The sequence below is a fragment of the Homarus americanus genome, unplaced genomic scaffold (genome assembly GCF_018991925.1).
Source record: "Homarus americanus isolate GMGI-L3 unplaced genomic scaffold, GMGI_Hamer_2.0 scaffold29048, whole genome shotgun sequence".
NCBI classification, from domain to species: Eukaryota; Metazoa; Arthropoda; class Malacostraca; order Decapoda; family Nephropidae; genus Homarus; species Homarus americanus.
The window spans coordinates 94,625-237,500 of NW_024752739.1; the positions used below are offsets into that span (position 1 = coordinate 94,625).

The 142,876-nt window shown below is 39.9% G+C and overlaps 2 protein-coding genes, 1 long non-coding RNA gene and 1 pseudogene across 9 annotated transcripts; 3 read left to right on the forward strand and 1 right to left on the reverse strand.

Annotated features, from left to right (window-relative positions):
• Positions 1–30,684: 30,684 nt before the first annotated feature.
• On the forward strand, positions 30,685–76,908 carry LOC121855183. Of its 5 annotated transcripts, none has more exons than XR_006086730.1 (18): positions 30,688–31,041; positions 32,003–32,146; positions 33,739–33,875; positions 34,965–35,142; positions 36,933–37,089; positions 37,266–37,367; positions 39,802–39,900; positions 41,425–41,572; positions 43,337–43,549; positions 44,223–44,429; positions 48,683–48,947; positions 51,400–51,584; positions 54,440–54,559; positions 56,743–56,801; positions 58,098–58,313; positions 62,620–62,849; positions 73,909–73,977; positions 76,209–76,224. XR_006086730.1 is itself a non-coding variant. In XM_042350051.1 (17 exons), the coding sequence occupies exons 1-17, from the start codon at positions 31,034–31,036 to the stop codon at positions 76,341–76,343; spliced, it is 2,442 nt and encodes an 813-aa protein (XP_042205985.1). In that variant the 5' UTR covers positions 30,701–31,033; the 3' UTR covers positions 76,344–76,908. The 5 variants fall into 5 exon arrangements, 2 of the variants coding, with proteins under 2 accessions (XP_042205985.1, XP_042205986.1); XR_006086731.1 differs by having other exon boundaries at positions 32,006–32,146; XM_042350051.1 differs by lacking the exon at positions 62,620–62,849 and having other exon boundaries at positions 30,701–31,041; positions 76,209–76,908.
• Positions 76,909–90,435: 13,527 nt separating this feature from the next.
• Positions 90,436–98,603, forward strand: LOC121855177 (annotated as a pseudogene).
• On the forward strand, positions 91,466–91,904 carry LOC121855182. The gene is made up of 3 exons (XR_006086729.1): positions 91,466–91,486; positions 91,747–91,784; positions 91,848–91,904. It is a non-coding gene; the product is annotated as an uncharacterized LOC121855182 (long non-coding RNA).
• A 9,531-nt stretch (positions 98,604–108,134) lies between the features above and the next one.
• On the reverse strand, positions 108,135–121,289 carry LOC121855184. 3 transcript variants are annotated; one of them, XM_042350054.1, is made up of 9 exons: positions 121,230–121,289; positions 120,714–120,845; positions 115,788–115,894; positions 115,180–115,358; positions 113,155–113,317; positions 109,974–110,881; positions 109,104–109,323; positions 108,868–108,967; positions 108,135–108,422 (listed from the first exon to the last, which is right to left on the reverse strand). In XM_042350054.1, the coding sequence occupies exons 2-9, from the start codon at positions 120,841–120,843 to the stop codon at positions 108,259–108,261; spliced, it is 1,971 nt and encodes a 656-aa protein (XP_042205988.1). In that variant the 5' UTR covers positions 120,844–120,845; positions 121,230–121,289; the 3' UTR covers positions 108,135–108,258. The 3 variants fall into 3 exon arrangements, with proteins under 3 accessions (XP_042205988.1, XP_042205987.1, XP_042205989.1); XM_042350053.1 differs by lacking the exon at positions 121,230–121,289 and having other exon boundaries at positions 120,714–120,938; XM_042350055.1 differs by lacking the exons at positions 120,714–120,845; positions 121,230–121,289 and adding an exon at positions 116,539–116,811.
• Positions 121,290–142,876: the final 21,587 nt, after the last annotated feature.

Here is a 142,876-nt window from a genome sequence, read left to right on the forward strand (position 1 = left end):
ACCACCTACACACAACACCACCTACACACAACACCACCTACACATAACACCACCTCCACTTAACACCACCTACACATAACACCACCTCCACACCACCTACACATAACACCACCTCCACATAACACCACCTACACATAACACCACCTACACATAACACCACCTCCACTTAACACCACCTACACACAACACCACCTACACATAACATCACCTTCATAAACAAGCTACTATACTGAGTGGCAATATGTCGATACCGGTCACTCGTACAACAGCACTCAGGAGGTTGCCTTGGAAGACCCTGACAGATGAGAGCCAGCTGGGGGCGACATGAGCGATCAACAACACGGGGCCGGCGGTGAGAGCTGCCGAGGGTCTACTAGGGGGCTTCTGATGACTTGTAAGGCGAGGGTGTTGATGTAGTGAGCTGTTGAGTTTATACTGGTTGATACGAAGGGATATGTAGCTAAGGTATTCTTCTTCTTAGATAAACGAAAAGGTAAATATAGGTAAATACATATACTAATTGTGTGTGTTTTCCGGTGCTCAGTAGTAGAATCTTTCCCCCTTGAATTAATTAAGTAGTAGAATACGAACTTTCGAAAAAGAAAAGACGATTCAGAGATAAGTGTGGGGACACAGATGATAACACTGCAAGAGTTATACTGTCATAGGCATTCTGTATAATTCACGAGTTATTGATACACTGCATCCAACATTAGGAACATCTTTATTATGAAAACTATCTATGAGAAACCCAAAACATAATAGGACTGGTCGACATCAGCTTATCCTAAAAATAGCTAATTATTGCTTCCCCATTTATTTTAGATAATTAGGATCCATACATTTTCATACTTAATGGCTTTGGTGTTGGTTAAATATTTATATACGTATATTATTTATTTACAATAACAAAGCCAAGCATATTTATTAATCCACAGACACCGTAAAATTAAATCCTTCCTACAAGTAGAGAGAGAGAGAGAGAACGGGGGTGGGGAGGGACTGAGACAAGAGCTCATGGTGTATTTCCTGGACCATAAGGCAACATATTACCCCAGCAACACGTCTTAACATCACCTACAGTACTCTCAGGAACAACCACAGACGGAGCGTGGGACTACAGCCACACCTGGAGGAGAGTCCATCACCTGAGTGTGCTCAGGAAATGTATATGTATATATATAAGTACGCGTATCATTATAAGTGTAGCTACAAGTTATTGAAGAGGATAGGTGTAAGAATTAAGGTAGAGGCGGGTGTGGAGGAAACCTGTAAACAATGGTTCAGGTAAAGTTCACAAGGATGCCTGAAGACCCCTGTCACTCTGACAAGTAAAAGAGGCTTATTGCTTTCAGCGCGCTTAATAATTCACCTGCAGTAATGGTAGGAAAGTTGCAGTTCATGTAACATCAACAGAACAAACAAACAAAAACACTTAGTCAGATGAAACAAAAATATGGCAACTCTCTGAAATGAAATGCAAAAAAAAACTAAATAAAAAAAAACTGCGTAAAAAATATCTTCGTAGATGGAGTGTGTGATATCCGCCGTTAAGAGAGCTCCTCCAGAAAATGAATTGGCTTTTGTGAGCTTGGCGCTGAAAGTCGCGACAATGATAACATGTCAAAAGCATGTCTGAGCATTAGTTATGCAATGGCTCCGGATAGACATCAGACATTCCGAGTCTTTGTTGAGGGCGTAAAAAGAACAAGATTAAAAGACTGATTTACAGCCAACACTTGCATGGGGATGAAAACTGTCAGGGAGTATAAAGTTAGCATGAAAGAGAAGGTAACCATGACAACCAAGAAGAGTGTTAATCCCAGTTCACTACGTCCTGGTGTGTGTGTGTGTGTGTGTGTGTGTGTGTGTGTGTGTGTGTGTGTGTGTGTGTGTGACAATCATATTATATCATTAAAGATTACTTGAGAAAGGAAATCATTATTTTTGGATAACTGTAATCTAGAGAGAGAGAAAGAACTCCCAGCTTACAGCGTGAACTGGTTCGCCATGGTAGCTGAGAGCCGTGTTACACGAACAGAGACTTAGAAAGTAAGTTATAAATGATGGCTTGTTGTTGTCTGGTTCTGATTTCAAAACAAATCATCCATGAATTATTCGTATCCGAGGAGAGAAGGAGTCAACTTTATTCTCAATTTATAAACGTGTGTCTATCACTGTGTTACACCACCTCCTTTACGGTAGTCGTCCATGGAACAATTTCTAGTCATGGCCTTTCTTGACAGTGATGACAGTGTAGTATATCTCTAAAAATGATCTTTGTATTTATAAATAGACTTGAAAAAGCAACATAAAGAATAAACACAACTTATAAGCTGCAATGTTTACCGAGATACTTAAGGAAAAAATAGCGATGGTGTAACACAATATCTCTTGGAGTGAGGCCAGTTTATACTGTATTGCAAAAGAATGACAACAACAGACGGACGTTAGAATTGCGATATTGTGGTCGACGATGTGAAGGATGAAGAACGAACGTTGGATGATGCGAAGGATGAAGAACGAACGTTGGATGATGTGAAGGATGAAGAATGAACGTTTGATGGTGCGAAGGATGAAGAACGAACGTTGGATGATGTGAAGGATGAAGAATGAACGTTTGATGGTGCGAAGGATGAAGAACGAACGTTGGATGATGTGAAGGATGAAGAATGAACGTTTGATGGTGCGAAGGATGAAGAACGAACGTTGGATGATGTGAATGGTGAAGAATGAACATTAAATTGGCATGTGCAGATAATAGACGCGAGAAAAATACCTTAACGAGGGTATAGAAGTGAAACAGTTCAAAGAAACAGAAGAAAACGGTATATAAGGGTTAAGATGCCAGAAAATGTGAGAAAAATAAGAAGGTGTGTGAGAGAGGTGTGAGCGTGTGTGTGAGAGGGTGTGTGGGAGATGTAAGTGGGAGGTGTGAGTGGGAGGGTGTGTGGGAGGTGTGAGTGGGAGGGTGTGTGGGAGATGTGGTGGGGGGTGTGGGAGGTGTGGTGGGAGGTGTGGAGATGGTGGAGGGTGTGTGGGAGGTGTGAGTGGGATGTGTGTGGGAGGGTGTGTGGGAGTGTGAGTGGGGAGGGTGTGTGGGAGGGTGTGGGGAGGTGTGTGAGGGAGGGTGTGTGGGAGAGTGTGTGGGAGGTGTGAGTGTGTGGGAGGTGTGAGTGGGAGGATGTGTGAAGTATGAAGGTAGGTCTGAGAAGTGTAAGTATGAGAGTGTGTATGGGAAATGTGAGAATAGGGATGTGTGTGAGAGGATTGGCGTACTCGAGGTAGCCTTAGCGTCGACCTCCCTGCTCAACACTCTAACTAGATGATAATCCAAGATAACGACAGTGTTATTCTTCATGAACATCCCCCGTTGAGAAATGCCACATGTATGCAACAAGGATCAAGCTACTGGGATAATTCCACAAAGTCCCAGCTGTATGAGACAAGTTGCGATGACAAATTGACAAGTTGACGACCATGGAGCGCGACGGCATGGCCACAAGACCCAGGGAGGCTGACGTTAACTCGGGAGAGTGTTGTCGATGGAAAGTGCCTTGGATGAGTCTGTGACCTTTAATCATTATTACTTACTGTGATGGTGACAAGCTTCACTTGGTAGTGTCCACCAACACACTCATGTGTATTGACCATATTCAATCCTGTGTACAGTAAATGACTACGAAGTGAAGGTGATCAATGGGACGGAAGGTGATGCTCGCTTTTATTTATATCTATTTTTCTCCCGAACGAATACCATCTGTAAGCTCATTGTATATTGCCTTCACTCTGCACCCGATGGCTGAACTATCAGGGCGGTCAATCTTCTCTGAGGCATTACTTGATTATTTGAGTCTTATTTAGTCTTCATCCTGAAACTTTCCACTGATTAATTCAAAAGTTGCTCTCATATGCCTCCCTCCGGTCGTTCCCCACCAAGGATGAAAGCAGAGTGCTCCTTGTCACCACGCTGACGGGCCCCACCACCAGGGGCGCCGCCCCCACACACTCACACTACTTCACTCTAATAATCAATAAGTGAAAACACCGACTGGAAGGAGAATATTAGATAACGAAAAGTAAAATATATTCTGGTTTCTCTGTATTCTGAATGACTTATTGTGAAAAGAACAGACAATGCTCAGAATTTCCTGGAAGCTGGGCGTGGTGTTTTTATTTATGTATATATAAATTCACTTGTTGAATTACACAAGCAACACATAATCATTTGGAAGAAATATTGTCCATAAAATTACCAAAACTGTTTACCAATAAAGATATCCTTTTATACTTTTGTACATTTAGTTGGTTTTTCTATCACTAGTTTACCAGAAAAAAAAATTGACAACGGTAATCTTTCTCGAGCGTCGTATTAATAAGGAAGAAGACTCGTAGGCGCGCGGTGTGTCTGCTTTACTCGCCTTGCTAGTACATCTACCGATGCCCCGTATATTTTTACAACACGTTATCAGAGCCACTACTCGGGAAACACAATCCCCCCCCAATCTCTCTCTCTCTCTCGCTCTCTCTCTCTCTCTGTCTCTACTTGCACTACATTTAGTTAAGCCCTAATACCCAAGCTTCCTGTCTTTTTAAATTACGAGGCATAGCACATGCTTAATCGTAAATGTACACACACAGCTTTTAATTTTGGATTGACGGATAGAGAATAAAGGATAAATAATAATATGAACTGTATGATGCACTTACGATCATACAGTATATCACCATCCCAAAATTCCTCGCCATCTTCCTCTGCCTGCGGATTTATTAAAAAGAAAATTGTCTTCATTTTGTTTTTGTTATCACAGTGATGCCTCGAGAAGATCTGAGCTACCGGCGTGATACTGCGATTAGGATATAATTATGACGTCAATTATCCTTATAATCATTATTATTATCATCATCGTCGTCGCAATCATCGTCACCATCGCAATTATCATCATTTATCATCATTACCATCATCATAATTATCATCACTTTCACCATCATCATCATCATTATCATTAGGACCATCACCATCATCTTCACCACCACTATCATCACCACACCATCATCCTCTTCATCACGTATATTATAGTCACATCTAAAATATCCAGTGAATTCTTAGCTGTACAGATATATGAAACATTGTAGCCAGTGTAGTAAGTATTGGCACTTTGTTACAGAAGAGCAGGTCATCCCGTATTACTTCCATTAAAAGGTGCGAGTATAGAAATAGTCATCATCCTCCATTTACTTGTAATGTTAGTTGCATCAAGTATTACCTAACAACAACCAGGGGAAATACTTTACGGTGTGACGGGGATTTACTATTTCTCCTATATGAAGTTCTTTATTTTCCTTCACCCGTGACTGCGAGATCATAAACATATATTTTTATCTCAACAAACTTCAAATTCTTACGCGCGCACGCACACTCTCTCTCTCTCTCTCTCTCTCTCTCTCTCTCTCTCTCTCTCTCTAACAGGTATTGCAGCACAGTTTCCCTCCCGGCAATTACAACCATACGAATGAACATAGTCTTTATAATGCCGGAGAGACTCAACGTGTAGCCACAAGCAATAAAGTAACCAACAATAATTTGTCATATATTATTTTGTTCTGTGAAACATGTCCTGCTCCTCACAGTAATAATACACAAACATATTGTCCCCTCCGAAATAATAACAAATCTCTCCATCACATCACAAAGTCACATAAAATATAACTTAGGCACCAAGAGACGAAGAGAAACATTTGTATTAAAGTACACCTGCAGCACACGTTACGTAACGCCTTGACAGCAGGTCCCGGCCGACGTCTGCAGCACACGTTATGTAACCCCTTGACAGCAGGTCCCGGCCGACGTCTGCAGCACACGTTATGTAACCCCTTGACAGCAGGTCCCGGCCGACGTCTGCAGCACACGTTATGTAACCCCTTGACAGCAGGTCCCGGCCGACGTCTGCAACACACGTTATGTAACCCCTTGACAGCAGGTCCCGGCCGACGTGTGGTGCTCAAGTATAATTTGTAACAAGTTCTCATAGAATCCAACCAGTATAAAAACAGAAACAAAAAACAAAAAAATATTCCACAAGTTGAGGAATTATTTGACTACGCCGAGATTGTTTAAGACTCGACCATCTCTAACACACAGTATCCACCATAGCATTATTTGGCGTCTAAGTGTCATTACTCAACTTATTGATGCCTTTAATTTTCAACACTCAACTAAAAGTATCCTAATCTTTTAACGTTTAGAATCACCAAATAAGTATTTTGTATTTAAATTTAAACTCCTATCCGTCAAAGATGTTCGTCTGAGCTATTAATGGTAAGGAAATGATATTCAGCTACATAATGGTCGTCTGTGTCAGCTACCTCGCCCAACAGTGTCTGAATCCTTCTTGGGATCATCAACACCTTCCTGGGTCATCAACACCTTCCTGGGTCATCAACACCTTCCTGGGTCATCAACACCTTCCTGGGTCATCAACACCTTCCTGGGTCATCAACACCTTCCTGGGTCATCAACACCTTCTTGGGTCATCAACACCTTCCTGGGTCATCAACACCTTCCTGGGTCATCAACACCTTCCTGGGTCATCAACACCTTCCTGGGTCATCAACACCTTCCTGGGTCATCAACACCTTCCTGGGTCATATCTAGTAATTCCATCGTAACAATCCCGGCGGTGGTGGTCCACAGCATGTTAGTGGCAGACACCAGCGTAGTGATGGTGGTGGTGTGACTGTCATGAGCTACACATCGTTTGTGACTACGGCGTTATAGTACAGGTTGCAGCAGTAACAGTGAGCAGTATTAGTGGTAATATGGTAGTTGTAAATACTCCACTTCCCCAAGTGAAAATACAAGAGTCCACTCTCACAAAATGATAAAAAAAAAGAGTCAGGACTATGGAATATTTCTTCATTTTGACCCAAAACTAATACAAAAACAGTCAACCAACCAATAATGGGAAACATTCAACTGCCACTGAAGCCATTATATTACTAGACTAGTAAGAAACTGGTGAAATTTCATGTAAAGAGAATGAGACGAAGTAATTCAGTTTTTTGAGATCCAGCGAAAATTGTGAGCCTAGGGCGTCAAGCCTTGTAGAAGACCAAACAGTCAAACGCAACTTAACGGGACACACACACAATAATAATAATGATTAGCATCCCCCCCCCTAGTTTGTGGGTAACGGAACAAAATTACGTACAAAGTATCGTGCATAAGAGCAGATGATGATAAACTGTGGTAGAAGACTGACAGAGGGCATCAAGGGTATTAAGGCTGCTATGGAATATTACACCGTTTACAGGTAAAGAAGTGGAGGTACATCCTGCCCCTAAAAGATTTACCAGAAGAGCTTAAGCCTCACCCTAAGGCAAGCCGAGATAATATCATGTCGGTAAACCATAAGTTCACGTCGACGATACTTATGTGGGGAAGTAAGAAACTGATTATAGTGTTGATGGATAGACTATCAGCCATCTCTTTATCCCTGTGATGGGTTGTATAGGGAGAACGGCGGCTGAACGCATTATATTTGCAGCAGAGGCGGGAAGTTGATAGGCCTAGCCTTAAGGAGAGTCAGTTCACAGACATTCTTAGCAAGAGATTCAACAACTTCATTACCAAATACACTAACATGTGGTTTAATTCTCAAGAAATGTATAACTGTAGCCATTCCACGAAGACTATTTTTTTTACATTTAAACACATATTATATATATATATATATATATATATATATATATATATATATATATATATATATATATATATATATATATATATATATATATAACAAACCACAGTAGTCTGTGTTTCAACATCCTAAATAAAGCTTGTCAATTTCAGGGCCTGACTAATTCAGTTATCCCAGTTTTAGGTCATTATACAGGTTATTGGATTTCTTTTAATATTGATTCCTGGTTTCAGATGACTTCTACAGCACGCTGAAGTTGTCATGGCCGTGCCACTGCTGGAAGATGGTGACAGTCAGAGGAGGAGACCGGAGCTGGTAGCTGGAGGACACGTCATGCACCAAGTGACCAGATCAAAGTCCTACGCGCATGATCACACCCCACTGAGACTCGTCGGAGTCGCCAAAGTACAGATGGTTTCTTGAAAATAATTTTCGTTGAACATTGGAATTCAGTTATCTGACCAGAATATAAAAGTAGTCTTCAGAAAGATGTCAGGAAGGCCAGACGATAAACCATGGGTTCTGTTTACACGGTAGCTCACCATACTGCCAGGTCTGGGAGGGGTTTGCTCGCCATCATCAAAATTGCCAGGTGCATCATTGGACACTTGTTCTGTTCTTAAATAAAACTTGATTTTTCGGTATCACTAGAGACAAACGTTTAAGGGTGGAGACTTCAGACAGAGCGGTATACAAACTTCAGTATTGTTTAAACTGATGGCTGCGGTGAGAACTCAGTCATGAAGTGGTCAGGAATCTGTTTGGACAGACGAGTGGACCTTGACATGATTGCCGGAAGTACAGTGACAGCCCTGAGGTATCACAACGAGAAATTGACACCCATTCAGGTGCAACAGGTGATGGGTCTATCCTGTTGCAAGATAACAGCCGTCCACACACAGCTTTGGTGTCAATGAACTTCCTGAAGGAGGAGGGAGTTGCAACAATGGACTGGGCAGCAAGGTTACTGGCCCTCAGTCCGAGAGAACATGTTTTGGACATCCTATTCAGGAGAATGGCAGTAAGGTCACACCCTCCACACAGGGTACAGCCAGCCCTGGTCCAAGAAGGGGAAGCCAGACCACAGGATGTCGCCATACACATCTTCAGGGATATGTTTCGAAGTTGTCAAGAATGTATTCAGGCTAGAGGAGGTCACATTGGATGTCATTGTAAGACACCTGTTATCTCTTTTTTTCATCATAAGTCCTTATTTTACTGGTCGTAATGTGACCAAATTGTAAATTCCTTGTCTAAACTTTGTTTGTTATTATATAATAAAGTTTGCTACTTATATTTTATGTTCCTTTCATCGTAAGTTTGGTTTATGGTACGACTGGTGCACAGGACAACTGTTCCTATTATGAAAAATAGTATTTGAATACGAAATGTTGTTAATAAACGTTTCTTATAACTACTAGTGAGGATACTAGTCCAACCACGTCACTCAACACTAGTCCAACCAAGATAGGACTGACCGCTGCAGGAGTTCAACTATACCCACTGTGTAACACGTCTACGGAACAAAGTAGTGTACCAGCCTGGGGGTAGTTAATATCTTGTGCTCTGAAGTGTAGGGAACCTAATGTCTTACTTGGTATCATTACGTCATCATTATGTAACTAAGATGCTTCACTTATTTATTTCCAAAAATATTTCCCTAGTTCCATTATCTTCCAAATATTTGTTATATATCGTAAGATCATGTATTTATTGTACTCTGAGGTTGGTTGGTATATATAAACAATTATTACACACACTCACACACACTCAAACACACTTGAATTCATACACATCAACACACAGCATTGACTACAAACTTTAAGCAACATTTGTCAAATATTTGGCTTTAGTCCATGTGATATTTCCTAAACTCGTAATTAACAGAAGAAAAATTCAACTGATGAATAACTCACAGTAAGATCTAATTCCCCAAATAAAGAAATGATAAAGAGAGAGCGTCATCCTAAAATGAGAACAAACACAGAGACACGGCCGGAGCTTTTAAGAGGAAACTCAGCACTTGGTCAATAAAAGCCGCGAGAGTGAAGAGTGGGTTGTTTCAATCAAAGCAGTCGTATGATTGTCAGGAAAAACACCTGGTGACTAAATAACTCCTTCTTTGGTTGCGTTTTTTTTTTTTTTTTGAGGAAGACTGATGAATGTATCCCTTTTTTGTTTTAACGCAGTTGGCCACGAATTTTAATATAAAAATATCCATAATAAACAACCCGGTTTGGATGTGAGTCTTACAGTGAAGGTTGTATGTGTGCTTCTCTCACAGCTTATCTGCTAGAGTGTCTTTATACTTGTCATGAAATTTGTGCCTTTTTTATAGAAATTACACTTATTATGGAATATATATTTTTTCAAATCCGTTATCATTCTCACACAAACAAAATTGCACTTACCATCATCCACACACAAACAACAGAGCATCTGCTATCATCCTCCTGTAAGCAATAAAACATCTGTTATCAAGTAGCTTGTATTTTCATACGGTATTTTGCAGTACCACAGGCAGGCTGTATCTTAGTTCACTAGCAGCGAATACGCATTTAGATCAATCGGTCTGTGTTTTCACAAACATCAATCTAGAACATTTATATTTCATCAGGAAGTTCTCAAACAGTCTAGCAGTCTGTATTTTCACAGTGAGTCTGTACCTCCGTAAGTTATCTACACCTTTACTAGAAGTCTGTACCTTTACAGAAAAATTTTTTTTTACAAATAAATGATGCAGGAAGGGACCCAACAGGTGTCGCTGTGAAAATGATTTACCCTGGCCAAAGACTGAATATACATGAAACAGGATGAATTAAATAGAAGAAAGTTACATGGCAGAGAGAACATTTTGAGGTAGGGAGTTCCAGAGTGCCAGTTCGGCGTATTAATAAGTTTCGGTAGGAACAAGGTCAACAAAAACAAACTTCAGTCGAAAAATCATGGGCCCTACCAAATGCACTCTTACTGTGTGGGTCCGACGATAGAGGGCACGTGGTGGTGGAGCTAATATTATTAAGTGTGGCATGCCAGAACAATGACTGTTGAAATATCTATAGAATAGGGAAAGTGGCAAGATATCCAAAAAGATATCCCCACAAATGTGCAATTCTGGAAATTTTGCTGATAGTTTCGGTACATTTTTTAGTATCGACTTATTCATAGAATAAGTAAGGCCTGATTTCGAACAGGAGTGTCAGCTTCTTTAAAGTAATTTGGTTAAATTTGTGACAAAGTTTCTCATACTGTCGTCAAAATTTATATTTGATTGTGCAATACCATGCCTCTCGCTGAATAATATGTATCATGTTTCAGAAGCATTGAATGAAACCAAGTTGGGTGCACCTAACTCGGGTGAGAGAAGGCGTCTTCCTGTAGAGATAGGATACATTTTCGCATCGAAAATTCTATCTTGTGAGACTGGGAGAGTCAGAGTGAAGGATCTATGGAGGGTTTAGTCATTCACACGAGAGGGAATAAAGGTCTCTCACTGAGAGAAGATCATTAATGTGTAATAAGAAAATAGTTGGTGTTTATACAGAGCTCTAAGGAACTCCACAATTGGTGGAGTGGTAGAGGAAGGACTGTCCAAAACTACCACTCTACCGCCTGATAGAAAAAGACAAATAAAGGACCAAAGAAGAAAAGGTCTTGGGAGAGAAATTTTGCAGTTACGATCGATGCCTGACTCGGTCAAAGACATTAGAGATGCCAAGGGCTAATACCACGGTCTGACTACTTCAGTTAATTGATTAGTGGACTGAATGTGTGGAGAATGAAAAAATATCAACAGATAAATATAGGTATCTTCCCAAAAAGAAAAGGATATATCAAGTGGGCCTACAAGCTGTGAGATTTTTTACATCACATATATTTTTTCAGAACCTAAATTTCAGTCATTTCAGGATCCAAATAAGGAATCATTTGCTCATCCTCTTGCGGGGTTGAGTATGGGGTTAATTTTGAGAAAGTAGATTGTTTGTCTCCTGTGAATATAAGATAGTTGAGCCATCATGTAAGCTGCGAGAACGAATGGATATGGATGGCTGTTGAAGTTGAAAATGACTGCATTAAAGTTGGACCAGAATAGTTTGCTATTGTTTGGGTTGTTCAGCAGTGTGGTTGATTATTTTCCTAGGTAGAGGATCTATAACTTCACAACCCGTCTATATCTTCACGAACAACCAGTAACTTTATAAGCAACCTACAACTTCTCAAGCAACCTATAACTTCACAAGCAACCTATAACTTCACACACAACTTATAACTTCACAAGCAACCTATATAACTACACAAGCAACCTATAACTTCACAAGCAAACCTATAACTACAACCAGTAACTTTATAAGCAACCTACAACTTCTCAAGCAACCTATAACTTCACAAGCAACCTATAACTTCACACACAACTTATAACTTCACAAGCAACCTATATAACTACACAAGCAACCACTAACCTAACAAGCAACCTATAGCTTCACAAGCAACCAATAACTTCACAAGCAACCAATACCTTCACAAGCAACCAATAACTTCATAAGCAACCAATAACTTCACAACTTCGCAACCAATAACTTCACAATCAACCAATAACTTCACAATCAACCAATAACTTCACAAGCAACCAATAACTTCATAAGCAACCAATAACTTCACAATCAACCAATAACTTTACAATCAATCTATAACTTCACAATCAACCAATAACTTCATAAGCAACCAATAACTTCACAATCAACCAATAACTTCACAATCAATCTATAACTTCACAATCAACCAATAACTTCACAAGCAACCAATAACTTCACAATCAACCAATAACTTCACAATCAACCAATAACTTTACAAAAACTCTCAAACAGCAACTTAAGAGAGTCAGCATCTTTGCAACGGCGGCCAATTGTTCAAGTTTTTCCCCGTGCGTGACCAGTCAACCTTCACGCCACGGTTAAGTCTACCCCAGTCTTCTTTAGAATGGCCCAAGGCATAGGCAAGCAACTACGGTCAGACTCAACCATGTCCGTTCAAGCGACAATCAAGCGAAATGATGTTACCTTCACCCAACATGTAACAGTCAAACTATGGTGTTAGGCGAGTGTTTTAACATTACTACTACTACCACTACGACTACAACAACCATTATTACCATTACTACTACCACCAGCATTATTACTATTACTACTACTAGTACTGTTACTATTGTCTACTACTAATACTACAACTAACAGTACCATCACCACCATTACAAATACTACCACCATCACCACTACTACCACCGCCACCCAACATGTAACAGTCAAACTATGGTGTTAGGCGAGTGTTTTAACATTACTACTACTACCACTACGACTACAACAACCATTATTACCATTACTACTACCACCAGCATTATTACTATTACTACTACTAGTACTGTTACTATTGTCTACTACTAATACTACAACTAACAGTACCATCACCACCATTACAAATACTACCACCATCACCACTACTACCACCGCCACTACTTCTACTACTACCACCGCCACTACTGACACCACCACTACCACTACTAACACCACTATTACCATCACTATTAGATAGGGAGTGACGGTTGATTATGAAACTACATGTTCATTTTGCTCTCTCTCTCTCTTTCTCTCTCTCTCTCTCTCTCTCTCTCTCTCTCTCTCTCTCTCTCTCTCTCTCTCTCTCTCTCCTCTTCATCTACCAGTGCATTATTTTGTGTGTGTGTGTGTGTGTGTGTGTTCTTCCCCCTTTCCTTCCTCCCTTCCTCCCTCCGACTCGCCGCTACCCCACCCCGCCACCACCGGACCTCAGGACACCCTCCCAACCATTCAGAAGAACTTGTGGTCAGTGTGTGTCCGGCCAGCCCGTCCTTGGGGTAAGAGGGAGAGAGGAAAGGGACAAGTTTACCTTCCTACCACCCCTCCCACCATCCCACCTATATAACCTCTTGCTCACGGCGCCTCATCTTCCCCTACACGTACGCTCACACCTTCACCATCCCCACACACACACACGCATCTTCTCTCTCTCTCTCTCTCTCTCTCTCTCTCTCTCTCTCTCTCTCTCTTGTAGTGCTCCCTGTTCATTCTATCTTATTGTCTTCACTTGTTCTACTTTCTCTTTCGCTTTCTTGTTAGTTTTACCTTCTTCTTTTATATCTTTATTTTTTTTCCTTTATTGCCTTCTTCCTTACTAGCTTTCTTCTCCTTCTACTCATTTTCGTCTTCTCAATTCTTCACCTCTTCTCTTTTCCTCCCTCTCTTCAATCTCCACCTCCCTCCCTCTCCCACCTTCCGTCCCTCCGTCCCTCCCGTCATATATTCCTTTACTCCTCCCATCTCCTGTTTTTTCTCTCCATTTCCCTTCTTCTCACTCCACCTCCCCTCCCTCTACCTCCTCTTCCTCCCTCTACACTTCCCCCTTCTGCTTGATCGCGTAAAATTAAATCGATTTCACTGATTCAAACATTGTACAGGTACAGGTACAGGTACAGGTACAGGTATAAATACTGGTACAATATGTTTTGCTGTGAATTCGACAATACTGATTCCTTTTCGTTAATAAAGACACAACCATACTAAAAGAAATACAGCAACTGATACAGAAATTTCAAAATTATTCACAATATATATTTTTTAATTCCACACTTAAGAAGCCAAAGTATAAGCCCATAAAGAACAGATACAGATACAAGTATAGGTACAGCTACAAGTACAAGTACAGAAACAAACACAAGTTCAGATACAAGTATAGGTACAGCTACAAGTACAAGTACAGAAACAAACACAAGTACAGAAACAAAACACAAGTACATACAAGAGAGTAGGTATGAAGCATAAGTACAAGTACAGAAACAAACACAAGTACAGATACAAGTGAAGGTACAGCTACAAGTAAGTACAGAAACAAACACAAGTACACATACAAGTGAAGGTACAGTTACAAGTACAAGTACAGAACAAACACAAGTACACATACAAGTATAGGTACAGCTACAAGTACAAGTACAGAAACAAACACAAGTACAGACAGTGAAGGTACAGCTACAAGTACAAGTATGAAACAAACACAAGTACATACAAGTGAAGTTGTACAGCTACAAGTACAAGTACAGAAACAAACACAAGTTCAGATACAAGTATAGGTACAGCTACAAGTACAAGTACAGAAACAAACACAAGTTCAGATACAAGTGAAGGTACAGTTACAAGTACAAGTACAGAAACAAACACAAGTACAGATACAAGTGAAGGTACAGTTACAAGTACAAGTACAGAAACAAAACAGTACAGATACAAGTGAAGGCACAGTTACAAGTACAAGTACAGAAACAAACACAAGTACAGGTGTACGTATAGGTGAAGAAACAAATACAGATGCAAGTATTGGTACAAATACATGCATAGTTACATATACAAATGCAAGTATAGATGCATCTACTGTATAGGTACAGATACAAGTACATGGTCCGTCCCTCGTCACGATCTTCAAGAGTGAGGTGCTTCCCCGTCTGGAGTATGCTAGAGATTGTCAATTGATTGAAAATGTCCAAAGAATGGCCACCAGACTGGTGCCTGCTATACGAACCTCAGTTGCCCAGACAGATTGTAGTGCAACTACCTAGCTTATACTACAGACGGACGAAGGGCGACCTTATCAAAGTGAATAAACATTTCGGGGGGCACTACACGGTCGAATGTATACCTGGAGCTGACGGACGTCCGCCCCACAAGGGGTCACAGCTCAAGGTTGAAGAAGCCACAAGTCCGGAAAACTGAGGGCAATTTTTTTCGGAGTGAGAGTTGTGAACTCTTAGAACAATCTGCCAGAGAGCGTTGTGACGACACCGAGTGTGAGCTCATTCAAGGCCAGACTTGACCAACACTGGAGCAAGTTCCGATATATTCAGAAGCCAGTGCATGCCCAGTATCTGCCAATAGTGCGTATCAGAGACGTGACCGACCGCCCAAGCAGCTAATGAGCCGATCGGTGGAGAAGAGGATAAAAGTAAATATACAGTTACAAGTATTGGCATTTACACAAATTATGCATAGTTACAAATACAGGTACATATACAAGTACAGGTATAGAGGCTTCAATGGGATTAAAAGCACACAAACATGCCTTCTGTAACATTGCAATATCCAAGGTCAACAAGATGGCATCAAAAATGTTCTGGGACTTTAATATAACTGAAATGATGTTTTAATGAATGGTTAAACTTAATCTTCTCTCAAATTTCTTTTAATATAGTTGTAGTCGTCTTGGGGTTCTCTCAAAATAATCTTACTCTTGTCTCACGCTTCTCTAAGGCTAGTCAGCGCCAAAAAAATGCTGTTTGTGTAGTAGAATATGGATATGTTAGCAAATGTTGGCGTTTTTGTAAGATGAATCCGGATATTACGCTGCTGATGTAGAATCCTATATGCTCTATGAATGGTGGTACTTTTTGTCTTTTTCAGAGGCTCTTGTAGTGATGTACCCTGTCGAGTGTTGGAGTGTTGGATAGTTATGGTTGGAGATGTCAAGTGCCCAGATAAATTTTTGTCCTCGAGTCAAACTTGAAAAATATATATATTTTAATACAGTTGCAGTTTATAGGCGGAGGGATTTTATCACCCAAGCAAGTAAGATTCCATTCAGAGTGACACATGGGTTTTAATTCTATTATCAATGACATAGTTTTACACCCCAAAAATCTTGAAAATTGAACCCGCATTTTGAAAATTTAGTTAAGAATCATGATCTTTAGTATATAATGTTTAACATTTATCCAGGTGTGTGTGGTAATGTCAGAGTAGGTCTTGGCGGGGAACCAGTGACCATTACAAAGATCTTTTAACGCTAACTTACTTATGCTCCTTATCCCTCATCAGCTCTACAGAAAAAATATTTGTTCTGAGTGACGATCATAAGTGCTGATAAAGGAGAGCAAAGGGCGAGGACAACTCAGGGAAATAACGAACCGAGTGAACAAGAGCGTGAGTACTGTCTTAGATTTGTTGGGTGCATGAAGAAGCTGGAGGAAACTTACAGCAGCGACAGAATAATATCACTCGCCTCTTACACGAGCTCTTCCGCGTCATTGAATCCAAACTTGACTGAGTTGATCGTGTGGGAAAATCCTCTAACCGATACTCACGGTATAGTGTTAGAAAATTCTACAGTATCCTAATTCAAGATAGTCCGAAGCTAAAAGGTACCAACATTTTCACCAGAGAGAGTATGAGCATAGATTCAATTGAAGTCAGAAGTCAGGAAAACTCAACATTTTTATCTTAAGTCGCTGGTCGTTAGGGAATCTCATCGAGGAGGTGGCAGAGTATAGTGTTTCTCCTGACCTCTGGGCCCCACCGCAGCGTGAGGGTGTCACACCACCCCCACCACTCGTACCCATCCAGGACATGACCCCTCTTCCGACCCATTATCCTCGATGACCCACAGGAATCAACCACAATTATTGTATCTCCAACATTTACTTACATAATTTACTTAGTTTTATTCCAGGTGTCACTCGACGTCATAGAGGACTAGCTAGCATTTGTACAGCATATGTTCAAGACTCTACTGTCGGGCAGCACGTTTTGATCTACCAAAGGGCTTTTGTGGTATTTTCTCGAAGGCTGGCACACATAACGTTGGGTAGTGCATAGTGAACTGCTCCAATGTCTCAGCTTTGTGTATGGACATAACTTGAACAGCTTGAAATTATGTCCTCTGGTGTTGTAATGTTGTCTCAGTGGTAGTCATCTTCTGCTTGATATATTCCTTGCATCACAATGAAGGCCTTGTCCACATTTCCACACGTATACTTCGGTACGTCGGTGATGAGACCTTCTGTTTCTTCAAATAGTCATCGTAACTCACGTTTTTCAGACCGAGTAGCAATTTAGACGCCTTTTCCTGAACATTATCGATTGCAAGAATGTTTTTCATGTTATGTCGATGCCATAATTTGCTGACAGACTTTAGATATGGTCACATCACGGCTTTGTCCAACATTCTGAAGGTTTCTGTATTAACAGGTGAAAGATCGCCGGATCAGATCCACCATCTGGTTTGTCTTGATACATTAATTTTTTCTATATAATCTTATGTCAGTTTACTGTCATCTACTACCCTTGGGTCGTTCTACTTTTCTGTCATCTGTAACTGAAAACACATATTTTCTTCCCTCATGTAAGATGCTTTATGGTTACATTCTCCTATCTTAGCAAAAGTCATTTAAGTTTACTTATACACTCTCACCAAAATCTTCTCGAATGCTATAAGCACTACTATGCAATCTGAAAAATGAACGAAAATTTTTGACACTCATTCTCAGACAAATTAACTATCCCATACGTGACAAGAAAAATAATTTTTTTTATTAAATATCCCCATTGTGTAGATTGTATCATTCCTGTGAGTATAACTGTTACTCATCAGTGGATACACACTCTTGTCTTCCCTTTTCCTACCTAAGTGGCCTCAACTTCCTGTCGTTTCGCACTTAGAATCAACTCCCATACTCCAATAAACTGCATCATTTTGCTCTTCATATTATACTAGTGTCATTTTTCAGGATGTATTGAATAATGCTGACTAATCTGTGCTTCAGGCAGGTGAGAGAAATCCTTTCAAGAAATAGTACTTCATATCCGTCGCCCCTGCCTTAATTAATCAACATTACTGAGAAGTTGGCAAGTTAATGAATCCCTTAACAGTAACACTTATATTGTATTGTAACTGAATGCCAATTTGGTTTTAGAATAAGATGGTCAGCTGACTGTTCCAAACTCCATTACACCAGCAACATAACAAACTCCTTTAGTACTCGTTTTAGCCAGTACACAGTACATATTCTAAGACCTTTCAAAACCCTTGATTGCGTTGGCTAAGGCCTTTCTTATATCAAAACTAGAAAAAATGACATCAGTGGGTTGTGTGATAAGTAGTTAACAACTTGTTGACCAACAGAACGTAGTATTTGTGTTAAGAACTTGTCATGTAGGGTTTTCCACCTGACTCCACTCTTGTACTAGTATTGTTTTTACTTGCATTAAAATACAGTCAGTGTCAGTGCATGCCTAAAATATAAACCAATTGCAGACGACAATAAACTACTTAAGTCACACACATCTTCACAACTTAATAATTACTATGAAGCGGGAATTAGTTAAAAGCCGATTTACATATTTTTTTCGGCCAAACAGAAACTTCGCCCGAGGTCCACTGTATCAAGGAAACACATTTGTTAAACAAGATCACTTCACTTAATTCCAGGAAATTTTCGCTGACGACCAATGAATCTGGAACAAACTGTGATCTTTAAATTTTGTCCCTAAAACCATAGGAACCCAAGAGTTTGTAATGGTGAATACAGTATATCAGAATCTCCTTCTACTCTAGTAGACACGTACAGACGGACGCTGACCCTGTTACTTATGTGACGTCTCAACTTGACCTTCAATCCGTCCCGCCACCCACCCACCCACACCACACCACACCTTCCCACACAGCCACACCCTCCCACCCACCCAAACTACACACCCACACCGAGTCAGCCACTCGGCCAAAGACAAACGGACGATGCCGGACATATCATTGTTATATATATTGTCACCACTTGGTCTCTCGTCGATATGAATCAAAATGAAATGTTTATTTAGCAAATGTGAGGGAGTATGTGAGTGAGAGTTAGGGAGAGTTTCAGTGAGACTGAGGAAGTATTTGAGTGAGAAAGAATAAAGGAATGTTTGAGTGACATGTGATATATATATATATATATATATATATATATATATATATATATATATATATAGTATATATATACAATTTAGGATAATTGTGAAAGCGATAATTTTTATAACTTTCTTTGAATTTCTAAACCAATCTGTATATAGGGAGAATTAGGTAGACAATCATATTACAGATTGTAAAGGGAAAAGCATCATCACTAACATAATTCAAGTATAATCTAATTATGAATGTAAATGACGCTTTATATGTAATAGAATGTTTTTTGTATACATGTGTGTTGGTGGGGAGGTGAATAAAATGAAAAAAACGAAAGACGTGAAGGTTCTTAAAAAAGGTACATACTGAGAAGAATGAAAAATTACAGCAAAAAGGAAGATTCGGGGTGAAGAAGATTCAGGGAAGGAAAAGATGTAACACGTCAACGAACTAAATAACGAATGTAGCTAAAATATTTAAAGAAATCAATGAGATAAACTAGTTGATGAGGGATGGCAGTAAATGTTAGGTAAACCCTTGTAAGGCCTCTTCAGTCTGTGGTACACGTAAGGTATTAGGTTTTCCAGCAGCACAGTTAAAGTTATGGGGTCATTTTTAATCTGCTAATTTAATTATTTCTCGGGTTTAAATAGTAAGTGACAACATATGGATGTGTATGATGCTGTGGGAGTTAAAAGGGACTTGATTATTATTATTTTTTTTTGTAAACTGATAAATTATTAAGTTTTAAACAAAATATTTACTATATTCCCAGTTAATATATATGTATCACTTAATGACAACACGAATACAGAAAATTATTTTGTGTTTCTCATATAGGAATTAATTTTTTTTATCCCCTCCACCTGTGATAAGTGAGATGTCATCGAGGCTCCATCTCTCCCTCCGTTGTTCCAACACACTTTTTGATAATATAAAAAAAAATATTAAAAATATGGCTTACTTTAACTTGAACTGAGTACAGTGTATTCTATCACTAGGCTCTACGTTCACATATCAGTGAATTCCAATCATATTTGACAGCCATAGGCCTATGGCCCTTTGTGCATGAGAAAATGATGATTTGGATTAGTTGACTAGTGACCATTTGTCTATTGATATAACTATGCACAACTTTCTAATGTAATGGTCATACTAACTAATTAGAAAACAAACGATAACTTATTTTTGCTTAATAAAATAATGTATATTTCTCTTTCAGTTTGAAACAAACTAAGAATAACAGGTGTTGCCAAACACCTCACAGGTCAGCTGTTGTTGGCATTATCTGTCAGGTAAATTATTTACAAGGGATTTTCATTGCCAAAGTCTTGAACTAGTAAAATGATATAGAAGGAATTCTGATGTATCACTCTAAAGAATGTAGGGCCTGGATACAATAAATTGATGTTTTTTTAGTAGACTCTCTCTCTCTCTCTCTCTCTCTCTCTCTCTCTCTCTCTCTCTCTCCGAATTTACATCACAGGGATAAAACGACCTATTAGCAGTCACCCAATAAATATGAATATTAAAAACGCCACTAATCTTGGGTGTACAGCAGAACCACTGAAGTCCAGTGTCTGGTCATGGTTTGAAAGTTCACCTGAAGTTACCCTGTGCGCCAACCCCACTTTCCTGACGCTTGCTTGTGTGTATTCTGTAGAAAAGCTTCTAGAGATGCTTGATTTTCACAAGAGCCTTTTTGCATTAATTTGTGCGACTTCTGTCCCTTTGTGTTATGTTTACCTCACGGTTGTCTTTGACTCTTTGAATAGCTTGGAATATTTTTGCAAATGTCACAAACATTCGCCATTTTTCACATCCATTCTGAGTCACAATGGTAATATGCAATGGCCTAATGCTTTTTTATTCAGACTTCTTTTTTTTTTTAACATATGACTCTTTCCAAAAAGGACAAAAACCATGTTGACTTTTCCGGTGATTTCCCGTAACTAATTTTCCTTAGCTGACACTAGTTTTAATTGTTGACCTTTACAGGATGGGAATTTGTGAAGCTACTGATTATTATTTATTATCAAGTTCATTTTAAGTTTTGCAATTTCACTGACCTCATCCAGCTATTATGTTTCTGTTTGTTGTATTGTCGGATGTGTTACACATATTAAAATTATCAACAGGAAAATGAGGATGATTTAGGTATTTTGAAAGCTTCATTGCACACCATTGTCAAAACCATGGGGAAAATATTGTTACCATGTGGCGTCGAAGACAATAATGGTGGTGGAGACCCAGTGTTGGGGATAACAGTGGTGATGGAGACGTAAAAAGTGATGGGGACAATAGTAGTGGTGAAGAGCCAAAAGGAAGTTGTAAGTACTCTGTAGACTGAGCCTCTGCCAGTTAGTATGCACAACATGAGACTAAGGTTATGGTCAATGTTGTCGCCTCGTTCTTTCGGTTCTTATACCTATTCTTTACGCACGCACGCACATTTATTTGTGCGTGTGTGTTTTTTTTTCTCTCTCTCTCGCTTTTAACCTTGTTTTCCCTCCTATAATATAATTTTCATTTCTCCCTTCTCCTCTCAACTTGTGCTAATCCATTTTTCATTCCTTTCTTAACAGCTTCCCTTGTTCCTTCTGTATCTGTCTTTCCTGAGAGTACCAATTTTCTCCCCATATCTCTCTTCTCCTCACGCCTCATGTATCGTCTCCTCCCCACCTATATATTTCACCCATTTCTCTTTACCCATATATCTTCTTCCTTTTCCCCCTTCTACCCCCCTAACTCCCTTCTTCTCCCGAGGCATTAACCCCCTTAACCCCTTACCCTCTCACCCCCCCCCCACCCTTCTTAACGAATGCACCCTTGGTCACTTAATTACAATGCAGCTCTCGAACAACTCTCACTCACCAACCAGCGTCAACCAGCGGCCAAGCTCCTGGTTTTACACTCTTATCTGTTGTTTGTTCTGATAGTTGAAACGTGGACGTTAGATGGGTAAGTACAGCAGTAAATAATCTTTCCCGATAATAATGAGAAAATATCAACTTTTCTCCATTCGCCATAAAGCCTTTAAACTTTCTTTTGCCCAGAGTCACTTGCCTTGTGTTCTTACTTTAAAGCTTCACATTCTTCCCTACTGCAATCCCTTATTCCTCTGCACCTTGCTCTTCACCACTCTATACTTTACCCAAAAGTTCCCCTTCCTACAACCTACCTTACAAAAAAAATTAAATAAATATATACTTTCAACTCTTAACCTAACACTACTCCACTTCTCCTCTCGGCTCCACACTCCCCCACACCCTCACCTCCATCAACACCTCCCTTCCTCCAGCCCTGCTTTACTTCACCCCTCCCCTACCTTTCCATCCATCTACCCCCTAAGTAACCATTCCATATGAATAGTAATTTTCCCAGAAACACCTCAACCATTCTGTGTTTATCCCAGGATATCCCAGCTTCTCGTCCTTCCCTACCCCTCAACCTTTCTCTCCTTCAAGCCCTTCCTCTTCACAATCCCATTTACCCCGACCCCCCCTTCACTACCCTTCCCTTCCCTTCCTCGGTGCGTTCAAAGCTCCATACATCCTCCCTACGACCCCCTCAACCCATTCCTCCCTCCCACCGTTCTGCCGCACGCTAATCCTGCCTACCTTCCTCGTGCTTCCTTGCTCTCTCCGTCATTCTTGCCTTAGCGGTATGTCTCGTTTACTGGTTCTGGTTGCCTTTTCCTTTCCCCTCCTCTTCTTTAACACCATGGAGTCCTGTCACATCTCTCTCCTTTTCTATTCTGACATTCCTTCCTTTTACAACTTTTCCTCTACATTTGTTCATCTTGTTCTTCATTTAAGATCTATTTTTCTCATTTTCATATTCCCCTCTTCTCCTTATCTCTTCCCTACCCCCACCCCCACCCCCCGCTCTTCGACTTCTTAGTTTTATCTTCCTCCTCTCTCCTCCTTCTCTATTATTTATTTGGCCTCTTCCTTCATTTGTTTTCTTAATTCCCCGCTACGTTATCCAAGATGTGCCTCTACAATGCTGGCCCTCCCTCCAGTGTACCCTCTTGGCTCATTATTCTTCCGTCCATACTTCCTCCCCTTTTTGTCTTCACCTTTCCCTCTTCACTAATACCACTCATTACTCGCACACACACACACACACTTGCACAACCATTGTTTATAGTTCACAAAAGATACAAAAGCGGTATCGACTCAATTACTACTTTCCTTCCTTCCTTCCTTTGCTTCCTTCCTTCACTCTCCCAGACCTCCCAACCCTGCTTCCATCACGCCTTTCTGCCTCTCATTCCCTCGTGCATTCACTTCCACCTCCCACCCTCCCTCTCCTTCCCTCCATCTCATCCTCCTGCAGCCCATACCACCCTCCCCCTCCCCTGAATGCGTGCAAACTCCCCATCCCACCCCCATCTCTTGTAACTTCCTGCTGCACCATATTGATTGATGCAAGCTGGTCACTGCCGAGCCCCTTCTCTCTCTCTCTCTCTCTCTCTCTCTCTCTCTGTAAATATATCCTCCAATTATCTTCTTCTTCTACTTTCTTCTTATAGTTCTTGTTCTTCTTGTTCTTTTTCTTCCCTTCCTTTCTTGTCTCATATCATTTTTGTTCTTCTCATCGTGTTTCCTCCCTATCTTTCCCTACCTCCCCTCCCTCTCATCATATCCACTTTTACTCTTCCACCTATGCATTGTCCTCCTTCACCATACTCGTGTTTCTTATATTCCTCTTTATTTAACTTATATATCTTCGTCTTTCTCTTCTTTTCTTCTCCAAATGTTAGTTGTTTTTTCTTTGTTTTTTCTCTTATAACTTTCTTCTCTTTATCCACCTCTTCTTTCTGTCTCTTTTCTTGTTTTTCTTCTTAATAATTTATCTTATGCCTTCTTTTTTTTGCCGTTTCTCTTCTCATCTCTTCTAATCCTGTCCCTCCACCCCCCTGTCCCACTGTCCCTCCGCCCGTCCCTCCAGAGCGGCAGGGTGAGTGACCGGTGGAGATGAATAACATTGATTATCATCAACACTGACCGTCATCAACATTGTCCATCATCAACACTGACCGTCATCAACATTGTCCATCAGCAACACTGACCATCATCAACATTGTCCATCATCAACATTAACCATCATCAACATGATCCATCATCAACAGTGTCCATCATCAACATTGTCCATCAGCAACACTGACCATCATCAACATTGTCCATCATCAACATTGACCATCATCAACATTGACCATCATCAACACTGACCATCATCAACATCATCACCGTCATCATTGACCATCATCAACACTGACCATCATCATTGACCATCATCAACAACATTGATCCATCATCAACATTGTCCATCATCAACATTGACCATCATCAACACTGACCATCATCAACATTGTCCATCATCAACATTGACCATCATCAACATTGACCATCATCAACATTGACCATCATCAACATTGACCATCATCAACACTGACCATCATCAACATTGACCATCATCAACACTGACCATCATCAACATTGTCCATCATCAACATTGACCATCATCAACATTGACCATCATCAATATTGCTCATCATCAACATTGACCATCATCAACATTATCAAATGCTCAGGGAATTATGACAACACAAAAATAGTGATAATCAACCAAAACAATCGACTATAATCATCATCATTATTGACCATGATCAACTTCAATTATCATCCCGTAGGAATTCAAATATTTAGTCACCAATTCCCCATGAATATAGTTGCTTTAATATCCCGGCTCTCCAAGATGTATCGTAAGCCTTTTCGAAGTAAAAAACGAGTTTGGTTTTGGTTTGTAAAAGCATTCTGCACCTCCCTCGACAATACTGAGAGAGGTTTCAGTGTATACCAGTTTTTCAGAAAACCAAGCTGTTAAGACGAGAGATGGTTTCTAGTTGATTGTAAATGTCCAAAGGAGGATCCGCCCCCTTCACTACGGCACCTCAGTTACCCAGAGAGATTAGAAGGCCTGCAACTGCCTAGCTTATACTATACAGGAGCAATGGATGACCTAATTGAAGTTTATAAACACTTCAGAGGGCACTACTCAGTCGAATGTTCATACCTGGAGCAGGCGGACGCCCGCCCCTCAAGGGGTCACTGTTCAAGGTTGAAGAAGCCACGAGTCCAGAAAACTGTGAGGGCAAAAATTTTCGGGGTGAGAATTGTGAACTCTTGGAACAACCTGCCAGAGAGTGTTGTGACGGCACTGAGTATGAGCTCTTTCAAGACCAGACTTGACCAACACTAGTGCAGGTTCAGATACATTCAGGAGCCAGTAAATGCCCAGTACTTGCCAACAGTGCACAACAGAGACGTGACCGACTGCCCAAGCAGCTAATGAGCCGATCAGTGGCGAAGACAATAAAAGTAAAAGTACGACTAAATGGTCTCACTAGAGGTCCAATGAGTGTCGTTCCCCATTGGTCTAGTCACTCTAGTGTTAGCATGGGAAGAAACAGGACAGGTGTAGCGGTCTGGCAACTACCCCAGTATGAGCGTTCGCCTTACTATTATTATTTACATGCCAGGAATCTTTCAGACCGTTATATATGTGTGATCTGAGAGCTACGCCAGTTAGGCTAAGTTATGACAGGACAGGTTAGGATCAATTAGGTTAGATAAGGTTACGATAGGATAGGATAGGATAGGATATGATAGGATTGGACTACAAAAATTATCTACGCTGACAGATACGAATTATATAATAATAAAATATTTAACCTAACCTAACTGGCGTAGGTAGTAGGCAGCTATCAAACAGGGAGGTACTACCGCCTGGGAAGATATTGGAAACATAATGTGTTGTCTAATGGTAGACCCTGCCGCCATATGGCATCACGAAAATTGTGACCAAGTCCCAGGTTGCTGATCTGACTTTCTGCCTCATTTACACACAATTGCAGGGTCTCAATTGTTTCTCTTACTTTGACAACACAACATACATATATTGTTTATCGCTATTGATTTTTTTTTCTTTATGGTTCTTTATTATTAGTATTACAGTGTTGTTATTGCAATTATTAGCATTATTATTTTATTTTATTTTTTGTATTTTTATTATAAATTTTATTTACTGTGAATTATTATTATTATTATTATTGTTTTTCGCCCCAGGTCTCGTGTCGGATCGTGAGCTGTGCGGATGACTAATCCCAAATAAAAAAAAAAGGGGAAGGTTCAGACTGCGAGCTTATACTACAGACGGGCGAGGGGCAACCTATTCCAAGTGTATAAACATCTCAGGGAGCACTACTCGGTCAAATGTACAATCAAAGACAAAAGTCGCGTCGCGGTTCTGTCCGAAGATTAAATATAACTCGTGAAACATTATGAGAGCCCCGGACCACAAGGCAGAGCGCACCTAAAGTTAAGCCCTACGGCATATGTTTTCACCAATTTTCACGACACGACTTTTGTCTTTCATTGTACATACCTGGAGCTGGCGGACGTCTGCCCCGCAAGGGATCACAGCTCAAGGTTGAAGAAGCCACAAGTCCAGAAAACTGTGAGGACAAACATTTTCGGAGTGAGAATTGTGAACTCTTGGAACATTCTGCCGGAGAGCGTTGTGACGACACCGAGTGTGAGCTCATTCAAAGCCAGACTTGACCAACACTGGAGCAAGTTCCAATATATTCAGGAGCCAGTGCATGACCAGTATTTGCCAACAGTGGGTATCAGAGACGTGACCCACCGCCCAAGCGGCTAGCAAGCCGATCAGTGGCAAAGAGGATAAAAGTAAAAGTAAAAGTTAACCAACAGTGGGTATCAGAGACGTGACCCACCGCCCAAGCGGCTAGCAAGCCGATCAGTGGCAAAGAGGATAAAAGTAAAAGTAAAAGTTAACTGTTTTCAGAGGAGCGCAAAGACTGGGGGAGCAGAGAGACCGTGATACCGGACGAAAACCTGCGGTGTTCAGTCAGGTCACTGTAGGCAACATCCTTTTCAGTTCTTACATCTGACCTAGACGAGAATGGAACCAAAGTGCCAGTTGTGAATGGCAAGCAGGCTATCACTTTACGATGGACACCCATTAATTTGTAAGGTTATTTAGCAACAATCGTTAAGTCATAATTTCTGTAACAGACGGATCTCAAAGGTTTATCATCCTTACCTCGAGAATAGCCCATTGCCACCCTAAGTATTGCAATATACTTTATCTCCTTCGCCACTTATTAGGTCATTAGTTGCTTGGGCAGTGGGTCACGATCTCTGTTACGCACTGTGGGAAAATACTGGGCATGTACTGGCTCCAGAATGTATTGGAACCTGCGCCAGCTCTGATTAAGTCGTCTTGAATGAGCTCACACTTGGTGCCGTTACAACACTCTCTGGCAGATTGTTCTAAGAGTCCACAACTCTCACTCAAAAAAAAAGCCCTGACAGTTTTATGAACTTGTGTTTTTTCAACCTGAGGCTGTGACCCCTAGCGGGCGGACATCCGCCAGCTCCAGGTATGAACACTTGGCTGAGTAATGTACTCGGAGGTGTTTAAAGACTTCTATTAAGTAACCCCTTGCCCGCCTATAGTATAAGCTAGGCAACTGCAAGCGTTCTAATCTCTCTGGTTGAGAATGTATACAGCCTTCATTAATCACCTGCGACCGTACATCGAACAATCTTTCCCACCGCGGTGTACTGTTTGTTAGCAATATTATCAATGAGACATTTCCTGTCATTGTCCAAGTTACAAACCTAACGAGGAAGCGACTCCAAGCCGTCGCCATATGGGCTAGAAAATACCGAGGACTTATTGTTGATAAACTGTTATTACTGTGCTTCAACAACTAAAGTCTTTAGGCGTGTACAAGGTTAGTAATTGCACTATTCAATCAACAATTAAATTTCACATTTCACGTTCTTGCTAATTTTGTGAAAACAATTGTATAATGAGATACCTTCCTCCTCTATACTCTATAGATAATCATTAAAATGATGTGTTTTACAACTGTTTTCCTATAGATGCAAAAACATCATCTGGGTATCAATAGTAACGAAACATATATATATATATATATATATATATATATATATATATATATATATATATATATATATATATATATATATATATATATATATATATATATATATATATATATACTTTAAACAAAATATAAGTGTTTATCATAAAAATATTCGTTTTTTATCATACCAATTCGTTTTCTTAAAAATAAAGAGGATAGCTATTTTAAATTTCTCTAGCGACACATCTCTGAATCTTCTTGACTCTAATTTGCGGCACCTGACGGCGGGCTACCATGACTTGGGCAAATTGGTATTACTGGAGATATAAACAATTTGTGGATCGATTAAAATCAACGTTAAGTCAGGTTAGAAAAGTCATGCATCCTGAGATATCAGTATCGTTAAGTTAGGTTCATTTGGTTTTACGAATAATTACCAGAATTAAATGTTGCTTGTCTGTGTTTTGGCGCTCAAACAAAAGGGCATGGTGTAATTACCACGATCGTACACGTCAGTTGACGTAAAATCAAACGATTCATATAACTATGCTTTCTTTATTCGAGTACCCCGTCTGAGAAGTCCGTTTTCTCATCGCAACAGGACGCCTGCGTCCTCCGGTTTTCTCTCAATCTTAGAATGCACCCGATACTTCGTTATTCCTTAGTATAATGACATAGAATTTGAAATTGCAACTTTGGTTGCACAAGTTGAGGCAACTTAGATATGTCTGATTACAGTTGAACCATTCAAGATCCATTGTGAGTAATGTTGAAAGATTCAACTGTCTTTATTGTTGGTAAAACTTGTCAGCGGTCTTTCTCTTTATAAAATTCTGCTTGGCCCTACGAAGGAGCCTTACAACGATTCCTAGAAGTAATGAAAGAGGAGTGGGCAATAGGAGACGGTGATAGTTTCATTAACTTGGTATACCCTATTTCTCTCCCTACATGCAAGAGAACAGGAGCGATCAAACCATGATTGTAAAGTGAACGTTTGGGTAGAAGATGGGATAAATGAACGCATACCACCATGTATAACCCCAGCATAGCTGTCAGCACACAACGAGGCGTCTCGAGTGGCAAATCATAAAGCAACTTTCATCCCAAGAAGAAGAATTATCACAAGGATTGCCAGTTTACCTTCCTATAGTGTCATAGTTGGCGTTTAGAGGTGGGGGTGGGGGGTTGTCGTGCCCAGTTTGATTTAATAGAAATACCGGTGTACAGTCAGGGGTCGGGTCAGGTCAGGTCGTGTTGCGTCTCTGTAACAAAGCATGTTCGGCGTTCGGGCCTGCGATGTTGAGCAGCAGAAATTGGAAAGCGAATACACAAGATCGTCAAAATCGTCTTAGTGATATGAAAGTGTAAATTGATGTAGGATTTTTAATGCTAGACGCGATTGTATTTTTGAAAACTCAATTTCCACCGAGTTGGAGGAACAGCCAAGCAGGTCGGGAGGCCAAGAGCCTACAACCACAAACTCGCTGCCATATGACAAAGCTTTTATTTATTTTGTTTAAGAAGTTGTGGTCACGGCTGTGATAAAGGCCAACCAGGGAGTGTAGTACTGTGATTTTAGGTAAATCAGTTCATAGTGTCATCAGTGTCCGCAGAAGAGGCTGTAAATAACTTAAAGTGAATACATTTTGGCAATCAAGCTGGTAAGGACTGTGGGGTAAGAGATATTGGTTCACACTCAGGATGGGATAGAGAAAGGAAACTCACAATGTGCTCTCTGTATACATGTTGTATTGGATGTACAATGCAGCTTGGTGCTGGGAAGTGGCAGCATGGTTACAAGCGTGATGTAGAGAGAGCTGGTTGGTGAGGATGCTCAGAGGAGGACCAGCCTGTGGGTCGCCATGCTCGCCGGCGGGAGCGAGGGCCGCCAGGCAGGCGGAGGAGGTGTTGCTGGCTGCGGCAGTAGCTAGAAGAAGAGAGAGGTCACCACGAGGTCAGGTCTTTTATAGCGGGGGTAGGCGTGGCTTAGTAGTTGACCTCCGTGATGTATGGCGGCGCTGGTTGACCTAGACCACGAGGCATACACTGGGGAATTCACGGGGTCGGCTACTCAGCGACAAACAGCGTTTGTAGGGGAGGAATCCACTACAACAGCACAGAGTGTGAGCTTCAAGACAAGACTTGACCAACACTGGAGCGGGTTCAGGTACACTCAGGAGCCGGTGCATGCCAACAGTGCCTGACAGAGACGTGACGGCTCGCCCGGGCGGCTAACAAGCCTATCAGTGGTGAAGAGGATAACAGTAAAAGTAGAAAACCCTAAGGGGGCAGAAATTGAGTATGAATAGTGTGAGGGGTTAGAGGTGGAAATGTTTAATGTTGGTATGCAAGAATCATTTGTTTTTGTAACAGCATTTGTATATATTTATGGATAAAACTAAAGGTAAAAGAATGTCACCACTCAACCAGGAAAATCTGTCAATATTGTGGTAATCTTTTACTGTGTAGGTGAGCCGTCGAGGTACAGTGAGTTAAGACTAGTAAGGTGGTGTGTAGGGTGAACATTAAGGCCCCAGGAAAGACAGTTACCGACACTGGCCTACAGAAGACCTCCTGGGGACCAAGTGGAGACAGACAAGACAGTGTAGCATTAATGACCAGGCATGTACAGATGAGGGAGGCTGACACTACCCGGGGAGGGGGTCCCACTAATTACCCAAATGTAGTCAAATATAGCCGGAATGAAGTCAAATAATGGTCCTACATGAATAAATCGGACTGCTAATCACTTCTCGACTAGTATTTGGTGTCATAAAGTAAAAAAAAAATTGGTAAACTTAATTTAATCTGAGTTAATAGATCGAGTGCATGTACCTAACCTAACCTCGACTAGTATTTGGTGCCATGAAGTCACAAAAATTTGGTAAACTTAATTTCATCTGAGTTAATAGATCGAGTGCATGTACCTAACCTAACACAACCTCATGGATATCGAAAAATTAAGTTTACGACCCATTTGTTCACTTCATTTGGGTACATTTGGGTAATTACTCACTCCCTCGGTACATGCACGCGATCTATTAACTCAGTTTAAATTAAGTTTTCCAATTTTTTGTGACTTTGTGACACCAAATACTCTTCGAGAAGTGATTGGCAGTCCGATTTATTCATGTAGGACCAACCCATGATGGGAGGAAATTTGTTAAAAAATTTGTAACAGAAAACATGAAAAGTTAGCTAATGTTTCATAATGTAAGTAGAGGTAGTTCAACCAGCTTTTATGATTGAGCTTTTTTTATTTGCATGTGTAGAGAGCTATGACAAAACAGTTTACTGTATATTTGAAATCTCATGTTTAAAGTTTATATACTGTACTTCAAAATCGTTACTAGAAATACCGTTACTTTATATTAATTAAAACTGATTTTTAGAGCTATCATCAATTTTTAGGATAAAATATGCCTTTAAGAAAAAGCCTCACTTTCCTACAAATTTCACATATATCCAGTCCCCTGCATTTGAGTATATGCAGCTGAGATAATTGTTACTATGATGAGAAATGACATTTACAGTACTGTAGTATATAGAAAACTGCCTTTACTAAAGTTTCCTTTTATTTCAGCAGGGTGAACATGGCAGATAGTGAACTGCAACCAGATACTCCTTTACAAGAATTATCATATAAACGGAGTTTAGCTATTGTAAGTGCTTTCAATGAAAATAATAATTGGAAGAATGTGGCTGGAAAATTAGACATTGTTCTCAGGTATGTACTATATGCACCTTTGGAAACTAAATGGTATACAATATAGCAGGGGTCGGCAAGCCCTGTCACACGTGCCAAGTTGGTATGTGGAGGGTTGACCATGGCACACCAGGTGATTTTAAAAACATTACAAATTCAAAAAATAATAGCGGCATTTCAAATAAACAAACTGCGACCTGAGCTCGAGCTAGAACTCGCGCGTCCAATACCCGTGTGCTCGGCTATAGTCTGTGTCGGGTCAGACCTAGCGTTGCCATTTTAGCTACACAAAATAGGTAGCTCGCCTTGTGTTCTTTTTCTTGGATATTTTCTATATCTAAGAAATTGGAGTATAATTATATGTTTTATTATTTTGAATATGTATTTACGTCACCTTTATTGAAATTACACAATCGTCTTTCTATTAGTATTCAATCTACTGGATTTTTTATTTGTGGGAGTTTCTATTTCTGAGTGGTAACACTGGTTATTCAGTCCGTCAGGCACTTTCAGCCACTGTGACAGAAGCTACTCATAATTAAGTAGCCATAATGGCAAATGCCAAGAAAGCCAAATTAGACGTTCAATCGTTTCAACCCTCTTGGACAAAAGACTTTGGATTTATTCTAAAGAATGGTCGAGCTGTGTTTGCTCTGTATTGTGAGAATGTTGCTTGCTGGACATCAAGTGTAAAGAGACATTATAAAACAAAGCATGAGAAGACATTTAAGGACAATGCAGACACGGTTGAGGCAATTCAGAAGGCAGTATCCTGTTCTGAAAAACAAAGCAGTGTAGTATAGGTACTCCTCGACTTACGACCCACTTGACTTACGACCATCCGGACATATATATATATAATTCTTTAATAATCAGGGATTTTAGGAACATACCTTAAGCACTAATGGAGGATTAATGTACAATATTTCGTTACTATAAATGTATTTCAAATTTATACAATAAAATTCCTTCCTATTTTGAAATATCGGTATTTCAAACCCATTTCCTCCCATTTAGTTCGAGATAATTGAAACCAGTCTTGTCATATGCATGGGTGACTTTTAATTTTGATCTAAAAATACATATTTTATTATCAGCTGTTAACTAGTCATTATTATTTGAAATAATAGAATTACTAATTCATTATGTACTGTATATTAATTATATTTAAAAAATGCACAAAAAACCCAGTTATTCAAGAACACCCAAATTTACCCCAGAAATCCATAAAACTGGAAAAAAAGCAGGTGGGTAATTAATTTTTTCAGTATGGCTTGCATTTCACTTCCTCACCTGGGCAGATCTTTATTAAAGCAAGAATGGATATTGTTATAAATCCTACTCGGTTCATGCTGGTACAGTATTTGATGAGATATCTGTACTAGGCAAGCATTGGGCATACCAAGAAAAAAATCCTTGGTGAAATTCATACAAAACATTCTTGCTTTTCAATACAAAAGATTATATACTAATTCCTGTACTCAAAATTCTAAACCTCAAGTATGTTTAATTTTTGTTTTTTTCTCATATCAGTTTGCCAGAAACAATAGCAAATATGCATATGCACACACAGTATTCTTTATATGAAGATTAAATATTTCAATTTCTTTCAGCCATCAAGAAATATTACAAAATCCAGGCCAGGCCCTGTTCAGGAAGCTGATATATCAAGATTTCACTGTGGAACATCTACAAATTCTGCTGGGACTTTGTGAGCTTTATGATATCCTCAATGAACTTGTAACTAATGGTAAGTTATGTGTATAGTACAACCTTTAATATCCACATATGCCTTTTTATTTGGCTCTGTGCAGATACATGTACAGAGTATTTGATTTACCGGTAAGCAGATTGTTGAGGTCCTTCTTTCACCTGAGACCCATATAGCATGAAATGATGTAACAGTTAGCAGAAAAACATAAAATGATTACTAAGGTGTATAAAGATTGAATACAGTACTGTACTGTAGATCCCACCCAGTCCACGAAGTTATGATCTTAAACACCCTTCAGATTGTTGCTTGTGAACTGGATTTAGTTACACCTATGGGAATATATTTTAGGGTCCTTAAATATTATCCCACTACTCACTTAATCTCCAGAAATAATTGCAGTTTTCATTTACTATGTTCAGTAAACCTTGTTAAAAAAAATATATATAAAAATATAAATAAATAAATTCACAAAATCGGATGTAGCCAAAACATGGACGCTGGCGGCTCCAGACAGATCTCACAAGACACGCAGCAGGGTCCGCTCTTGATTGAGACGTACAATAACTTTCCCCCGAGAAAGAGTCTAGCAGCGCTGTTGGCGTGCTCTTGGTGATCATCAAGAGGCGGATCCTGGGAGCATAACTACATATGCATTTTGGGCCAACCTAGAATACACCTATAGTTGCAATGCTTGGAAATGGGATATAAGAGGAAGGGGCAAATGAAAAGGGTCAAATTATATGTGTGAGATTTATGTGTAGGAAGATAGGAAAATGAAGTGTAGGCAAATGGTACTGCATGGACTTATTAAGATAATAACAAATGAAGGATTGGTAAAACAAAACAAAAAATACAGTTCAGTGGTGGATAGTAGGAGGGAGAGTGGAACTACATGGAACTACATGGGTAAACCAGACAGGGTTTATTGTGGAAGAGGAATACCATAGAATGCATCTTCTGCTGCAGTAAGAAAGAGTGAATGATAAAGAAATGAATATGAGTACAGGATTTGCATTTGTTTCTGGCCATCCCTTGTTAAACAGGAATAAATTTTAAGAAAAAATAATCACCATACCATTATATATTTTGCAGTTCATAAATTTAATCTAAATTCTCTGATTATAGTTCCTGTGATGATAAAGCCTCCAGAGTACAGTTGCAAAGAAGTCAAACTTGGTAAATCAATTACCATTAATGTTGATGTTGATGGATCTCCATACCCAGAGTTTCAGTGGTACTTCATGGATAGTGATAACCCTCTGGATGGACAGACTACTTGTTCACTGACAATAGATAAATTCAAGTAAGCGTCCTTCCATGCATATGTGTACAGTTTAGTTGTGTTGTATATGATATTTGTTGTGAATTTTATTTTTGATAACATATAAACATTGTTGAGTTAACATTTCATTGTGGATGGAGAAGAGCGTGACATTGTTTTTATACTGTATTTAGGTGTTTGGACTGAATAATTAAAATTAACAGGGAAAAGAGTAGTTAATAATAAAGTTTTACAGTACAAGGAAAAAAATAATAAGCCCTGAGAACATTAATAATTAGGAATAGTGTGAGTGTAGAGTGTCCAAGGAAAGATTGCTTCAAAAGTTTTGTTAAACCAAGACTGAGAGCAGTTAAAATGGACAGCTTACAAAGTACAGTGGGAGTTCTAGAGGTTTTTAGAGAAAGTAATGAAGAAGGAACAAGATTGTGTAGATTTTATAAGCCCTTGGAGAGCACACTAATATAGTATAGGCATTGTGAAGCAGGAGACAGGTGAGAGATAGGGAATGAAGATTTATGACAGACAACTGGAGACTGGACAGTGAAAAGGTCAAGTAAGAAAGAGATACAGCTAATATTGATGAAGTAATAAGATGAAGAGGCTTCATGTTAGATAGGCCTATGTTATATAATCTGATATCCAGTTACTGTATTACAACAGTCATTCTCACATACCATAATCATCCCCGATACACCACCATAATCACCGATACATCATCTTAACCCTCTCGCACACCATGACACAAATTGCGTCAAATCATTGGGAAGCACTTTTTGCATCGGCGATGCAAATCACATTATTAAAATTGAAAAATTTGCCAAAAAATAGTTTTAAAGATAATTGCATCATAGAAGAATACATGATCTTGCAAGTGAAACTTCCAGAAAGTACCAAAATGCTGGTGGAGTTCTGCTGTCGATCAGTTTCCTCCCGTCAGCCGTGCTGGTAGGTCACATTTGTCTTTATTTCCTCTCCATTCCTCCCCATAATTAGTTGCATTAAAATTCCAAAACCACCGTTGGAAAGTTTATAAAATTCCTCTTCTATAATTGTATAATACCTTGGTAGGTTTATGAGAAAATATATGAGATATGATGTTGGGAACACTAATACGTAATTATTTTTTCTTTATTCGGAGTGAAAAAATGTAGTGTTAATCTCTTCTTATTTTTTTTCTGTTTATGTTAAAGCCAAAAGAATAACAAAGTCAGTGATATATAAATCACGCAAAAAATAAATAAATAATATTAAATCTTGTGGGATAAATTGGCTGCAGAATGAAGATGACTAGACCTCACATGAGTGGTCCCATATGACTTTTGCTGTGGTTACAGAAACTTAAAAACTTATTGCGTACATGGGAGGGGGTTAATACTCACCCTTCTCACCACATTTTTAATTGTCCTACACACAACCACCACCATGGTTACCCCCCACACCACCTCAATACTCACCCGAACACACATGAAAAAGTAATATCAGTGGTCATACAAATATTGAGATATCAGAGTGTCATGGTAATATGACTAGGGATATCACAGAGTTCCACCAATGACACAGAGTTGTATTTCACTAGGACATACCTGGTACATCCTCTGGTGTACTGCTTGGTGTTCTAGGATGTGCCAAAGTATACCCTCTGACTGTAAGGGTTAAGTGCTATTATTAAGATGGCATAGCAAACCTATTGTGTATTTAGTGATGCAAACACCAGAGGTTAAATATTTTTACAGCTTTAAAGGGAAAATAAGGTACAGTATCAGAAGCTGATAACATATCCCTAAGCAGTTTTATGATTTGTTTTTTAACAGAATCCAAGATAAGGGTGAATACTTTTGTAAAGTGAGGCAAATCTTGAAGGGAAATGTGAGAGAGCTTTGTTCAGACAAAGTTACCTTGAATGTGGAAAGAATGAATCCTATGATTTCGGAGAATCTTTCTGATATGAAGTTTTATGCAGGTGAGGAGGTGAGTAATGGGTACCTGTAGTTGTTGAAAATAGGTTGTTCATTTGGTGAAATATATTTGCTCTATACACCTACTTTAGAAAATCAACCATACTTAATTGTAAACTTTGAATAAATCCTACCTTGTTGGTGAAAGCAATAATGTGGTGTACCTTTTTTTTATTTTGTGTAATACAGCTAGTGTTAACATGTGCAGTGATTGGCTACCCAGAACCAAACAATTACAGATGGTTTAAAAACAATGAAGTATTTAAAGTGACTTCTCAACCCATACTCAAAGTAAGTGAATTAGCAACTGTTTTGCTTTGTTTATCTTTGTAAAATAATAAACTGTAATTTATTCTCAACAGGATGGTTTGTAAGATTATTTAAGTGGCCAAAAAGAAGTCTTTTAAGTATATTTAGCTATTTTATCTTCATTTGTTCACTGTGAAACACAACTGAAGGACAAAGGTGAGGTGAGTTACAGACAAGAAAAGGGAGTAAAGTATGAAGAGTCAGAGAGAGAAAGAGTTCACTTGTTGTTGAGTGATGAAATATGGAGTTGTAACCTTTATGTAGGGCCATTGCTAGTCATGTTTCAAGCATTTCCTGACAATCATACCACACCCACATACCAGCATTCCTAGCCACTATGAACATTTCTTAACAGGAAGTGTAATGGGAGAATGTGTCCAGTGGAGTTCCCCAATGCTTCACGGCATGATGCGCCACATAATGACATGACACCCCTAATTACTACCTTAATTCTGGATAATGATAGTTAATTATGCGTATGTGGTTGAAAACCACTGCATACAATTTAAACAGTGAGCCACCAGTCATAGAAAACTGTAATAATAATTCATTGGTCTAGGTCGCATTTCTCACTTTTGATCTTTTTTTCATTCTTGTATTTCTTTATTGTTATTATTATTTTATTATAGTATTATTGTTATTATTCTTATTAATAATTTTATTATATTTTATTATTATTATTATTAATTTTATTATATTTTATTATTACTGTTATTATTATATTTTATTATCACTATTATTATTATTGTTTATTTTATTTTGGTGTACAGTATTTTATTTAAAAATCTTATTTACTATGAATAATTATTATTATTATAATTATTATTATTATTACTACAAGTATTACATTTTCGCCCACCAGGCCCCAATGTGAGTCAGTGATTTATGCCCGGGTGGGCTAATCCCTGTTTAAAAAAAAAAAAAAAAATTGCCCCACAAAAAAACTTTCGGTTTTTAGAGCTTTTCGGTTTTCGGAATTTCGGATAAAGGGTTGTCAACCTGTATTTACTATTGACTTCAGAATATCTCCTAATGCGCTCGCCATGTTCTCCCACCCACAACTTCTTCAACATTCCCCCTTTTAATATTCCTGGATCTGCCCCTGATAATGCTGGTCCTGGCAGGTTCTAACTTGCATTATTGGAAAACCCTACTGTAGTGCTGGCCTCTCACCCACTCTTGCCAAGATGGTACAGGAGTGTGAGTTGATAGGTGGTTGGTGGACTCCTGTAAGTCTTGGGTATCTGCTGGGAGGGCATACTCCACCCAACTGTCTTTCGTGTAACTCATTCAGTCTTAGTCTTGGTTTATTTTTGCATCCCCCATAGCTTAAGGTTTAAAAAATTAATAAATTTTACCTTATAAAGTAACTAAACATAATTTTAATGACCATAAAACATAAAAAAATAAGAAAATAAATCTTTTTTAGCAGCCGCAGTTTCTTTTTTTTTTCTTGGCAGTATAATAGTTTGGGCCACTACATCTTCCTTACATTTCCCCGTGCTGACATGTTGTTTATAAACTCAAGATAAACTTTATTATCATCATATTCCTCAGTATCACTACTCCCCATGTACTGCACATTTATATTTGCAATTTTGTTTACTTCTACTAAATACATACTGGTAGGTATTATTCTTGAGGCAACCAGATGTGTGGTCTGATAAACATCCTTCTACCATGATGTTTGTAAGGTAAATGATCAGCTGTTTCGTGAAATTTCTGAGGGTGAGTTATTACTGCTGGTGGTATATTCTATTCCTCATGGCTGCTCCAAGATATTTGAAATGGGGCAGGAGAAATCAAGACATATCTCATCATCTCATACTGAGTATGTCTGTAGGACTCTGGTCTCAACCATACAAGGTATGTCCACAGAACTAAGAGATAATAATGCCCCAATGTATAAATGAATCATACCAGAGACTGATAAATCTATCTGAAGTTATTATGGAAATAAAATATTGGTACTGTACATTCTTTACAGCCTTCTCCTTCCATCTCGCCTGAATTTCCCTACTCTCCTTCCCTGTCCTCTCCTGCTTTGCTTCATAATTTGGTTTGTGTGTGTGTGTGTTACCAGTAAACTGTTTGTATTTTTTTCACATTTATATGATAAAAATTACATTTGCCTTTTAAAAAAGAGATCAATTGACATATTTAGAATGGAAGTGAATTTCAGGATAGTGTTTAGGGACTTGTGCAAAATCATTATCAGTATTGTGGCAATTTATTTAGAATCCATAATACCTGTAATAACTATCCAAAGAGTGTATATACATGTAACTTTATTTGGGAAAGAGCTGTTGTAGTTCATTACAGTATCAAGATTTATTACAGGAGTTATTACTGTGATGTTAAATAAAAAAAATAAAAAAAAACTTATGGTCATTTCTTTTTTTCTACCTCCACACAGATTCCAAGGGAGGACTCTCTAGTACCTGGTGCATACAAATTCTTCTTTGAAGTTTGGAATGACCTTGGAAGCTGTAAATCAGAAGTAGCCACAGTCACTGTAAGTTGGTACAGTAAGACTTCAGATGTTCACATACTGTAGGGACCAATAATGTTACAAACTGTACTCTTTCCACACTTACCTGGGGCCGCATAGTCAAAACACCTCATCAGTTACATGTACGTACAGTAGCAGAGATACAGTCCCATAACTTTCAGACTCCTTACAGTCCTGTAAACTTCCCATACTCAAAATTGACTTACATGGCCTGTAAGCAGTCCTTAACTTTGGTGTTTACCCTGTAAATTCAGTTCTCTTGTCCAAAGGTAGATGGCGTTGCAAGAGCTTGTTGGCCAATTGTCACTCAGGTAACAAAATCATCAACCAGGAACAATGCTGTGGTCTTTGAACAATTGAAGGGTCTCTTTGTCTTTATCCCTAAATTCGCAAATTACATCCATATAAGACCGGAGACAACCTCCAAGCATCGTGCTGAAACTGAAACTGCCACAAGCCCGGGGAAAAGCGCCGCAGCAGAGCACGGGCTCATTACTGCTGGGAAGACAAATTAGTTCGCGCCTAGTCACCTAAATATCAACAAAACAAAGACACTTGCACAAGAAATGATTACACTAGTTGACAAGGGTTCAGTAACATGGATCAAATGAGCTTGTAAAAACCCTTTTAATACTGTGCGGTTTAGGTAAATTTGCTGGGGAGTATTTTCTACCTTTGTAGTACTTCTTCCTCCCATTATCTTGCTAGCTATCAAAACACTTTTCAGAGTGTATAATAGAAATGAGGAATTGATCCTGAAGTCCCATTTCCTTGCACAGTCCCTAGCCAGGCAACTTGAATACACTTAATCATTGCATGAATTTGTGAATATTCAGCTGGGAACTAAATCCAGTAAGGTAGGTTGGCCTTGAAATCACACAGATGGCCTATGGCTGATGGGGAACATATGGCCCAGATAAGCACATGCTCTTTTAGACCTGCGGTTAGAGGGTAACCTTCATGTTTATTCTACCTCTTAGCGGAGGTTGGTAATTTTATAGATCAGTCCCGGCTGCCATGGGGGGTCAGACACAAGGAACCAAAGTCCCTAAATAAGATATGTAATGAAAAAACTGCTGCCTGCCTTTGGGCTTCACTGAAAAATAAGATTTCAAAATCAGACCATCAAATTTTATGTGAAAATACAGTACAGTACTTGAATTAATTTATATCGAACTTAAACCTGTTGGTATTACTTACAAAGATACAGTACTCTCTCCTGGCATTATCCTTTTACTGTAAAGAGAAACTGAAAATTTTGGACAACAGTATCTGAAGAAAGGCAAAATGTTATTCACATGCAATGTTCTTGTAAAATAGAGAAACGTTTTACTTGCACATATATGGATGTAGTTATATTTTCTTACCATACTAAAATAACTGAGATGAATCTACAGTACTGTATATTCATCGAAGTGAATAAGAAAATTACAGTTACAAAATACAAAGATATAAGGCTAGAGACATATTTAATAAAATAGAGGTAAAATTATTCTAGCTAATAAATTTTATCATTTCCTTTGACAGGTTGTTCCACCAATCCCTCCAACAATCACCAAACAACCAAGGAGAAAGTCAAAATTTGGTCTTGATAGATTTATCAATCTTTCTTTTGAAGTTCATTGTAGAAATGAAGTAAAATTTATCTGTTTTGTTAACAACAAACCTTTAGACAGTAAGTATTACAAGCAATTTATTCTGCAAGTTTAATTTAATTCCAAAATTTCTGTCTTACAGTTAACCCAGTTGGTGAGGTAAAAATTATGTTAGCAAAAATATTGAAAAAAGAAGGCAAAGAAAAATTCAAGTAATACTGTACAGTACCTTAAAACTTTTATTTATAAATCTCTTCTGTATGTGTTCAGTAATTACAGCACAGATAATGATTTTATTTAGCATATCTGGTAAGAGTAAAACTAGGCTTTGGTTATTTGAGTGAAAAGATTCAAGAATTTGTCTTTGATGCGGAAGAGAGAGGATGCAAGAAAAATCTAGGGCAAATATAGAAATGCTTTCCTCTTTGGCCTATGCTGATATTTTTTAATTCCATATGGTGTATAGGTATTTTTGAGGGATGCAAGAGATTGCCTATCACACTGAACTCCATATGACAAAGAGTTCATGGGCGGCATCATGTACAATAGTTCAATAACTGGCAATGATTCATGTGAAAAATATAATTCTTTTAAAAGATACACTCACTTTGATACATTAGGAACCTAATATGGTATCCAGCAATACAGTGGTGTCCTGTAACAGGTCAATTGGTCATCTCAGTCAGAAGTTCAGAACATTAAATGAGTTACTGCATCTTGATAAAACCCATAAGTCATAATGATAGGTTTCCCAGATCTATACTTTCTTTCCTGGATCTAAAATCAGAAAAGCAACACTTACTTATCTACTTTTAATGAGCCAATTTTTTCAGCACATCATTTCCAACCTTCATGGATTTTTTAGATAAGAAGCTTCAGCCACCAAGTATAGACAGGGTTGGCAAGTAAGATTGTCACAGTCAGTGATTAGTTTGTTTTATGATGCAAGTTTCGTATTTGTCGAACTAATTGTACTGTAGATCTATGTGATTCTAATGCATAATAACAACTCAAGATTTCAACACTAAAGGTTTTATTATCGATCTAATGCCTATTTCTAAGGAACAAATATGAAGCACACACACAGAGTCTACTAGGTAAAGATCCCTTGACTGTTATTTTTGTAAGTTGATATGTTGTTTTAATGTACAATTCCTGTGAAAATTGCACATGTCGTGCACAATAAATTAAAGCAAGATGCAACAGAAGTTGTTAAAGACCAACAGTGGACACATGAAAACAGTACACTGTACAGCACTGTATTGTGTACTGAAAAATACACTTTCACTTTTTGTGGCAACCTGAAGTAATAAGTTGACCATTATCATGTTCTTATGGGTAAATAAATAAACTTCCGAGAAAACCTTTTACTTCTTTCACCAAGAATCTGTTTACACTCTTGATTTTACACATTTGTAATCACTCTTTTTGTCTGTCCTTGAGCTAAAGTTTAATCCACCCCAATATTTTTCATGTGATGACATGTGCATAGATGTTTGAGACTAGCTGCATATGTGGGACTTTGTCAAAGGCTTTAGAGAAATCCCTGTACTGTCCAATACAAACACACCAACTGGTAGTCCTTTGCCTGTGTAGCTGGTGACCATTTCTTGAAATTTTCTATCATTGCAATGCTGTAATACATTAATGACTTTCCTCTGTCAGGTTTTAAACAATAACAATTCCTTAATATTTGATCAAAGAGTATTACAGATATGTGATATTAGGCTGATTGGCCTATAGTTTTTTGCTGCTTTATATGATAATATACTGCCAGGAACTAACCATTGTTAGGCAACTGCTTACCTTATAATTATATAACTTAGTTTATAAAATTCTTTCAGGTGCTGGAAGTTTTCACGGAATAATAGAGTCAAAATCACTTTCGGATAATATACACACGTGTGATTTGTTTTACTCTACTACTAAAGAAAACATGCAGAGAGAAGAATGGAAGCCACTCTTATTCAGGTTTGAGGCTGCATCACCCACAGGCAGAGTTTCATCTGACGATATAGTAATCCAAGTCAAGCAGACACAAGAGGAAACACTAACTGGTATGATATAAAAAAAATTCTAGGATAAGGGATTAGTCATTTTCAATAGTGGTTTTTATGTTTATAAACTCTTTACATAAATCGTGTTCAAACATTGCACTCAATCTCTGGTGTCAGAACCCATTTGATGCCTTGGTAAGCTAAGAGCTGTTAACCCCTTGTGTGTGGCTTCCCCTCTGAGCTGAATAATATTGTCTGGCATTAGCCAAATAGAATATTATAAGTGGCATCCCCATAATGAAGGGGTTAAACAGCTTCTTCAACCTATAATTGGAGTTGTAGATGGCCCAGAAAATTTTCCATTCCTTGAAAATCAGGAGTTATTATTACCCATAAACTGCCACATCATATATGCATCACCATGCTCATATTTTCCCTATAGAAAACAAAACTCTTGGACCCTGTCTTTTCTAGCTGTTGCATTGTACAATACTAGTCTGAAGCATCTGCTCATCTGTTGATTTATTTATATTTTTTATGGGAATTAGCCCACCCGGGCACTGTTAATGTTGGACTACCGTATGCATTTTAAGATCTTATGGAATTCCCTGTATGATGAGGTAGTTGAAACTGAGGAATGGACATAATCAGTTTAAAGATGACATGAGTATATAATTGCTTGAAACATTTGAAAAGTAATGAATATTATATTTACCTCTTCACTGGTTTTCAGCACGCAATAAGTGGGCATTGCTTGTGGCAAATTCAGACTACAAGACAGAGGACAAAGAATTGTATGCACCATTAAGTGATGTGAAACTATTAGCAAGAGAACTCACAAAACTTCAGTTTCGCATTATCATGTACAGCAACTTGGAGAAAGCTGATTTTTTTAATGCTTTTCATCATTTCTCAACTTATGTTCAAGAAGGAGATTATGGTAAGATATAAAAATAAAAGGAAATTCATTGTGTATTTCATCATTATCATTAACAGTTAACAGCCATTTTCCATAATTGTTTCATGAATAACATTAAATACAGGGACTTATATAGGAGGCGTACACAACCATAGTAGGCAGCTGTCAAACAGGGAGGTACTACTGCCTGGGAAGATATTGGAAGCATGATGTGTTGGCTAATGGTAGACCCTGCTGCCATATGGCAATGGGCATCACAAAAATTGTGACCAAGTCCCAGGTTGCTCATTTGACTTTCTGCTTCATTTACACATAATTACAAGGTCTCAATTGTTTATCTTACTATTGACAACACAACATACATATTGTATATTGTTTCTCACTTTTTATTTTTTTTTAATTTTTGTATTTCTTTATAGTTCCTTATTATTATTATTATTATTATTATTATTATTATTATTATTATTATTATTGTATATACTCCTCTATAATTCTACCTCGTTTATAGGTCGACCCTGATTTTTTTACCAAGAAATCATTAATTTATGATATGCCTCCTTTATAGGTCGACCCAAGTTTTTGAGGGTAATGGAACAGCAAAACCTTCACTAAAAACACTCTACGTCCTATAAACTGAGGGTCGCCGTGCCTGAAACACCGAGTGCCGAAGGCAAATTGTTTGCCATTATTACGACACTTTACACTAAAATGCTGAGGGAGAGAGTACCAGCTATTTGGTCTTTTTTGGCGGGAGAGTCACGCAAATAGCCGTACTGGTATTTGTTTGGTGTCTTATGTATTTTTAAAAATTAATACAGGTGCTCCCCGACTTACGACTGGGATAGGGATCCAAATCCAGGTCGTAAGTCCGACATTGATAAAAAAAAAATAAATAATCTACAATGAAATACAGTACAGTAAAAGTAATAAATAATGAGGAATGGATAGTGTGACTGAGCACTTACCTTTAATGTAGTCAGCTGAATGCACATGGGGCCCCATAATTTTCTATTTACAGGATACATGGAGACTATATTAATTGGATGAAGCAGAGGAGGAGACAGGGCTGGGTGGGTCATCATTGTCACTTTCTTCAGACAGGTTTCAGTACTGTGGAAACTTGCTGGTTGAAGGTATTGGATCATCTTGAGGGAGTGAAGAGGCAGCACTGGGGGACTTCTTAAAATAGATGTCCAATTTAGACTGCACAGTTTGTTTTTCTTTTCATTATAAATTTCTCTGTAGCAAGCAAGTGCATCTTGGATCATTCTGTCAACTTTGGCATAACGCTCATAATTTTGATCCATGCCATCAAACATTTGCATTCCTTTATTAATTGTAGCAAATGCCTGTCATTTGTTTCACTGAAAACTTTTTGGGGGGTGCAGGTTCTTCTTCTACATTTTGTCTCTCTTCCTCTGCAATTTTCTGTGCATCTAGTTCAATAAGATCCTCGTTACTGAACTCTTCTGCTACACTTTCAACCAACTGTCCAACATCTTCATTATCAATTTCTAACTCCAGCTGTTTACCTAACTCCACTATCTTGTTACTAATATCCGAAATAACTTCATTTTCATTAACTCCTTTGAAACTGTATGTCCGCTTAGGCATGCGCTTCCACAATAATCCAGTCTCATCCACATTGAATATTTGCTCAGGCAAATAATTCCCTTCCACAATCACTTCATCTAACTCCTCCTTAAAAGCTTCGGCAGCACCAACATCGGCACTAGCTGCTTCTCCACTCACCTTAACACTGTGTAGACTGTAGCGTTTTTTAAATCTATCAAACCACCCATGACTTCCTGTATAGGTTTGATCACATTCATCTCCTGCCTGCTCCTTCAGGCTTTGGAATAGGCTTCTTGCTTTAGCCTGTATGGTTAGAAGGCTTAAGGGTACCCGCTTCTGTATCTGGTCTTCTATCCATATCACCAATAATTTTTCCATATCGTGAATAGGACCTTGTCTCTCTTTGATATTATAGTTCCCTTTATTGGTGTTGTTCCTTTCACTACATCACGAATACGTTCCTTGTCCTTCAGAATAGTGGATATGGTCGAGTGTGAGAAACCTAAGTCACGTGAGATTGTTGCTACAGTCTTTCCATTCTCATGCTGAGTTATTATCTTCATTTTCATCTCAAAAGTAATTGCCTGTCTCCTTTTCTTTGGAGCACCACCAGCACTCTCACTTTTATGCTTTCCAGTCATTATAAAGTCAATTAAATACGATACTAATGAAAGTTCACAGCGCGATCAGTATATAGGATACGATAGCCAAACACCAACTAAGCGCTCTACTGAGTGAGTGCACCCACGCTCTCGCCTCTCGCCCGGGACAGAAACGTTTCAGTATAGAAAATGCGTGCATCATTTGAAAATATTTTTGGTCACGACTGCTGCGGTCGTATGTCCCGACGGTCGTAAGGTCAGAGCAGGTCGTAAGTACCGGTGGACGTAAGTCCAAGCAGTTTTAAGTCAGGGACTACCTGTACTTGTAAATTAAAAGTACCGTAACATTGTATTATATACAAACTTGTCATATTTCTGGAAAATAAGAAGCTAGAAAATAAGAATATACCGGTAAACACAATTTCAACATCCGCGAATATTAAAGGCTGCTTAAGAAGGGCCGATGCAAAAACAAAGCTTCTGCGTCCAGGGCTCTGCCGTATCAGCTAGACGGTACACGTGTTTTTCGAATCGTTTTCAGTTCAAAAACTGTTACATCACAAGTATATTTTACCTAAACTGTGCGTGAATGAATATATTCTCAGAAATAAATAGTAGTTTTGCTGAAACATGATGTTTTTCGATGTAAAATAGGATAAAATACATGACGAAAACAAAAGTCTTTACCTAACCTTCCGATGTTCAAGAGATGTTACTCGTTTTTTTTTAATAGTTTTTGGTTAAAATACTGTTACATTACTATGATATTCTATTCATACTGTGCTTGATATAATACATTCACGGAAATGTAATATTTTTGCTGAAATGATGTATGTATTACAGTGGAAAGTGGGATAAAACCATGACGAAAACAATCGACTTTCGCTTTCTTTCTTTGTTCAAAAGATGTTACCATAATCGCTTTTCGAATGGTTTTAAGTTAAAAAAACTTTTATTACAAAAATATTCCCTCCTAATTGACTTGAATGGAAATATACAATATTTTTGTTGAAACTATCTGCGTTTCAGTTTATAGGACGTAGAGTATTTTTACTGAAGGTTTTGTTGTTCCATTATCCTCAAAAACTTGGGTTGATCTGAAAACGAGGCATATCATAAATTAATGATTTCTTGGTAAAAAAATCAGGGTTGACCTATAAACGAGGTAGAATTATAGACGTGTATATACGGTACTTAAAATTTTCACCCTTTTTAATTTATGGTAGTTTTTTTAATTTACAATATAGGGTACGGTATATATATATTTTTTATTTACAGGCATATTGTATTTGGATTTTTTAAGGGGAGACACTATATATAACCCATTATATTTAAGAAAATGGAACAACATATATGTTCTAAATGGTTTGACTGGCTATTGCATATTGCAGTGAAATTGTTTACAAGACAACAGAATCTTTTAAATACAGTTCTAAGCTTTGACAGAACTCTCCAGCAATTTCTAGCATTTCCCAAACAATTACCCTTTTACTGAAGCTAGGAAAGTGGCCAGCAAATGCAATGAGATCCCACAAAGTCAAAGTTGGAAGTGAAGAGGCAAACTGAGTCTTGTCGGGTTCCATTCTTTTGATTGCATGCAGTTCCCCTCATAAACCCCTACTTTCACCTTCAATTCCTCAATTTCCTGATCATTTACTCTCACAGCATTATTGCACGTAGAACTCTAAAAATTTTATGGAAGGTTGCCAATAGACGAGTTACGTTCTTGAGGCTTGTTTGTAAGTCCAACTTCAATCTTGTAGATACCAAACATATTGTAAAAAATTAAAAGATTATGGATATTTAGTACAGCTATACCCTTTAATACAGCCTTAAAACCTGTCTCACTCTTCTCCTCTTTGGTAATGTTTGTTCTATCTATAATTTTCTTCAAAATAATCCAGTCTCATCCCCATTAAACACCTGTTCTGGCAGGTAACCCCCCTCAGTGATAATGTTTGTATCTCTGAAAGTTTGTAAGTTGAACGTTCTTAAGTAGAGGAACACCTGTATTGCACTTAAAATATTGTACCTGTATATCGTAAACAACACCTGTAGGATTTTATTTACTTCTTTTGATTTTGATTTCTTCCACAGTTGTGTTTTATTTTGCTGGACATGGTTTCAGCTGTGACGGAATTGACTTTATGGTGCCTGTGGATAATATACATACTGGTAGTGAAACTGACATCATGAAACCTCTTAACATGGACTATGAAAATATACCCAGAGAGGAGAATGTGAAGACGTCTTCTGATCTAGCAGATGGCATTGCATTAACAAATTTCATTAACAGCCTTCAGCATTCTAGGCCAGAACTTCTGTTCCAAATCATTGATGCATGTCGCGGACAAGTGTACAGGTAGTCTATCATTTTATTGGTGTCTTCAAACTACTTTAATGGAGCAAAAATATCTGAATTTGGCTCCAATTGTCAGTTATGTTTTAAACCAGCTTGATATTAGTGCTTCATTGAATTACTGTACAGTACTCCATTTGTACTGACTAAGATTACATCCTCATGTTACCTATGTCATCTCAAAAAAACAAAATCAGTGTGTCTTATTATTTCTAGCATCATCTAAGTAAAAGACAAAAAGTTAAATTAACAATAAACAAGAAAAAGCAATTATTGCTATGACTGGATACAGGTAAAACTGCAAACCAACTCAGCAGATTTTAAAGCTTTACTGTGAAATTACTTCTAACCAAGAAATTCAAAGGAAGAAAAATTCGCCAATACCATTTTTGGTCTATAATGTTTCCCTTTGAATTTCAATAATAGCCAAAAGAAGCATTGCAATATATTATATATTCATCTTAGTATCACAAAAAAAATAATAATAGAATACAGGGCTGCCTCACTTATAGCAAAAGTTACGGGCATGAAACTCTCTGCGTACAGTATGTCGAAATTGCGAATAGCGAAGCAATTTCTCCCATAAGAAATAATGTAAATAGGGGGGATACGGGCATCGCGGTGGTCACGGCCGTCAGATTTTAACACTTGTTTTACTCAACACATTTAGAACATAAAATAAATATAGAAACAAGGGCATAATATCAAATAAACATCAATAACAAACACTTTGAGTTTATTAGGCATACATATATGTTTACAAGTACAGTATGCAGGGGTACTTTACATGTTTGAGTGTGTTAGTGTTTGAATGTTTATGTGCATAAGTTTTAAATTTAGACATCACGGAACCCCGTCACCTTCGTAGCCGTCAGTGGCGTCGCAGACCCGGCCATCTCCTTGATCTTGTCGGCGCTTTTAACTATAGAATGCACCGTAGAGGGAGCCAAGCCGTGCACGCGCCCAATCACTGTTGTTCCTTCTCTGTGTTCATGTCTTTTTACGATATCCAATTTCACGTCCAACGTAACTGCCACACGTGATCTCTTAACAACATTGCTGGGAGTTTTAGTAGCTGGTCGCTTAGGCATTGCGAGATTACACAAAACACAACTGCGAGATCACACAAAAAACACGCCAGCACGTGTGAAACTGAAGCGAGCGGGAGCGTATGGTGGAGGAATAGGCACACACGCTGTCCTACGCTATGGTTGAGGCGCGCAGTTAAAAATTTTTGCTCGTAAGAATTTGCGAATAAACGGGGCAACCATTGCGAATACAGGTGGTGGAAATGGGTAATAATAAATTTATTGCGGATGAACGGGGTTACGAATAATTATCTAAACTTAAGTACAGTAAGATTTCATATTTCGTGCGATTTCATTTTGCATTTTTTAATTTCTCGAGCACTACCTAATGTAACCAAGTCTTAAATTTGGCGTAAAATATCGTGAGTTTCGCGAGATCCAGCCAGCTGAATGCTGGCCACCGTCCTGAATGACATCACAGCCCTCACACCAATTACAGTCATTTCTGCTGCAACGTATGTTTTGTCAATGCGATTGATGAATAGGGGAACACTGTTTGTAAAACCTCGACGTTAATGAAAACAATGTTAACGGAATCAATTTTCCCCGTAAGAAATAGATAAAATACGGGAGTTACATTCCCCAGCCTCCCTTTGCCCCATAAAATACATTATATATAGAGAAATTCAATGGCATTTATATAGAAAATAGTATACAAGATATAAATACAATAAATCATTTTGTATTGTACTCACTGATGGATGGAGGTGTTTGGTGGGTAGTGGAGCGGAGGAGGAGGGCAGTGAGTAACTGAGGCCTTTCTCAAAACGGTTTAAAACCTTCATTTTCATAGCAAGGCTAATGGTCTTACATTGCTTCTTCACAACACTAGCATCAGTAGCACTTGATGGGCGCTTGGAAGCCATTTAGAATGGTTAGAATACAGTTTTAAGAGCAAAAACACTTACGCACGCACAAACGCTGTGGTAGCCTGACAAAGACTGGGGACCGCCGTGACGCTACGCGCGTGAGAGCGTAGCGCGTCAAGATGAGATGCGCCATACAAAGTAGTCCGTGACAACGTTACACTGAATCGCCGGGAATTATCCAAATCATGGGTATCTAAAGTATAGCGACGTTATAACGAAACAATGTTATCGGGGGCAACGTTAAGCGATGACTTACTAATATAAAACAAGAAAACGAAGAGCATAGGTGTGTGTGAGAAGTGAACGTGTATGGAGGCGGGTACAGCCAAGGCCTTGGTTATAAACTACATAGCTGACTCGCCAGCTCAGCTAACTCGTATATTGTTACTTGTAATAAAACTATTAAAGTTGTGAAAAATCATTACAATACTCTAATGTGACTTAGAAATATGGAAAATATAATATAAAACTATTGATGTTTAACTTATTGTTTTACAGAGAAAAGTTGCCTGCAGGAGCAGAACCATTTGCAATTGCCCTACCAAATGGTTATAAACTTCATGCTACATCAGAAAATTATACCACTTATGAAGCAACAGAGTCATCTCTACTGATGCAACAACTAATCAAGTTTTTGCAAATGCCCATATCTGTGGTTACACTGGGAGAACTTGTCAAGCAATGTATATGATAGTTATTATTACTATTTAAGTTTTTTAGACGTTCATGTAGCCAACAGTTCCCTGAGACTGATTAATATATACTGTACTCTTTGAATAATTGCTTCTTCCTAAGCTTTGCTAAAATGGCCATACCTTTCTTAACTCTGTAGCCTTATCTCTCATCTCTCCTTAGATTTCAGCAGTCCATTGTAAGGTATTCCTCTCCTTGCTCATTCCTTCTCATTTAGCTTCAATTAAACTCATATCCTTTCTCCCTTCCAACCCTGTGTTTGCTTTATTGAGTGAAAATTTTTGCATGCTTAGTAATAAATATGTGCAACTATTACAGTACTATGATGAAACAATTTTACACAGATTTTCAAGTCCATCATTATCATCAATGTAGTATGAGATGATAAAATACAGTAGCTACAGTCCAAGAGTAACAAGCATACAAGCTGGAACTATGTAATGAGAGTAAAACACTTTAATGCACAGCAGTTGGTTTGCGAGGTTATGAAGGTAACAGGATATGAGGTATTGCAGCTACCGTATAACATGGCCTATAAGACGGAATTTGAACCTTAAAAAAATCAGCCCAAAATTAGGGGTCGTCTTAAATACCAGGTATAAAATTCTTACTTCTTACATATTGTGGTTTAGCGTGTCAAGAATGGTGATGGAGAACATCGTAAAACACTCACACGGTCCTACCACTAATTATTTTATACTGAAACTTACGTTTGGGAAGCTGGATTAAAAATAAGATTACCGGTATATTAAAATAATACAAATGTATTATAAACCTGTCTAACATACCGTAAAATAACAACATACCCTGGTAATAAACGCAGCTATCATCACGCACCGCCCGCCATTTGCCAGTGACGAAACAAAAAAGGGAAAATGTTTTTTTACATCCAGCACTCGCTGTCACTACGCACTTTTAGGGGTCATTTTCCCGCTTGCCTTTGTGTCCGAGTTGGCCAATAATGCATTTCTTTACTGATCATAATACGTATTTCCCATAAATAATTCATGAAGACTTTATTTTATTTGCATTACTCTTCATAAGAAGTTCTCAGCGACACCCACGCAGACTGTCGTCAGGCTTTACCTTGGGAGACCACGTAGGTTTTACAAATAATTATCAGAATAATAATTCCACAAATGCATATATTTATAACACAATCATAGCATTATTATTATATTTTTTTTTTACGGGGATTAGCCCACCTGGGCACAAGTCACTGACCCACATCGGGGTCTGGGGGGCGAAAATGTAATAATAATAATAATAATATTAATAATAATAATAATAATAATAATAATAATAATAATAATAATAATAATAATAATAATTCATAGTAAATAAAATTTATAATAAAAAATTCAAAATTTTAAATAAAATAGTAATACAGTAATAAAGAACCATAAATAAATGCAAAAATGAAAAAACGATCAAAAGTGAGAAACAATACACTATATGTACATTGTGTTGTCAAAGTAAGAGAAACAATTGAGACCCTGCAATTGTGTGTAAATGAGGCAGAAAGTCAGATCAGCAACCTGGAACTTGGTCACAATTTTTGTGATGCCATATGGCGGCAGGGTCTACCATTAGACAACACATTATGCTTCCACTATCTTCCCAGGCGGTAGTACCTCCCTGTTTGTTAGCTGCCTACTACTGACACAACTTTTAGTAATATTACTTTGATACAACATGATAAATTAGACAAACAATGAAAATAAACAAACAAAATTTAATTACCAAGATGCTTCCCATTGGCCACTGTAACAGGGGGAGATTGGGCTATTTTTAGCCCGTCTTTGTGTCTGAAGTGGCCAGTAATGCATACTGGTATATTATCTGATCATAATACTTATCTCCCATAAATAATTAATTTAAAATTTATTTTTTTACAAAAAATATTCAGCAAATGACTGCAATAATTCTTGAAACTACCGACAGTGGTAGTTTTCTTCATGCTAAATTTAGGATGAGAATGAAAAAGCCGAAGTCACGTCATCTGATTCGGAGTTTGATCCTTAATGATGATGCAACCATAAATGTATCAGGTAAACTTCACTTACCGGGTATAGCCTTCCTTTGTCACGAAGCAAGTTTATAAATTAAAGAAAATACTTGCAGTGTGTTTAATATATTACAGTTTACTATAAATAAATAAATAAACAAATAAATCGGTAAATCCATTTCAAGTAAATGGAAAAATTTTACTCGACACCGACATTAGTTCCAGTTAAATAACAGACGTTTAAGTGGCGTCACTAGTGTTTACACTACACCAGCCGGTAACATTTGATGCCATTACTTGAGGTGAATTGGCCTTATTTTAAATAACCAAGGATGTGTAAACAGCACTGGTCAGTGGGATGGTTGGTAAAGGACTACTGGGTCAGTAAGCTCCCAATGGTAAGTGTCACATTTGGGGTAGTCTTATGTAGTGAATAGAGCTCGAACGATACTTTTTAAATGGAAATTTTGGGGGTAGTCTTATACACCCCATAGCCTTACAGGCCGTGATATAAGGTTATGTGAATTTTTTTCAGGAGGGATTATTTTTGTCCTTAAAACTGATTTTAGAGCTGTAAATACTCACTATTAATTCTGACATTTTAAACCAGTAGATGTAGATTTTAAACTTGACTGATTAATTAGTCTACTTTTGTAAATACATTAGTCTCTCAATATACTGTATCATGATTCAATACTCTGCTTTCAGTATGTATCATCACCATAGATTGCTCCCATTATTTGTTATTTTGTGGTAAAACTCCTTTATTTCATGGTATAAAATGAGAAATTGTGATGATACTGATTATAACTTCCAATAAATTTACTCTTTCCTCAGCTTTTCGTCGCTATTCACATGAAGAAGACGTGAATGGTCAAGTACCAAAGACAGAAGGAAATCTGGCTTCACCATGTTCTCTTGCAGATCGCTCTATTCCATGGGATATGGATGAAAAAGGCAAGTGTATTGCAAAGAGAATATTAGGATTTAGTTTCACATTACCTTTATATCTGTGAATAAAAAAAATTATAACCAAGGATTAATACTGGAATATAAATTATAATAAGGACAGTTATCCCACAATTGCTCTTTTAGTTCTAATAGGATGACTCCAGAGGAAAAGTCAATAGGTTTGCTAGGTCTGATAATAAGGGTATTTTCTCTGTGGGAAAACAAAACAAAATTGAGTTATTTATGATTACAAGTGGCCTTCAATGGCTAGTGCTTACAGTATACTTCTTTTTATACTTTAGCAGTAGAAATGAAATTGCTGCCAGGACAGTTACTTTCCAACTCTTTCACTGTGTTATGATTTCATGTTCAATTCCTAGAAAGAGTCATTAACCCTTAAGCCCCAAGTTGAGGTGCCATTGGCAGTACCCCCCATGTGGGAGTAAATCAAGAAAAATCAAAACTTTTCCCAAAATAATTTAGAACCATTTTAAATTATAAAACAATAAAAAATAAGTAAGAAAACTTGCCAGGCAGTGCTGAGGGAGGAAGGGGGGAGGGTTATAAGGGGACAGTGTTGTTTTGACAGCTGAGCTCGTGGTCACCTACGCACTTAACAACTATTTTTAGCTTGCCTTTGTGTCTGAGATGGCCAATAATGCATATATTTACTGATCATAATACTAGTTTGCTATAAATGATTCATTTAGAATATTTTATTTGCATTATTTTTCATAAAAAGTGCTTGGCAACACACGCAGTCGGTCGCCAGGCTGTCTGGCTGTCTTTGTGTTTAGTAGAGCAAGTAATGAATAAAATAATAATAATTCCACAAATAAATACATTTATAACATAGGCATAGCATTATTTTCCAGTAATACTACACTACAATACAACTACACTACTTTTAGCAATATTACTTTGGTACATCATGATAAAATGGACAAACAATGGGAATGAAACAAACAAAAGTAGGTAATTACGTTCAGGAAGCTTCCCTGTGGCCAAGCGTGTGACGTGACAGGCAAATAGTCGCACTGGAACCCGATAACCCACGCAGGGCATTTAAACACTGGCGGGAAATGGCGCGCGTCTTAGTACGTCACCCGGGGCATAAGGGTTAAGTCGTTACAAAATTAATGCAGTGTGTTATTTTGAAACTCTATACAGTATTACATTTCGGTATGAAAAAGGCCATAAAGTTTCCATATTTGACTCAAAAATCCCATAGAAATGTTATTAGATAGTGAAAATTTTACTTATCAAAATATTTGTGAAAAATAAGATTCATTATGAATCTAGAGAAGTGAAAGTAAAGTGAGCTGAGTACTGGTAGATAACTTGAAGCCACAACTATTCCAGAAGCATAACTCTTACTTTAAATATAGGGAATACTGTATACTGCATGAACCACCTTATTTCATACACTCTCCTCTTCACATGTATAGTGGAGGAAATTTCCAAATGCTACACCCACCTATGAATTTGAGCCCTATAAATAAGATATCAATGAACTCGAAGCAGCTGGTAGAGTTCCGTTATTCTGGTAACACTGTGTAAGGAGGGAAGGTGATGGAAGGTAGATGGCTAGGGGTTAGGGGGGTGGTAGTCACTGGATTTGCACAGGAGGAAAATGCCGAGTATTGTTTCTGTCTAATATGGATAGATGAAGGTTCATAATTTTTCCTTACAAAGCTAGTTATCCCTCCTGCCTATTCATTGTAAGAAGTCAGAGCTGATAATAAGCTTTAATACTTCTGTGATCCTGACAATACCTCGGCTGCATTGTGATTGGCTACTGACATTTTTAAGGTCACCACTGCTTGGAAAGCTTCAATATTTTACAATATATTCTCCTTTCCTCTCTCACTTATTTATACATATTTTTATATGTTTATGGAATATATAAACACATATCGTTGAGTCATAATAACCCCTTCTACCTACATCCATAATTAACCAGCAGAAATCAGTAACATGACAACTGTATGCTGCACACTCCACCACCTCCTCCCACCCAACCCCCTACCCACTGTTACCAGATGATGGACTCTACCAGGTGGTTTGTGATTCACTGGTCTCACACTGATGAGTTTCACATTTGTGGGAGAGTATAGCACTTGGAACTTTCCCCATCTGTACATAGAAACTTATTTTCTAGCTTATTTATCAAGAGTTATTGTTGACAGAGTATGGAGTACTTCGCCGCTGGGAAAGGCTGGGAAGAGTTGAATGTTTTGAAGCAAAGGTAAGTACCGTAGTTGGAAAGCCTTTTGTATGTACTAATGGGTTTAGCCTTTATGTAAACTGTGATAATTTGTCAGTTAGAAGTTAAGTTTTAAAACATTTGCAAAATGGAGTACTTAATTGTTCCATTGATTTATGAAACATTGCTTGCATTTCATTACACCAATTACTATGGTACTGAACTGAACATGTGCCTTTACTTGAGGGAAAAAAAAAGCTCACTCTTAATTTTAGGGTTCCTAAGTCAGTGGTCAAAGTCATCATTGCTAAAACTTTGGTTTCTAAAATGTATTATGAGTTTCCATGCACAGATAAACATAATATTGCATAGCTTCCTTGCCTCTATGAACACGAAGGACCATATCTGTTGTGCAGGTCACTGATTTAGAAGTCATTGTTATTATTGTTAAAAACCAAGATTTTGGTTTCTCAACTGTAACTTGATTTTCCCTGCACTAATATACATGATACTACACAAAACCTTGCCAATAGGGAGAGCAAGGACATTAATGCTAAAACTAAATATCACTAAAGATGATAGCTATTACATATACTGTACACCTCACCCCTAACCCTATCTGTTGCGACTGTTTTTTTTTTAAATCCCAATATTTCTATTATCTTGTATCTAACACAATACAGTCCCCTACTTATGAACGTCTGACTTATGAACACTCACCGATACGAACGAGGTTCCATAAGGTCAGTTATTTTAAGAATCCGACAAAGTTACAACTGGTTCATAGTACAGTAAAGCCTCTGATAACAACGGTTCGACCAACAACTTTTCATATTTAAAACCCTAGTTAATTTAGGACCCAATTCAATTTACGTCCTTATTTCATTCGTATTTACGACCAGTAAACAACAGTCAGAGCTTGGTGGTCCCTTTAAAGGTTTTGAGGAAACCATGCCAAACATTCAAAGAAATATTGTTGAGCTTGCCAAGCACATTGTAGGATTTGAAGAAGATGAATTTTTCAACATGTTGCAGGAGTTTGTTGCATATTTTCAGATGTGTATATGTATAGTACAGTAGCTAGTTGATTTTGCATTCAATTGGGATGCATTGGGTGTGATCTGACAGAACTTGTTTTTAATGAGTACAGTATAATTAATTCATGAATTAATCTCAGTCTGTAATGTCTACGGATTATAACCTTGTTTACAGCCTTTGACTCTTGGTTTTAATTCATGAATTACCTTGTGAAAGCTGTTCAGTATGGGAGATAAAACTGTTACAGATACTAATTAAATGGTAAATTTAGATAATATATACGAACACATTTAATTTCAGATGCAAGTAGCTCACTGTGACATAAGAGTGAAAGTCCAGTGCACCCAAGAGGAACTGCCAGATTATCAGCATTATCAGAAGAAAGAGCCAGTAAGGGTTATTAGTAACAATATTCAAGTTAATATTGTACTAATGCAGGGTGATGCACCTTTTGATACCAGAGTAATAAATAAAGAAGGACTAGATCTTCACATCAAATTCAGCACTGGCCAGAATGTAAGTACAAGCATCCCTCGTTTAACATTCAATCACTTACTGATATTTCGATTTAGTGATATTAAATTTTTAACACCCTTTTTTTTGTTTAATAATTGATCAAAATTTGGTTTAGAACTCACTGAGAAAAACTCAGGAGGAAGTCAGAAAAAATGGTGATTCAGTGCTCCAAGTGCACATCATTATAGTATTATAATGTAGCTAAGAAGTAAAGAAAATATAATACTCGTATAAAACTATAAAATAAGAAAAATGAAGAGCATGGGTGTGTGTGTGTGTGTGTGTGTGTGGGAAGTGAACGTATGTATTGAGGCAGTGAGCTGTAAGTGTGGCCAGCCGCAGTCTCCGTCTCCCCGATACAGCTCCTCCCCGACTTACGACCTACTCGACTTTTGACCACCCGGACATATGACCGCCTCAGTCGTACCAAAATTTTGTCAATTATGTACAGTATTTTCGAGTCCCAACGTCAGTGATTGCTCTGTGTACTGACAAAATTTTTGTTTGTAATTCACTTTAAAATGGCTGACAAGCTTAAAAGTGAGAGTTTTGTGGTGCTGAGAAGAAAAAGAGATGCCCATTTTAGATTTTCTATGTATTATTTAAGCATTTTCGACTTACGACCATTTCGACTTATGACCTGGATTTGGGTCCCTAACCCCATCGCAAGTCGGGAAGGAGCTGTATTACGTCATGGCATACACAGCCAGCAGTCACACTCATCTCTTGAGTCAGGTGGGTGAATGCCCGGCTGAACTGTGTTGCATGTATACTTTACCAGTAAATGTGAGGAAAAAATTGAAATAATAATAATAATAATAATAATAATAATAATAATAATAATAAATAAATAAATAAATAAATAATTAAATAAATAAATAAATAAATAAATAAATAAAAGAACAGAAAATTATTGATTTGCCACTTGGCATTTGTTACACTACACATGGGACACAAGTCAAGATCCCTCATGCCCCTCCCCTTCCCCCTCCTCCGCTCTGTGTGCTAACTCTCGCACACATAAGAAATGTTTATTCCTTTTATGTTTTTGACCTCACGATATTTTTTTTTGCACATTCTGTATGAGCGATTGTGCAAGCATTTAACAGACTAAGAAAAAAAAGAAGAAAAAATTACAGTATGTACATATATTTCCTGAAATTACATATTGAAAAATAATAACACAGCTCACAGCTTGGCCTGGAAGGGGTAGGGCTAGGTGGATGTAGGTACAGTGACAGTCTGACTTGGCAACATGCCAAGTTCACTAGAAATCAAAACTGTGACACACATTCACAAAAAAGGTCAGGTCTATAGCTCAGGCAGATCCTAATCCACTTAACCTTTCAATAAAAAACGGAAAACTACATTTGTTATCAACACAACAGGTAACCAGGTAAGAATCTTGATACATACAGAAATGATGAAACATTTTAAGTACAGTAAGTCTTCGCTTAACGTCGTCCCGCTTAACATTGTTTTGGTACTACATCGCTGAACGTTAGAGACCAAAAATTCTTTTTACGTCCCGGTGATCCGATACTACGTCGTTTTGCGTCATCACGGACTACTTTCAGTGGCGCATCACCCGCTCTTGTCTGGCCGCGCTACGCTCTCGGTATAATGAGACAAGATAAACAGAGAAGAAGATATCATATACAGTATAAGTAAGAAGAGTAGAGAGTAGGAATGTAAAGATAGGAAACTTGGTAGCGTGGCCGGGATGTTATTTACTCAGCGTCAATACGCTTATCCTATCTCGTATGTCAATACCCATATATTACTTCTTAAAGGGACAACTTGTTAAACACCTCTACGATACAGATATTTATTAATTCACTCAATGACATAGACACATTAATATCACTATTATATCGGGGTACTAACACATTATGTTTTACGTTACTCGACACTGACTCTCGGACACACCTGAATGAATACACTTCCCACAGTAGGTAACTCACCCTAGGACCTTCTGACAAGACTCACGTGTACCCTGACGTAGGCCCAGTGAGTGCTGGCTGGGCTGCCTCCTATGGGAGAATCTGCTTAGCTGGCGATGCCGTGGTCTGGTCGGGAAGTCTCCCTCCCGACCTGGGGAGTGGACGTGCGTGACTCTGCTTAGTGAACCGAGTGATGACCCGAACGGGAGAGAGATGACAACAACCAGAATGAGAATCAGTATGACCAGAATAAGGATGGAATCCAGAATGAAGGTGGGCGGGACTGTAGGGCCTTTATATGGGGCCGGTCCAACCGGCCTCTGACCTCTAACCAATTATCACTAAACTGGTTAGATTTGGATAGCTGTGTGCAGGTGTGGTCCTGCCCAGGTGTCTTGGTTAGGTGAGGTTGTAGGTCAAGTCACCTGCTAACTCAAGTAATTAGCGGATGAGGTCAGGTCCCTTGGGTCCTGACCCAAGGTGTGTCAACCCGAAATGTGGTGGTACCATGAGGTCTGCAGTGTACTTGCTGTTGTATGTGAAATAATTCTGGGCTGTAAGCTTTGGTCTGACAATCAATCATTACATCGGCTTGGTGAGCTGCCCTCACTAGCGGAACGTCACAGCGTCCCTAAGTGACACCAAGCCAGTCTCTGTTACGACTTCACATCATTCATGCATGCTTAAGTGTTTTTGCTCTAAAACTGTACTCTAACCATTCGAAATGGCTTCCAAGTGCCCATCAAGTGCTACTGATGTTAGTGTAGTGAAGAGACAACATAAGACCATTACACTTGCTACAAAAATGGATGTATTAACCCGATTTGAAAAAGGGGAACACGCTGTGATCATAGCCGTTGTGCTTGGTTTAACCCCCACAACGGTGCGTACTATCTGGACGAATGCTAACAAGATTAAGGTTACTGCTGGAAGTGGTTCTTCTCTCAGTGCTACTAAGACGACTCGTACAAGAAGCACTGTGATAGAGAAGGTGGAAAAGATGCTGGCAATGTGGATAGAGGACCAGAATCAACGCAATGCCCCTGTGAGCCTTATGGCTATCCAGCATAAGGCCAGATCCCTGTTTGACGACTTAAAGGCAGAAGAGGGTGAAGGATCGAAGGAAGACCTTTACTGCCAGCCAAGGATGGTTTCAATGATTTAAGCATCGTTATAGCTTCAACAATTTTAAGATGACTGGTGAAGCTGCCAGTTCAGATACGGTTGCTGCTGAGACATTCCCACCAGAATTCAAACGGATTATCCAGCAAGGAGGCTACTCACCGAAGCACGTCTTCAATGTGAATGTGACTGGTCTCTTTTGGAAGAGGATGCCTGAGAGGACCTATATCTCCAAGGAGGAGAAAAGAGCGCCAGGTTTTAAAGCAGCAAAAGACCGCTTGACTCTGCTACTTGGTGCGAACTCTGCCGGTGACTTCAAGCTGAAGCCTATGCTGATTTCTCGCTCTGCCAACCCATGGGCCCTGAAAGGTTACTCTAAGGATCACCTTCCTGTCATTTACAAGGCAAACAAAAAGGCATGGATAACCGGTGCTATATTTAGCCAGTGGTTAAACGTATATGCCGTCCCTGTACTAAAGAAATACTGTGCCAAGGAGAACCTTAACTTCAAAATTCTTCTGATCCTTGACAATGCTCCAGCTCATCCTCCCAATCTCAACGACTTGATGACAGGGTAAAAGTTGTATTCCTGCCTCCCAACACAACAGCACTGATGCAGCCTATGGACCAAGGCGTCATCGCCGCATTCAAGACATATTATTTACACCATACCATGGCCCAACTGTTTAAGGCTACAGACGGAGATAATAAACCAAGTATCCGAGAATAATGGCACAGCATGAACATTCTTCATGCAATTGACAACATTGGCAAGGCATGGGAAGAGGTTTAAAAAAGTTGCCTGAATGGTGTGTGGCCCAAGTGCGTCAACAGTTTTACGGAATTCACGGACTTAGTCATAGCTGTAAATAGGGATATCCTCAGCTTGGCTAGACAGGCAGGCTTTGATGAGCTGGAATCAGAGGATATTGAGGACGTCCTGGCATCCCATACAGAAGAGCTCACCAACGAAGATCTGCAACAATTAACAGAACACAGTCCCGTTGAAAACGAAGACGACGACGAAGAACCTCAGCGAACGCTAACTTCAAAGAGGTTGGCTGAATCGTTGAACATGTTCCAGCAAGTAATGCAAATGCTTCTAGATGACGACCCAAACAGAGAACATAGCTCAAAGGTTCAACACAGCATTGAGGACAGTCTTGGTTGGTACACCAAGATCTATAAGAAGAAGAAGAGTAGAACAAGCAGTCAACACTGGATTCATATTTTCGTTGCAGGATGGCAAGAGCTTCTTCACAACAGCTGGCAGCCGAGGAGGAGCAACCAGAGGCGAAGAAACCCCAATTAGAGCAGGAGGAGGAGGAGCAACCAGAGGCGAAGAAACCCCAATTAGAGCAGGAGGAGGAGGCAGCTGCAGAGTCTCAGTGACTCACACCCTCCTCTTCCGCCAGCCTCCTCCTTCGCTCCACTACCCACCACACACTCGCTCTACCACCTCCGCCCATCGGTGAGTACCGATACAAACTTAGTACTGTAGTTCTATATACTATTCTCTACAGAAATGGCAATAATTTTTGTATATGTAACTTTTTTCATGGGGCAAAGGGAGGCTCAGGAATGTAACTCCCGTATTTTATCTATTTCTTAAGGGTAAAATTGATCCACTTTGCATTGTTTCGCATACGTTGCGTTTTCAGGAACGTAACCCCGACGTTAAGCTAGGACTTACTGTAGTTTGCCTCCCCTCAAAATATTTTTTTTTTTTAAAGGCCCACCCTCCCCTCCCCGAACAACAGCAGCAACAAAAAAATGAAGATAACCTTGATTATTTGAAATACTGACTTGATCTCTGAAGTACCTAAACAGTACTGACCAGTAAGACCCTGCCATAATTTACCATGTCACACTATACTGAAACTATTCCATCACGTCTGTAGCAAATTACTGAATGGATACAAAAGCATCATTGCTATATATCCCTAAACTTAGGCGTCCAAGAGGATTACTGAGAAAACGAATTTTAATGCTGGTCAACAAGGAACAACACTCTTAAGACAGTAAATGAATGAGTTTCTATCTTCAGGCCACCACAAAGATGGTGTAAGGATAAGGAGTGGGTCCAACGTCCGCATGAACGAGTGGGAGTTTCACATTGACTCATTGATAAGGGAGGGACACCTACGACCTCAAAGATGGAGGAGAAAACTGTAACGTTGTTTAAAACTGTTGTGACACGCTAAGGGCTCCAGACGTAGCTGATGAATAAAACGGTAATCAATGAATACGATAACTTGGACGTACCTGAGATATGGTGTGTTGATGTCCCCGAAGAGCTGTTTTAATTGACACTTACCTGGTAAAAGAAAAGGAAAAATTCAGTTGAGATTTTTTGCCATCTATCTCATACACACACTCACACCTATATGATTATTTACACTTAACTTACAGCAATAACTAAGGCAGAATCAGTGATCTTAAGCATTAGTTTATGGCAAATGGATGAATAAGAGAACTTGTTCAATATGTCAAGAACACAACAGTTGTTTTAATAGTAGTTACCTTGTGCTGGTAGAAGCCCTGGCACCATCTTGACACTTTGCTGTACTCCATACGATAGTTGAAGACACTTAACAACACTTACTACACTTTCCTACACTTTAAAACATTAAAGGCACTTTCCTGACACTTTATCACATTATTGGCACAGTCCGATACTTTGACACACTTCACAGCAGCTTACTACACTTAACACAGTATGACAATATTGTATATTGTATGGACACTATACAGTATGGTTTTTTCAACACTAGTGTATTAACACTTGGTAACGGTCACTTTAGGCCACTTTAATGCCTTAAGACACTTGATGACACTTCATAGCATTTTTTCAATGTGCTACACATCTTGCAACTAAATAATACGATACTTATCAGACGTACTGGCATTTAAAAGCTCTTATAAAACTGTTGGATATTACATTAATCTTTGTGATATAATGTGGCACTGACACCTTATGCCATTTTACAACACTTTATGCCATTTTACAACACTTTATGCCATTTTACAACACTTTATGCCATTTTACAACACTTTATGCCACTATACCCCACTTATGACACGTATGGGTGTTCTTAGTTTCCAGAATCTTCTTGACACAAACACTTCACATCATTTATAAAACTTAATAACACAAACACTTTACAACACTTATTAACACTTTGGTAGAGGTGTTGACCATTGTTGTTTACCGCGCTGTTCAAGAGACGTTTCCTAAATGATGGTGAACACTTCCACTAATTATCAACCTCAATATTAGGCAAATTGTTTCCATTGTCGTTTCCATTTTTGTTTAATATGATAGTGTGTAAAAAATTTGTCAACCAATTCGTACAATTCCTTCTGTTGGTAGCCGTTATCTACACTACATTATTTATGAACATATTATCACTTTACAATACTGTACTCACGAAAACTTTACCGCACTTAAAATAACTTTTAAACTAAAGTGAATGTTAAAAGTCAATTTGTAGTTTAGACCAACCAAGGCTATCGAGTTGAGCAAGGTGTTACTCCAGTGGTTTATATTAACACTTCTTCTATGACGTTTCCCTCGCAAATGACTCGTTTATACCGGAGGGTCCAGGGGGTGGGGGGGGCACCCAGGTCAAGAGGTTAGGTTCTTTTGGCCTCTTGACATTTTCATAAATTCGAAACCGCGAAACGAAGCTATTTAAGATTACCTTTATCTTTATCTGTTCTAATTATACACAAGAATATATACTAATATTTTAATGGATAGTTTTTTGGATGATTGAATGATGTACCGGAAACGAGCTATTCTTGAACCCTGTCAGTCACTTGTTAACAAAAAGTATTCAGAATTGTTTATATTGTTTATCCCACTTTATTTGATTATTAAAAAAAGAAAACAAACGGAAATACAATAAAACTATTAAACTTAAAGGAAACGATAGAACACATTTATAATTATTTTCTGATTCCGAAAGTCAACTCTTTTGAAGATGTATGTGGATGGTATATTATTTCCTTTAATATTTTAGACAAACAAAGAAAATTAAACTACCATACAATAAATAATAGTTTGGTCAATTACACATATAATACTTAGGTTAATTACCCATCTAAATTCACGTCTAATATCCTATCTTTAAACACCTTATCGTTATTTCTTATATTAAATACTTTTGTTTTATTTAGATTTCACGTTTTTTTTTCTTGTTCTAATAATCAAATAAAATGGGATAAAAAAATATAAACTTTGAGACACCTATTAAGTGTTAAATAATATCAAGTTTTCTATACACCAGACTCAACCATCCATTAAACTAACTAAAATATTAACTAACAATCTTTTATAATACATTACATTATATCTTATTACTTAGAACAGATAAAGGAAAAGATATCTCTAAAGCTACATGTGAGGAGATGGTCAACAGAGGTCACTAAGAAGGCATAAAACAAACTAACTGGTGTTCATAAGTAATGTTAAGTGTTGTAGTGTTTGTATTATGAAGTTTTATAAGTGAAGTGTTCGTGTCAAAAGGATATAAAGTAATTCTGGATAGTAAAAACACACATTAGAGCCATAGGAGTGGTATAAAGTGTTGTAAAGTGGTATAAAGTGTTGTAAAGTGGTATAAAGTGTCGTAAAGTGGTATAAAGTGTTGTAAAGTGGTATAAAGTGTCGTAAAGTGGTATAAAGTGTCGTAAAGTGGTATAAAGTGTTGTAAAGTGGTATAAAGTGTCGTAAAGTGGTATAAAGTGTTGTAAAGTGGTATAAAGTGTCGTAAAGTGGCATGAGGTGTTGGTGTCATGCAATATCCCGAAAATTTTATAAAGTGCTTTTAAGTGCCAGTAGGTCTGATAGTGTTACTAAGTCTAATAAGTGTTGTAAGATGTTTTGCACACAATGAAAACGTGTGCTATGGAGTGTCAGGTGTCAAGAAGTGTTCTAAAGTGTCCTAAAGTGGTGTTAAATGCCATACAAGTATCATAAATCTGGAATAGTTATTGTATAAAGTGTTCAAGCAACATATAATATTGTCATACTGTGTCATAAAGTGTCTTAAGTTGCTGTGGCCAGTGAAGTCTCTCAAAGTGTTTTAAAGTGCCATTGATGACATAAAGTGCTATTAGTGCTTTAAAATCTCGCAAAGTGTAGTAAGTGTTAAGTGTCTTGAACTATCGTAAGGTGTAAAGTGTGTCATGGAGTACAGCAAAGTGTCAAGATGGTGCCAGGGCTTCCACCAGCACAAGGTAACTACTATTAAAACAACTGTTGTGTTCTTGACATATTGAACAAGTTCTCTTATTCATCCATTTGCCATAAACTAATGCTTAAGATCACTGATTCTGCCTTAGTTATTGCTGTAAGTTAAGTGTAAATAATCATATAGGTGTGAGTGTGCGGTCCGACTAATTACCCAAATGTAGCCGCAATGAAGTCAAATGATGGTCGTACAAGCGTAATTCGGGCTGTGAATCACTTCTCGATTATTATTTGGTGTCATAAAGTAAAAAAAAAATATTGGTAAACTTAATTTAATCTGAGTTGTGTTAGGTTAGGTTAGATTAGATTAGATTAGATTAGATTAGATTAGATTAGATTAGATTAGATTAGATTAGATTAGGTTAGGTTAGGTTAGGTTAGGTTAGGTTAGGTTAGGTACATGCACTTGATCTATTAACTCAGATTAAATTAAGTTTACCAATTTTTTGTGACTTCGTGGCACCAAATACTAGTCGAGGTTAGATTAGATTAGATTAGATTAGATTAGATTAGATTAGATTAGATTAGATTAGATTAGATTAGGTTAGGTTAGGTTAGGTTAGGTTAGGTTAGGTTAGGTACATGCACTTGATCTATTAACTCAGATTAAATTAAGTTTACCAATTTTTTGTGACTTCGTGGCACCAAATACTAGTCGAGGTTAGGTTAGGTTAGGTTAGGTACATGCACTCGATCTATTAACTCAGATTAAATTAAGTTTGCCAATTTTTTGTGACTCTGTGACACCAAATACTAGTCGAGAAGTGATTAGCAGTCCGATTTATTCATCTAGGACCATTATTTGACTTCATTCCGGCTATATTTGGGTACATTTGGGTAATTAGTCGGACCCGTGAGTGTGTGTGTGAGATAGATGGCAAAAAATCTCAACTGGATTTTTCCTTTTCTTTTTCCAGGTAAGTGTCAATTAAAACAGCTCTTCGGGGACATTAACACACCATATCTCAGGTACGTCCAAGTTATCGTATTCGTTGATTACCGTTTTATTCATCAGCTACGTCTGGAGCCCTTAGCGTGTCACAACAGTTTTAAACAACGTTACAGTTTTCTCCTCCATCTTTGAGGACGTAGGTGTCCCTCCCTTTCAATTTTCTATTTCAATTGTTTATTCCTTGATAGAGGAAGCGGGATTCTAGTGCTGTCACTAGGTACCCGTGTACAATGATACCAGAAGCATCTAGCAAGTGTGACAAGTATATACAGTATAAATATTATAAAGGGGCTTACTAAAGCCTAAGAAAGGAAGGATATTCCTTTAACAAATAATCGATGTTATTTACATAATATCTGGCCAGTATGGGGAGGATCATCGTGTCTCTGTCAGGGGGTCGTGGAGTGGTGGTCCAGCAGGCTTCACGGAAGCGTTGTGTGTGGGGACATCTTAGGAGGTACCGATAGTGGATAAGGGTGCTGCTGTTAGGTCTTCTGTATAATGCACAAGAACGTTGGTCCCTCCCTTATCAATGAGTCAACGTGAAACTCCCACTCGTTCATGCGGACATCGGACCCACTCCTTATCCTTACACCATCTTTGTGGTGGCTTGTGGTCCTGTCGTTGTCTATATGAAAGGCTCCCCCTCCCTCATACCGCCCATGAGGGTTTCGGAGTCCTTTCCCCTCCTACCTTCTTCCTGTCAGAACCTCATCTCCTCTACTCAAGTGGGTATAGTGATCACATTCACCTGCTTTATAGGCATCCGTATCTCCCCTAGAAAGCTCTTGCGACACTAAGATAAAATTATCTTCATCATAGTTTCATTATCCTGCTTTACAGACTATTAGCTAATCGACTTCGTGTTTTGGAAGCATCATGTCCTCTCTATCAGCTGTTGATTTGTCAAACAGGTCTCACCCCTAATTGGTAACAACCTAACCTAACCATTGGGATTAAAGTTTGTACTAATTGGTCCCAATCCCAGGAAGTGCTCATCGCAATGGATCCCAATTTTAATGGGCTCCAAACATAATGCCTGAGGGGTGATTAGGAATAAAGTCTTTTGGGGCAAAGAACCATTTGATCCTGTGTTATGATTGTTTATCAGACCACAGCTTACAGCCCAGAGAAATACAACACATATAACAGTAAGTAGATGCCCATGTGGTAACCCATAAAGGTTGACACACCCTACAGTGACAGTAAGACCTGACCCAGAGTTCTCACCGCCACGCGATTAGCTTAACCCGGCTACATGACCGTTTTCCTCAAGAAGCTACCCCCAGCCAGCATACCTGTCACCTGACTAGACACACCAATATAAGGCCCTGCAGCTCCCTCTCAGCAGACATTAGCATTCGGATCATCATTGTAACAGGGAAGGAGCCGACAGCTCCTCTCCAGAGGGAGACTTCCCTTCCCAGCACCGAGTCTCCAGCTAGCAGAGTCTCCCACAGGAGACATAGTCCAGCACTCCCTTCAGGATCACACGTGAGTCTTTGTCGGAGCGATCCGAGGGCGAGTTACTTACGATGGGAAGTTTATCAATTTCATGTTTGTGTCTGAGAGTCAGTGTCTAGTAACTTCGATATATTGATCTATTAATGTGTCCATGCCCTTCAGTTAATTAATAAATAGTTATCTTAAAAGTGGCGTTTAGAAAGATTCCCCCTACGAATATAATATACAGTTAAATAACTAACCGGCCACGCTACCAAACTACCCCACTTTATATTCCTACAACTAATAACTTCTTACACTTGACATTTTGAGTGTTAACCATGTCTCAGTTCAGCTTCAGAGACCAATGTTTTAGAGTTGGGTCTCTCCTCCCATTTTAGTTGTGTGAGCGCGTTCTCACACTCGTGCCTCAGGAATGTCCTAACACCTCAGGAGCATTTGACCACCTCCTTGTGTTTCAAGAACATCAAAACATTTTGGTATTACTGTATTTTATTTTCGGACATCGCGCCCCCGAAAGTTATAAACTTCTGAAACATTTAGATTTCGCTATTCTGAGCCATATATATACATGCCGGAAATGGATAAATAGCGACACAATTGAATTGAATGGATTTTAAGTAGTTTTCAGTCTTCGTCTGTGAGATATTATCGGCACATCATGCATGTGCAATATTGATTGACGTCATCCAGTCATGACCAATGAGGTATCGATATCTTCACGTTAATTTTTTTCGACCAATCACATTTGATTTTCTTCAAAGGAAGCAGCGTGGGTAATTTCATTGACCAGTCTCACAATGGCCGATTGGCTGTGGTGGAGGTTAGTTGTTGTTTGTGCTCCTACGATTATTTCAAGTTTATTGCCGAGTTTTACGAGAAAGACGATCATTCTTTCCAATTCTTAAGTATCCCTGGTCCTTCCACTTCTAACTAAGGTATTGTACTATCGGACATGGTATTCCCTGTAAGAGTGTACCATCGTACGATATGTTTTCCCATGTTGAGATGGGGGCTCGTCTATGGCAGCGCCCGGTTGCCAGTCACCAGCTGACGCTGTTAGAATAAAGTCTACAAAAAACATGGTCTATGATTCAAACCTCTCACACTCCCCCAAGTTTTTAACTACTGAAACATTTAGGTTAGAGTAAACTAGGCCTACCGGGTGTCCGGAGCCCTGGCTAGGGGTCAGGTTAGGTTAGGTTTTCTTAGGTCAGATGACTCATTTTCGTTTTCTCCCTCACCAAAAAACTCCAATTTCCCAGGCTCTCCCCCCGTTATTGATGGGGTTGGGGGCAAAAACTATCAATTTCGCCCAAAATGAAGGTCACATTTGTTTAAAACACACCAAAATACACAGGAAAAACATTTTAGTCAACCCCTAGGGACTCATGTCCTAAAGTAAAAATTTACCAGTATTTTTTTTTTTTTTTTTTTTATGTACAGTATTCCACGTTTTCTAAGGTTGCATCGAACACCCAATTTTTCTTAGTTTTGTGAAGATAGAAAGTCATTCGTTTTACTGTACTGGGAGTGTTGTTCCTTGTTGATGGACGATAAATTTCTTTCTCACAGCATTCATTCCAGACCAAAAGTTTGGAGATATACAGTATAGCACTGATGCTGTCTCTCCATCTGTCTGTGATAGCTTTCGTATCCACTCAGTAACTCGCCACAGATGCGATGGATTAATTTAAGTATTAATGTGAGAGTAAAAATTATGGCAGGGTCTTACTGGTCAGTACTGGATGTGTTGATAGTTCAGGGACTTCAGAGATCAAGTCAGTATATCAGATACTGTAATATAATCAGGGCAATCTTAATCGCTTTTTGGGGGGCTTAAAAACATATTTTTGTGGGGGAGGGGAGGCAAACAACATAAAATGTTTCATTATTTCTATATGAAAATTCTTACCTGGTTACCTGCTGTGTTTATGACATACTGTATGTAGTTTTTCTGTTTTTTATAGAAAGGTTAACTGGATTAGGACTTACCTGAGCTATACAGTAGACCTGACTTTTTTTGTGCACATGTGTGTGTGTGTAAGTGTCACGGTTTTGATTTCTAGTGTATGTGAATGAATCTAATGTTCAAGTATTTAGATTCCTCTTGTAATTTCCAGGATAATTATATGATAATTACTTTGGTGGTGATAAAGTGTATGTGTCTGAGGTAATGAAAACACAGTACGTAATAAGTGGACAAAAAACATATACTAATGAAAGAACAACGCAATACAATGTCATTCAGTTATTGTACTTCAGCTGATGAACTCTAGTGTACTGTAATCCACACCACTTATAAACCTCACAAACTAGCGGCCTCGAAATTCCTAACCGGTAACTTTTCTGGATGCATCCCATCCCCCACCTCACCTCCAGAAACACACAGACCGGAGCAGGCAATTAAACGGTGGTTGTAATAACTTATGTTTTGTATAGTGCACAAGGCACCACTCATTTGTACCCAAAATTCCATGTTGCGTTTACGTTTAGTCAGGATGGCACCAAAACCACCTGTGAAAATTGATGTTCCTCTACAATAAAGGAAATACTGTTTTTGGTGACTGATTTCCTCTCACACACTGAGATCCAAGATACAACATGAACTGGCGAGTGTACCCACGAGGCGACCCGAGACGCGCCACGCTCTCGCCCGGGATGGAGACATTTCGGTTTAGAAAATGCGCGCGTCATTTGAAAATATTTTTGGTCACGATGGTCACAGTCGTATGTCCCGACGGACGTACGGTCAGAGCAGGTCGTAAGTACCAATGGACGTAAGTCCATGTGGTCGTAAGTTGGGGACTACCTGTACTAAGTGTCGTGACCATAAGGTTTGTTTTGGTATGGTTTACCACCATCACAGCCCAACCTTAAGGTTATATTATAAAATGGAGAGGTTTAACCTTTATTTTCTACAATCTATTAATGCTATTTAAAATATCTAATTGACTAACCATAACATCAGCATAGTTTTTGAAAATCACAGCAACTTTGTATGGGAAAATGAGGAGCTCCTGACCATTACTTGCTAAGACCCATATGTCACTGAAATGCGTTATGTATTGCATTGTACAGTATTCCCCAACCTCTCCTCTGCCCCCTGGGTAAGTCAGAGAGCTAATTGGGAACATATACATGTGGGTGAGAGTCCTCTGAAAAGACTGTTGTTTGTCACACATTCCTCCCTGAGCATTATCCTCCATTTTCTATTTTGACAATTACCCTGCAGCAGATTATGGTTCGGAACTCCTCAAATTGGTTCCGCACTCAGTGTGGTTATTTTTCAACTTGTAGTGTTCATTTTTTTTCCCTGTTACAAGAACGCAATCTTTCATAGCTACAGAATGATAAAATTATATATATATATATATATTATTACCAGTATAAGGTTAAAAACATAAAGGGAATAAACATTTCTTATGTGCATGGGAGTTACCACATAGCAGGGGTAGACTACATTTTTTTTTCCATTTATTTATTTGTTTATTTTTTTTACTGTGTTACATGCACACACAATCTTGCAAAAAAATGTGCAAAACTATAAGTTTTATAAGGTGAAAAACAATGGGAATAAACATTTCTTCCCTGCACTGGAGTTTTCACACGAAGTGGGGGAGGGTGGGAGTAGAGTGAGGGTTGTCAGCTTTCCCCTGTCTTGTCCCATGTGCATGTTCACTACTGCCTGAGAACCTAGCCCTCTTTTCCCATTGAATCAAAGTATCCACATTCATAAATTCTGTATCCATGACGGTTTCCAGGAATATAATCCTCACAAATGCGGAGGGCTTATTGTATTATCCTGGTCACTTTTTTAATTGGTTATGAGTTATTGACAAATGTGTTTGTTTTCAGTTTATTATGTGGATTTATTTCCCAAGTGTGAATTTCAGGTTTCATATAAGTGAATATAAATTTTTATATTTTCATCTTTTGAATACAGTGGTCCCTCGGTTAACGAAAGCCTCGGTTAACGAAATTTCGGTTAACAAATTACCTTCCATAAGAATCTTTATTTCGGTTAACGAAGAAAATTTCGGTCAACGAAATTCTTACGAAAATGTTTCGACATGCTTTGGCTTTCTCACCAGCTGGAAGATTAGTCTGCCAATACAGAAACCAGTTCTAGGGCTTACACTCGTTAAAATTGGAGTAAATATCAAGAAGGTTGTACTATTCAATAATTTTCCAAGTTTTATATTAAAATTTTTAGTAATTTTAACAATTTTTTAACATAATTGCACTGTAGGGAACTAGTTTTTGGTGCACCCATCAGCCACTTCACTCACCCACCAAGGCCTCAGTTTGTATCTCTGTTCAGTGGAGGAAACATCTTGCTTGTGGATCTCTTGAACACAGAGTATTTTTACAGTACAATTCTTGGTCATTCTGAAATTTATTTAACATATTTATTATATATAGTGCAGTGCAGTGTTGATTTAAAGAAATTAATCTTGAATTACACCTAGTGAACTTAAAATTTTATGGGTGAAATGATGGCATCAAGCATGGGGTGATTTCTCTTCCACTCCCACTTCCTTCTCTTCTCCCTTCTCCTCCACCCCCACTTCTAATTCCTATCATCATCATCAACCAGGAGCCTTCTACATACACACCTCAAAGTAAGTGTACTTTACTGCACTTTTTTTTTTTACTTTGTATGTAATTTTCGATGAGCTGGAACCAATTACCCAATACAGTATCCCATTGAAACAATGGTTTCGGTTAACGAACGACCTTCTGGAACGAATTGTGTTCGTTAACCGAGGGACCACTGAATGTTTATTTGTTTGATTTTATGTACATTATTTATCTTTCTTTTCGTTTTTTCTTTCTTTTTTTTTTTTTTTTTAGATCTCTATGACACTGCCTGGGAAAGTATCACCAATAACCTGCCCCATTAATGGCATTCAAGCTCTGAAGGTGAGAAAATACATAGCACATGTTAGAATGAGTTGGAAAGATAGGGAATGGTTTTTGGTGAGTGTCGTGTACCCCCTGTAATTGTAATGTTATCGAGATTATTCGTTATTGTCACGAATTAGGTATTTCCTATGATAGGTGAAAGTAAGAGTGGCAAAAGAGACAAAATTTTTTGAACTGTGATAAAAGATATACCTGTACCTGAATGGGAAGTGATATCCAGTATTACTAACTTAGTGATGAAGCTTGAAATAGTAAGTAATAGGAAAAAGTTATTAGTTTATATACTGGTAATTAGAAAAAGGTAGACAGAGAAAAAGCACATGTTATTGCCGGTGAACACGGAAATAAATAAATGGAATTATCATATATTACAGTACTACCGTAACTGGAAATTACACGCGTACTATTTAAAATAGCTAAGGGAAAGTAAGTAATAATTCCATTGACAGATGCATGGTGAGAGGAAACTGTATAACAGAAGACAAAGATGAGGGCTTATAGGGAATTAGTAGCCCAAACAATATTGTACAGATGTGAAGCATAGATTCAGGATGCAAGATAGAAATTATGTGCTTGAAAACAATATGTTGGGTGGTTAAGATGCAGCGAATTAGAACATTGCTATCAGGAGGAGATATTGAGGTTTCAGCATTGTAGGACAAAGTTACAGTAGAATATATATCAGTAGAATGAATTTGAAAGATTTGTGAAAAGCATGTACAGTACGTACAGTATAATTTAGAGATGGAGATTAGGATAAAGAAAGTGAATGGAAAAAATGGAAGAATGAAATGAGAGAGTTACTGGATGTCTCAGGAAGTGGCTCATAGGTTTAGTTTTAGTTTAACAAATTTATTGACAAAGCTTGGAGTACAGTTTGCCTATTCTGAGTAATTCAGTCAGGTCTTGACACTGAGGGTGGTATCACTTCTCACTGCCATGCAGGACAGAGGTTCATACACAAAGAAATACATCATATTCATTAACAGGTTATGTTTAGTGGTCACTGGGAGATTAGTGATAGCAGTCTTATAGGTTACAGTCAACCCTCACATTACGCGGTCCCGCATTCCGCGGTTCACCGTTAACGCGGTGCCCTGCCGGAACCTAACATGCTCACATTCCGCGGTCGTGAACCCCATTACGCGGAGAGCGGCTGGCAAGCCGCGCCATTTTTGGATCCAAACCTCCCGCCATCCGCCATGTTGTGTAAGAGGCGCGAAAATGGTGCGCACAAGGTCGCCCAGTCATCAAAACATTACCAGTTCTTCACCCGCCACCCACTACAGCCGGCCCAAGTCAGTGATAGTGATAATTATAGTGAGGATATGGACTTATATGAACTTTGGGGGGTTTGACAAAGAGGCCCTGCAAGCCTCTGTGGTGGATAGTGATACAATTGATACAAGTGATACAGGTGAGGGCCAATAATCTGCCCTCTGCCTCGGAACCAACCGCCCATCCCCGTGTGCCCAGCCATCTTTTCTACTAATGTAAGTGTTAAAAAACCTAATATTATTGATATTTCTCTTAATTATTAATTGTGTGTGCATGCCATCATAAAGTTAAGATAATATTTTTACTACAACATAGTTGTGTGTCGTCAAAAAGTGGAGTTTGGGGATCGGCCTGGACTCCATTTCAATTAATCCCATATGTTATGTTGTTCACTTTACGCGTTCCTCACTTTCCGCGGTACCCTCCGGGTTACATTAACCGCGTAATGTGAGACCCAACTGTACTTACTTCTTCCCATCTGTCTTAAAATGGGAATTCATACTTCAAACTTTAATTTAGAAATGGCCATGAACACGTCACTTGGTTTCCCCTCCCTCCCACCTTTGTGGGATTCCTTATCAGCTGAAAAATGCACATCAGAGTATGAAATCACTTTTTATGGCTGTTCAGGTTTCCAAGTTGCAATTGAACCTACCAAGTATGTAGTTTCTCCCAATGAACTTGAATTATTACTTATTTTATACAACCATTGAGCAATATGTGTGAAGCTTTCATTCAACCTTGGTTTAGAGGGCAAGGAGCTGTTCTGTAGCCATTTACAGTACTTTTGTTCATATCATAAGAGCCTGCCACAAGACAAGTCAGAGCTCCCTGTGCATAGTAGGCTTTTCCTAGTAGTGCTCAAATTAACAGAATATCATCTCATACCCTCAGGTATAAAATGGCGTTTACAGTAATTGCTTTAATATATTGTATTTCTTATTTTTCAGGGATACTTGATAATGGAATTACAGTTCTTATACAAAGAGAGACTGCTGCAGTCACAGAAAATTAATCTGCAAAAGCCATCACTCTCTAAGGAATTTTATCCACACAATTACCTTACTAATAGTCGAATGATATAAAATTATATTCATTATATGGTTATGTAAACAGTAATATCTATGACCAATGGATTGTACTGAGTGGCCTGCAGGAAAGTCCATCCATTAATTGCTCTCTCATTAACCATGTCAAAAAGGCATATGGTTTATTGCTAAATACAGTACAGTAGCTATTACCTCTCTATACTGAAATAATTGGTGAGGAGCCAGTTAGGTAAAGAAAAGTTTTCGGTATTATATGAATCCTGTATTTCTAGTCCAGATAAATTGCCATAATACTGGATTTTATTGTTATATTAATGTAGTTTGGTAACTAAATATCACACATACAGTTCATCAAGAAATACAGTAACACAAAAATATTATCCAAGAAGTAATTATATTTTACATACACAGCTCCTTCCCTTGCTGGTCAGCTGTACATCTATGTTAACAGATCACCAAGAATTTAATACATGATATGGCATGATAACTTACCTTGGGTTTAGTGGGGTTTGATAACTTATCTTGGGTTATGTGGGTTTTTTTTATTATACTGTACCTGTATTATTATGACGTGTCCTCCTAATATTACTTATTAAGCAATTATTAGATGTTTTAATTGCCTGTATGTTGGCCTGGTGAATTGGCTAGGAATTAACATACCTAGGTAGCATTGCTGATCGTTGCATTCGAGCTATATCACAAAAACTTTTTTTTAGAAAAAAAAACGGCTTTTTTATTAAACTACCACCAAGTGAGCCAAAATAATATGGGAATCGTGGTGAAATTACATACTGTAGTTGTATGTTATATTTTATATATTTCTAAGTCACATTAGTCGACCCTCGTTAAAACGGACTAATAGGGGGGGAAGGGTGTCCGTTTTAGCTGATTGTCCGAATTAACCGATTTAGGGGTTAATATTGCATTATACAGCTATGTGTATGTTTATTTGAGTGCCCCATCATAGGAGTCCGTTTTCTCTCACTTCAGGACGCCTGAGTCGTCCGTTTTCTCTTAATCTTAGAATGCACCAGGGACTTTGTTATTTCTTAGTTGTGACAGAATTTGAAATTGCAACTGGGACAATCCCAGAACCAGAAATTTGATATGGACAGTTCAGATTTCGTCCGATTTATCCAAAATCCGGATTAAAGGGGTCCGAATTAACGAGGGTCGACTGTAGAGCAAAGATTCCCAAACCGGGGGGCAGAGGTTGGTACAGTAGGGGGTGGGGGGCAATGTGAAAAACTTATAGCTATGAAGCTAATGTCTTTTTCTTTATCAAAAAATTTTCAATATATTTGTGTAACAATAATTTTTTAGTAGTACAGTATACTGTACAGTATTTCAATCTTCCCCATATGCACGAGATACATGGATAAAATAATTACGAGTTAGTTGATCTTGATAATAATATAAATACTGTCCCAGGACAAGGTGTAAAGTTGTTTAAAAGTTTGGTCAAGAGAAAAAGTTTTGGAACCACTGCATTATAGCATTGTATCATAATACTGTACTGTACTATATTTGAATACAGTATTTGAGATATTTGAAGAGGGGTTCAGTAGAGGATTTGGTATATAAAATATAATTTGGTAACTCAAGACTATATTAAAAACTAAATATCGTACATAATACACACAAAAAAGTAACATATAAATTGTGAACAAAAATTAGTTCTATACTGTAGTACTGTTTATGTAATCATAAACAGCTCCCTCCCTGGCTGGTCAGTTGGCTAGTCATTTGGGGTTAAGTATAGGATCTTTTTGGAGGGGGAAAACTGATTAATTTACAATAATATTTTTTCAGCCCAGCACCAAATGAACCTAAATAATATGGGAATTACTGAATGGTGAAATTGCATATTGTTGTTTTAAAGGGGTTGTGGGACCGGAAGGAGAAATTTTCCTCTCAGTCCAGCCAGCAACCCACCTTTCCTACCTACTCACCCACACTGAATTAACTTCTCACTCCCTATCTTTCTTATTTTATAGTTTTATATTATTATTTCTTTATTTTTAAATCACAGTAGATCATTGTACATTATTACAGTACAGGGGGTCCTCGGGTTAAAAACGGGTTCCTTTCGTGAGGACGTTCTTAAATCGGATTTGTACGTAAGTCGGAACACATGATATGACACAGTAAAAAAGTGTTGCACAGGGAGGTCTGCTGACCTTCGTAATGATCCATACATCACCTGAAGTGTTCATGTTCAGTTATACCATCAACTACTGCATATATATACGGCAGGATATGTCGTTAGCAACAGATATGTAAGGACACCCTCAGGCAAGGACAGCAGGGCTACCACCATAATACAGGACCAATACGCATATTCCACTGTCCCTTATCTGTGGTGTCATATTGTTTCGCACATAATCCATGCGGTACTTTTTTTTTTTACTGTGTGTACATACCATACTTACTGAACAATGTTTAAAATCCCACTATATCATAGTCTAAGTCCTAAAGTCACTTAATTTAAGAGAAAAGAAGAAATAGATTGACAAAATACAGTAAATGAAAGTAAAAAATAAGTCATCAGTTCAATAAAATACTGTAAATTTCAAGTTTAACCCCGTTGTATCGGCGGGCGTTCGTAGGTTGGGGACCCTGTACAGCGTGGTCTCAGAGTACGTGAGGGTTACATTCCTGGGATCCCCATGTAAGTGCAAATTTGGGTCCCCTGTATGTATACATGTAACCCCTTTTTTATATTAAGGTAACTGAAGCACAACTTCAGAGTTGGATATGCCACCCCATAGTAAGTCCAATATCTTGACATTTTCTTCCAAAGTTCATACAGTACAGTACTGTATATGCTTTTATTTTTTCTCACTCACCACCACAAGTACAGTACTGCCAATGATTTTTCTCTTAGTGCCAGTAAAGAAAAACTTTACCAGCACAAATGCCTAGGAGATATACATGGAACCAGTGCGAGAGAGAGGACGCCAGCATTATGTTAAGGTTATTTTCAACTCATGATTTTAGGTAGATATGCGTAATTTTCTTAAATTTTTTACTTTGTTACATGCGCACACAATACAGAATGTGTAAAAAGAAAAATAATCATCATAAGGTCAAAAACATAACGGGAATAAACATTTTTTGTGTGCCAGAATTAGCACACAGAGCGGGGTAGGGGAGGAATCGCGTGGGATCTCAGCAGTTCGCTGTCTCGTGTGTAGTAAAATGGTTGCCAAATGCCGATTCAGTATTTTTATTTTATTTTATTTATTAGTACTGTATAATATTATTTATATTTATTCCTCACATTTACTGATACAGTATACGGGCATACCTCGATAACTGACGCATATAGAGACCTTGATAAGTCGTTGGTTAGTGAATCAGCGATTATCGAAGCAATTAATCCTATAAGAATATAACAAATTCAGAAGGTTGGGAACCGGCCACACTAAGTTAGAAATAACAAAAACAAGTCTTTACCAATCTTTGCTGGTCCATCATCACTTTTATTACACCTTATCATATCACATGAAGCTGCTCCTAGCATAAGAGGAACGATCACTGGGACGTTTAGGCATGATTGCATAACACGAAGTCGGAAATAACTAAAAAACACGAAGTTGAAGACATGTGATAAGTGTAAGCAAGTGCAGATAAGTGGGAATGAGTCAGAAGCAGCACGCAGAATTCTCTTGTGTCAAGAATTTGCGCCATGCCACCGCCCGCCAAATTAAAAGAGCTCTGCCGCTCCTCTCACGATCATCAGATCTCTATGGTATCAACGAAAGTTCGGGGTATGCCTGTATATTATTTTGTGTGCAGTTGCCAGCAAAAGTCCTCCCACAGTTAACTAATGTATGGGCTTTCCAAAAATCACAAACATGCATGACTTGAACTAGCTAATTTCCTGAAATACTGATTCAACTGTAGCCCCTAAAAAGATGGTACTCAAAGGTGTCATTTGTCAGTCAGGTGAGAGCATTTTCATCCAACGCCCTAACATGTATGTGCCCTGTGACCTGCTGCTGTGGTGACAGATTGGGTAACAGTCAGGGATGTTCTCATGGATGGGCACCAGAGGGCCGTGCCCCCCCCCCCCTCCTTTTTTAATGGTGCCTCCCCTCCAGTTTTCATTAGTTCTTTATACACCTGTACCAGTATCTATTTGCAGTTATGTGTAAGAGGTATGATATATTTTAATTAAATGCAATGCACGATTATTCAGGCTTTGTTCTAAGGAGAGAGTTGTGGGGTATGTGTTGTTTGGCGGCGCTGGTTGACCTAGACCACGAGGCATACACTGGGGAATTGGTGGGGTCGGCTACTCAGCGACAAACAGCGTTTGTAGGGGAGAAAACCACTACAGAGTCTTTCATTTGACTGGCATGATGTAAATATGCAACTACAATATAATTATGACCACCGAATTCCAGGATTGTGGGCCTTAAAAAAGAAAACTGTACATGTACAGTATCCTCGTTAATATATGTTATATATCTGCCTGTCTTCCATAAGGATCTTCAATTCGGTTAACGAACAAAAATTCGGTTAACGAATTTCTTATGAACCGACCTCAACATGTTTTCGCTTGCACTGGCCGGGCAACCAGCTTTAGTATCAGTCCGCCAATACATTAATCGGTTCTAGGGCTTTAATTCCTAACTATTTTAGTAAATATCAAGAAGTTTATACTATTCAATAATTTTAAAAGTTGAATATTCAATTTTTTAGTCATTTTAACAATTATTGAACATAATTGAAGGTAAAGTGACGAGTTTAATGCGCGGCATCCAGCCTCTTAACACAGCAAACAGGCGTTAGTCTCTCTCTGTTTTCACTGGAGGTAACATCTTGCTTGAGACTCTCTTCAACTAAACGCTTTTTTTCTGTGTTTCCAAGCAAATTATTGGTCACTTTGAAATATGTTTTACATATTGACAATATATAATGCAGTGTAGTGTTGATTTAAAGAAAATAATCATGAAATACACCAAGAGAACTAAAATTTTATGGGTGAAATGGTGCCATGGGGTGACTTCTCTTCCACCCCAATGCAGCTCGTTAGCCGTTTGAACAGTCGGTCATTCTCTTTATGCATGTTGGCAGTACATTACTGAGCATAACTGGCTCCTGTCAGTATTGGAATCATGTTTTATTGATACTGTATATGTGAAAAGGTTTACTCATTTATACTAAGCGATGTGAGGAATAAAAGTTATTAAACATAATTATGTTGGCAAGTACTCAGAACTTCTCGTCAACAAATTGCAATGCTCCCAGGGAATTAAAGCGTTAGAAAAGTAATAGTAATCTTTAGATATCAGATATTGGGAGTGTAGTTACATGTGCATCAACAATTAATTACTTATAATTAACCTTAATAGTACAGTAATACAGTACTGTACAGTATATGGTATTCTGTACAGTATACTGTATTTATTATGAATAGAATATGAAAACAATACAGTAGAGCAAAAACAAAATCACCTTCTTTTAATGGATACACAGTGCATACATTGTTTAATGTAGATGGAATGGTTTTTATTGAAGCACCTGCTCAGCCATACGAGGACTGTCCAAAAAGAAACCGAACTTTTTAAAAAACAAATTTATTGCTTTACTTACAACTTAATCAGACTTGTCTCCTTCAAAGTACTCCCCTCCACTGTTGATACACCGCTCCCAACGTTTTTTTCCAGTTCTGGAACGCTTTTTGCGGGATGGTGTGCAGGTCTCGTAGCAAATTTTCTTCTATCTCTCCTATCGTTTGAAATCGGCGACCTTTCAGGGTGGATTTCAACTTTAGGAAAAAAAAAGTCCGCAGGGGCCAAATTCGGAGAGTAGGGCGGCTGGGGGACAATAGTCGTCTCGTGCTTCGCCAAAAAGTCACGGATAAGGAGCGATGCGTGAGCAGGTGCATTGTCATGGTGCAGCATCCAGGTCTTGTTTGTCCACGCCTCAGGTCTCTTCCTTCGCACTGCCTCCCTCAAACGCTTCAGGACCTCCAAGTAAAACTCTATATTGACTGTCTGACCTCGTGGAACAAACTCTTGATGAACGATGCCCTTCCAATCAAAAAAGACGATCAACATCACCTCCACATTTGAGCGACTCTGACGTCCAGATTTGGGATCGTCTTCGGTGGATGTTCTTCCCCTTTTGAAACGCTGGTACCACACGTGACATTGTGTACGGCTCAAACATTCCTCCCCATAAGCCCGTTGCAACATTTGAAAAGTCTCCTTAAAAGTTTTCCCAATTTGAAACAGAATTTCACGCAAATACGTTGCTCTTCAAGATCCTTTATTGTTCAACTTGTAACAAATCACCAAGTGCACTAAACACACGTTCACTCTAGCACATGTAACTCGATGACTAATTGATGTGGCTAGTGTTAGACTAAAGGTTAAGGTCACCGCTACACAGTGCTCCCATCGCAAGCATACTGCGCCGGCTCGTTGGCGCGCTATTTAAAAAGTTCGGTTTTTATGGACAGACCTCGTACATACTATTTAAAGAAGAGAAGACTGCTTCAATCTTAAAGGGAGGGAAAGATAGGCTAACCCACTTCTGCTATGTGGTATTCCTGAGGGTGAATTGATGTGTAAAGCTTTTCTTGTGCATCTTTTCCAGAGTACCAGTCTTTAAAAGGTTTTCTGGCAATGAAATAAAAAGGTTTGGCTAATGGCAAAACATTTTTGAAGACGGATTTTTCATTGTTTCTTCTTCAAGATGCAGTGATTCTGTCTTGAGTCAGTATATAACATTACTTTTGGGGACTTTTTCCCCCTTGATTATTACCCAGGACACCATTTGCACCTGAATGACAGCACCCCTATGTTAGCATGATAGAAACACCATCCAAAACCTCCTTTATCCAACCAGTGGATCAGGGTGACATGCAATGTTGAAGATTTATCATGTGATGAGAACACTTACATAGTTACTAGATGCTAATGAGGGATCGAACTTCATACTCTACTGTACTGATTCATAGTTTTTGGCATGATTACAACATCCTTCACACAATAAACAATATCAAGAGTGCTTTGTATGATTTTACAAAAAACAAAATATGGTGTTTGGAAGGTCCGGTTGATGGGGCATGTCCATGACTTTCAACCTAAGCTTAAATGTTGGGTTCAAGGATTTACTAGAAAATTATGCCATTGAGCTCCTTAAGTTATTTGGAGAGGAAATGTTTATGCAGAATTTAGTGGAGATAACAGAGACAGAGAGAGCAAGAGGATGATGTTACAGAAATTGAACTGTGCTAGCTGACCATGGTAGTAACTTAATCACATCTTAACACTTGCTGACCAGCTGGTCCAGGAAGTTAATAAATGTGTATCCAAACCTGGGACGAAGGTTACAGTTTTTGAGGATATCTACAGAAACAAAGAGCACAAGGCAAGGAAGTCCGCCTTAACTCAGTTTACAAGGTTTCCCTCCCAGTACCAAGTGGCCGCAGCAGCTCCACCACATCAGCTAATGCACCAGCCCATTCCCTGACTTGTTTGCCACACCAGTACCTTCGACAGCCCATTGGTGCTAAACATTGCCATTAGAGCAGCCATCATCTCCACTTGATGTGATGTGCATTAATTGATGACTACCTAGACAACCTGTAGTCCTCCACAATTCAACCCACAATACTATATCATAGTGTGTATATATGAAGCTTTTAATTGGTTAGTAACTGTTCTATTCATGTTATATTATAAAGTAGTTTTATATTTCTTAATTATACTACAGTACATTGTATGACTATTTTGTTTGTTTCATAGGAAGACTGAGCATTTGACAGCTGTCAGCCGTCGGTGAACTTGAGGAGGGGGGAGCTAAAGGGAGGGGGGATGTTTGAGGTGAGCGTTTGTCAGATTAATGGCAAGACTATCATCTATAGGAATTTTCTTAGCCTTAATCTCAAATTTCCTTGTGATATAACGTTACTTTAGTTTTATTATTATTATTATTGTGTCTTTATGACACGACTTAGTGTCAAGGACCTTACTTTAAAGCCCACGATTCGGCTGCATTCCCACACAGGCCTCAGTACCTGGTGTGTGGGTGGCTTGTGGGTGAGGGAGGAATAATGATGCTAACTTCCTCATTTTATTCTCAAGAAGAAATTTCCCCCTTTACTCAGATAACTTCCTTTCGAATCACATCACCTACTAGATGTAATCTCAGTGAAGTAAGAAATGTGTCCGTAGGGAGATGTATTGTGGGGTACGGGTTATGTTGGGTTCACACTCAGGATGGGATGGAGAAAGGAAACTCACAATGTGCTCTCTGTATACATTTTGTATTGGATGTACAATGCAGCTTGGTGCTGGGAAGGCAGCATGGTTACAAGTGTTGAATAGAGAGAGCTGGTTGGTGAGGGTGCTCAGAGGAGGACAGCTTGTGGGTCGCCATGCTCGCCGGCGGGAGCGAGGGCCACCAGGCAGCGGCGGAGGAGGTGGTGTTGCTTGCTGCGGCTGTAGCTAGGAGAAGGGATAGGCAGCTTGAAGGGCGGCATAGTCGCCGGCGAGAGCGAGGGCCGCCAGGCAGGAGTGGAGGATGAGGTGTTTCTTGCTGCGGCTGTTGGTAGAAAAAGAGAGAGGTAGGTCACCACGAGGTCAGGTCTTATATAGCGGAGGTAGGCGTGGCTTAATAGTTGACCTCCGTCATGTAAGGCGGCGCTGGTTGACCTACAGTAGACCACGAGGCATACACTGGGGAATTCGCGGGGTCGGCTACTCAACGACAAGCGTTTGTAGGGGAGGAATCCACTACAGTATTACAGTACTGTTCTCGTTTTTGTCTGAACTTATCATTAGAAACAAAAATCGAATTGTCTTCGACTATAAATTGACCCAGAACCTTCCCTAATGAAACTCAGATACTCACTGACTCAGTGCCCTGTGTACTGCTCAAGGAGCTTTTGTCCTAGGGGCTTTTGTCCTAGGGGGCTTTTGTCCTAGGGGCTTTTGTCCTAGGGGGCTTTTGCCGTAAAGGACTTTTGTCCTAGGGGGCTTTTGCCCTTAGGGACTTTTGTCCTAGGGGGTGGGTCTCCATATTAACTTACGGTGCCTCTGAAAGCGAGCGTACAGTGGGGTATGCTATAACGAACGGATCCTACTACGAATATTCCTATAACGAACGGTTTTACCTATAAAATTGAGAATGCTATAACGAACGCAACTCCTACAACGAACGCGGATGAATACCGGACTATTTCGCCTGGCGCATGAATATTGTTGTACCGCGACCCACAACAAGAGCGTCAGGCGCCATCTTTGTCTCATTGTGTAGCCAGTGCACCACTGTTATTGTTGAAATTTCGTCTTTTGATGTGGAAATTCGCGTTATTTGTATAACTATTTTGTGATACAAGTATACAATTGTAACAATGAGTCGTCCAAAGCGAGTGAGAAAGCTAATAACCCTTGAAACTAAGAAAGAAATTATAAAGAAACGTGAGAATGGAAGAAGCATTGCGAAACTTAGTGATGAATATGGGATGGCTAAATCGACTATATGTACGATTTTGAAGAATAAAGAGGAGTTAAAAACTGTGCAAGTGGCTAAGGGAATCTTTAGACTTTGCAAAGCAAGGTGTAATGTTATTGAAGAGATGGAAAATTCACTCTTAGTGTGGATAAAGGAGAAAGAAATGGCAGGTGGTAACATTAGTGAAGCTATAATTTGTGAGAAGGCTAAACAATTGTTTGAGGACCTTAAAGCCAAGACTCCCAGTGGAAGTGATAGTGATGTGCCAGTGTTTAGGGGTACCTGCATGCTGAATAACACTAAGGTAAGATAAAGTACCGTATTTTTTACATTTTCCACAGAATTTTTTCAGTGTTAAGCGGTTGTATTTGGGGGCCTGGAACAGATTAATCCTATAACGAACGAATGCTATAACGAACGAGATTCTGGAACCAATTACGTTCGTTATAGCATACCCCACTGTATAGCAATACATCCTAACCATGTGACGCATAAATGGACACACGCACACATAACGCATACTAAATAATCAATAATAATAATAATAATAATAAACGGTTTATTAATAGAGTTGCAGCCGGTGGCTGAAAATATACAGACTTACATTTGATATAAACATAATGATATAATATGCATTGAATACATTTACAGGGCTGTACAGTACATAAATCAGGAGTTGTTTATTATTTTAACAATAGATGGGATGGTGCTGTTCTTATATCTATCAGTGCGGGCTCTTATGGGCTGTATTTTGTTGTAGTGGCGGACTGCGCGAGTTGGGTGGGGGGCTGCAGGTGGCAGGAGGTGGCGATGACGAGGGTGGTGCAGTAGTCCACTGCCAAACCTTTCCAGTGTTTGGTGGTGGAGGTCACTGAGGGATGGTATTTCCAGGGTGGAGAGAGCGTTGGTGTAGCCGGAGTATTCTGCGCCGAGCATGATTCTGCAGGCCCTTTTCTGTACCTTCTCTAGCTGACATTGTTGGATGGAGTCGAGAGAAGATGACCAGGCTGGTGACGCATATGTAAGTTTGGGGAGAATAAAGGTGTTGTAGATGGTCCTCAGCTCTGGCGTGGGTGTCCCAAGTGACCTAAGTCGTCGTAGCATGTAGAGACGGTGCGAGGCTGCCTTGACTGTGTTATTTACATGGGCTTTCCAGTCAAGTTTGTTGTCTATAGTTACACCCAGGAGTTTGGCAGACTGCACCAGCTGGAGAGGATGGGCACCCACTGTGACTGCTGGGGCTTGCACTGGAGTGGTGCCGGTATTGATGTGCATGACTACGGTTTTGGTGTGGTTGATGGTGACCTTGTTCTCCGTAGTCCATGCCTGTAGCCTGTCCAGGGTGCCTTGTAGCGATGAGTAGTCTGGTGCAGTGTTGTCCACTGAAACCCCTACAGTGCAGTCATCCACGTACTTCCGCCTGTGAGGAGTGTCCGATAGAGCTTCGTTGATCAGGATGAGGAAGCACAGTGGTCCCATCTTGGTCCCCTGGGGAACACCGCAGGTGAGGTGTTGGAATGTAGAGACCAAGCCCTGATGCCTCACTGCCTGGCAACGTCCACTCAAGAAATCAGTGAGCCATGAGACCAGGTTGGTGGGCAGCCCTAGTGCAATAGCCTTGTTGATAACAGTGCAGTGATCAACAAGGTCAAAGGCTTTCCTGAAGTCCACAAGGGCAACGGCCAGTGATGTCTTACGTTTCTGCAAGTTTTTGTGCAGAAAATCCAGAAAGCTCACCAAGCAGTGTGATGTAGAGGAGATCCTCATATTGCCAAATTGCTGTGGATCAATTGACTGATAGATACTGGCAAATGCCCACTCAAAAACAAAGTCCTCACAAAGTAGACTGGGTATGGGGGTAATGGCAACTGGCCTGAGGTCGTTAGGGGACTGTGGGGTGGTGACCTTGGGGATAGGGGTGACAAATGCGGTTTTCCATTCATTAGGGCATTTGCTTTGTCTGAAGGATGCATTAATAACGGAACAGAGGGGGTGGCAAGTACGACTGCAAACTCCTTGTATATTTTGATTGGGAGGTCAATTGGGGTCGTGGAGCGTTTGGATTTAAATTTCAGGAATTTGTTGGCGATTTCATATGGTTGAACACTGGGAGGGGGGAGGGGGAAGGTAAGTAAGCTGGGAGGAGAGTGAGGTCAAGACTGGGTAAGGTATGACATATGGTAGCAAAATGGTTATTAATTATCTCGGCTGCCTCCTCACTCGGTAAATACCTCCATAATTACGTGTGCACTCACAGTGCATCGATAGTTTTTCCCTAATAATGTAAAGAAAGCAATGTTAATGCCAATATATTCCTGTTACCTCTATGCAGCAATCATCGCCCACGAATTATATCTTCCCGATTACTATGAAATCTACCTTCCCACACCCTTGTTCCCACCGGGCACGCACGTTTAGTTTGAGTTATTTATTATGGATACGGGGATGTCGTAATAATTATAATTTATGCCTTATAAGGCATTGGTTCAGGAACATGTTATTGTGATGTTATTTTACAATACAATACGTTGGCATTGATAGGATAAGACGTTAAATTCACTTTCAGATAACATAAGATTATGAGCTGCTGATAGCGAGGTATTATTGACAGGGGCTTGGAGAGTGTGAGACTGTGAGGTATGCTGTATACTGGCGCCGGGGAGAGACCGGGGTGGGGGAGGTGGCGGTCTGGGTAGTTTAAGGGCTGTTCCCTGTAAATAGTACCCGCTGTTTTATTTTCTTATGGTGCAAAAGTACATGCATGGTGATGTCACTTGATGAAGTTATTATATAGTAACTAATATGGATGCTTTGTATTACGCAGCAACTGTCTGCAAGTGCTAATAGGCAGACATTCTACATAACACTCGTGTTGATATATATATATATATATATATATATATATATAACCATATAGGAAACAAGAAAACACGAAGTTCCCAAGCGCTTTTGTGTAATTCACATCTTTAGGGGTGAGTACAGACTAAGAGGTAATACTTGACAAGGCTAATATATACAGTAGAGGAGAGTGAGATTAAGTCCCGAGGGGACAACTAAGTGTGCCGTTGTTGTAGTATATAAACAGTAGGTTCTGTTCAGTAACAGTCATAACATTAGCAGCGAGGTCATCGTCTGTGTATTCAGTGGGTCTCGATTTCTTCCTTTACCAAGCCAACACAAACACGAGGAGCAACGGGAGTCTAGGTGGAGTCTTTTCATGTTTCTCGTACACGGAGGATTTAGCATGTGAAGAATATCGTTGGCATTATAATAATCTGAGAGAGGTATAGCCAACACCTCCTTTATAACACCCTGGTTGTTCCATGAAAAAGAAAATTGTGGGATACAACCACTAGCGTAGCTCACTAGCAGTTTGCGGGGGCGGCACTTTTGGGTGAAGGATCACGAGATGCTGAATTGCCATACGACATTGAATTGAGGAGAGAAATGTTTTCTTCGCCGGACAGAGTGATCCAAGAAATAACTTTGAGATTTCAACAGCTTCATGAACTTGCTGAGAAATATGCCTTCCTTACCCCATTGAATCTTTTGGATGATAAATATGAGTGTCAAATAGATCACGATCACGACGACATTGATAAAGAGGAGTTCCTCGTTGAGAGAAAAAGACTTCAGCATTTTGTTGCTGTTGCTGCTATAACTATTAAAGACAGAATACAGACGTGGAAAGAAGGCCCCCTTGAACTTTTGCAGTTTATTCAAAAGTATAACCTTGGGAACTCGGTTCCAAATATAGTAATAATGCTGAGGATTTTCCTCACAATTGCTGTAAGTGTTGCTACCTGTGAGAGGAGTTTTTCGAAACTAAAACTGATCAAGAATTACTTAAGATCTACTATGAGCACCTTGCGGTTGAGAAATCTTGCCATACTGTCTATAGAGCGACAATTGACAGATGAAATAGTTTTTGACAATGCCATTGAAGAATTTGCCAACAAAAAAACAAGAAAAGTTACTTTGTAGAAAGTTGTAGTTTTCATTTCAGAAATAAAGATGGTCCTAATTTTTTACACTTTTTTACTTTTTTCCCTATCCTATATGTCGTTTTTGCTTTTTGTTTAACTGTTACTTATAAAGTTTAAGTATGTTTGGGGTGTATTTAAAGCATACTATATTTGAGTATGTGAAAGTACAGTAATATTATAATGGTACACAAACTATTTAATATATATATATATATATATATATATATATATATATATATATATATATATATATATATATATATATATATATATATATATATATATATAAGAGTGAGTCACTGTGCAATATGTATTTTTTGTGGGGGCACGGGGGGGGAGGGGGGCGGCAAACTCAAGGGCCGCCCCGGGCGACACACACTCTAGCTACGCCACTAGATACAACAAGTAGCTAAATCAGGGTACACGAAACTGACAGTCAGCATGACGGACTCGGAGAACCATCAACAGATTGTTTGTTACTCAGTTGCCTCAGCCAGTTACCTAATATAACACAGTATATATTTTAGGTGTAACATGAGTACAGTTCTGAACTTGTAAACATAAATGAATTGGCTATCAACATACATTGTGTATATATAATTATATCTATTAAAGAACATACGTCTTCCGCGTATCTTAAATATTCTCGCATTGAAAACCCCGACCAAGCAACTCGGTGACGGCGACCAGCGTCCTGTTTAGGAACTGCCTGGCACCAGCATTAAGGTCAGTCACTAGTAGCAGAGACACCAGGAAACTCCATCGTCCGCCTGTGGTATGGTGATATACAGTATTTGTAGAATCAATAACATTTATAAGGAATAAGCTGTATAACATTTAAATGTACTTGAAATATAATCACAAAATCAGCCAACAGAGGGTCATAATTATAGAGGATACGTCACTGGTTGAAATTGCGTGTTATAAACTTATAATATCGTGTACACAGGTAAGAAAGAATGATGGTGACGGAGGCGTTGCTGGGGGTGCTGTTGCTTGTGTTGTTCCTCGCCCTGGTGAACAGGAAACCTAAAGGACTTCCTCCAGGTATGTGAGGTGACATTAGGAGGTGAAACCCAACAAAACATTTAATGCATGGCAAATTTTGTTTTAGATTATATCTGATTCAATTGCCAACAATATCTACTGAACGCCTAACACAAGTAATATAAACCAGACATCGTCAATAAATCTGCATTAGTCAATAATTACTCACAGATAATCTTTATAAAGGTCCAGGACGTCAGAAAACCACCACGTTGGTACCGCATCACGAGAAAAAATAATCCAACATGAGTAAATTGCAAGCTTCCGCGAGAATGAAAAGATTAATGAATATACAGAAACCTGGTATTTGAGTACTGTGTTATTAAGCGATAAATATTACATTCTAGGCTTACTTGTGTAGACAATCATTTATATTTTCGCCTAAAAGTGGTGTATTCAAGAAGTACGATGTTTCTTGATACACACAAACACATACATACATATATAATTATACGTATTAGTGTGTAGCATCTGGAGGAGCCTAAGTTTGTGTGTAGGTATGTGTGAACGGAAATAAACCCACGTATACGTTTTGCTGTGTATGTGTGTCCCCAGGTGAGTGGGGCTGGCCTGTGCTGGGTACATGTTCCCCGGTGAGTGGGGCTGGCCTGTGCTGGGTACATGTTCCCCGGTGAGTGGGGCTGGCCTGTGCTGGGTACATGTTCCCAGGTGAGAGGTGCTGGCCTGTGCTGGGTACATGTTCCCAGGTGAGTGGGGTTGGCCTGTGTGGGCACATGTTCCCAGGTGAGTGGGGGCTGGCTGGCTGGGCACAATGTTCCCAGGTGAGTGGGGTTGGCCTGTGCTGGGGCACATGTTCCCAGGTGAGTGGGGCCTGTGCTGGGCAACATGTTCCCAGGTGAGTGGGGCTGGCCTGGTGCTGGGGCACATGTTCCCAGGTGAGTGGGGTTGGCCTGTTGGGTACACCCCAGGTGAGAGGGGCTGGCCTGTGTTGGATACATGTTCCCAGGTGAGTGGGGCTGGTACAATACCAGGTGAGTGGGCTGGCCTGTGCTGGGCACATGTTCCCCAGGTGAGTGGGGCTGGCCTGTGCTGGGGTACATGTTCCCAGGTGAGTGGGGCTGGCCTGCTGGGGTTCCCGGTGAGTGGGCTGGCCTGTGCTGGGTACATGTTCCCCGGTGAGTGGGGCTGGCCTGTGCTGGGTACATGTTCCCGGTGATGGGTACATGTTCCCAGGTGAGTGGGGCTGGGCTGCTGCCGGTAAGCTGGGTATGCCTGTTCCCAGTGGGGCTGGCCTGTGCTGGGCATGTGTCACCAGGAAATAGTTGTGGTGTCCCCAGGTGAGTGGGCTTACCTGTGCTGGGGTTCCCAGGTGAGTGGGGCTGGCTGTGCTGGGGTTCCCAGGTGGTGGGCTGGCCTGTGCTGGGTACATGTTCCCAGGTGAGTGGCTGGCTGTGCTGGGGTACATGTTCCCCAGGTGAGGGTAAGCATGTTGGCCTGTGCTGGGCTGGCCTTGGGCACATGTCCCCAGGTACAGTTGTGTGTCCCCAGGGAGTGGGGCTGGCCTGTGCTGGGGCACATGTCCCCAGGTAAAGTTGTGGTGTCCCCAGGTGAGTGGGGTTGGCCTGGGCATGGGCACATGTCCCAGGCAAGCCAGGTGTCCCCAGGTGAGTGGGGCTGGCCTGCTGGGTACATGTCCCCAGGCACAGCTGTGGTGTCCCCAGGTGAGTGGGCTGGCCTGCTGGGTACATGTCCCCAGGCACAGTTGTGGTGTCCCCGTGAGTGGGGCTGGCCTGTGCTGGGTACATGTCCCCAGGCAATAGTTGTGGTGTCCCCAGGTGAGTGGGGTTGGCTGGCTGGGTACATGTCCCCAGGTAATAGCTAGGTGTCCCCAGGTAGCTGGGGCTGGGTACATGTCCCCAGGTAATAGTTGTGGTGTCCCCAGGTGAGTGGGGCTGGCCTGTGCTGGGCGCCTGGATGTCGTCAGGAGTGACCATGGAGGACCACGCTAAGGCTCTCAGACAGAAGTATGGCGACATTTTCACGTAAGTTAATAGTTGTATATTTTTTTTTTACTCTAGCGTCAACAACTAGAGTTTTGTCATGATATATATGACAACATTCATAAGAACATAAGAATGGAGGTAACTGCAGCGGGCCTAATGGCCCATACTGGGCATTGCCATTTACACCCAACCCCTATTGCTCATATATCCATCCAACCTATGTTTGAAGCTATCCAGCGTATTCGAGTTAATGATGATATTTGGTAACTTGTTCCACTCGTCCACTACTCTATTTCTAAACCAATGTTTATCTATTTCGCGCCTAAATCAAATAACATTCATACCTTGGTGTACACAGAAACATTCATACCTTGGTGTACACAGAAACATTCATACCTTGGTGTACACAGTAACAGTCATACCTTGGTGTACACAATAACTTGGTGGTCGTGACCCGGGCAGGTGGAGGATGGGCAGCCGCACGATGGTCTTCCTCAACAACTTCCAGCTCATCAAGACAGCGTTCAACAACCCCGACCTGCAAGACCGACCTGACTTCTTCAGCTTTGATTCCTTCAGCGCTTTTGTGAAAACTGGTAATAGTCCGGTGGCCGATGAGTGTCCCCAGGAAATATTTACTTCACTCAATATATGTTCTTTGGTATGTCAGAAAATTTCCTTCTTTACTAAAACACTGACTTGTCCCGCGCTGCCACAGGCATAGCCAATAGCAATGGAGTCCACTGGCACAACAGTCGTCGGTTCGCCCTGCGTCAGTTGAAGGATCTGGGAATGGGCAAGTCGAGCCTGATGGACGCCATCCAGTACGAGGCGACTTGTCTGGTGGAAGACTTCAGGAAGCACACAGGACGACCCCAGTCCATCCCAATGTCTCTTAGTGTTGCCATCCTCAACGTTATCTGGAAACTCACTGCAGGTGGGAGTTGGCTGATGTTTCTTGCGTCACCGTGTGTGTTATTGTTTTAACCTGGATAATTTTAACTTATTTCGGCTTGTTTATTTGAGGTTTAAAGACTTAGCAAGATAGAGAGAGAAAGGAATGGAAAAATAATTGTTTTTGGCCAGTATTACGAAACAAAATTTAGCAAAACACGAAAAACAGTTCCAAAGGCGCAGTACCATTCTGTTTGAGTAAAATTTGAATTTCACTTTTCATTTGGTATCGGGGGCAGCACAACATCTAGACGCCTCCCTCTCTATGGTTGAGCCCTGCTGCTAGTACTGAGTACATTAGTGTGAGTTGCGATAGACTCGCTGTAAGTACTGATTACAGTACATCACCTGTCACATTAACGAGGCTGATGTGTGAGGAGATAAGCGTACTTTTGCCACTTTAGGTTATATATTCCGAACGGACTTATTGATCGAAGTCATAAGAGATCAACCCAGTATAATGCCTAATGGCGGGAAGAGTCACTCTTCCACCATCCATTGTGGAGCTTCTTTGGATCGTGTGAAAAGATGGTATGTCGAGTCTTTGTGATTGTAACTCCAAACCCCTGTCAACACACTCACATCAACAGCACATTCATGTCAACACTTCACATCAACACCAGTCATGTCAATACTCACATCAACACCACATTCATGTCAACACACAAACACCGAATGTCAACCACGGATGGGGCCTGACAAAACTAATGGATGTAACCTTCTATGAATTGAATTAAATTGAATTGAAACAGTTTATTTAGCCATAAAAACACAGATACAGAGTGGATAATAATAACAATATTAACATGGCTGAGCCAGTTGAGAATCTGAGCTCTCTTTTAGGCCCCTGTGTGTGTACAGTATGTGGGTGAGTCAGTTTAGGTCTCTAAGAACGTTTAGTAAGTCACTTTCTGCACTGGACAAGAATTTTCAAGAATTAAAATATTATATTTTTTTGTATGTGCGTGTGTTTTCAGATCATACAGAATTTATGTACGTGGCATTACGTATCAATCTACTTAGGTAATTGCAAAAAAAAATAGATTCATTCGGTGTACTATAAGAATTAGCCTCAACCCACCTCTAATAATCTCCACACATTATTTTAACCCTGGAAATATATTTTTTTTCTTTAGACATACGGTACGACGTGGACGACCGCGAGGTCCATAAATTTAACGAGATGATCCACGATGCCTTCCAGTTGTCTCAGGGTAACAACGTGCTGTTCGACATGTATCCCTGGCTCCCGTATGTCTCCCCGTCCTTTATATGGAAGGCCCTAGGTGTAGAAGCGATGTTGGAATCCTTCACGAAGATCAGAAATTACATACTGGTGAGTTGATGGCTATTTTCTTCTTCTCGTAAACGCACCTCTTTTTAACATTATCATCCTCGGCTCCACAACACCTAGTACGTTATCATCCTCGGCTCCACAACACCTAGTACGTTATCATCCTCGGCTCCACAACACCTAGTACGTTATCATCCTCGGCTCCACAACACCTAGTACGTTATCATCCTCGGCTCCACAACACCTAGTACGTTATCATCCTCGGCTCCACAACACTTACGTCATCCTTGGCTCCACAACACTTACGCGTCATCATCCTCGGCTCCACCACACTCACGTCATCATCCCCGGCTCCACACGACTCACGTCATCATCCTTGGCTCCACAACACTTACGTCATCATCCTTGGCTCCACAACACCTCACGTCATCCCGGCTCCACACGACTCACGTCATCATCCGGCTCCACACGACTCACGTCATCATCCTTGGCTTCACAACACTTACGTCATCATCCTCGGCTCCACACGACTCACGTCATCATCCGGCTCCACACGACTCACCATCTCGGCTCCATACGACTCACGTCATCCTTGGCTCCACAACACTTACGTCATCATCCTTGGCTCCACACGACTCACGTCATCATCCCCGCCCACAACACCTATATCATCATCCTCGGCGCCACACATTTATAAAGACACCATCCTCGCGCCACAATACATAAGTCATCATCCTGGTTCCAGCAAGTGATCGAGGAACACGAGGCTCGCTGGACCCCGACAAGCCGAGGGACTACATTGACATCTACCTCGTGGAGATGAAGACACAGACAAACCCAGAGTCTACCATGGACAGGTAAGAGAGAGAGAGAGAGAGAGAGAGAGATTACCTCGAGCAGTAAGAGTTAGAGAAAGATTATACCATGAACAGAAAGAGAGAGAGATTCGTTAAGTATAGTTTGTGAACTCCTTGTATACCGACCTACACACACACACACACACACACACTATCTTGCTATCGCCGAACCCCTGACTTGACCTCTGATTGGTGATAATGAATTGACTTACTACCTGGAAATAACTATTAACAACAGGGAGGACACAGTAATGACACCTAACTCATAGTCTTGCCTACTGCTTACTGATGATAACATGTGACCCTGAGATGCCTGTCAGGAAGATCATGTGAACATCTTTTACAGTTGGTGACTCACAGAAGGAAAATCTTACATCTCAATCGGGCTTCGGAGGCTATATGTTTCATTAGTAAGACGTGGGATATCTGAAAACCCAAAGACCTCATGAATGCTGAGTAACAATTGGTAATTAATATAGACATGTGGTTATCAGTAATTATCGCATCAAGAGATAATTTACTTAATTTTTAAACGTCGCCATCGTGAGCATTTCACAAATACTTCTCAAAACTGAAGGTCACACACAAACCCACATCTGAACTTTCACGGAACACCACTTGTATTCATTATGTTTCCACAGAACAAGATCTCTGGGTCCAGGTGGGAGATCTGTTTACAGCGGGGAGCGAGACCACGAACCAGACGGTACGGTGGACGCTGATGTTGTTAGCCAAGTACCCAGACATCCAGACCAGAGTACAGCGCCAGATTGATGATGTAGTGCCCAGAGGAACACTCCCTTCACTCCAAGATAAACCTAAGTGTGTTTATAAGCTATTTACTATTGCTTTAGAAATCCAGGTAACTTTATAGTCCTGTATGCTTATAAGTTATTTCTTGTTCCAAGTGGTATTTTCTTTATTTTCTGAATAATTTTGTCTCAGTAATTTTAAGTTAATCTCAGTTGTTTTGGTCAGTGTTTTAAAGTTACTTAATTCTTCAAATTGTTGTCTTAACGATTGGACAGTATAATCAATGGACAAAGGGATCACAGGAATAAGTAAATCAGAAGGAATAGAAATGACGTGGTCGAGAGTAATAAGGGGAATGAAGATTATGCAGAGAATAATAAATACAGAAATAAGGAGGAGATATTGAATGGAAGAAATGACGCATAGAGCGGATAATGGTCTACTCTGGCGGTATGGGCATATTGAGTAATTGATAAGAGAATAGAATAATAAAGTATGGATGATAGGAGGGAGGGTGGGAGGTCAAGGCAGAGATGGATGGATGGCATGGAAGGAGCATTGGAAGCGAGGATGATGGACATCTTGGAAGCGGCGGTGTGCGTAAATAACCGGGTAGCATGGATTCGAATTTTTTTTTCAAGTTGGATGTGCTGGTGACAGCTGATGCTAGGTTTCGTGAATCTCCAGGGAGAAACCACACTCATGTCAACACACAAATACCACATTTATGAAAGGCAAATCAATGGAGTGTAATCTTTTTATCTTAGTTGCTCTGCATTATAGAAGAAAACGGCTTGAAACAAATATTTTTTGTCATTGTTATCATTATCACTGTTAACATTGTTATTACTATTATTATTTTTATTATTTCTATTATTATTATTATTATTATTATTATTATTATTATTATTATTATTATTATTATTATTATCGTTACCACCCTCAGACTGCCGTACCTGGAGGCGGTCATCCACGAGGTCAACAGGTTTGTGTCCTTGACGCCTTTGGGAGTCATGCATTCAGCAGCGGCTGACACCCAACTTGCTGGCTTCTCCATACCAAAGGTACACCGTCTTACAGCTTCACCAAAACAAAGTTACACGGTCTTATAGGAGCGCTGGTCAGGTGATGCTTCAGAAAAGTTCTTGTTTAAGTTCTCTACAGGTAAAACAGTTGTATCTCATGTTTAGGGTACTTGGGTCACCTTGACAAGGTATACCATAAGACCAGTAATGTTACACTATGATAATTCTTGTTCGTATCGTCCTTAACCAGAGAAAGTAATAGCCATGTTGTATCTGGTGTTCAGGGAACAGTGGTCATCGCTAACCTGGAGATGTGCCACAAGGATCCAACCTACTGGGAGAAGCCTGATGAGTTCCCGGGCATTTCCTCGACAGTGAAGGAAAACTGAAACTCAGGAAGGAGAATTATGTTCCTTTCTCTGTTGGTAAGAGGAATTTGTCACTGTTTTAGCAGCATGATGACACTCCAAACATTGTTTGTTACCTAAATTCCCAAGAGGTAAAGTTTTAAGCTATTGTTAACATCTAAACCCAAGATTATTGTACTGTATGTTTTATCAAGTAAAAACTTATATAAAACACGTAATGATAATATTTCATGGTATGGCAGCTGCTTACTATTTAATATAGCACCGCCCCAAGCAATTATGTTATATATAGCAGTATATCTTTCGGGATGATAAATGTTATCTAAAGTTTGCTTTGTTCCCGTAGGTCGACGTGTTTGCCCAGGTGAGTCTTTGGCCCGCATGGAACTCTACCTTTTTCTGTCGGCGCTGCTGCAGAATTTCACCTTCTCCGAACCCGAAGGAGAGCCACTCGACCTAGAAAGATCCTGCCACTTTGGTTTTCAACTTTCCCAAACCCATGAATGTTTTAATCACCACGAGGGCATAAAGTGAATAACAAAGGAAGATCCAATAAAAGCCACTGAACACACTGGTAGATTTCTTATCCTCTTTCAGAGTTTGATCCTGTATCTAGTTCTGATGCAAAACTGACAAATTGGCCAACTGAGACTGCATGAAGGTGTTGGTAAAATTGTGACCGGAAATTCTGACAGATAGCACAACGCTCTTGATAATTTCCACATCCGATGAACGCTTGTGGTAGCTCTGTTGTCATGATAGAGCCTGCTATTTACTGCACGGCGAGGTGCGTCACCAGTGCTATTACGTATCAAGACTAGATGTAGAAAAGTACGGGACAACTCAGGGTTAACACACTACATTGAAAACTCAAGAACATACACTGGGAATAGGGTTTTGTTGGTCCCGGTGACTTGTACTTTTGAAATGCCCCAATGCCTTTAAAAACCGACTGGAATATGAAGTTGTTTAATTGTTCTCGCCAGTAAAGTATTGTTTAATCTTATGATTTATAGGTGATGGTTAGATAAATTATATGAGGATAACTATAATGTGAAGGATTATAATTACTGTTTGTAGTTGGCCTCATCTTATGAGCTTGTGCTTCAGTCTCATAAATGCATGCTTGAATAATAATAATAATAATTATTATTATTATTATTATTATTATCATTATTATTATTATTATTATATTTAATATTATCATTATAATAATTTTATTAAAATGTGTTCAGCAAATGTTAGCTTTTAAATTCTTCACAAAGAACTTACCTGCTATTGTTTTGTATACTGAATATTACAAAATACAAATGCAGATGTAATTTTCAATAAGTCTATAACTGAACGATGGGTAAGGGGTAGTAGGTACGGACAGTGGTGTGTGTGCTGAAGGGAAAAATATTAATTTGGACATGTGACTCACCGTATTATCAAGCCAGCTTTGCTCTTTATCCCGGGAAACAAACAATGCTGAACCCCATATTTGCTGAATTTTATTCATTTATTCATTCATGGACCGCCTAGATATCTGAACGACCTTCTTATAAGACCCAATAATTTATTGCCTGATTTACCTTCTTCTCGCAATGGCCCGAGAACTTCAGCTCATTGTCAACATATACACCTAGGTCCTTCTCACATTCAGTCTCAAATAGTGCAGTCTCTCATCTCATTGGGACATATGATGCGCCTCCTTACCGTTGGTGCACCCTAGGTGCATCCTCTTACATTTTATGACATTGAATCTCAGCAGCCATTTTTCGACTATTCTTGGAGTTCACAGAGATCCTTCTGCAGCTCTTCACAGTCCGCATGGTTCTTGATTTCCCGAAATAACTTGGCGTCATCGGCAAACATTTGTATGGAGGAGTGTACAACGTCAGGCATGTCATTTATGAACACAAACAAACAACAGCGGGCCCAATACACTGCCCTGTGGTACCCCGCTTGTGACAGGTACGGACGATGATATCGTGCCATTAATCACCACACACTGCTTGTGGTCATGTAGAAAGTCTTCTATCCACACTAGGACATTTTCCCGAATTCCGTACCCTTCCAGTTTGATTTTCAGCCTTTCGTGGGGTACACTGTCGAAAGCCTTGGCAAAATCTAGGTATATATTGTCGATATTACAACCCCGTTCCAGAATATGGGTCCAAACATCCAATACTATGAGCAATTGTGTTAAGCAGACGCGCCCTGTCATAAAACCGTGTTGGAAATCCTTTACTAGGTTGTTTCGTAGTATATGTTCCATCGCGGCATCTCTGATAATACTCTCAAGTACTTTACATATTATGCTGGTCAGGCTCACCGGTCTATAGTTGTTCGTGGAGTGACTATCGCCCTTCTATAAGATAGGACTCGCATAAGCCACTTTCCATTCACTGGGGACCTTTTGTTCATCCAGGCATTTACGAAACAGGATCTGGGATGCACCATGTCCGGGCCGGGACTCTTGTGGACCTTTAGCTTTGACAGTTTATTTCTAACTAGCGGAATCGCTCTTTCGCTAGGCCATGGTAGGACGCCACCCTCCGGGAGGCTCCACATTATCTCACTGAAGTGCATTAAGGTGTGTGCTTTGATCCTGACTTTGTACTCGTGAGAAGGCATGTTTTCCAGGGCATTTTTGAATGACTGTACATACATGTTGCGCTCATGCAGCATTTCTTGGATAGATAGGACAATGTCATGTCTGACACCTTGAATGTTGCCACACCTGATAGTAGTCTGCTTTTCATGATCTCCCATGAAGTATATTTGGGGGAACTTTGCCTGCTCATCTTCAGGTGGTAGAGGATCCTGCTTTGTGATAGACTTGGCCTGGACTTTGAATGTGGGCATGTCGTTCTCACGAACTACACTGGTACCTCCAAGATGTTATCTGGAAGCATGAATTGTACTTCCATATATTTTCCAAGAAGTGTTTTGACTCTGGTGTTGTTCCCAGCATGAGAGTCTTCAATGGTTGTGGTGGTTTTTCCAAATTTGGCAGTCGTACTTTCCCATGAGAGCGCACAGTCCAACAGATTCTCCTTTGTACTTCTTTGCACCGCAGTATTCACATTTCTTACCCATGTTGCCAATGACAACAGAGGGATACTTTTCATATTCTATATATAACATCATCCATCAGCACTACATATAACACCATCCATCATCACTACATATAACATCATCCATCATCACTACATATAACACCATCCATCATCACTACATATAACATCATCCATCATCACTACATATAACAACATCCATCATCACTACATATAACATCATCCATCATCACTACATATAACACCATCCATCATCACCATATATCATCATACATATAATATCATCCATCATCTCTACATATAACACCATCCATCATCACTACATATAATATCATCCATCATCACTACATATAACACCATCCATCATCACTACATATAATATCATCCATCATCACTACATATAACACCATCCATCATCACTACATATGACACCATCCATCATCACTATATGTAACATCATCCATCATCACTACATATAATACCATCCATCATCACTACATATAACACCATCCATCATCACTACATATAACACCACCCATCATCACTGCATATAACACCATCCATCATCACTACATATAATATCCTCCATCATCACTACATATAACACCATCCATCATCACTACATATAACACCATCCATCATCACTATATGTAACATCATCCATCATCTCTACATATAATACCATCCATCATCACTACATATAACACCATCCATCATCACTACATATAACACCACCCATCATCACTTCCATCTAACATCACACATTATCACTACATATAACACCATCCATCATCACTACATATAACACCATCCATCACATCACTACATCTACTTTTCCTGCCATCATCACTACATATAACACCATCCATCATCATCACTACATATAATACCATCCATCATCACTACATATAACACCATCCATCATCACTACATATAACACCATCCATTATCACTACATATAACACCATCCATCATCACTACATATAACACCACCCATCATCACTACATCTAACAACATCCATCATCACTACATATAACACCACCCATCATCACTACATCTAACAACATCCATCATCACTACATATAACACCATCCATCATCACTACATATAACGCCATCCATCATCACTACATATAACACCATCCATCATCTCTACAGATACCCTCTTCTGTGAACACAATGTGGGTGAGTGCTGTGTCGAACCATCTCTCCTCAAACGCAGGAAGGTTAATCACATCCTCTCTTGTGAACACCGAGGAAAAGAAGCTGTTCAATGCCTCACCTTTATCCTGGTCAGAATCTGCATAACTACCATCTTCAAGCCTCAGGTCTGATACTCTTACTCGCGTTTTTAATTTCGACTTTGCATAGCGGTAAAACGCCTTTGGGTTTGACTTGACCTCGCTTACAACCAGCCTCTGGAACTCCTTTTCAGCCCTTCTACACACTATCTTTGCTTGGTTTCTGGCTCTTGCATACATCTTCCTGTCCTGCTCATCATTTGACCCAACCCACGTCTTGAATTTCTGGGTTTTCTTCTTAACTTTGTCGACCGCCGCATGGTTCATGTGTAGGGATACCCTCGTATTCCTAGAGGCACTGGTTTGGTCTTGGGTATATATTTATTGATCAAACGGGTCACTTTGCTATTTATGCTGTTCAGCGTAGCGTCTGTGTTCTTGTGCCTTAATGAGTCAGGCCAGTTGATACCCCTCATCTCTTCCCTCATTCCATTGTAGTTTCCCTTGTAATATTTGCACTTGGTCTGGCCATATCTTGAACTAGGTAACAGTTAAATCTGAATGACAACACTATATGGTTACTGGTGCCAACTGGGGCAAGGTGTTCCAGTTTGGCCACCATACTCTCCTCGTTTGTTATGATGAAGTCTAGTGGTTTGGGTGTTTGCTCCCCCCCTGTAATGTGTCGGGTCTCTAATATGTTGGAACAGAAAATTACCTCTCAGAGTTTCTATAAAAAGAGTATCAGGGCTATTCAAGTCATTTGGGGTGAACTCGTTTCTCCAGTCGATGTCGCCATAGTTAAAGTCCCCCATGATAAGAAGGTGGCTAGGGTTGAGCATCGCCGTGTTGTCTATTAAGGCTCTTAAGTTCCTTTAATTTAGTGGGCCACAGTTTGGGGATCTGTAGATACACCCAACGATAAGTAAGTCCCTTCCCTTTAATTTAATTTTACACCACTTGGACTCTTCAGAAACATCCTCTCCCTGTACCCTCGCCTGGCTTGCTCTAAGGTCTTGCCTAGCATAGATAACCACACCCCTCTTGAAAGTTTCTTGAGAAAGGTTCGTAAATGAGTCATATCCAGCAATATTGAACTCACATTCCTCTGGGTCGATTCTCCTGTTCTCGTACAACAGTTCTACAACACCTACAATATCTGGTTGGTGTACCTTCAGTAGTGTTTCAAACTCCTCTCTCTTATCAAGGAACGTGTCAGTATTAGTGTACATGACATTCAAGCCAGAATGTGTTTTCGGTAACGTCTTTGCTCTTAGTAGTAACCCCCCCCCCCTCTATTCTCAGAAGCTGCAGCATTTGCTAAATACACTGTATTTTGCAGGGTGTGGATAGAAATGTCATTGTTTACACGGCGCTCGCCTCCTCCTGTCTAGTAGGCGAAGCTGGTGCCACCTCCCGGGTGGGGGGTAGAGCGGGTGGAGGGTGCGCTGCAGCCCCCTGGCCCTGTGTCGGCACATTTGCTTCTACTACCCTCCCCCTGAATATAACCCATGTACACCCGTCCCCGTTCCTCCTTGACTCCTCTCTCTTCTGCTTCAAGTCCTGCAGGAGCTTCTTGTGCTGTTCCCTCTGCATTACATTGCGATCTGGGTGAATGAATACACTCCGAGATGCCTCGCTCCTTGCTAAGTTTTTTGCCTGCCGAATAACCTCCCATTTCTCCTCCTCACTCACTAGTGTGATCCTGAGGGGGCGAGGCTTATCCCAATGCTTTTGTCCCAGCCTCCTCACATGCTGTGGGGTTGATGGCATCTTCAGAACCTCTGTACAAATATTTTTAAACTGCATCTTATCGTGTGTTACCTTACTCTCAGTTTCCTCCGCCTGGCTCTCGGGGACTCCAAAAACTATTACATTATTCCTGAGCTGGAAACGTTCCCGTTGTTCCTCTTCTCCCCTAACAGTAGGTCCGTTAATTTTAATTTCTTCGACACACTTCTTCAGAGTCCCTAGCTGCTGTAGAACCTGTTCTGATCCCGCATTACTCCCCGCCCCCTCCCGTGGCCCTGCTAATGCCTCAGCATAACTCCTCTTAGCAACCACCTCCATTCTATCAGCTACTTCCTCAGTCTTAGCAAGGATCTCTTTCCCAACTTGCTCTAGTTTGGCAACCAGCAAGGCTCCAGCTGAGTCAGAGGAAAGTAGTTACCCATATAGATAATGCATTTTCTTTCAGATATAAACTTGTGTTCTTTGGGGACCCTTAAATAAGTTTTTCGCTCCTTAACTATTCTTTTTACTTCTACTTTCATTCTGTTTCCCACTGATCGGCTCATTACCGCTTGGGCGGTCGGTCACGTCTCTGTTACGCACTGTTGGCAAGTACTGGGCATGCACTGGCTCCTGAATATATCGGAACCTGCTCCAGTCTTTGTCAAATCTGGCCTTGAATGAGCTCACACTCTGTGCTGTCACAACACACTGTAACAGATTGTTCCAAGAGTTCACAATTCTCACTCCGACTTTATTTATATAAATCGAATAGCTTAGATTACATTAAATAAATAATTGCGTTTAGGAAGCAGGATTTCTTCAAGTTTGATTGACAAATATAAATAATTTCCGAACAGCGAGAACTTCTATGTATTTCGTCTTCTTTGAAACTTTATCTGACGGCATAGCTTAGATGACCAAGTAGATCATCACAACACAATACTGTACAGTACATATAAATTAATAGTGTCATAGAAAACATGACGTAACTTAACTTATCCTACTTGAGGTGTACTTTTGCTGTCTTAAGATGGTGAACGACGTCGTATATGAAACAGCAAATTTTACCATATACAGTACTAGTCAGTTTCTATTAAGTTGCAGGAATAAAGAGAAAAGGGTTATCCATTAATCGGCGATTTTCTCTATTTAACGTACACACACACACACACACATACGCTCTGAAGGTCAAGACGTACCTGGCGCTCCTCTGGGAGCAGCCAGGTCAACTGTTAAGTTGGCCCATTCCAACTCAATCCCCTGAACCCTCCTACCCACCGGAATATCAACAAGTTCTCGCCAGAAGTTACAAGTTCATTTAGGAAAGGAATGGAACCAGTGTTGAACAGAGGTGAACAGTGCTTAAGTCAGTGAAGAACAACTCAACAGTAATAGCTGAGTCGTACCCAAGTTAATCCTTCACACAGTGAGGTCCCAGGTACCCAGTGATAACTACCCGTGAGACCAGCGGTGTGTTAATCCGTCTACAATAGGAAGGCCTGGGACCACACCTCACTCATATAACACCATCTGTGAGGTAATTACTACACCACATCAGGTCCCTCATAACACCATCTGTGAGGGAATTACTACACCACGTCAGGCCCTTCATAACACCATCTGTGAAGGAATTACTACACCATGTGATGCCCCGCATAACACCATCTGTGAGGGAATTACTACACCACGTGATGCCCCTCATAACACCATCAGTGTGGGAATTACTACACCACGTGATGCCCCTCATAACACCATCTGTGAGGGAATTTACACCACGTGATGTCCCTCATAACACCATCTGTGAGGAACTACTACACCACGTGATGCCCCTCATAACACCATCAGTGTGGGAATTACTACACCATGTGATGCCCATAACACCATCTGTGAGGAATTACTACCACGTCACGTCATCTGTGAGGTAATTACTACACCACATCAGGTCCCTCATAACACCATCTGTGAGGGAATTACTACACCACGTCAGGCCCTTCATAACACCATCTGTGAAGGAATTACTACACCATGTGATGCCCCGCATAACACCATCTGTGAGGGAATTACTACACCACGTGATGCCCCTCATAACACCATCAGTGTGGGAATTACTACACCACGTGATGCCCCTCATAACACCATCTGTGAGGGAATTACTACACCACGTGAAGTCCCTCATAACATTATCTGTGAGAGAACTACTACACCACGTCAGATCTCTTTTAACACCATCTGGGAGGGAGTTACTACACTACGTGTTTGCTGTTCAATACCTACATTAATCTGTATGTTCACTGTATGTTCCTTTACCTTTCTCTAATAAAAGCATTTGTTAAACCACCAATGTATGTACAGTAGTAAGTCATTAATGTCCAATGTATATTTTCAGCCTTCGGGGTGCAGAACTTTTTCAATAAACTGTTAATTATTATCATTATATATATATATATATATATATATATATATATATATATATATATATATATATATATATATATATATATATATATATATATATATATATATATATATATATATATATATATATACCGTTTTTAATGAAAAACATAACCGGCTCTGAGGACAACATCATCCTGGAGAAAAGTTGGATATGCAAAGAAGACAATTAAAACTTTTTCAATTTATAAGTTGTCAAATTATCGAAAAAAGTTTAGTGATATAAAAACTAAAGTACTGTACTGTACTTACAGGGAGAGCGTCGGTCATTGCTTGTATCTGTGAGTGTCTTGTGTTACCTGAGTGTCTTGTGTTACCTGAGTATCTTGTGTTACCTGGGAATACATTGTGTTACTTGTGAGGGTTTTATGCTATTCCACTAATTCTTAATAGAAATTGCCAACATGATTGAAAGAGAGAGAGAATTAAGTCGAGGAGTAGCTATATTGTCCTGATATTTTGAAGTATTTAACCACTTTAGTACATCCAGAATAACTGAAGAAAAAGAACACAAAAAATCAGAATCGATAAATTACAGAAGAGTAACTGAAGTTGTCAACGGATGAAATTTTTCCAAGAGTCAATACAAATAATTAATTCACAAAATTCCTTCTTTTTTTTTACCCCAGAACCTTAATTTAATATATTTTCTTAAGTCCAGTTGTAGTACTATATTAAAGTCCAAAATCTTAATTCAAACCTAACCTAACTCCTTAATCTCTTTAGAATACAAACATACTCCCTCTGTTTTTCTACCAGTCTGTTATACCCAATCTTACTTGTCTGCCTGTCTTTCTCTGTACATGTGTGTCTCCTATTATCTCTCCTCACTTTCAGTATCTGTCCGTGTCTTTCCTTTGCATAGTCTTATCTGTATTTAACTTCCCCCATTCACCGCAGTAATTTTTTTCCTATTCGCTAAAAACATATAAATAGATATATAAGTAGACAAGGCATATATCTAACACTTTCTCTCCATGCATTATTTTGTTGGAGAAAGGCGTTGTTTGGTCTCGAATGTTTGGTGTAATGTTATGCCTGAGTTTTATAGTGAACGCAGTGGCTATGGTTAAGTTGACAACATCCTACAATAGTGACCAGACCAATGAATACAATATAGTTATCGTTTAGTAAGATTCGTATTTCAGTTCTGATGTGTCGTGTGCCTTGCGCATCTCAAAACTGCAGGCGAGTGCGTTTCAGCCATCTGGTGCCAGGAAGTCTGGGCTTTGACGGTTTCTGTCTATAAAAAACCTGGCAACTGCTACTGACCAACCTTCCTATTATGTTGTATATATATATATATATATATATATATATATATATATATATATCTTGATAAAATCACACGGGAAAAGGGAAACAACGGAGTACCTTAGCTTTCGTCTTTATTCAAGACATCTTCAGAGGCAACTGGATTACATGGACAGAGAGAGGCTTAAATATACAGGGTGACCTTAAAAACATAAGGTCAGGTCATGATGATGTCATCCACTAATCCCCACACCAACACACACGTAGAGGAGCTTAAGAGAAGGGGGTTGACGTGACTAGTCAGGTCAGGTCTCTAACGGGAGCACTTGCGGGCACGACCTTCTCCACGCTGGGTCAGGTAGCAACTGAGTTGATAAAATCACACGGGAAAAGGGAAACAACGGAGCACCTTAGCTTTCGTCTTTATTCAAGACATCTTCAGAGGAAACGACTAGAATGAACACACTCGCGGTTTGATGAATCAGGTGGTGGTGGGTAGCATGTCTCTACAGTAACAGTATTTCCTGTGGACGCTGTGGTTGATACAGTGACTCTGGTTGCCGTACTGGTTGATCCTGGACACGTCGCTCACTAGCTGATAAACTTTGTTTTGGTACCTGACTGTTCCCTCAAACTCAGCCGCACCTGATAGACGACAGATAATTGACAGTGAAATAACAGAATGAGCACAGAAAGCTATATGTAGAATCAGAATCTTAGGAAAAGGTAAGTGTTGAAGCTGTACTATTCCTTGGGCAAGTTACGGCATTAAGAAGCAGCCAAGGCAAGAATAAACAAACCATACAAAAATAACACAAGTTTCCATAAGGTATTTCATACTCTGACATATACTGTAGACCTGTGTCTTAGATATGACCGAACAGAACTAGCTTGCCTTAAGTACCGAAAGCAGAGTGTGCTGTAAAGATTCACGAATGATTTTACTCCACCGTTAATAATAATATTGATAATACTAACAATACGTCGATGCTAGATTAATAACTGACTTGGAGAATTACCTGACGATGTCACAGGCAATTAATCACCTACCTGAGTTAATAATGAAGTCGAAGGTAACTAATTAAATTACCTGGGTTAGTAACGAAGGCAACATTGAAGATCATGGTCACACTGTCGTGGTTTTGGGGGATGGTACTGTTTGTGGCTGTTCCTACACGACCCCGTAAGATCTGTCACAGAAAACGAACTGATGAGAAAGGGAAAGTAAAAAGAAGGGATTAAACAAAGAGAGGGAGAAGATGCAAAGAAGTGGGAGTAAGCGGAGGATGAAAAGGAAGTCAGAGAAAACAAAACGATAATGCTTACTTTGTCCAGCTTTAGTGGAACACATTTAGGGTATAGGCTGAGGTATTGGTTGAGTCGTTTGACCACGAACTGAACGACTTTCTTGAGACGAGGGTCGTCCACGTTCACCTCGGTGCTGTGGAGGCAAGTGCAGAAGTGGTCGCTGATGCCGGCGTTCTCACACGTCCTGCCCAGTGGTACCTCCCGGAACAAACTCTGCCCGTGAGCGGCTACTGTTGGTCTGTTGATGTACAGTATGTGGAATGATGAAGGAACAAACTCTGCAGTTCTGGGCAGATATGTACATTAAATGTAGACTAGTGCTGTCCATTACCTTTTAAACACTTTGTGCAAGTGTATCTTTGATCTCTAAAGGATCTCACAGTTAATTATCATATATATTTTACGTGTATTATGATAATCTCTGGTTTAGCAGCTCTGTTTGTTCATTTGAGGGATACTAAGCATTGCATTGACTGGGATAATGCCTCCTCAATATTACCTTGTAATTCAATTGACAGTAGGAATATTATACAATCTAGTCTCATTAAACATACCGAATCCGTTAACATGAATTTGAGTAATGGTTTGTACAAATTGGACAATTTTGTAATTAAGAAGATTTGTAACCAGGTGAGAAGGTTGGGTCAGTTTTTCCCTCTGACCTGACTACCGACCACTGCGGTGCTTTTGTGAAGATTAGTAGGGTCATTACCTATACTTGACCTCTGTGGACTTGATCTCACCCTCCTCTGTATATATATAACTTGTTCAGCACTTCTACTTAGTTTGTACTCACCCCTGAAATATGATTCTGCTGTCACAGGCACTGTTTTTCCACAATTGAATGTGTGTGTGTGAGAGAACTATGGTTGTATGTTTGTAACTTACGCAGTAGACAGGTCGGTATAAGCCTGTGTCAGGATATCCCTCAACGTGACGTGGATATCAAACGTTGAGGTGAGTCGGCGGGTGTTGGTGTGTAAGTTAGCCCAGGCCTCAGGGTACTGGTCTTTAAACCAGGGAGGAAACACTATCATGACGTAGGGTAACCTTTCCTCCAGCATCCCGGCGTAGGTTGACCGGAAGTCGCCCCACCGCTGCCCATGGTCACTAATGAAGAAGAGAATGGTGTGATCAAGGTAGCCTCTGGAGTGTAGTTGCTGGAGGTACCATAGCGATGGTCTGTCAACCGCTTTCGCCATGGTGAGATAGTCATGCGAGAGGGAAGCTGTCCAGTAGAAACCAAAGTACGGAATGTCCTTGAGGGCGTCGGCCACGAGGAGGGAGTAGTCGTGCACAACACTCGCACTTAACTTGCTCCCCTGGCAGTAGCGTCCATTGGATTTTCCGAGGCCAGCGTTGTGACTTATCTCTCTCTCGGATATTAGGAAAGACGCTCTGTTGTAATAATCAGTCGGCTGTTTCACATAACCGGCTCTATTATAGTGAAAGAGCCCCATCCAAGGTGAGTCTTCACCATAAGCTGTTGCGTAGCCGTTTTCAGAATAATTTTTCCAAATCAGGGGACAGTCGTCAAACTTTGACATTTTATTAGGCACGCAGGGATGATTCTTAAATTCCTTTTCGGTCAGCCCCATTAAGGCGGCGATCATATTCGGGTCGGTGTTGTCGGCGACCTTATTAAAGCCATGTAAGTCGATGGCTCCCAGGCTTTTTTTAAGATAGTCGAAGGTCTCGGGCATGTGGCGGCGAAGGTTCCCTCTGGAGACAGCGTCTGTGCCCATGACGATGACACTCAGCGGGTCCTGGCGTGGCCGTCGCTCTCCGTGGTCCTCCTGCAGGTCAACGAATATATAAGAGAAGGTGATGGAGGTGTTTCTTGGAGATGTAATCGATTCCCAGCTGCTTTGGGAACTCAAAATTTTTGCCCAAACTTAGTGCTTCGCTAAAAGACCCTAAACAAACTACAGTATATCACTTAGTCTCTCTTCATATGTTTGTGCATGTGAAAATTATTGCACCTCTTTATACTTAATACAACTTTCTACTTAACTTCACCAGTTACCAACCTCACCTAGGTATTAGTCAAGGGGGCTAATCTTACATAGCTCGCATTTTAAGGGTTGAGGTATAAAATGTTCACCTATAACATATGTTTCTATACACCTTGGTACATGTGAAACACAATGTTGGATTTTATTTTTGGTTTGCATAAGCTCACAGTGGCTGGTATTGTGATATCATGTATATATCTTAAAACCGAGGTGAAATAAGTCTACAGAAGGAAGACATGTTAACTTTTCAATATATATTATATACTTGGAAGAGAATGGCAGAGTAAGACTTTCAAAGGAGAAATCTGAAAAAGGTGCTGAATAATGTCCAAGACTTAATGGTATGTGTTACCAGTTTGTCAATGCCTAAACACACTGGTCTGGCTCTCCACATACTGAATCAGACAAGATGTAAGGAACTAGTCAGAATTTTGAACATGTTTGTGCACAGCATCAGCTGTGTTCCTGAAATCGCTTGTACTGACCATGAACAGGCAGATACTCAGATAGTGACTCATATGGCATATTCAGCTGAAACGTTCGGATGTACTGATATTGTGGTTCAGTCAAGCGACACAGATGTTGCTCTTTTAAGTTAATATAAAAAATACTGCAACTTCAAAGTTTATGGATTGAAAAGAGATGAAATTTTCTCCTTGTTCATAGTTTGTTTCAACAGTTGTTTACTCAATGCTTATGTTCTTAGTGGCTGTGACACAGTCAGTTATTATTACAGGCATGGGAAGAATAAGGCGGCAAATGCAGCTTATAGGCATAATTCCTCACCTATCAGCATTAGGGAATGAAGTACATTACCCCTTACAGTCAGCAGTGTACAAGGATGCCATTGCAATTATGTCAGCTCTCTATGGACACAAAGAGTTTGATTCTCTAGATGTTTTAAGAGCTCATTTATTTTTCTCTACAGTATCTGACTTGCATGCTTTGCCTCCTACTGTTGATTCTGCAGAGTAACATATTTTAGAGAAGCTTGTACCAGATTTAATTTTACAAGAGATCTCACCTGATTTGCCCTCACCTACTAATTTTGGATGGATATTTACAAATGAACTTTAATTCCATTAATGATGACAAAATCCTGTAAACCACAGTGTGTGATATAAACTTTTTTACCAATGCACATTATGTCAATGCTTAAAGAACTGTACTTGTAGTAAAACATTTGCACCATGTACAATTGCTTATAATTGCCATGGAGAACAAAGTAAATGTGGAAGAGTTCATGACTATTCTTCATGTGATGACGCAGATGAAGATGATTATAAATGGGTACTGTTTCGAGTAATGAACTTTTCAACCTGGTAACATAAACAAGGGTCGTATATCATTGTGCAGAATTTGTCACTTGTACTTGTGCTTATATACTGGTAGCAATATAGTGTTCATACAGTGTATACTCTTTTGACTACCATATATATTGGTGTTGTTTAGTAGGAAACTTTTTCTTAACGATATCGTCATGAAATGTCCACCTTGTTTTTCATTTTGTATTTACTACTTTGATATATTTTATAATAATTTAACTATGGTAATTATTTTAGTATTATTTGTATTTTTTTTAAATAGCAGACACATTTGTAGATAGAATGTCAACGAGAGTAATTTAAAAAGGAAAACATTGATTAAAAAAGACTGAATTCACTTTTTGTATCTATTGAATGTCATTATGTTTGATTTTTGGTTTATTTATTAACTGAAGTTATCAATTAATTATTTCATTTATTGTCATTTTAGAATATCATTTAAGTGTTACTGCATGGGACATGTTAGACTTGAATGCGGTACCACTTGTACATGTTGGTCTTATTACAAAAACCTTGCTCACAATGTGGTGCAGGAGCTTTCACCTGTCCGACATTGGTTTTGAAGTTGGAGAAGAACAATACTACCATAAAATCATCATGAAAATTTTATATCCAGCCGGTCATACTTTTAGAAATTTCCGTCTTGTAGCCCCTGGACTATATAAATGTATTAGTTTATTAAGGCGACACTATTTTTAACTTTACTGTATAACCATAAATGAAAATTACCTGGAACTTTTTCCGCTTATCTCTCACAACTCTGGGTTGCACGAAGTAGTGAACGTTCTTGTACACCGTGTTGGTTCCGTTGGTCTCCTCTTGACAAGTCACCAATATTCCGTCCTCGTCAACGATGGCTGACTCCTCCTTTATGGGGATGACCTCATGCAGTCTACAATTGAATATATATATATATATATATATATATATATATATATATATATATATATATATATATATATATATATATATATATATATATATATATATATATATGCAAGTAAATCACTGTAGGTGTGCGTGATTCAAGTATATGCTGATAACCACAGGGAAATAAGAAAACACGAAGTTCCCAAGCTCTTTCGTGTAATTCACATCTTCAGGGGTGAGTTCTGTCTGTACTCACCCCTGAAGATGTGGTTATCAGCATATATATATATATATATATATATATATATATATATATATATATATATATATATATATATATATATATATATATATATATATATATATACAGTGGGGTATGGTATAACGAACGCGGATGAATACGGGACTACTTCGCCTGGCGCATGAATATTGTTGTACCGCGACCCACAACAAGAGCGTCAGGCGCCATCTTTGTCTCATTGTGCACCAGTGTTATTGTTGAAATTTCGTCTTTTGATGTGGAAATTCGCGTTATTTGTATAACTATTTTGTTATACAAGTATACAATTGTAACAATGAGTCGTCCAAAGCGAGTGAGAAAGCTAATAACCCTTGAAACTAAGAAAGAAATTATAAAGAAACGTGAGAATGGAAGAAGCATTGCGAAACTTAGTGATGAGTATGGGATGACTAAATCGACTATATGTACGATTTTGAAGAATAAAGAGGAGTTACAAACAGTGCAAGTGGCTAAGGGAATCTTTAGACTTAGCAAAGCAAGGTGTAATGTGATTGAAGAGATGGAAAATGTACTCTTAGTGTGGATAAAGGAGAAAGAAATGGCAGGTGGTAACATTAGTGAAGCTATAATTTGTGAGAAGGCCAAACAATTGTTTGAGGACCTTAAAGCCAAGACTCCCAGTGGAAGTGATAGTGATGTGCCAGTGTTTAGGGGTACCTGCATGCTGAATAATACTAAGGTAAGATAAAGTACCGTATTTTTTACATTTTCCACAGAATTTTTTCAGTGTTAAGTGGTTGTATTTGGGGGCCTGGGACGGATTAATCCTATAACGAACGAGGTTCTGGAACCAATTACGTTCGTTATAGCATACCCTACTGTATATATATATATCTTCTATCTATCTATATATATATATATATATATATATATATATATATATATATATATATATATATATATATATATATATATATATAAAACAAAGAAGTATGTCTGTGTGTTTGTTTGTGAGTTTGTGTGTGTGTGTGTGTGTCTGCACGAGAATCTCGGAAACTACTTTACCCATCTGTAGTGATGATGGATGGTGTTATATGTAGTGATGATGGATGGTGTTATATGTAGTGATAATGATGGATGGTGTTATATGTAGTGATGATGATGGATGGTGTTATATGTAGTGATGATGGATGGTGTTATAAGTAGTGATGATGGATGACGTTATATGTAGTGATGATGGGTGATGTTATATGTAGTGATAGATTAGACAATAAAATAATAACAGTTTAATGCTAAAAAAAATATACTTTGCTGTACCGTTGTGGTGAAAAACATGGTGGAACTTACATACACCGTTAATGAACTATTGATGTAAGAAGAAGTGTTGGGGACTGAACAGTGAGACAAAGTGGAGCCTCCCGGAGGGTGGCGTCCTACCGTGGCCTAGCGGATGAGCCACCCGGAGGGCGGCGATTCTGCTAGTGTATATATATATATATATATATATATATATATATATATATATATATATATATATATATATATATATATATTGTATGTGTGGGTGTGTGCGTGCGTGCGTGTGATCTGGCCTTTACATGTGTTAGTGTGATGTGTTAATACGTGGTACACGTTGTACTCACACGGAAGTTTTATCACAGTTGCTGTTATACTTGACAGGATTCTGCTGAATCCTCTTGATGCCTCTGTAGGAGCAGTTGAGGGACTCCCAGGTCACGCCGTAGTCCACCGCTCGTTCCTTATACACCACAAGGAGCAGGCCTTGAGTCTCCGTCAGCGGCCGCCTGGTTGAACATACTACCTGGTGAAGCACTTGGGGATCTTAATAATGGAACACATTACATAAAGTTAAATATCCCCAAGTTCAGGATTAAGGAAGACTCACTATGAAGACAACTTCAGGAGACTTCTGATGTTTATGTTATTATGAATACGTCAAGAAATAAGCCCAGTAACCTAAGAATCATTGCCCCTGGAGAGTAACAGACTGACGTAACGAACAGTAGACGACAACCAAGTTGAACCTGAAGCATTACCCACGTCAACCACACGGGTCACTAGAGAGTCGAACCCGTGTACAGTATCGTGAATGGCTCAGCAGAATTTGTTGCTTCAGAATTCCTAAATGATACTATGCTTCACAAAGAGTTAAAACATGATTCACAAAGGGTTAAACCATCGACATAAAATAGTTAGACAGAGTCAGAGAGCTCGTGGACGATTCTCTTACCGTCTTGTTTTCGGTCGTTCTGTATTTAGAGATGGTGGGATCCAACGGGTCAAAGTCCGGGATGACACAGCCTGGTGTGTGGATCAGAAAGTGCGGCGACTCCTCCACTGTGGGGAGAAAGGGGGGTTAATGGTCCCTAGAAGGTTAATGGTTCCAGGGAAGGTAGTGGTCCCTGGGAGGTTAATGGTCCCTGGGCGGTTAGGGAGGTTAATGGTAACTGGGAGGTTAATGGTAACTGGGAGGTTAATGGTCTCTGGGAGGTTAATGGTCTCTTGGAGGTTAATGGTCCCTGAGGTTAATGGTCCCTGGGAGGTTAGGGAGGTTAATAGTACCTGGGAGGTTAATGGTCACTGGGAGGTTAATGGTCTCTGGGAAGTTAGTGGTCTCTAGGAGGTTAGTGGTCCCTGGCTGGTTTGCAGTATCAGGGAGGTTAGTGGCATGATAATCTACAACTTGAAGTAATGATAATCTGTGAACCAAACTGCGATATATAATCTGTGAGTCCAACCTATGATAATCTGTAAGTACAAACTATGATAATCTCTGAGTACAATCTATGATAATCCATGAGTACAAACTACGATAATCTGTGAGTACAAACTATGATAATCTGTGTGTCGAGGCTATGATAATCTGTGTGTCGAGGCTATGATAATCTGTAAGCCAAAACTATGATAATCTGTGAGCCCAAGGTACTGTATAACGTTATATACAATCACACGAAAACATACTCAAGAAGCGCACCACCCACCTTCTCTCTCAGCCTCACTCATCGCAATAAACCAGCTCATGATCAGCGAGCGGCTCCTAGTCTCCGCCTCGTCACATCTTCCACAGTTTGTTAGTCTTGACTCGTTAAGCTTAGTCGGACCAAACGCGTAACTTTAGCTGAGTTGTAGGTCTAGCTGGATTTGAATTTCATTACTAAATATCCGGGTGTGTACATGGAAACACGTTACAGGAATTAAATAAAATATTCCCCGAAAAAACAAAAATAAGACGAATCCTGTGAAACTAGACAAACATAATACGAAACATCGAAGCCCAACTAAATAACCAATCACCGAGGACTTTTACATTTATTCATAATTTTTACTACGTACTAAAGTAAACAAACGGCCTTGAGTTGCCAGCAGTGTTCGAAGAATATTGAACGAGACTGTACCTGTGACTGTATCTGTGTCTGTGGCTGTATCTGTGCCTGTGATTGTATGTGTCTGTGACTGTATCTGTGACTGTATTTATTCCCGTGACTGTATCTGTTTTATTCGGTTAAAAGTGAAATGAGGTAACCTGACTCCCTGACTCTGGTTTATTTTGACCGGACAATTAAGCCTAATATGACCAACATTTTGACCGGACAATTATGCCTAATATGACCAACATTTTGACCGGACAATTATGCCTAATATGACCAACATTACGACAACTGTCACACTGAGGCCGTGACGTGTTCAGTAATTAATGACCCTATCAATGCACCAAATAAATGGCGCGGGCATTATGCTGCATGGAAAATATATTGAGTTTGATGATGTTAACTTTTTTCATTATTTAGTGGACGTTTTGATCAGTTATTAGATGATAGTGATTAACTCAACTTCATAGTGCATAATGTAAAGGTCATTAGTTGAATGCATAATCTCTTCCATGACAGTAGTTAGGTATGATTAATGACCCATAATGGGAGAGCCATAAAGTAAATTCATTCACTCACACCATCACAGGTAAGACAATGTCAGGTAAATTTATTCTCATGTATGATATCGTGTTGGGGTGTCTCCCTGTTTCAGGGATCATATCAAGGGTTTAGAGTTAGCACGATACTGAGTTTGTAACCTGCATGTGTGTGTGTGTGTGTGTTTATAGTTCGTTGAATATAGAGCAGCGATGGTGGTGGCAACTACCGAAAATGAAAAGAGGGACAACTCTACAGGGGTGCCTAGTGACAGCACTAGGATCCCGCTTCCTCGATCAAGGAATAAACAATTGAAATTGAATTGAACTCTACGTTTACATAGTCAAGAATCAACGTAACTGTGGCCTAGTTGTATCAAGACTTTGTTTGAGATACCCCCACTTGTGGTGGGTGAAGCAGCCAACACCTGCGGAGCCGAGGACGCAGCTACTCCATCGCTGTGTTGCTGGCCACAGCTTCGTTCACTATCTGGCTGATAGTGTACACAGTTACATCTGACTCCTCCCATGCTTGTCTTAAGGTGAGGGTGGCCGCCTTCTCTACTAAGAATCACACAGAAGATACTGCAATAACCTATGTATTTTTTTATATACAATCTTCACAGTAATAATAATTATTTACACGTTAAAAAAAGAGCAAATTTCTTTCTACAGTTATTAAAATGTAACACACCTGGATCTTATTTTTTCGAGCCGCGGACATGTAACTCTAAAACAAATGCTTTAGGTCATTTACACGGAGTAATAAAACAAACTTCTTACACACTAAGCCCTGGCAACTGTTATGATTGTATTTATTTGTTTGTATTAAGCCTGAGAGAAGGATGTGATCGTGGTATGGTTGGTGACACAGAGTGATGAATGATATTTTTGTATATATATATATATATATATATATATATATATATATATATATATATATATATATATATATATATATATATATATATATATATATATATATATATATATTACTAATAATAAATAAACCAACGCATGCCAAATCTACCCTCATACAGTACCCATACCATGGCAGGGTAAATTTCGAGAAAATTGTGTATTATCATTACTCGAACCATTTAGATGGCAACACTTGAACAATCTTATCGCAATCTGGTAAAAAAAAATAACCTATGGACCATATTACAAAGTTCGGTAAAAATGTGTTCTATAGTTATTTGGGGGACACAAACTAACCGACAGAAAGAAATGGAAAAACAATACCCTGTCCACAGTGTCGGGCAGGTTAATAATAATGACAACAATATAAAAAATACTAGCAGCTGTAAATAGTTATAGAAAATTTTTTAGCACCTGTAGTGATGGGTTGTCAGACCACAGCTTACATCTCAGAAACAGTCCAGACCTGACCCGACATTAGGGGGGTCAAGTGTCAGGGTACCCCTCACGGCCGCTCAAGGAGGTTACAAATCAACCAGCACCCCTCCCCATGTCACACGGCCCCAACAAATATATAAGAGACACCCAGTCAGAAGAAGAGGCCACCTGCCGACTCTCCCCCAATATACACAGTAACCTGAGGTCAAATGTAAAGGGACCCCTCGCAGCCCAAGTCAAGGGGCCACAACTCATCCATGTCACACGGCCCCACCAACGATGTTAACAGGTACCCAGTCAGCAGAAGAGGCCGCCTGTCTCCAATATATACAACTTTAGTCTCAGAAAAGTCCAGACCTGACCCTACATTAGCGAGGTCAAACGTAAGGAGACCCTTCGCCGCCCCCCTGATCAACTCAACCTGATGGCTCGTCTCCCAATATATAGGACGTCGTAGCCCTCCCTCACGAGCGAGAGTCGACAAAGCAGAGTCGAGACAGACAGACAGAGAGAGCCGGAGGCAAGCCTCCCCTGGTCGGGAGCGAGACTTCCCTCCCGACTTCCCTCCGGACACCGGTGCCCATACAGACAACCCAGAATCACCTGCTAGGCCTTCCCCAGGTCACGTGAGTTCTTGCCAGAGCTATCCATGGGATGAGTTACTTACATGGGAAGTGTATTCATTCAGGTTCGTGTCCGAGGATCAGTGTCTAGTAACGTAATATGATGTCCTAGTAACGTAAATATAATGCCCTAGTAACTTCGAGAGAAGGTGCTATTAATGTGTCCATGTCATTGTCGTAATTAATAAACAGTTGTAACGAAGCGGTGTTTGAGAAGTCGTCCTTAAGAACGTAATATATGTGTATTGACATATAAGATAAGATAAGTGTATTGACAGTGTAAATAACTAACACGGCCACGCCACCAAACTCTTCAGGCCACCTGACTTACTGTATCTTGAACTATGTAATTACTTCATTGAATCAGGTGTGCTTGAGGACATTCTTGCTGTTTATCCCAAATTTGCTAGCCCACACTGATTAGTCTTCAATTAGAATATGACTCCAATGTATGTGATCCACTGACCTATATATGCTACTGGTGAATGTGATGTATTTCCTTCTTTGTGTACGAACCTCTGTCCTGCGTGGCAGTGAACAGTGGCATTACCCACATGAATCTGACCTATATATAGTGTCAATGAATATGATGCATTCTTTGTGTACGAACCTCTGTCCTGTATGGCAGTGAAAAGTGACATTACCCACATGAATCTGACCGACGTATATGTATGTATGTGTGCGTGTGTGCATGTATATGTGCGTGTACGTGTATATGTGTATGTATATACGTATATGTATGTATATGTGTGTGTGCGTGTTTACATATATGTATATGTACTGTCAATGAATATGATGCAACTCTTTGTGTACGAACCTCTGTCCTGCATGGCAGTGAACAGTGACATTATCCATTTGAATCTGACCTCTATACATTTATAGTTGTTAATGAATATGATGTATTTCTTTGTGTGTGAACCTCTGTCCTGCGTGACAGTGAGAAGTGATACCACCCTCAGTGTCAAGACCTGACTGAATTTCTCAGAATAGGCAAACTGTACTACAAGCTCTGCCAATAAATTTGTTAAACTTAAAAAACCAAACTCTTCCTCTCTTTACATTCCTACTCTCTACATGTCCTACACTTAAAACCCCTCATTACACACCAGTTGTACTCGTATTATTAATATTGTTATTATTATAAGTAGTAGTTGTTAGTTATAGAAGAATTGGTAGTAGTGGGACGAGTAATATTAGTTATAATGGCATGAGTTATAGAAGTAGAAGTATTACCAAAGACAGTAGTAGAAGTCGTGTCATCACTCACCGCTACATGCTATCCCACAAGGCTTAGGGATTGACACTGGTGCAAGGGCGCCGTCTAGTAGACCCAAGTAGTAGACGAAGGTAATATTGGTTACTATCACCAGCAGGTACACACACCATCGTTCGTTCATGTCTACACGGGGGACACAGGTGAAGGAATTAGATAAAAATGAGTGCTGTCACTACGTGAAACCAACTACTGTACAGCGAAAGAACGTGCATTAACAAAACTGGCACACTATCGGAAGTCTATCCCGTGTGACTACCCCTTAGCCCCTCGTTGCCAAACCCTGATTTTTTTTTCTCAATTGCCAAATATAATAACAATAAGTTCTCTTGTAGTGCAAAACAAAATATATATTTTTTTCACTTCACAGACATAATCATATTTTAATTTCTAATCTAGAAGGAAAATTATCATAAACTACAATAATCACCAGATAACTATAGCATTAGTTTCACATTGCCGATACTATTATTTTCTCAGGTGGTGAAATACTGTAGAGGGCTTTATTACCTGCCGTAGGTGGGGAGAGAGAGAGAGGGGCTCGTGAATGTTCATCGGCTATTTGGATGAACTATTAATGACAACACTAACTTTCGGCGTTGTAGTCCCCCCCCTCGCCCCTCCTTTGCTATCTCCCTCCCTCCCTATCTCTTCCACTCTACTCTCATTCTCACCCCCCCTCTTCCCCCACCCCCCTCCCCAGCCCCCTTTTTTTAATCTCCTCGTCAATTCCTCTAATTATTTTTCGATTTTCTTCATTAATTCCCCTACATTCTCTCTTTTATCCCTTCCTCCTTTCCCTTCCCTTTCCTCACCCCTCCTCTCAATTTTCTCTCCCCCATGTGTCCCTCCCGTACCCCACGGAAACGGTTCGTCTCATTATCTCATTGTTCAGAAAAACGCACTGATAAGAACCTCTCTCTCTCTCTCTCTCTCTCTCTCTCTCTCTCTTTCTTTCTTTCTTTCTTTCTTTCTTTCTTTAGTTTTGTTTATTGACCCGAACACCAACTTTTCCTGACCACACCTTTGATTATATTTTAATACTTAAGTGCGGCATAATTCAGCCAATGACACGGTTTTCTTCACCTCCATGCATCTGTCACGTCTACACACACCCACACACTTTACCTAAATGACTTTACTGACATTAGTTCCACTATCTTACCTATATACAAACATATTACTATCAATATCACATGAGAGACAACTGTTGCATTAATAAATAAACAAAGTGATAATGTAGTAAAACAAATTTAATACGTAAACTAGGGCTTAGTCGGTGTGGGCGAGTAGTAAGCGAAACTGCCCGAGCCATCCACACACACCATCCGGTGACCGAGTAAAACCCCAACGGATTAAATCCCAGTCTCATATATAAAATATAAAATATAACACTTTTATGTTTAGGTACGGTTACGTTAGGTTAGTGTTGACAAATGATAACCCCGTTGGGGTTTTGTAATAGAACCCACACCATCCGAACCAACGTATTTTAATACCCAGAACAGAAACTTATGGCGGACACTCGTAACACTGCCTCTGTCTCCAGGAGTGAGGTGGGGTGACAGGAGTAATGACCTCACATGACAAGTGTTACTGCCACTGACACTTGTTTCGTCAAAAGATAAAACGTGGACGTTCACGGTCATCCATAGATTCACATTTATGGGACAACAGTTGGAGAACTGCATGCAACACTCCTGGTTCCACATTGAGCAATGCACAACATCAAGATCAAGTGTTCAAGCTTTGCAATGTATGTTGAAAAATACCTATAGGAATCTACCAGACCTCTATATAGTAAACACCAAGGCTCTAAGAGGTGATACCATCATACAATCAACTGAGGGAACAACGCAGGGGGACCCTGTTTCAATGGCAATGTACGCAATAGGCCTATCCGTACTCCAACACTCAATAAAATTTGAAACAACCGAGGTCAAGCAAGTGGCATATGCTGATGACCTTACAGGAGCAGGAAAAGTGGAGGACATCAAAAAGTGGTGGGACCTGGTAACATGGCGAGGTTCACAAATAGGGTACCACCCAAACCCCAGCAAGTCCTTCCTCATTATGAAGCCAGAACATTATGAACAGGCAATGGAGGTGTTCAGTGGAAGTGAGGTCAAAATAACAAAGGATGGCCAAAGACACCTAGGTGCAGTAATCGGCAAGACGCACTTCAAGGCCGAGTACGTAACGGGAAAAGAGAATGAATGGGCTAGGGAAATCCAAGCTCTGTCTGATATTGCTAACGCAGAGCCACATGCGGCTTTTGCGGCATTCACCCATGGAGTCAAGCATCGCTGGAACTACCTGATGCGCATTATCCCTGATATCGGATCCCTCCTCCACCCTCTGGAAGAAGCTATCAGTGTCAATTTCATTTCCAAATTAGTGAAACATCTTCACTTAACCCCAGCAGAAAGATTACACCTTGCATTACCACCGAGACTGGGAGGAATGGGATTGTCCAATCTAGAGGAGATTGCTGCCACCGAACATCAAAACTCAGTTAAGCTCATGGCAGCCCTCACCAACCACATAATAGCTCAGAACGCAACAGGTGTGGTAGATACAAGGGAAGTAAACAAGATTTGACGTTCCATTATGACAGAACGACAGCACGGCCAAAGTGATAAGTTGCAGCAACTGATGCTGCAGGTACCAGAGAATTAAAAACAAAAGTAGCTAAAGCGCAGGAGGTGGGCGCCTGGAACTGGCACTCATGCCTGTTGCTTGCTTATTTTTTTTACTTCAATTTATTTTCAGTTTCCACCTCGGTTACTGTTATCACTATGGACTGTCCCAGCTAAAGGCACAGCACAACACTCTCTGATCGACCTTTCGACGGTCAGTCACAGCCATGGACACACCTCATTGAAATTTTCAGAATAAATCTTGGCATGTGGTAATGGTTTTATGTTTGTATCCCCACAGCCTATTGCTCCAGTCGATTAGAGAGAATATTTCAATATACAATCGCGAATAACATTAAAAAACCTACATCGATTCACACATTCACACCACTAAGACGATCTTGATGCTCTTATGCATTCACTGCCCAATCATCATCAACACTTTACAGCGATAATTACCTTGAAGTGATGAAGATGATGATGATGGTAGTGAATATGATGAATATAAGCGTCTTTATTATACGTTTCAGAATAATCCCAGACAGAGGTGTTGCCGCAATGAGTTAGTGTTAAAACTGATGGGGTGTGGGATGTTTTCTTCCACACGTGTGATGATTTAATGACATGATCACACCTGCCAGAAATTTTATACCGGAACCACGAGCAATAAAATGAAATGACACTTTTACAATAATAAATACTTACAGTAAAATATATTATATGGATATCAGCGTTTGTTCTATGACTCTCACCCGAAGTAACATCAAGTACTACTGTATACTTGCGTGGGCTTCAGCTAAAACACACACACACACACACACACACACACACACACACACACACACACACACACATACACACACACACACTTGTATCGACAGAACATAAAATATATGACATTCATATTTCTAGAAAAAGTAAAAACATTTTTGTTATTAATAATTGAGGTAAAAATAAGTGGAACCGTAGCAGTGACACTTACTAATACATATGACGTAGCACGCATATCTGCATGTGGGGGTAGGTTAAGCAAGGGCGGATCCAAGGGGGGGTCCTGAGGGTCTGGACCCCCCTTTTCACCAGAAAATTCCTGTACTTTTTCTTTAATGCAGTATTGTACTCAGGCACTTTTGTATAGTAAAATGTATTTACTACTGTCTTCAGAATATCCCCCAATATTATCAAGTGCGCATGGCCTCAAAATGCCCGTGATATTAGTTAGATTTTATTTTCTGGGGGAGGCTTACAGTGCCCCCCCCTCCCCACAAAAAAAAAAACTGGTTGGGCTCGCTTCACTCGCCATGTTCCCCCACTCACAACTTCTTGGACCCGCCCCTTTCGATATTCCTAGATCCGCCCTTGTTAAGCATGATATGTTTTCCCATGTGTGGAGGCGGGAGTTTGTCTGTGGCAGTGCTGGGTTGCCAGTCACTGTCTGACACTGCAAGAGTAAAGTCTGCAAAGAACCTGGTCTATTATTCAAACCTCTCACACACAGGAAATGTATTACAGTATTGTATATATATATATCTAAAAATTAACATAAAAATCTTAGTAAATTCTCAATACTACTAACAGCATTTTCTAAATATGTACAGTATGTTGTATTAGGTTAGGTTGCAAATTTCTACTTTTTTACACTGGCTACCTATTGTTCTGGAATCCTATATAATATATTAATGGTGAAGCTAGCTTAGTTGGTTTAATCCTAAGTAAAACTGAAAATGTGGTACAAAAGTGGTTGCAAAGTACCTTTGTATAAAGTTGTAGCATTAATATCTTTTCATGAGGGAATAGTTGGCCTCCGTCATAGAAGTTCTGACTCACTTTCTGCTGTAAATGATTTTTAAAAATCTACCGACGCCATTCGTTTGGGTATATTGCTGTGTAAACAATTACTATAATTATTTTTATAAATAATGTTATATATCTCTTGCCTAAACCTCAGTGCCTTATGTAATATAAATATTTGTATTCATTTAAGCCAGGCATCACCTGGAAGGAGCCTTACAACAGAAAAATATGATGGTTCCAAAACTTTGTGAAGAAATTCTTATATCGTCTGTTATTTGGAAGACATCAGTACAATGATGACTGTTTAATAAGTAGAGGAAATTACTAAAAATATGACCCATAGTCATTATTTAATCTTCTCCCACCTAAAAAACATTTTTAACTTTAAAACAAACATATACTTGAGATCTTTCCAATATACAGTAGTGCATAACATGGTACAAGTGGCGATAGTTTCCTTAACTTTTATGAAAATGATTACGGGAGTAAAGCGATATGGAAGGTTAATCTGAATTTTTTTTTCCAGGCAGGTGAATGTTAACAGTTTCTTGAGGGACCATAATACACCACCACCATTTATCACTCTTCAGGTATGTCCAATTTAGTTTTATATACATGGTAACCATTATCATTGTTTTGTACTGATTCAAAAGTCTTGTGTCTCCGCTGACTGCTTAAGTCGCCGTTACCTACCTTGTTGAAGATCGGATCACGTTTGCTGTATGATGTTTCTCTGGAAATTTTATTGATCCAGTGGCAGGTTCTTGGGGTAAACACTTCTTGATCTTTTTTGTATATATTGTTTATACACATTATGTACTGTACTGTACACTGACAAGGTCTGAGAGGATATTATGTGAATTCTTTCCAGGGAAGAACTGTGAGTACCACTTGAGACTGCCCTTAGTTAAGTGGTACATTCTATGTTCAGTGGTTGAGATCTAACTGTCTCACCCCTGGGTTGCTAAATGAGAAGCAGATGGTAGCAGCCCAGTTTGTTTATATAGACCTCATTAGATATGGCCTAACCTTTGGAGAAGCTGGTAAACTCAGACAGGCTAGTGGCCTCACTGTTATGCTTAATAGGGTGACCCTGGCTCAACCCAGTGTTGTGATTACTAAATTGACCCTGGCTTGTCCTATGAGAATAAGACCAGTCATCATAATATTGTTATGATATATGCCACTCTTCACTAATTTCTTGTTTATGGTACCATTCACCGAACTTTTTGATCACCCCTTGTAAATGTGTATGTGTGTATTTGTGATGCAGTTTTATATACTGTAATATTAGGGTGCTTTTACACATTATTACATGATCTTATAAGTCATTTACTAATGCAGCATCATGCACCCTCTTAGTAATTACGGTACACATTTTACAGTGTTTCTTGTGATACCAAAGACCGGGTCCATAGTGTATCACAATATGCAAAAGTCAGTTTTCACTTTTTTGCAATATGGTTTGGAATACGGATCCAATCAGGTCTTGGTGAACCTTTCCGGAATTTACAGAAAGAGGTGAGTGTCTCTTAGTTATCAGGTTCTTCTTTTAAGACATCCCTCCAATTTGTTATGGTCTTACTTTTTCATGCGCTAGTAATTATTTGAAGGAAGCACAATACTGTATTCCTACTTGAATGTTGTCTTTTGCTTTTCAAATGCACTGTAAAATATTTGTGTTGAAATATGGTGCTCCCTGGCAGGCACGAATTGCTCTTCTGTGTTGTATTGTTCACTACAGACTCTTCAATTTTCTGGGCCACATCCAAAGACAAAAAATTAAATTTATTTATTTATTTTTTGCTAGAATTTGGAAGCATATGGATACAGCCTCTTGAATATGTAATTTTTGTTTTCTGTCTATGAACTGAAAACATAAACTTACTGGTGGAAAATTATAGCTATCAATCCTGGGATGTTTACATTAATTTTTTTTTTTTGGCTAGACAAAGTCTTTTGAAATTTTTTGATAAGTAGCTGGTTCACCCTCGGGAACCCCTAGTTCACCCAGTTGTGACTGAGTACTGTACCTAACTCTATAGTTGGGGAAAGTGAAGATAATTGATTGCAGTGCCAGCCAAACTGCCTCTTCGCGCACCTAAAGCAGGGTTAGTTTAAGCTGTGCCGTATACCTACTCGCTGTAACGGTCCTTCAGGCTTGCGGGGTTCATTTTTATAGACTGTGGCGTCAAGATGGCAAGTAGGATGTGGTTCTACTCAGTCAGTTTCTACACATTTTTTCTTATACAAAGTGATCATTTTTACTGATAATATATGTTTAAGCTTAATGAGAGGGCGCCATGTCTTGTGAGTATTTACATGATCAAGAAGTAAAATTTGTAAATGTGGTTTTAAAATAGTCATCCACTTATGGGTCTGTGGTTGGTGTCCTGATATCATCCACTTGAGGGTGCATGGCTGGGGTCCTAATATCATCCACTTGAGGGTGTGTGTGACTGGGGTACTGGGATGATCCACTCGTGGGTGTGTGGCTGGTGTCTGGTATCGTTGACTCGCGAGTGTGTGGCTGAGGTCCTGTTATCATCCACTGGCTGGTGTCGGGTGTGTGGCTGAGGTCCTGTTATCATGTGGCTGGTATCGTTGACTCGCGAGTGTGTGGCTGAGGTCCTGTTATCATCCACTCGCGGGTGTGTGGCTGGTGTCTGGTATCGTTGACTCGCGAGTGTGTGGCTGAGGTCCTGTTATCATCCACTCGCGGGTGTGTGGCTGGTGTCTGGTATCGTTGACTCGCGGGTGTGTGGCTGAGGTCCTGTTACCATCCACTCGCGGGTGTGTGGCTGGTGTCTGGTATCGTTGACTCGCGGGTGTGTGGACGGGTTTTAATATGTTTGTTTGTAGGTTATTTTGCAAAATTATCAATATGCATGCCGGTCATTTTTCAAAATAACCGATTCCGCAAAAGAAAAACCGAACGCATCCCAATTGCTAAATGACGCATCCCTGTAAATCTCAAGTGCCCGGATTTTTTTCTCGGCATACTCAATTCCCCATTCATTCCGGATGCTCGAGAGTTACAGGGATTCGCTGTTTAGCAATTGGGATGGGTTCCTAAAAGACAGATCGCTAACTGATTTTATTGCTGAGTGAAGAGAAACGAGAAACAAAATCTTAAAGAAGGGGTAACGAGGAATAATATTCTGGAGATGGCAGGAAGTTGTGTAGTGGAGAAGCCTGGCTGACTGGCCGCCTGTAGCACTCATAGCGAGTGAGGCCGAGCTGTGAGATACGTTATCCTTCAACTCGTAATTTCGGGTATATATACATAATTTTCTTTATTTTCTTGTACTCTTACATGCACACACACACATTCGTTCATACTGTGTGTGTGTGTGTGTGTGTGTGTGTGTTTAAAGCTCTTCAAAGAAAATGTGGTATTAAAGAGATTACTTAATAATGGTAACAATCAAGTCACCAATTTTTCGTTACTGGTAGATCTACACTTGTCACAGCACAATCAGCTGGCATGGGAAGGTTACCAGGTGTACGTATTGTAATAAGTATGCTGTTATCATGGGAACTTTATCAGTAAGAACATGTGTGACGAGGGTGGCTCCCATGGTGTGTGGCATGTTGTAGTATACAGTTGATGTTGATGTACCAGTCAATGTAATTTTAATTTTTGCCGTGAAAAATATCGTGATATATGTACAGTCGGTGTCAAAAGTTTGAACACTTGACAGTATTTGGCATGTAAGTATCCGAAGATCTTAGGTATTAAGGAGAGTTTTATCCCATTTTGTGGTTCATGCATAATATGTGATGACCAGTAGTGTTATTAGTGTATCCCAATCATGTATGTATAACTCAGAAGTACATGAAAGATATTGCTAAGTGTTCAAGACTTTTGACCCCGACTGTTCATATGATTGTAAATAATTGTTAATAGTGAGTATTAAAATAATTAGTATATAATCTTATAAGCCTAGTTATTTCAATGAGCAGAGCAAGTAAATTAGCTACGAAGTGATTAGAATACGTATAAACCGGCGGGAAGGGAAAATTTGTATCTTCTAAACCTTTACTTTTACCTTTATCCTCTTCGTCACTGACCAGCTCGATTAGCTGCTTGGGCAGTCGGTCACGTCTCTGTTACGCACTGTTGGCAAGTACTGGGCATGCACTGGCTCCTTTGTGTATCTGAACATGCCCTATTGTTGGTCAAGTCTGGTCTTGAATGAGCTCTCATGCGGTGCCGTCACAATGCTCTCTGGCAGATTGTGATAAACCTTTGAAGCATACACTTGAACACTATATTATTGAATGTGACACTGTCAAAGACTTCAGGCCACCTGACTTACTGTATCTTGAACTATGTAATTACTTCATTGAATCAGGTGTGCTTGAGGACATTCTTGCTGTTTATCCCAAATTTGCTAGCCCACACTGATTAGTCTTCAATTAGAATATGACTCCAATGTATGTGATCCACTGACCTATATATGCTACTGGTGAATGTGATGTATTTCCTTCTTTGTGTACGAACCTCTGTCCTGCGTGGCAGTGAACAGTGGCATTACCCACATGAATCTGACCTATATATAGTGTCAATGAATATGATGCATTCTTTGTGTACGAACCTCTGTCCTGTATGGCAGTGAAAAGTGACATTACCCACATGAATCTGACCGACGTATATGTATGTATGTGTGCGTGTGTGCATGTATATGTGCGTGTACGTGTATATGTGTATGTATATACGTATATGTATGTATATGTGTGTGTGCGTGTTTACATATATGTATATGTACTGTCAATGAATATGATGCAACTCTTTGTGTACGAACCTCTGTCCTGCATGGCAGTGAACAGTGACATTATCCATTTGAATCTGACCTCTATACATTTATAGTTGTTAATGAATATGATGTATTTCTTTGTGTGTGAACCTCTGTCCTGCGTGACAGTGAGAAGTGATACCACCCTCAGTGTCAAGACCTGACTGAATTACTCAGAATAGGCAAACTGTACTACAAGCTCTGCCAATAAATTTGTTAAACTAAAAAAAACTGGCAGATTATTCCAAGAGTTCACAATTCTCACTCCGAAATAGTTTGCCCTCACAGTTTTCTGGACTTGTGGCTTTTTCAAGCTTGAGCTGTGACCCCTTGAGGGGCGGGCGTCCGCCAGCTCCCGGTATGTATAGTCCCCTCCACTAGTGCGTTTACAGGGGTTAGTCATATACACATTCCATAAATCATTATCTTTGAGATATTTGTTTTAATATTGTTTTAATTTGATACCATAGTATGTTTATTATTGTGAATATCCTTCTGTCGAATGTAAACAAATACAGCCCTGCCACATTGCACAAAACTTGGCTAGCCCCTGTAAAAACGTTAGTGAAGGGGACTGTACATTCGACTGAGAAGTGCACCTGAGAGGTTTATACACTTCAATTAGGTCACCCTTTGCCCGCCTGTAGTATAAGCTAGGCACCTTAAGGTTTTCTAATCTCTCTAGATAGCTGAGGTGTTGAAGTGCAGGCACCAGTCTGGTGGCCCTCCTCTGGGCTGTTTTCAATCAACTGATAGTCTCTAGCGTATCTCGGGGACCAGATGGGGTGACAGCACTCTAGACGGAGAAGCACCTCTCCATTGTAAATTGTTAAGAGGGTCGGACCGTCAAAATTATCTGAACGACCTTCTTATAAGACCTCTATTAATGCAATTTATTCGTCCCGCTGGGACATGTGATACGCCTCCTTACTGTTGGTACGACCTAGTTGCATCCTCTTACACTTCGTGATATTGAATCTTAGCAGCCATTTCTTCGACCATTCTTGAAGCTCACAGAGATCTTTCTGTAGCTCTTCACAGTCGGTTTTGTTCATAATTTCCCTGAATAACTATGCATCGGCTGCAAACATTTGTATGTAGGAGTGTATAGCTTCTGCTGTTATGTTAGCTCCCTGATAAACAAGTCACATGGGAATATTAATTGTTTCAAAGGTTGTGTAATGAAGGGTGGAGGGAGGCGAAGACAGAGGAGGAGAAGAAGGAAACGGAGAGTAGAGACAAGTATTTCCATAAGCATTCCGTCTCCTTCCATAAAATACTATTTAAAGGAACGAATAGTAGTATTTACTGCGTAGATTAGTGTGTCCGTGACTTATCAGGCGTTAAGTGAGAATATTTTATCCTGTTTAAGATTTGGTAATAATGAAGTTGTTTACTATTATATTGATGTTCTTTGAAGCCATGGAACTAGAGAGAATTAGTCGAGCATACATGGGGGTGTTGCCTCCTCCGTCAAGTTACACCACCATGGACGAAACAAAGGTTTCTTTAGATGGTATTAGAGAAAGTTTTCAATATCAATGGCACTCACTTTAGCTACCTTTGCTGTGTGCGCCAAACACAACAGAATTTGACTTGCCACTAGGACTGAACGATGCCAGAAAAAGATGGAGTAAATTTGACCCAACCTAATCTTCACCAGGTTCACCATATTTCTTAGAATCCATTTTGCTTATATGGGGTTATTGTTTCTGTTGTACGAAACTGTCGAGCGATGTTGAATGAATAGTCCGGTATTGGCTGAAGTGTATTAGGGAGAGTAAGTCTTTTAGTGATGTGTAGCCTTCGACTGTCATCATAATTCTTAATCTTTGAAACATTATGGATTGACATGAAATATACTGTAATGGTTATTTTATATGATTGTGCTTATGTATAATTTTTGTATCTAAATTCCATCGTTTACTTCATTTAGTTAACACTGCCAATTCTCACCGGACAAATATTTTGACTTCGAATTAAAGACGAAAATATTTCTATTTGATATATTAGTCTAGTTTTAGCCTAGTTCTGATATGCTACAATTACTTCCTCTAACAGTTAAAAGTGTTCTCAGTATTTTTATTCCAAGATTTACCCATGTCACAAACTGCTGGCCTGGATAACGTGAAAAGCTTTGTACTGGTGGACAATTGATTTAGTCGCCGCTAGAGCACCTTGGCTCCACTTTCTACTTTAATTCATTCCGTTAAGGCAATATGTCCACTTTCCCTCAAGTAATGGAATTAGTTACTGGCGGTTCATCGTATGCAAATGAGCTAGTCCTGGGGGAGTGAGAGGCAGTTCGTTCCACCCTGTGTCCTTGTCCATATTACTGTACCTCATGAACGAGATCTGGCCCAATAAGATATGATAATATAAGAAACTTCACCAAATTAGTATGAAAACACAAAATTTTTCCCAATTTGAAGTATTTTTAATATACCAATATAATTAAAAAACAAATTAATTACAAATTGATCGTTGGTTTGACCTACTGATATGATGTTGACCTTTGACCCTATCCTGGTTAAAATCTTACTGAACTTTTCCATCAACTTTCTTAATGGCCTTTTTATCTGTGATATGGTTATTGAAATTATAGAAATGACTTTTAGCTTCAACTTGAAGAAAGATTTTATTTTTTTCACGTCTTATACGGCTGAGTCTTCTCCCATGTCTCTATCTCTTTGACTATCAGTTTGTCTGTCTATCTTACTCATTCCCTTTCTGTGTCGTTTACTTTGTCTTTCTCAATTTCTACCACTGCCTCTCTACTCTTCTTTCTGCCCCTCTACCCTTCTTTCTGCCCCTCTACCCTTCTTTCTGCCTCTTTCTCGTTTTCTTTCTCCGGCTTTCTCAGACTTCCTTCCATTCTCTCTATTTTTTTTCTCTCCTTCCTCATTCTTTAATCCACTTCCATACCTTGTCTTTTTCTCTCTGTCTCTGTCTCTCTCTGTAACCCCTTCTCTCTAAGCCACAGGAGCGCCTCACCATCCGCGAGATTACTCAGGTTGAGGGCCCCGTCGCCTCCCAGCACAGCGTCGGGGTCTTTGAGGTCCGTTCGTCTGGAAAATAACAGGCGATCTGAATGCTAAATAACAACGCTGCGTTTCGAGTTTTTGTGACGTGTAATACTAAGGCAGAAGAGGTATAGCAACTTTTAACTGTTACTTATAGGAACATAGAATTATTAACAAACTAATTCTCTTGACTATATATACATTCATGGGTAAACAGACATACACATCATCATTCCTTCAGCATACATATAAAAACCTTCCAAACACACACACACGTACACATGCACGGATACACACACACACACACACACACCACACGCTTCATATATTCCAAATTAATTGGCTTCTTCTTTATATACCTAGCTAATCGCATACCCCTCTCCCCCTACTCAGATACACCCTCCCACTCCCACGTACACATCCTTACCGCCTACACATCCTTACCACCTACACACCCTTACCACCTACACACCCTTACCACTTACACATCCTTGCCACCTACACACCCTTACCACCTACACATCCTTACCACCTACACATCCTTACCACCTACACATCCTTACCACCTACACATCCTTACCACCTACACATCCTTACCACCTACACACCCTTACCACCTACACATCCTTACCACCTACACACCCTTACCACCTACACATCCTTACCACCTACACATCCTTACCACCTACACATCCTTACCACCCCTACATCATGCTCCTAGTAAATCTCCTTATTCTTCCCACTGAGCTTCAGGACCTCGAAGGATATCAAAGAGGCCATCTATCGGTGGCTCCTACGCTGCCTTCCTTCTTACTCAGCTAAGAGAAAGGATTCTACGTGTTATCCTAAGGGGTCTCTGAACACGTTAACAATGATTATAATGACGATGAGTAAATAAGAAAAATGAATAAATTAACCAAAACATCAGTCAACATCAGTGGTTGAAAGAGTCGCGTAAATACAACAGTTAATCTACGGGAGTGATACAAACATTTTCGCTCAATACACACACACACACACACTCTCTCTCATATATACTGTATATATATATGTGTGTACCAAGTGAACCTTCCACACATTTATACACAAACAGACAGACAGACCGACAAACATACATACATACATACATACATACATACATACATACATACATACATACATACATACATACATACAGAGACATCACACTCATCCAACCATTAAATCTTCTCTGACACACCCACCCACTTGTACAAACATCTAAGCATTCGTTAGGGTTAACATGTGGTGTGTGTGTGTGTGTCCGTGAGAGTGTGTAAGTGTATATGATATAATATTTCTTAAGGACTCAGAACCCATTATATTTTACCCTCTTTTGATCACAAGTGCTGTTAACGTTCTTTTCATCGGCTTCTAATTTTCTTTTCCCTTACAGAGTGTCAATAAAAAAAAGGGCTAAAAAAAAATAGTCCCTTTAGATTCGCTCAGTCAGCCAGCCAGTGTCGGAAAATGAGTCTTACGTAGAATTTAATTACGATATTACGACCTACAAGGATTGCTGAGGTAGCTGGTCCCGTGCGCAGTGTGGTCGAGCCAGGTCCCTCAACGTGGGTCGAGTGGGGGGTGGGGTAGGTTAGGGTTAGCTTAGTTTAGTGTTAAGTTAGGTGAGGTTCAGGTTAAGCTATGTGTTGTTGTTATTATTATTATTATTTTTTTTTTATTATTATTATACCTACTAATAATAATATATCTCACCCCATCCCTACCCACACTCACCAGTACAGTACTCCACTACACCCTCCCAATTCCCTATTCTATTCACCATACCATAATTATTCATTCATATTTCTCTCCCTATCTATCACTCTCTGTCCATTTACCGCCTAGGTGTTAATTTTCTACTTCCATCCTCTCTCTCTCTCTCTCTCTCTCTCTCTCTCTCTCTCTCTCTCTCTCTCTCTTATTCTATCTCTCTCTTAAAAGTTCGTTAGTCAAATTTCTTTCATGTAACTGGAGATATAAGAACGCATCGACCTAAACTCACTAAAGCCTCGTAACACAGACGGCCGAATGAGATGACGCTCATATGGAACAGAGAGATTAAGTATCTTTCCTCCAGTTAAGGTTAAATAATTAAGGTACGAGCCTTTGAGACTTCGGTCCGGAGGCTTTAATTAGTGGTCGCGTGTTAAGCTAAAATTTTTTGTTGTTGTTGTAGGCTGTTGAGGACGGAGAGCGAGTTTCACTATAGAGCCAAGAAGGATGATAAATTTCTTTTGTAATTTTAATGAAAATAGTTCGTCTTGTTAGATAAATGTGTATTAATTACAGACTGAAGAATATATACGCACGCACACACACACACACACACACACACACACACACACACACACACACACACGCACACACACACACACACATATTCGAAGAAAGACATCCATATATAGACACATGCACGTACACATGCATACATCTCATTAAGGGTGAGGCAGCTGATCAAACTAATAATAATTTTATAACTATTTGCCAGACGCTCTCCCAGCCTAACATAATCTGTCTCCTAGCAAGTGCCAGCCCCCTCTCCCACTGACTTAGTGCAAGAATGTGAAGTTTCAAGGCTATTGGACAAACTTAAAATCAATCGCTCCATCACCCCCATTGACCTACAAGTGAAACTCTACAAGGAGTCCTCCCCGGAACTAGCTAAACCCTTCGGCTCAATTTTCAACGCTTTTTCAAGTCATGCAAGATTTCCAGCTGACTGAAAGATTTCATATGTCACCAGTGCCCAAGTCAACGAGCTCACAATCCTTAAATGAGTTACGACCCATTGCCATTACCTCAATAACCTCAAAAACGAAACTTGGGCAAATTAAGCAGGCTTAATTTGCCCAAGTTTCATTTTTGACTGAGCTTAGGCTGATATTGCAGGCGCCATAGATACATATACCTCCATCTTCAAAAACCTATGACGTCTGTGACTGCCGCCCTTCATCGACTTCATCAAGACATTCGATTATGTCAATCACAACTTACTGTATTTATCAACAAAACCACCAACCTCAGGATTCGGAGTAGTCTAATATCATGGCTCGCAAACTTCCTAAGTGACCAACGCCAGACTTCACTTCTGAAGGGTTGTCTCCACCTGCGGAATCCCCCAAGGCACTAAGATGGAACCGTGCTGTTTCCTCATCCTCATAACGATGCCCTGATAGATACTCCCGCTGGTTGTAAATATGTCGACGACCCCACTGTTGGTATCAGCGTAAGAATGTCTCCAAAACTGGGCCACCACCAACCATGTCTCCAAAATTGGGCCACCACCAACCATGTCTCCAAAATTGGGCCACCACCAACCATGTCACAATCAACCATACCAAGACCACGGTTATCCACATCAACCTCTCCGCCGACCATGATCCACTTCCCTCCATCCCACTGGGCCCCAATACACTCCAGGTTGTGGACTCCACCAAGTTCTTCGACGTCACTATAAATAAAAAATTGCAATTGTCAAATCTTCCTGTTTCGTTTTTACATCCTGCGCCTGAGCTCTTGAGTGATTACACAACATTCGTACTTGCTAAGGTCACCTACGCCTCCCCTACCTAGTCTGCTTCCTTAAATACTTCCTCTCCAAGAAAGATTGCAGAAGAGGACGTGCAAGACTACTCCCCCTCCCCCCCTTACACCACATATCAAGAGGAGTTTAGTTCATTGACCCTCTCGGCTGTCTTTAATCATCATAATGACCTCACCTGTAAGTTTTGGGAGAAGCTTCCTCACCACCCTCGCCACCGTCTCCTGCTCCCACCCGATATCTCTTGTCCGCGAATTGCGTTTCGACACTAAAATCGTAATTGATTCGTAGTTAACTTTGGTGTTCACTCCCTGCCAATCTCACTTTTGTACTGTTACTGGCTTCAAATTCATTGTTAAATAATCTTCTTCCTTCTTTTTATTACAGTATATATTATATAGTATATGTACTACTTATGTTCGTTGTATTTTCTGCTTATGTCTGACAGTATTCGTTAATATACCGTTAATTGTTATTATTTTCATCATCAACATCATCATCATCATTACACACCGTACATATATACAGACAGACGGAGAGATAGAAACACATACACACACATACTTTGTTGTCACTCGGAAACGAGTATGACGATCATCTAACTATGATACAATGATATGAGATATTAAGGATATCACCTTCGTTGGCGAGGCCTTGATGTGGGTAATTGAAAATGACTTGTGCCCGGGTGGGCTAATGCCCGTAAAAAAGAAAAGAAAAGAAAAAGGGGGGCAGAGTGACTCCTCGAAAAGGCTGCTCAGTCGCACAGACAGGACTGGATTGCACTGCTGCCTCGATCCCTGTGCATAAACGACTATCTTATCATGCCGCCCATCTGCAGAGTTGTGACTAGAGACTCCCGGCAGTCATCTCTGCCTGTCCCCGTCGCCACTCGACCGTCGCCTTAGGACTTTTGGGGGTATAGGGGTTTTAATGATGATGAGAATTATGATGAGCTGGATGATGGCTGCACGTGAGTTGATTTATGTGATGAGGCAGGATTGCAGGCTGCAACCACACATCTTGATTCCCTTTTCCTGATCCAGTGGTGCAAATGTTACAACGACTGTAGTCGTTGGGTTCCTATGTTGGTCACCTCTTCTGCCTATACCACCGTTGGGGTCTTACTGGAGCTCTGTAAGCATGTCTGCCTAATGCTGGGCTCCACCGCAGGTTTTTCATTCGGGATTTACTCTCATAACCTTTTACCTACCAAGGTTAATCTGCAAGGCAGCGGGGCAGTGGTTGGTAGGCACCAAGACGTGTTCACATGCCAGTGGGCCTATGTGCCATCCCTCTGGGGCCCACTGCTGCTCCGAGATCCCCTGCTGGTCTAGCCTGGGCCCACGAGGCACCCAGTTACCGTGTGTTGCCACGAGGAGGCACAGCAGGAGTCTTGATGGGGAAGAGGCTGTGTACTGGCAGGGGAGGACTTATGCAAGTTGCTTCCCTGTTTGCCACGAAGGCTTGCCAGGGGCGGTAGCTGATAGTGAGAGGAAGCAAGCAGTGCTTGCACTTAGCAATAACAGAATGCTGCCACACTAGACGCATTCCACCAACCTGTGTACACACACACACACACACACACACACACACACACACACACACACACACACACACACACACACACACACACGCGCGCGCGCGCACCTGTCTACCTTATTAATTTCAACGGATATTATGATCATGGGATTAATATTCCATCTATTCAATATGACTTTGATCGTCATTAAACAAGATTATCATAATGTCGCTGAGCTTTCATTTAATGGAAATAATCCCGGGGCCGAGGTAATATACTCCCCGAGGACTTCATGACCTTTTCACCTGTGTGATTTTACTCGTGTACCTGTATAATTGGACTTTCAAACCTGTGCTAGTATAAGCTCACACCTGCACGCCATGACATTCACACCTTCACATCATAACATTCACACCTGTTCCAGTAAAAGTTCAATCCATGAACATCTTATCATCGCTTAAATGTCTTTTCGCCTTCGTTAGGGTAATTACCTCCATGTCCGCCTTTGTTGGAGACGTGAGAGGTGTTTGTCTTATCAGTTCTGTCTCTCAGTGTCTCTCACATTGTGTGTGTGTGTGGGAGAGAGAGAGAGAGAGAGAGAGAGAGAGAGAGAGAGAGAGAGAGAGAGAGAGAGAGAGAGATTGAAACTAAATCTGATATGGAATTTCTCTTCTACCTCACCTCACTCTACTTCACCCTCTTCCTTCACTTTCCCTCAGTCATCACACTATTCTTCTCCTCCACCTGTTATCTTTTCCACTCTCCTCCCCTTTCCCATCTCCCTACTCTCATCTTTTTTTCTTCATCCACCCCCCCCCTTCCCCCTCTCTCTCTCTCTCTACTCCATTCTGTCATCCTCTCCTCTCTCACCCCTCCCTAATCTAGTTTGTTTACATACCTCACCTCCCGCTGTCTAGGTCAGGGCTCGTGTCATCAACCAACTTACTGCTGCTGGTCGTGTCGGGTCAGGTTTTGGTCGGGTCGTGTTCGAATCGGGCCTGGTTTGGGTAATGTTCGGGTATGGTCAGGTGTAAGTCTGGGGAGGGTGATGGATTTAGTCGGTTTGGAATACGTCAAGTCGAGTCAAGGGGTCCCCAATCAGTTGTTGTGGTCCGAAAGTCGTGTGAGAGAGAGAGAGAGAGAGAGAGAGAGAGAGAGAGAGAGAGGGAGAGGGAGTAATCTCTCTCCTTACTCCCAGCTTCCATATAAGACAATACAGGAATCACGGCGACTCGGTTCATAATGGGGGAGTTTTTCTCCTGCCTCCCCGTAAATGACTCGAGGATTGGAGAATTGGGTTCATTTAGGCAGTAAATTGTCTTTAACGCGATTATGGTTCAGTGTTGAGCAGTACACACACACACACACACACACACACACACACACACACACACACACACACACACACACACACACACACACACACACACACACACACACACACACACAAACACACACACATACACACACACATACACGCACACACACAAACGTACGTACGTACGTACGTAAAGGCACAACGAAAAGGTTCAAGAAATTATTCTACTGTTAGGTCGTGAGTGAAGGTATATAAAGCTACATATAGACAGTGCTACATATACCTCGGGTTATCATTGGCGGATATACATGCGAACTATATTGTCCAGTAACACCCAGCGACCAATAACAACGCGCTTCGTGTCGTTTGTGTCTCCACATACACTTTAATTTTTTTCATTCTCTGGACGAATAACGGAAATGGTTATTGCTGTGTAAAACTTTCATACACACTCCCTTTCATGGTGGACCATGTGAGTTTTGTAACTTGAAGGAAATTGGTGTCTGTATGGCTTTTAGCGTCCACCTGTTGGTTGACACACGACGAGGAGGAAGGTTTCGTGTGTCGTGTGCTGTCAGGAGCTGCAGTATTGCTGTGCACGACGACAGATGGTGTTATAACCTGTAGCCGTAAAACTTTTAAAACTCTCAACATCGGAGGTGTTTTGGTGCAGCTGTCAGGACTGAGGTCCAGAACTGTAGGAGGCGGCCCGCAGTAGCTACCTACCCTCCCTCAGGGAACAAGATAACTCTCAGTGTACAGGGAAAACTATACCTTCCTTGATGAGTCAGTTTCGGTGCCTGGCTCATGTCCTCCTTGGTTGGGGACAATCGCCAGCCATTCCTCGCTGGACACCTTAAACACCGCCAGCTGTTTCCTGGCGAGCCATCGACCAAAAATCCATTAGACAAAGGTTACTGAACCAAAATATTGATGTGAATAGAATCTTGCCAGCTCATCCATTTATGATTTTGGAATCAGAAGTTGAGGCAGCTGTGAAAAAAAGAAAAGAAAAAAAAAGCTAAGGCTTGTGGGGTTGATCAGCTTCCAGCAAAATATCTAAAACGGATGATCAAGAATGGGATCAAATGTTAACTAGAATATGTAACTATTTACGTCTAGTGAGACCTTCCCAGTGATTTTAAAAGTTATTTGTGTTATTACATGAAATGCCAGAAACCTTAGAGTCAACCCAGTTATGACAATTAGCTCAATAAGTCATGCCGGGAAAATTTTATTGAACATAATTTTACTTCGAATTATGTTCTTTGAAATAACAAAATTAAGTTTGATAAATAGACAGTAAGTTGTCAGAAGGTCAAAAAGGGACAGTCAATAAAAAAAAGGCTGCTGAAATGGTAGGTGTTGTCAGTGAGCGAGAGTGAGAGACAGTGAGGGAAGTGAGAGACAGTGAGGGGAGGGGAGTGAGAGAGTGAGGGGAAGGGGGGACAGAGTGAGGGAGGGGGAGAGAGTGAGGAAGGGGAGAGAGAGAGGAGAGGAGTGAGAGAGAGTGAGGGAGGGAAGTGAGAGACAGTGAGGGAGGGGAGAGAGAGGAGGGAAGGGGGACAGAGTGAGGGGAGGGGGAGAGGAGGGAAGGAGAGAGAGAGAAAGCGGGGGAGGGAAGAGAGAGAGAGTGAGGGGAGGGAGTGAGAGAGAGGGAAGGGGGGACAGAGGAGGGAGGGGGAGAGAGAGAGAGGGGGAGAGAGGAGGGGAAGGGGGGAGAGAGAGAGTGAGGGGAGGGAGTGAGAGACAGTGAGTGGAGGGGAGTGAGAGTTAGGGGAGGAAGTGAGGGAGGGAGTGAGAGAGTGGGGAGGAGTGATAGAGAGTGAGGGGAGGGAGTGAGAGACAGTGAGGAGGGGAGAGTGAGGGAGGGAGTGAGAGACAGTGAGAGGAGGGAGTGAGCGATAGTGAGAGGAGTGGAGTGAGAGACAGCGAGGGAAAGAGAGTGAGATACAGTGAGGGAAGGGAGAGACAGTGGTCGGAATGGATTGAGAGACAGTGAGAGACAGTGGGTGGAGTGTGAGACTGTGAGAGAAGGGGAGTGAGAGACGGAAGGAGGAGTGAGAGAGAGGAATGGAGTTAAGATTCAGTAAGAAGAGAGAAGTGAGACACAGTGAGGGGAGTGAGAGAGAGTGAGGGAGGGGAGCGTATGCAAATTACCCGGAAGTTCCATCATTCTTGTGAGCGAATTGTCTTAATGATGTTTTAATTACCTGAATGGAAGGAAGGAGGGGGTGGGTGAGGGGTAGAGGGGATAGGGGATGTAGATGGTAGGAGGAGGAAGAGGAAGAGGAGTGGATAGAGGATGTTGGAGGTGGCAATGGAGGGGGAAGATGATACATGATAAAGGATAGAAAGGAAGGAAGAGAAAGAGAAGAGGAGGAAAGAGAAGGGGAGGTGCAGGTGTGGAGAAGGTTTTTCAGTTTCATACCCGTAAAGTTTATCAATATTTTATCCGATCTTTATAATTTCCTTTTTTTCGATATTTCCAATGTTTATTTATGATGTACAGTGTATATTAATATTCACCTTCGTTGTATGTCAATGTATATCACTAATGTTTATTAATATCTGTCACTGTTTGTTTCCCTAATGTTTATGAATACTTATCAGCATCTATCAATGTTTTTTAATGTTTATTAATATTTATCCAATGTTTATTCCCGATGTTTATGAATTATTATCTCTGTCGCTGTATTATAAAGGCTCTCTTATTAACCAAGAAAGCGTATAACCATTTATCCACCCCCCTTAATGACCCAGACTCTATAATTAGCGTCCATAAATTACTCTAGATTACCATATTGAAATTTCTCTTAGTTTGTATCCCCTCAAAGATAATTTTTTTATATCGTACGGCCCCAAATATACTCGTTTTGTATTTATTTATTTATTTTTATTTTTATTATTATTTTTTTTTAGTTCCATTACGTTAATTTTGTTCGTTTCTGTATGATTAATGGGAGGGAGGGGGAGAGACATTTACCAATTCTCTTTGTGTAGTGTGTATTATAATCATTGCCCATTTTATTTTCCTTTTGGGTCTTAAAGCTAAACCTAACCTAACCTAACTTAACCTAACCTAACTTAACCTAACCTAAGTTATTCAACACTAACGAAACGTAACCCGTCAATCTGTGCTATACGTATGACTAACCTAACATATTCAAAACCTAACCTACCCCAACCTACCCTAACCTAACCTGACCTAACATAACCTAACCTGACATAACATAACCTAACCTAACCTAACCTGACATAACATAACCTAACCAAACCTAACATAACCTAACCTAACCTAGCCTGAACCTTCCTAACCTAACAACACCTATATTAGAATTAGCAGAGATATCAGTGGGAATCATGTTTGGCAGGAACTAATCAACGAAGGTCCTGCCCGATTACGCGTGGATTTTACTCTATCCTGGTAGTCTTTCCTCTTTACTCTCCCTGCCTCTTCTGTCAACTTTACTCTCCCTTCCTCTACCATCCCAATTTAC

What these genes read in the sequence shown, in the direction of transcription:
- LOC121855183 (XM_042350051.1), top strand. An exon ending in CTGACAATAGATAAATTCAA is followed by an intron (nt 35,143 to 36,932) that starts GTAAGCGTCCTT and finishes GTTTTTTAACAG; the next exon opens with AATCCAAGATAAGGGTGAAT. An exon ending in TTGAATGTTTTGAAGCAAAG is followed by an intron (nt 56,802 to 58,097) that starts GTAAGTACCGTA and finishes ATTTAATTTCAG; the next exon opens with ATGCAAGTAGCTCACTGTGA.
- LOC121855184 (XM_042350054.1), bottom strand. Translation starts at nt 120,843, where the DNA reads ATGAACGAACGATGGTGTGTGTACCTGCTGGTGATAGTAACCAATATT. An exon ending in TTGTGGGATAGCATGTAGCG is followed by an intron (nt 115,895 to 120,713) that starts GTGAGTGATGAC and finishes TTCTCCCCACAG; the next exon opens with TGGAGGAGTCGCCGCACTTT. An exon ending in GAACGACCGAAAACAAGACG is followed by an intron (nt 115,359 to 115,787) that starts GTAAGAGAATCG and finishes GTGCTTCACCAG; the next exon opens with GTAGTATGTTCAACCAGGCG.